This window comes from Urocampus carinirostris, chromosome 5, assembly GCF_059441175.1.
Source record: "Urocampus carinirostris isolate Australia breed hairy pipefish chromosome 5, RoL_Ucar_1.0, whole genome shotgun sequence".
NCBI lineage: Eukaryota > Metazoa > Chordata > Actinopteri > Syngnathiformes > Syngnathidae > Urocampus > Urocampus carinirostris.
In genome coordinates, this window is record NC_142353.1 from 26,072,237 (window position 1) to 26,194,132 (window position 121,896).

Genomic DNA, 121,896 nt, shown 5'->3' on the forward strand with positions numbered 1-121,896 from the left:
GCTGAGCCGGGAGAGGGGGTATTTTCACCTCCAGAGTGATCTACCAGATTGTTTGTGATCTGTTCAAATTTGTTCTGGCCTGGGAGATTAGGATGTTGTTCTGGGAAAGCAAATACAAAAATCTCAAATCAACTTTTTTGCAGTTTTCACATCTAGGGTGACGTACCTGACAGCCTTAAAAAAAGGTGTTGATATTCAATTTTCTGGGGGGAAAAGCTGAGTCACCAAAACCAAATTTACTGAGTCAGCTATTTGGGGGGCTTTTTTCATATCTAGGATCACTTACCTGACTCTGTGAAAGATGGTGGTCATATCTAAACTCCTTCCCTCTTTTCTTGGGTGGAAAGACACACAAACATATGTAGCATGTAATATATATATATATATATATATATATATATATAACCCCGTCGGAGTTGTGGTCCTCTAAAGACATCATTTGTCTCATCTTGTTAGTTCTATTTTTTTTCTTTTTTTTTTTTTGCAAAGACATGCTAAACTTGCAATCTAATTACTGGCAGGTCCCCCAACTCAATTAAACGCGGCCCATTGCTGATCACGGCAGACGATGACAACTTGAATGGAGCCGTCACTCTGGATCAGACAGACAGGTTGCCTTGGCGATAAGAGTCAATGGTTTTACAACGACAGGGGTAAATGAGGATAGTAGCATGGATAATGTAATAAGAGTTGCTGATGTTTAGTGTTTGTTTAAAAAAATAAAATAAGCACACATTTGCCCTGAGAATCAGCATAAGCAGATTTTCACCTCATTTAGCCTCTCGCTATAGATAATACCGGATTTGGTGACCGGTTTGGCTTTAGTATGAGAAGTCATTTAAGGACATTAATGTTCCACTCAGTGTATTTGTCAAGCTACTTTAAAATGAATGGCATTTCGAATGAATATAGTACTGTACACGTAATATAATATTCGTGCTTAAAGCATTTTGTTTACAGGTTGTGTTTTTGTGCACCTCGGATAACCTTGTCTGCATCAAAAGGATGTGGCTGCACAATTGTATCTTGCAAAAAAATACAGTTCACAGGGACAGATCGTTTTTGCTCGATTTTGCTTTGGAACAAGTTCCATTCTTGAGAAATAACAGGAAAATGAATGAATGAATGAATGAAAATTTTATTTCGAACATAAAAATAAAAACAGGACAAAAACAATGAGTCAACAACGAAATAATGTCCCACAAAATGTTCGAAAAGGGGTAGTCAGAAGCAGATGCTTATTTTTCCTACCCCTTTATCTTCCCTATTAAATACATTTTATAGATAGCTCCCTCTTGTGTACAATACAACAAAATCTCATGGATATACTTATTACATAGGTCAGATATCTATAATTATAAGTTACAATAATCACATATTTTATACACTAATCTTCGCAATACCCATCCCTCAACATCATAATGCGCATAATGTCACTGCGGCACCAGTGATAATATCAATAAAAATGAACACAATATTTATAACAGTTCTGATGTGATAATAGCACAATAACAACAAGTTAGCCATGGTTTGAAGTGCAGTATTTCCAGTCTCCCTCATATCCCATTTTCTTCATCTCTGTATTTCGCCAGTAATGCTTTTTTGTATTTAAATTTGAACACATGGATATTTGGACATTGTTTGATTTCATTTTGCAAATTATTCCAAAGTCTGACTCCACACACAGACACACACATACTTCTCCTGGTGGTTCTCACCTTTGGGATTATGAATTCACCACAGCCCCTCAAGTTATAATTTCCCTCTTTCCGAGTGAATAATCTTTGTATGTTTTCTGGCACTATGTTTTTGTTGACTTTAAATAACAGTTGTGAAGTGAAAAATTTTATTAAATCATCCAGTTTCAATAAATTGGACTGCATGAATAAAATATTGGTATGATCCCGATATCCTACCCTGTGTATGGTTCTTATTGCACGTTTTTGAAGGATAAAAAGGGGCTGTAGTGAACTTTTGTAATTATTTCCCCAGACTTCTGCACCATATGTTAAATATGGCAGAACGAGAGAACAATATAATAAATACAATGCATTATAATGTAAAAGAACTTTGGTTTTATTAATTATTGAAATGCTTTTAGATACCTTTGTTTGTATGTGTCTGATGTGTGTTTTCCAACTTAGTTTATTGTCTATTATGACCCCTAAAAACTTAATTTCTGATACAATGTCTATTGTGACACCATCCATTTTTACTTCTAAATTTTGATTTGCCTTACGATTACCAAAGAATATTACTTTGGTTTTATTTAAATTTAAAGATAATTTATTTATATCCATCCATACTTTTAGGTTAATTATTTCACGATTAATACAGGTTACCAAATCCATATAGTTATCATTTGAATAGAAAATGTTAGTGTCATCTGCAAATACTACTATTTTCAATAGTTTTGAAACATTAAAAATATCGTTAATATATAAATTAAATAGCTTTGGTCCCAGGATAGAACCCTGTGGTACTCCACAACAGATGTCCAAATATTCAGATGAAAACTCTCCCATTTTTACATATTGCTTCCTCCCCGTCAAATAACTTTGAATCCATTTCAAAGCCACTCCCCTGATGCCATATCTTTCCAGTTTTTTTAATAGTATATTATGATTAATGGTATCAAATGCTTTTTTTAAGTCAATAAATACCCCGACTGCGTATCTCTTCTTTTCTATACTGTGGGTGATTTCTTCTACTGCATCAATAATTGCCATTGTTGCTGATCTGTTTGCTCTAAAACCATATTGACTTTCATTAATCAATTTATGTTTATCTACAAATTGTTCCAGTCTATTATTGTAAAGTCTCTCTAATATTTTAGAGAACTGAGGAAGCAGAGATACCGGTCTATAGTTTGTAAAAATGTGCTTGTTCCCATTTTTGTATATTGGTATAACTTTTGCTATTTTCATTTGATTTGGAAATGTGCCTGTTAGAAATGATAGATTACAGATGTAGGTCAATGGTTTCACAATGCTGTTTATAATTTGCTTAATTAGTACCATATCGATGTCAAAACAATCCATAGACGTTTTGTTTTTACAGTTGTTAACCACGTCTAAGATTTCTGATTCCGTAACCCCAGATAAAAACATGGTCTTGGAGTTCATTTTTATTAGTGACTCAAATTGTTTACCACTGCACTCTGGGATATTTGCAGCGAGCTCTGGTCCAACATTTACAAAATAACTATTGAAATTCTCCACAACTTGATTTAAATTATAATTTTCACTGTTCTTATCAATAAAATAGTTTGGATATGCATTGCTTACATTCTTTCCTTTTATTATACTATTTAATATATCCCAAATACCTTTGATATTACTTTTGTTATGATGTAATAAATTGGTATAGTATAATTTCTTGCTTGCTCTTAATATTCCTGTCAATTTGTTTTTATACGTTTTATACCGGGTTTCGGCTTCCTTAGTTCTTAGTTTAATAAATTTTCTATATAAGTAGTTTTTTTTCTTACAAGCATTATGTAAACCCTTAGTTATCCATGGATGATTTACAGATTTATTCTTAATATTAATTTGTCTCATTGGGCAATTTTTGTTGTACTTGTTGGTGAATATTTCCAAAAATATGTCAAACGCACCATCCACATCATCTGTACCATATATAGCATTCCAGTTTTGTTTAACTAAGTCATCATACAGTGATATAATAGTCGCTTCAGTTCTAACTCGTTTGTAAACATAATCCTTAATTGATTCTTGTCTAGTAACCTTTTCATCATATACTGTAAATACTGGTAGGTGATCAGAAATATCACAAACCAGTAACCCGCTGACATTTGTAAATTCCATATTATTTGTAAATATATTGTCAATGAGTGTTGCACTGTGTGAAGTGAGTCTACTAGGCCTTAATATAGTTGGGTACAAACTCATACTGTACATCATATTAATATAGTCATCAATGTTTTTATGTTTGTTTGGATTCATTAGATCGATGTTGAAATCTCCACAAATGAATAGCGTTTTGGCGCTTATTGTTGAATATGTTTTTTCAGCCCAGTTTGTGAAGGTTTCCAGATTTGAGCCCGGTGTTCTATACACACAACTGACTATGATATTTTTCCTTTTTTCATTTATAATTTCTATTGTAATACATTCAAGTAAATCGTCAATGACAAATGACATGTTTTGTAATATTTTCGATTTTAATCTTTTGTGCACATATATAGCTACTCCACCTCCTATTTTGTTAGTTCTATTTACATAGTTCAGATTATAATTATTTAATTCAAAGTTTACACCCCTTCCCTCACTGAACCACGTTTCAGAAACTGCAATAACACTAAACGGGTTCTCAAATTGTTGTAAGTACTCAGTGATGTCATCAAAATTTGTGTACATACTTCTACTGTTAAAGTGTATTATTGAGAATTTGTCTTCAGATTTAACAAAGGTATTGTATTCATTTCCAGTATAATATTTGCAATTGTCTGAGCTAGCTGATATGAATTTGTGGTCAGGATCGAAGTCATCTAATCTTGAATTATTGGAGTCAGTGTGATTAACAATGCTCAGTTCCGGTAAATCATGGCCTAATATTTTATGATGGATTTTTTTATTGTGATCTGTAATAAGGGTGTCCATATTGTCAGTCCAGGATGCCATTGTTACACTTCAGGCAAATCTGTCCAGCTCCTGCATTTCTCGAACCCATAATATTTTTGCTTGTTCCGGAGTGCCGTTTAACTTTATGTATACCCTGCAGTTTGAAGTCCATGTTCCTTGTATTTTGTTCGTTTTCCTCAAAAATCGAGCCTGTCTTGCAATGTCAGAGTTTTTTTTGCTTAAGTGTTCATTTAAATAAACATTAGTCCCTTTTAGTTTTTTTCCTTGCTTAAGGATTTCATGTTTCCGTTTTCTGTTAACAAACCTTACGATGGTCGCCTTGGGTCGGTTGTCACCTCTTGTTAATGGGTGGCATGCTTCTATGTCCTCAGCATTGATGGATATGCCTTTTTTACTCATAAAAGCAATGACCTGTTGCTCAGCTGAATCCTCGTCAGCATCTGTTGTAATATTTGTATTTGCCACAGCCTTGGCATAGGTCCGAGGTTTGATGTCCAAACCGGTGATAATGATGTCATTTATCCTGGTATACTGTTCCAGATCTGCTACGCGTCCTTCTAGTGCAATAATCCTCTTTTCTTTCTCCATGTTTTCGTTTTTTAGGTCTTTGATTTCTGCCATTAAACTCAAAATTGTGTCTTGTTGTCTGGTGACGAGATCCATTTTATCCATTAAAAAGCCGAGTGACTTTTTAATTTCCTCGAGTTCTTTATCTCTGCTCGGCATCTTGAAAATTTCACGTTCCTCTTACCGCACCGTCCGCTGGTCGCATCACCCAATCGCCCTCTGAGTCTCAAGTTGTCATTTTCGCCGGACTTAGTTTCCCCGACTGTTGGTCGCTATACAAGTAGCGCCGCCATGTTTGCCAGCGTCAACAATGGCCGATCTTTAACGTTGTGGCGACACGCTTTTGGCGTTATGGCGACTCGCTCTTGACGAAGCACACTCAAACGAGCGAAGAGACGATTCGACGCCGCAGAGTCAACCAAAAGCCGAACGGTCGACGAGCAGGAAAGAAAGCGGCTGCGGGGAGTGAAGGCAAGTCACGTCCGAGCCGAAGCTAGCTTGACTGCCGCTTCCCCGCACGCAGCCGACGTCGCCGATACAATCTGAAACTTTCCAACAGTTCAAGCTGAAAAATCTCAGTCCAGAATTCATGAATTCTGGTATAGCTGGAATCTGAATCGCGACGACGTGGGAGACACAAAAATTGCCGCCACTCGATCAATTAAACGGATTGGTGCGTGGGTAATTATTCCCATAGATAGATAGATAGATAAAATCACATGACATGAGGCTTTTGGGACTTTTGATAACTAGCTGTGGTGAATTAAAGCTTTCTGTCTGCTGCAGTTTAAGGACAGGAGTGGTGCAGTATTACCCAGCATGACCTACTGTACTTAGATTTTCAGCTTTTAAAATACTAAAATGAGTGGCTGTGGTATCTGGAGCGGCACTCAATACCTAAATGACTCATTTACAATGGTTACTATGCTCAACTATCTGGTATTTTTTTCTGGTTCATTTAGCAACAACAATAGAAAAAGCTAGGGTTTTTTTTAAATTCACAGTAATCTTTATATATTTACACGCCGTCTCCAATAAGATGGCTGCGAAAGGAAAAGTTAAAGGAAAATTTTGTTACACATACATTACAGTAGCAGTAGCGCTCTCATTTTCAATAGGTATTGCAGGATGATTAGTACTATATGTTATTAAAGCAAAAGTGAAACTAAAAGATTCCCTAACAAAATAATATTGTATAGGAGTTGTCAAAACACAGCACTTTGTGTTTGTTAAATAAAAGAAGTGAACTCCACCTGTTTTTTCCCTCAGTTTGGATGGCACTTTTGAGTTGGTCGTTAATTGATGATGACGTTTATTAGGTTTCAGCTAATAACCAATCAAAGCCTTGCTTCAGAAAGCAGGTGAACCGTGTCAACTGAGCCAGGGGTAACCTCTATGTCCATAACCCTCCACCAATTGTCAAAATGGCTCGCCAGTTGAAAAGAAGATGAAAATCCATAGTAATTATAATACCAGAAAGTAAAATATGATTTAGCATTTTGTAAAGGTGCTTTAAAAGTGTAGCATTATTCTATAGCGGAATGATATGAGCTCCTACAGTCACACAAATAATTTAACCCAATTGTGGCCCAATTGGGAGTAGATATCGTTCAACATAATGGATATTTCTGCTAAATGTGGGCCTCAAAGACAAGTGATCCAAACCAGTCGATTCATTAATGCAGTTTCATATTATGTTGTAGTTTTTTGGACACCCATACAAACAGTGATGCAAAACCCCGATTTATCTCATTTCACTGGATGTCATTAGACTCCACGCACGCTTGCTAGGGTAAATTCGTAGAGTTGTGCCATCTTGCTATATACTTTGGCAGAAATCCAAATCCATCCCTGCCTCTGGCTGGATTTTGGAAATCTGAACCTCCTATAAGTCTCCTGTCCGGTTTGGCTGGGATATCCCAATCTGCAGGCATAACAGCTGCCACAAAACCGCTGTGACTGGCCCGTGCACGGCTCCCAAAAGACCTACAACTCTTTCGTGGCTGTCGCTACTTCAATCCTTAATCATCCCTCTTTTCTTCTCTGTGATTGAAAGAATTCTCAAATTACACTTTGGACTCAAATGACGTTCTCAAAAGAACCTAAAGTATGTGGACAAAGAAGGCTTTTTATTTGTATTTGGTTGTGCATTAAGTACATGGCCACGCTTGCGAGGGGAAAAAAAGAAAACACTCATTGCACCCCACCCCTGCAAGCCTATAATCTGCACGGTTCCACCCCGAGGACTTGAGGCCGGGGCAGCTGCTACTGATGGAGCCACAGAGCCAGCTGTCCCCGCACACTTGAGCCTTCATCATGCATACACTCACGCCCCTCGACTCATTCATTTGGGACAATGGGTCCGGGGTTTTGGGCTTGTGCCGGGCTCATGATTTCGGAGTGTGCCGCAGTCAAAGGGAGGCGGCAGGGAATAGTTAACGCACTATGTATGGGGAGGGGGTTGCTGTCAGAGGTCTGTGGTCTGGCAGAGCTTCACAGTCACCATAGTGGTTTTAATGTTCACTTTGTGTCCCGGCAACAGTTGGCAGCACGTGTGCCGATGACACGCCTCTCGGCTTTATTGTCCATGCAGGATGACGGTGACCTGGCGGCATCAAGCTGACAGCTTTACAGGAACTTAAAGAGGCTTGAGAAAACACACAAGATGTTCAAAGAGGGATCCCTCCTTTAGGTTATTTTATTTTCATAAAATTTTATATGAAATCACAATCCACAAAATCACAACTTGAATTTGTGAGCCGTGGTCGTAGCTCACCTGCTAGTTAGCAGAAATCAGCACAATTCACGGTTTGAAAAAAAAATGTTTTATTTTGTTTTCTTCCCCAGGGCCTTCACCACCCTAAACAAGCGTGCAAAACTCAGGTACTCGTATGTTTTTTAACACCTGAGTTAAGAATTTTTATTGCAGCTGCTATTTCACTACTTTAAGGTTAAGGTGGGAAATCTGGCCTGCATGAGGTCTTTAAAAGGTTTGCACATGCATGTTACTTTACCAGAGTCAGCGTTTCACTGATATTATTCTCTTTATTCAAAATCTGAAAGAGACAACCACCGACACCAGCCTGTATCACTTCAATAATTGTGGGGGTTTAGCAAGCATGCATTTTTATAGGTGCTGGTGTGGTGAATGTGCCTATCATGCTAGAAAACCTTATCAAAAAAAGTGCCGTTGACCAAGACCCGAAAGAACAGAGCGATCCAACGACTCCCTATCAAACCTGTAAAGACTTACCAACATCAGGTCAAGCCATTCCCAAACCAAACCCGACAGAAGCGCCTGCTGAAGAACCAGTCTCGAAAGCCGAAGTAACCCACCAGGGATAATAACAATTACAATCTTGCAAACTCTCGCCTGCCACGTTCAGTATGTTTACAGGTAATGCAGGGAATAATCAGGGAATAATTAATTAGGGTGGTTTACATAATTCAAAACTGAAATACTCGTTTTTGTCTGCTTATCCGATGCCGTATGCCTTTTTTTTCCTGGTTGGCGCTGCAAAAAAGTTTTATAATACAGAAATGCGCATGCTAATTCTGGCAAATAACGCTAAGATGAAATGGTTGATAGCTCCACGACATTTTCCTTTTATTTTCTGTCCTTATGACGAAAATCTAAACTTCTTTACGTTCCAGATTTGTGTGTGGGTGTGTGCATGTGTTTGTATTTGACTGAAAGGTTCCGAAACGGCTGAACCGATTTTTGTGGAAATGTATACAATTGTGCCCTATGCCTCCGCGAGTGTATTTAGCCAGGTTTTAAGTCAAAGCACCCCCAATAAACATATGCTCTTGGGTACAAGCGGCTCTAAAGCTCTATGCATTTGTTTGACGCTTTTTCAACAAACCACAACCCCAACAACCTGGTCCAAGTACAATGCCCAGCAACACTAGGCCAATATACTTGTACTTATACATCAAAATTCTGATCAATACCGGATTATTTCTATTTACAAGAAAAGTAATTCACCGTATCACCATGTTTCGATCGGCCTATGTCTTATAGCCCTGACCCCGTATCCTTCCTTCTCCTAATTGAATGAGCTGCCTTCATTTCACGCCGCCGAATTGATGCCGCTTCAGGACAAACCACGCCATTCCTGGCACATTGTGTCAATCGAGAACTCGTGTTGGCTACGAAGGCTGCTTCGAGTGGGACGTATGAGGTGGGCTAGATATGCGGTTAACAATTCAAGAAACTGATGACAAATCTGCGAGCACCTGCTGGCTGCCGCGCATCTGTTGTGCTTGTACACCGCTGAGTATGACCCACATCAAAAGGAGAGGAGCCCTTAAGGGATGAACACACGTTAAAAGAGGCATCCGCCGACGAAGGGGATTGTTTTCAAACAGGAGGCGACTCATGCCTGTCGTTGCGGGAGTAGACAGAGTTTGTGGGGTTTTAACACACGCCTACCCTCACACCGAGATGCTGAGAACAAGGGAAGCCAGAAAGTGGTAAAGCTGTCATCAGCGCACGCAAACAACCAACGCATGCAAGCATGTCACTGGCCGGCACACCGACGCCAACTAAATGCGTCTTGTTGCACGTCACCGAGCGTTGCGGCTAGGTTAGGCGCACAAAAGTCATCAGCACTCCAGTGACCTCCCCCCACAACCAAGCACAGTGTAAACTACTGTACAGTGACGGATTATTTCATATGGATACAAACAAAGGCTGTGGGCTCATTCATGCACATGGACAAAGACTCTCCTGTTTTTGTTTGAGTGCACACAGGCTGCAGTTGCCGGGTAGAATCGAAGAATCTCCGGAGGGTGTTGTGCTTGGTGCAACCCTACTTTGTTTGTCCAACAATAAGTATCCTATATTAGACAAAGAAATGGTCAAACAACTAACACTGCGAGAACCCCACTCCTTTTTTTTTTCAATTCTCTGATGCAGAAAAAAATTTAAATAATATATACAAAAGTGGTTAGTTATTGCTGGGATTTTTCACAATGTGACGATTCAAAATTTTTTGAAAATTAGTATTTTTTCCTCCTTCCCACACAAACAATAACAAATAAAGACAAATAATGAGGCATGATGAACCTGGTACTCAAGTTGAATATGAAAAGTATTTTCCCCACTGTAGCAATGAAGCAGTCAGACTATCCTAAAAATTATTTTTTCCTCAATTCTAACTCTCCAATGACCCCAAAGCCAACAACAAGACACTCTAAAGTAGTCAAATGACCGTTAAGCACTTCATAAAAGCATGAACACAAAGCCAACAATGAGGCACTGAAGCAGACTTTGTGTAGAGAATATTTGGGATCCTGGAATAGATAGCAAGTTAGCTAAATGTACATTACAACTGATGAGTGATACTCTCTTCATTTAGTAGCGATGGATAGACTCATGCCACATTTGCTAAAGCAAAAAGGAAAAAAAAACTAGAACAAAGTATTACGGAATTCTCTTCATTTGTTCCTTCAAAGCAAATCATCTTTAAATTCTGATTTTAAAGAAATTCCATCTCATATTTCTATCATACAATGAAAAACAATACATTGAACTCCTGATTAACTTGATTATGCCATCTTGTCTCTTTTCGCCTACTACCCGTGACAAAGACGACACCTAAATCCATTGAATCCTTTCAACCATTCAAACGTGAAATTTGGAAATAATAAAGATGATGAAATCTCATGAAATATGACTGGGTGAGGAACATTGAAACATTTTTGCTTTCAAATATAGTGACATTTTTGTCTTATTTAGACAACCAATATTAGGTGTTGGCCTCCCAAAACCTGGGATGTATTTACCGGTCGCCGGTCAGGTGTCACTATAGTGCTTAAGCTAATTGGATAGTCCATGAATGCTCAGTGGTGATGATCATGAAGGAGGAGAAAAAGATAAGACTGATGTGATTATCTCTCTCCAGTCGTCTCAAAGGCGAATTGGATCATGGCAAATGATCAATACACATTGAATGTTGGTACCATTGTAAATGTGCAAACACTGAAATATGCTGCAAAAAACGATTATGAGGCAAGCTTACACATGAAAAGTAGATGATTTTCCCTAAACCTAAACTTAATGCATTTGCAATACATACACCAATCAAGACCTTAGGAAAACCTGCACAATCTCATGCCATAGCATTCTATCAAATGTTCCACTTAGCAATGTAAAATTAAAAAGAAATTCTTGTAATCCTCCCTTGTGTGTATTTAATATTCTTATTTTCTAAAAGCACGATTTCAAAAACACAGATAAATACAGTGAAATGGTTGTCCTTTATCAGGGCAGTGTTCTCACAAGAAAAGGCCGGAAGTGAGGCAACAGTGTCAATCCAGAGCACCAGAGGCAAAGCAGCGTTATCAAGGAGACAGGTGAAAGGTATGGGGATCCAGTGAGTCCAACCAGCGAAGTCGGCAGTCCAAAAGTTCATCAGGCGGTATTTGTAGTCTGTGAGGTCAGGCAGGGGTCTGGTACTCTGGGTAGACAAGAGCGCTATGACAAGGTGTTTGGAACGTGACAAGAAAGGCAACAAACTAGCAGTGAGCCAAAAGGACTGAGTACTAAAAAAGGAAAGAGGATGAGTTGTGTTTGAAGGAAAAATGCAGGGATATCAATAGAAGTGATAAAAGCTTTGAGAAAGAAAATAGAACCCGTAAGTGAGTGACAAAATAAGGTAAAAAAAAATAATAATAATTGCGTTTTATTTTGGGGTTTTTTTGTATACCCCCGACTCGGGTCGGCTCAGGCTGAATTTATTAGGTCCTATCTTACCTCTAGCGTACTAGTATGATATACAACAAGCCACAACAACAAGGGACATCTGCATGAGAATAAAGCCTGGCGCAGTCCTGGAGCCAAAAGCGTAGGGAATTTGGCGTTGACGTCTTTGGCTGCAGAGCGCCAACAGCGCCAACAGCGCCAAGCCCTTGCACACATAAATGTAGAAATTGATGATTTGATTAGTAGGTGAAAAAATTAAAATGTCCTGAGTATGTAGTAAAAATTGAAAGATGTACTGTTATGTATTATATGAATAATGTTGGCATATGCTTAATGGAAAATAGCAGGCCACTGTTTTCCACTCTGCCACACTTACTTGAGGAGTTTGGTGACCGAGCGCCAAAATGAACATGTATAAACATGCTTGATACTCGACGCCATCTGTGCCGTGCCGTTTTCTTCCAAAATGTATCCCCGCATACCTGACCCCAAAAGAGAAATAGCGATCGCCAGTGACGTAAAATGTGGTTGGCGCCTGGTGTGCATGGAGCACAACACAAGGGCATACGTCCTGTATTACTTCATGAAAAATTGGAAAAGTGTAACGGGACTTCAAAAGTGGATGGAAATGGTTTTAGAGGGAACATGTGGTTTGCGTCTCATACTTTTCACCAGAGATTACATTGTTGTTTTTTTAATTGGCTTAGCAGCATGTGTTTGTTTGATCCTAGTATTACAGAACAGTGTGTTTTCTTCTTTGAGTGAGCTGATTAAAAATCTCGACACATGGACTAGATAGATAACACTACTTGATTAATTGAAAAACACATACGTCATTATCCCCGCCCTCCCATTGGCCGCTGTCTGTGCACTGTCTCCAAAGCAAAACCGGCACGCCAGCGCACCACCTCTTTCAGGAAGGATTTGAACAAAAGACAGCATGTGCAGCACGCCAAACGCTGTCCGACTGCCGCTGCTGCTACGCGACGTGTTGTTTCCTTTGAGGATGTCATGTTGCTGACCTCATTGTGTTTGGCTGTAATAAGAGATGTAAGCCTGTAATGTACACTCTATGGCGACCTCCTCTTATATTTTATTAATGTGTGAATACATTTGAATGCTCAAAGGAATATTTGGAAAACTAAGACAAGTTATAGGTACAGTATGTTCACCACCATTGGGCTCAGCTTGTTATAAGGTGCAGTCTCCGTAGCTGATTCTATTTCTGTACTTAAAACATATATACGGTGCACCTGATGATTGGGCGCGGGTGCCCTTTCCTGTGGCTGCCTACAATCAACACTTAACGATACAAGAGTGTGTATTAAAAAATATAGCTGGGGGGGAAATTGTGTTTGGTCGTGGTTTACTAAAGGATTGCAGTGTATGTTACTTTTGTTGAAGTAAGAGTATGAAACCCTTTAAGGGACAGGTGACATCAGGGAGGAGAGAGGTGACTGGTGGGAAAGTTCGTCTCTCAGTCTATTTATAGTATGAATGAGCGTTAGCTGCAGCTAATAGTAGCTCCTGTAGAATGTGTTTTCATTGCTTTTTATTTGTTAAATTAATCGGCGATCAGACCTCATCAGCGACTGTATGCATCTTTGACATGTAAGGGCATTACAGTACTGACATTTCTTTCTCATCGATAGGCATAGGCATGGTAAAAAACCACTGATAAAACAAAGTTTAAAAAAAGAGCTGGCACAAAACCAAGTTTGGTACTTTGTACTTTTTATAGGTAATCCTTATTACCCTAGCCCAAACGTCTACAATCCATTCGCAAATTGTGGTGTAATGCCTTTCTACTCTTAGTAAAACTGGGGTCTCCATCGGTCATCCAATGTTCCGCCCCGTTCAAAGCCTTACTTTGAACAGACGGTTAACCCTTAGGGCACACTGCACAAAAGGGCGCACCTCACAATTTAAAGAAAAAATATGATTTTATGTGCGCCCTATGGTCATGAAAATATTGTATGTTATTAGGATGTACCAAAAAAAGGTTTGTAGTTTACTAGGACAGGATATTTGATAGTATTACTAGGCTGTTACGGGATTGGTCAACCGTGAACTAGAGTAAAAAATACCCCAATACAAACAAAATGATAATAACATGTTATAAGTTGACATTAAACTGATGAAATTGTCTGGTTTGAAGGTGGATTGGAACCAATAGTTTATGCGAGATAGGTTAATCATCACTGATCGGTACATCAAAATATATTATAAACATGATTTATGAGGGAGGTCGAGAAATGAAGATTTTGGGCCGAAAACCACGTAGCTGACCTAGACAAAACAAAACTGAAAGCCTTCGGTAGCCTGCGCGCTAATGGGGAGCTACCTGGACAATATTATATTGATTGCAAGACATGCGGCAAAAAACACAAAAGGAAAAGTCACGATCACATACCTAAAAGGAAGTGAAGGCAAAAAAGGAACGCAGTATTTGACGATCAAACTCGGACAGAATAGCCAGCAGTCCCCCAGCGACATGGTAAGCAAAGTTCCAATTTCTCAAAGCTGAAATGAGCGCTATTCATCTGCTGATTATTACAATTGCCCTCTATTTTTTAATGAGACGCACCATTGTTTTGGTTCTCATCGTCATCTGATGACGTCACAGCTCGAGGGGATATGAGGTCAAACTGCCCATTTTGAAAATTAATTTTTGAGATGCATGGCACATGGAATATTTTGGAACATCTCTGCATGATTGTGGGGAGGAACACTACACGGTTTGTGCCTAATTGGAAAAAAGTGGTCTTTTGTAATCCCTTTAAGTCTTTAAATCAGTAGAATAACGGAATGAATATAAGACAATAGAAGAATTACCTCGTATGAAAAACTACTTTAAATACGAACATTAAAATAAGATTACAATAAGAGAAATACAAATACTGTTTGAAAAACACCATTAATTTAAAAGATTCCAGACAAAGATTCAAAGTAACTTTGAAGATAAAGTTATGTTATTAGGTGAATTGCAACGCAAAACGATGATGTAAAATTAATTACATTACAGGGGGACAAGTAGAAAATTCCAAGTAAATAAACAAACCTTAATGCAAATTAAGGGTTGTGTCATGAATGTATTCAATTAACAAATTGGTGAGATTATTAGAGCAAAAATGAAAATGCCAGTTGTAAAATTATCAAGCTTTTGGAAAAAAAAAATAAAAAAATTTGTGTGTTGGGAAAAATAGTTACGTGTGAGGTCAAATGTTTGGAAAGCACAGTGCAGGTGCGTCATACACTGCAAGCTGGTGACAGTGACCTTTGCACCAGCGTCACACATTGTAACTCTCGTGTGTGTTTATGGCATATCCTCCGAACTTTGGGTAACTTGAGTTCACAAATCTTCTTACGCACTTAACGCAGAATCCTCCCCCAGTGAATGACAACAAAAGAAGATGGAGAGGCAGGGTGGATAACAAGGTTATTAAAGATCATAACATCAAATCAACACATGGAAAACATCAGCGGAGTGGAGCGTCTCCCTATCCCAGTAAGAAAGCCCCGCAACGAGCCAATCACAATTCTGTTACCAGCAGCAACAGCTCCTGTTTACCCCTGCCTGGGCCTAATCCCGTACTCCTATTGGCTGCTTGCAGGGGCTGGGGAACACTGCCTCCCTCTTCCACTCTCTGCCTGCTTTTCCATAGCTACAGATTAAGTAACACCGGGCCAAAACAAAAAGGGCTTATTTTTGTTTTTCCTCACATATGTCGAGCTTACCTAAAACGTTTTTGCTACAACTGCGGGAAAAATACACCCGGATACACAAAGTGAAAGAGGAAGGGAAATAACAAGGAAGGGAGGGGGGATTTGCCAGCCTGTTGCCATGCACCCTCAGTGTGTTACTGGGTTAAACGTGGTGTGTTGCTAAGAAAAAAAGGCAAGAGCAAGAAAGAGGGGCAATTGCATCAGCATCTTTTGGCAAAGTCTTTGAAAAAAAACATCCTGGAGGATTCCAATGTCTTACTTTCACCTTATGGAAGTTCAGCAAGAAGAAGGAATGCTTGTGTGCACTGCAATATACAGTATTTGTTGACAAAGAAGATGCGCCAGGAAATGTCATACTTTACTGATGCCCTAGCACCAGATGATGGCAAAAGTATCTTGTCCTTATGAGAAGAGATGAGTTTAGAACAGGTTATGGGCCAGCATTGGTATTAAATGAAAAAAGTACAATTATATACTTTTGCTGATTAAATAAGTGTCTATTGTCCTGTACGGTAGTTTGAGTAACAGATTTAATTAGTAAAGCATTCTTAATCAATACATTCATGAGCGGATATTAAACGAGATTGAATCGTTCCACAAAATAAATCAAGATAAATCTCTAATTGTATTTTATGGTGTTTTTACACAATCCCACTACTTCCTGGACTTATTACCACCCCTTTGTTTACTGTATTTCTTGAGAGGACAAACGTATTGATTCAGGAGTCAGGTGCCCTTGTTGTTATGGTTACTGAGGTCAGGAACACTTACATGAAACAGTTTGAAAATATGGAAACAAAATTGTTTTACTAAACTCGGAACTGAGCGTATTTGTCCAAAGAGCGCTTTGGAGGGTTACATTTTACCTTCAAGTTAATCGTACATAAAATGACCATAAAAGTATCGTGTTTGGTGAATTTGCCATCCCGCTAAGTCAGACACACAATCAACAAACCATTGTTTCAAACTTCACCTCACGTTGATGGAATGACCTCTATAGTCGTCAATGACAATGAATTAGATAATACCAAAAGTGCAAGGAATTATGACCTTTTTTACTCGCTGCCGCCAACTTCTGGCTTGTGGTATCATTGGAGCCTCTGTCAAGCTCCTTATGTTGCGTGTGCAATTACATGGATTTCTTAGCTGTTTTAATGAACTTTTCTTTTTTCATCTTCTACGGTGTTTGAGTTAGCGTTGGGACTGTACTTAAAACAGGCCTTTTCTTACTTTCACTATTTTCATGCTGCACTAACAAACACAGGGTCAAACATGACCTCACTCTTAGGCGCTCCCCGTCAGCCCCCGTTGCACCTACCCAATGTGTTCCACCCTGAAACAGCTTTGCTAAAAGTAAGATAAAATCAGATTGGCGTGCTGGAAAATAAAGGCTCTTTGACCTCAATTGGTCTATGTTAACAAATACTTAAAAGCAGTGGCGCGCCATGCATTTCACAATTATGCCTTCAGTAGTGCTAGGTCTGAATTAATCCAACCCTTAATAACTATTTTGTAGTTATAAAACATTTACTACACCTGCAACACAGATGAAAAACATCAATAATAACCTCTTGAAGTTGCACTATTATTTAGGAATATACCCATATTTTACTCACCCCAAACATATCATTTTTATTTGTGCTAAAAAATCCAACCTGACATAAGTTTTTAATTTAGGGCAGGAAAAAAGCAGTGGGCACACTTACAGGGTGATAGTTCCTTTACTCCTCCCTTGCCAATCATACTTTGAGAAACCTGTGACATTTCCCGAGGGCTGCTGGCAGGCACTGACTCGACAACTGTGAATCTGATAGGTTAAACCAAGGGTCGGGGAACTTCTTTTGCCCAAAGGGATATTAAAAGCAAACACACCATAAATGTCATGACAAATTCAATAATATTGCTATACCCGTTTTCCAAATTATTCAGCAAATGTTACTTCACTATGTGATGTTTGATGTTCTGATAAAATCTATGAAATAAAAATAAATCCAGATCCTGTGTCCTATATCATTATAAATATGGCACTAGTAATTTTATCCATCTCGCAGTTACTTTAGAGTGTTGAGGCTCATTTTAATTACATTTTTGTCCAAAGCAATGGTTTCAAAACAAAGTGCGAGCAAAGTTGATTTTGAAAAATGTCCCAAAATACTGCAAACGAGGATATCAACGTATTTACCTTCGGTGCAGACAGCTCTGGGCAAGAGGAAGAAGCAGTACGCGTGCTGTGAGAAGAGCGTTGCCCATTGCTACAGCTCAACCAATCAACTTTCCCTAAGTTTGTCTGTGGCATTTCATCATAAAGTATCTCAGCAGTTAACACAGATTGTTCAATTTGCTTCATTATAAGGTTTATGTAGCAATCTACCACCGAAGCAGAATTTTTTGGTGTGACACCTTGACTGTGAACTGTAGTTAAAAATGTATCCTATATATACTGGACCGAACCCACAGTAATCAATGTTGTTTTGGCTTCATATATGCAACAATTGACACTGCTAATAGCAAAGCATTAAATAATTGCTCAAACTCTATTTGATCTCCGAGCCACATGGACTCATGATAAGAGCCCTATATGGCTCGCGAGCCATAGGTTCTTGACCCCAACTTTATCGATACTGATGGTATGTTTCAGGGCCTGCAGAGCTCATTCCGAAGGCCTCCGGGTAGATGTCTGACCCTGTCAACAAGTAATGGCTTAAATTTGATGCTTGAATTAAATGCTTTAATATGAAAGCACACATTTTGAAGCAATTAGTGGAAATGCAATGTTAGGAATCTGACAGACAATATGGAATTAAGTATTTATGAACAAAAAATAATTAACATCACATGAGTCAGATATTTTTTAGGCCAGCGGAGAAGGCCTTGCATGCCCAGACGGGCCACCACAGCCTAAAAGAGAAAATGATCTACCTTCAACTTTTTAAGGACATTTTAAACGACGCACCCCACATAACATGCATGACTGACTGGAACCACTCAGCGTTCATACAAATTGAGAGCTACTGTAGTATCACACACAGGTGAGATGGCGCCAGGCGCGGGATGGAATTCCGAGGGGTGTGACTTGTAACGGCCGATACTCCCGTCTCCCGCCCTTATTGTGTTGAGAGTAAATGTCAATGAGGAATACGTTAGCCTTCACAACAAAAGCAAAAAGCTATTATTGCGGGATGACGCGCATTGCCTGGAAGTGGCTAAATCTTGCTTGGCAGGTTTCTGTGTGAAAGGCAAAGAAAGATTCATGTGCGGAGAATGCGGAGATAGCGAATTACAGACATCATCACAGAAATTAATTGAAAAAGGACCTATTACTCATATTAACATCTATCCTCATTAAAAGTGCATCGCTGAGGTTATAATTTTGTATTATTTCTCGGAACTGCCACCACTGAACGAAAGTGTCACCATTGATGATGCTGAAATTCTTGAAGTTGCATACAAATACCAAGGTATGGGGTTGGAATTAGAATTGTCCTTATTTCCATTGATGACAATGTGGTGAACATTATTGACAAATTTAGACAAGGCACAGGATAAACATGTAGTAATGATAATAATGATAATAATAATAATACATCGTATTTTGAAGCGCGTTTCAGGACACCCAAGGTCACTGTACATCTAAGTAGGACACAACAATAAAGAAAGAGTAAAACAAGAGTAAAACAAGTATTTAATAAATAGCAAACAAAACACATTAGAGTTAAAAGGGGTACTATGTGAGGCAGATGCTCAAGGCAAGGTAAGTCTGAAGAGGTGAGATTTGAATTCTGATTTGAAGGTGGACAGGGTAGCAGAATTTCGGAGGTCAGGCGGCAATGAGTTCCAGAGCTGGGGGGCAGAGCGGCTGAAAGCTCTGCTCTCCATGGAGCTGAGGCAAAGCCCTAGATTCTAGGGCCAACCCGGTCCTCGAGAGCCGCATGTTTTGGCGGTTACTCAGCTCACACAGGTGATGCCAATTTTCAGAATATTAGCAAGCTCTGTGAGAGCTTGCCAACGATCTAGGTGATTGGAATCACCTGTATTAGAGCAGAGAAGGATAAATCAGGATAAATAGGCAAAAAAATTGTTAAGGTAGTGCTCGGAGACTGGCCTAATTGTAAGTGCATTAAATAATAATGCAATGAAAAACTGTGCATTATCATTTAGCAGCAACATAATTCCAAAATAAGCCCATCAGTAAGCTTTATTACACATACTTGTATAACTAAGCTATGTATTTTTTTATAGTCTTGCGCACTTATTGACGGGAAAAAACCTGGCTCTGAGCCTGTTAGTCTTTGTTTTAAGGGACGTACAAGAGGGCAACAGGTCGAAGAGGTGGTGGCCAGGGTGCGAGGAATCCTTCATAATCCGATTTCAATCGTATACAGGGCAAAAATGCAGCAAAAAAATGTAAGCACCATGCACAGTATCAAAAGTCCAGCAAAATCAAGGAAATAATTTTGTGAAATAGGAAACAAATCAGTGTAATTGTAAGTATTTGATTAATTTCTTGCATTATTTTTCTTGTTTTTTTTAAGCCACATATTTTGCAGAGTGCATCTGCAAGCATATAGCAAAAACCTCCTGCTTTAAAATTTAGTAAATAGTTAAATGAAGAAAACAATATGCTTTAGCTTCAGTCTACTCCATTTGGGCACAAGTATATGTATTATGTTATTGTATTGTGCAACTGTTTTTCTGCAAATATTTGTTATTTCTTTTTGTTAATTAGTTGGTGGTGTATTTTGTGCTCTGTCTGTGTCAAAAATTTAATCAAAAAAATACATTCAAAATGAGATAATAAATACTTGAAGTATACAAAATCATCTGCCAACAAAACAATACATTTTTCTTGAAATGGGTATCTTGTTTAACTTTACTATTTTTTGTGGAATAGACTTTTCACAATGTAGACATTGCAATGAAACATGTAAGATTGCAAAGAGTCCAATTGTATTTAATTATTCTACCAAATGCACCAAATGTTAGCCATTTGAAATAATTTCCGGTTTTCTATTTCAATTCTGTCATAGTATGTTATAACTTACTACATGCAAGCAATTCATTTGGATGCTATATCATCGTTGTTAGCAGAGTGAAGGCACGCCGAGATAAGATACATTGCTGCTAGGGTGGACACTGTGCCCAGATCGGGTTTCTCTTACGCAACACCTGAGGTGCCTCAAGGAGGCTGTTTTGAAAAAGACACTTGAAAACAAGCTGTGTGTTCAGTGTAATCGTTAACTCCTTTCACTGAGATTATCTGCTTTTGTGTACTGAGCTCCGCTCTGCACCAAAAATGCTGCGTGACGTGACGGTTTGACCCCAGGACCCTGACCCGGATGCGAGTGACGCCAGACCACCAGTAAAACTCGGCCTTCACACTCCATTTACCTTGTTTTGATTTTCCTTCATTTATTGGTCTCATGTTTTGATATTTACAGTGTCAGGCCTCCTCTACTTTGCGTGTCGGGCCAGGTCGGGTCAAGTGACATCCTTGGAAGTTTCGGTTGCGGGAGCGCAGAGAGCAAAGTCACATGTTTATTCAACATCCCTCTTCCTTTTAACCCGATTTGCTCTCAAAGAAAATGAGTACGGGGTACAGTGTCATACTAAATTCAAAAGAGGAACAATCTGCTTTTGTTTTACTTTTAGCAAAGCTGTTCGGGGGTTAATATAGGAGAAATAAGCAATGTGGTGTGGGGATTGGTGGAGAGTCATGTTCGTCCCCGTTTTTTTCTCTATTTGTCAGTAATGTCGGATGATTCATCATATACTCTACAATTGTTTGAAAGGTAAGGTTTTTTTGAAACATGTACTAAAAGGTAACGAAAAGTACAATAACAGGCTGTTAGCTATCTTGCTACCATCAAGTGATTGTAAAAACAGTAGAAAGAAATCATTGAGAGAAAAATAATCAGGTTAATTGCTGCAAGCACTTCCTATAAAAACACATATCCCAGCACTGCACTTGTACATGAAACATTAATTTTGGTGCACGCACCAACGGCACCAAACAAAATTGACGGAAAAAAAAAAAGTGATTTCACAGAGAATAACAAGTACCTTGTTTTGGGGAGAATATATCCAGTAAAAGCCCGGGCTTTATTCCAACCCAGTATCAATTCTGCTAGTTGCCCAATAGTGTCCACAATTATCCAGTTTACCAGGTCAATCAATATTTGGTTGGGGAATCCAGTCTTTCTCCAACTCATTGTTATAATACTTTTAATAGTGGTAATAATAACTCTTTTTAATATAATATATTCTAGATAGATAGATAGATAGATAGATAGATAGATAGATAGATAGATAGATAGATAGATAGATAGATAGATAGATAGATAGATAGATAGATAGATAGATAGATAGATAGATAGATAGATAGATAGATAGATAGATAGATAGATAGATAGATAGATAGATAGATAGATAGATAGATAGATAGATAGATAGATAGATAGATAGATAGATAGATAGATAGATAGATAGATAGATAGATAGATACTTTATTCATCCCCGCAGGGAAATTCACATTTCCAGCAGCATCCCTTCGCTGAGAACAATACAATAATTAAAAAAAAGGAATACAATATACAAATACCCAATGTGACAAGCTAATACCCACTGTAGCGTGTTGTATAGAGTAGTTAAATAGTGCTACATAAAATGCACACTGCAATAAAAGTACGGTAATATGCAATGTAGGGGGTGTGGTTTAATGTGGGCCTTTACTCCGCCGGGTGGAGTTAAGGAGCCTCATGGCATGAGGAAGAAAAGATCTCTTAAGTCTGTCCGTGGTACAAGACAGTGACAGCAGTCTGTCGCTGAAACTGCTCTTCTGTCTGGATATAATGCTGTGAAGTGGATGCAATGAATTGTCCATGATTGACCGCAGCTTTTACTCACAGAAATTAATTATTAATTCTTACCTATTAATAAAAAAGAGATTAAAAACAATTAAATTGATTTTACTATGTATATGCTATTTTACTATACTACATAAAGTATATGTATAAAGATAAGACTATTGTCTCATCTCATCTCATTAGCTGCACCGCTTATCCTCAGTAGGGTCACGGGGGTGCTGGAGCCCATCCCAGCAATCATCGGGCAGTGGGCAGGGGACACCCTGAACTGGTTGCCAGCCAACTCGCTCGCTCATTCACACCTAGGGACAATTTGGACCGGCCAATCCACCTGAAATGCATGTCTTTGGAATGTGGGAGGAGACCGGAGTGCCCGGAGGAAACCCACGCAAGCACGGGGAGAACATACAGGAAGTCCGGATTTGAACCCACACAGGAGGTTCCCAAGACCTTAGAACTGTGCCTGCACACGCGCTTACCACTGCGCCGCCGTGCTGACAATAAACTAATCAGAAACATATAGTTTTAACATAAATGTCTGGATTATCATGCAATATCTTAAAAACCCTTGTACAATTGTTTTAGCACAGCTGAAAACAGTTTAACTGGCTAAAAAAAGTTATGAATTTGACCTCAATCGAGTATTTTGAGCATCACATTCTGTATGTATAATGGCCAGAACAAAAGAACTTTATGTGAAACGCGTCAGTCTTGTCATGTTCTAAGAAATGAAGGCTCTTCCACACAAAAAAATTGCTGAGAAACTGAATATTTCTACAGTGGTGTGTACTACCTTCAGAGAACAGCACAAACAGGCTCTATCCAGAGTAGAATGACATGTGGGAGGCCCTGCTGCACAAACAAGCAGGGGGACAAGTACATTAGAGTGTCTCGTTTGAGAATTGGACGCCTTACAGGTCCTCAACTGGCAGTTTTGTTAAATAGTACCAGTAAAACACCGGTGTCAACAGCTAAAGTGAAAGGGCGACTCGGAATTGCTGGCCCTTAATACAGAGTAGACAGCGGCTTCAGCTAATTTTCTATTTATTACTATTCTCTTGTCTGTTTTCCCTTCTTAAGGTTTCTCAATTTTACTCAGGCTGAGGGTTTTGAGTTTTTCATATATGTTAAAGATCATATGGTGTAATAATAGTCTGTGGTTTGCAATAATAGTCTGTGGTTTGCAATAAACATGACTTGACAGAGTGGCAAATAAAAAGCCATATCTGAGACTAGCTAGCCAAAGGAAGAGATTTATATTGGCAAAATAACTTAGACAATGGACGGAGAAAGATTGGGAAAAGGTTTTATGGACAGATCAGTTGAAGTTTGAGGTGTTGGGTCACACAGAAGAACATTTGTGTGATGCAGAACAACTGAAAAGGTGCTGAAGGAGTCCCTGAGGCCATGTCAGGCATGGTGTAATGTAATGTTATGGTCTGGGGTTCCTTTGGCATTGGTTGAAGAGGGGATTTGTACATTTTGCAACGCCACGCCATACCCTGTGGACAGCACTTGATTTGATCCAATTTGATCCTACAATGACCCAAAGCACACCTCCAAACTATACTAGAATTATTGGAAAAGAAATAGGCAGAATGTAATCTGTCTGTAATGGAGTGCCCAGTGCACCAGATATCAACCCCATTGAGCTTTTGTGGGAGTAGCTGGTACACAAGAAGTGCCCATCAAGCACCTTTTGGGACGTGCTTCTGGAAGTGTGGGGTGAAATTTCGCCAGATTAACCCTAAGAAATTAAACGCTAGAATACCAAGGTCCGCAATGCTATAATTGCTACATATTAGCAAACGAAAGTAAATTTTGAAAGATAAAATTACTTTTTCTAATGAAAATCATTATTTCTGACCTTCGACAACAACACAAAATATTGTCTGGGAGACCCCAAACTTTTGATTGGTAGAAAAGAATAGAATAGAATAGAATAGACCTTATTGACATTGTTACAAAATGGGTTGAACATATTGTGACAACGAAATTGGACGTGGCACTCCAGTTTCACATTTAACAGTGAGGATAAAAGAAAACAAAGAAGATAAAGGAGCTAGTGTTTATCCTGGGTCCACATTACATTACACCATCCCTGACATCGCCTCAGGGACTCTTCCAGAACCTTTTCAGTTGTTCTGCAGCTCACAAATGTTCTTCTGTGTGACCCAACACCTCAAACTAGTAGTTTAAGTTATAGTTATTATCATTGGTATTGAGCTAAAAAGACATTAAAACAACTCAAAAGTGCGCTTAATTATCTGCTATTATCTCAGTTTTGTGTTCACCTTGACCAATGTGATTCCAACTTGGTCCTCAAAAAGAGATCTTTTGAAGACGATGAAAATACTTTTTTCTTTTTCTTTTCCAACCAAATAAAGACGTCTTTGGACATAAGCATTGTGTCTTTTCAAGAATTTTTTGCTGGGTGCATAGTCGTGAAAATTTGGCATGCATGTTCTGGAACTTATCTCCTGGGGTGAATTATAAATGCATGTATTCTGGGCTCCCACTTTGCAAGGTTGCAAATAACTGGAATGGTTGCATTTGGAATTTACTGCAAGCACGTAAAGTGTCTGTCAATTTATTCAAAACACGTTTATCCTTGAATCGTATCAATTCACAATAACTGTCTATGTGCATGCCGGACCTTGCAAAGCGCCTTTTGTTTTTTTAATGTGCGCAAACTGCATGCACCTTGTGTCCCGGTGGATTCCGAGCATGGCTCAGAGTCCATGCATGCGCCCCGTAGAAGGATAAGCTCAGCTATGCCAGCAATGTGTCGGCACTGAGGAGGTTGCGGCCTACTCCCCATATTTGGCGAATCACTTGTGCGTCGCTCCACCTCGGCTGTCATTTCTCTTTGCACACTAAATACACAAATATGAAAAGAATGTAATGGCTCGGAGTGCATGCACGGGAAACGGCCCGCATTCCTGAAATAGTTGGCGTGGTAATTGTGTGGAAACGCTCGAACTGCCTGCTGCCGTACTTATCCGTCACACCTCGGACCTTGTGTTCTGTGCAATTTCATTTTTCAGGGTGCTATGTGTTTACACACCTTCTAGGATCCGTGGATCGTTTCCTGAAATGTCCTCATGTTTCACGCGAAACTCAGAGGGAGGGGTGGAAATGAGAGCTCACGTGATATTCCGTGTGCACACCGTTAGGGAAACAGAGCTCACACACCACACAAGGAGAGTTTCCATTTCCAAAGAAGAACGATTGCACTGAGTCTTCACATGTTACAGCCTTCGAATCGGTCCAGATGCTGGTGAACAAACAAGCCTGATGCAATCCCAGGACATCAGACACTCATATAAACACATCGAGCAGAACACCTTTCACATATGTCTCAATTAAGGACATAAAAGAAATGAAGAAGGCACTAATTATTCCTATGTTAAACCCCAAGACACCAAATAAAAATGTTTTTCGATAGTTATGCCTCAGCATTTGCTTTAATCACATTTGAGGTTACACTTTCATGAATTTCCCTTGATGTTTGGTTTGATTGTGTGACAAACGCTTGCAGGAACTACTGGTCTCACACAATGATTACTTGTGAATCCATAATTTAATGTAAAATTAATACAAAAAGCTAAAGAATATGCATATACATTTAAAGTTGTATTGCAATGTAAAACAATATTGTTTTCCTAGTATAACATTTTGCACATTTTAGGATTTTTATTTATTCATTAGGTTAAAAAAAAGTTAAAATATTGACCCTTTGCCCACGCGTGACATGAACATGTGACAACACCATGGCGGATGGCAGTAAACCGTAGTAAACAGTGGGTGAGTCCAGTAAACAGTAGACAACAACAACAACAACAAAAGCTGTATCATTAAACATCATTGGTAATGACTACTCCTCCTTGATCTGCTACCTTATCGTGGTGGAGGAGTTTGTGTGTCCCAATGATCCTAGGAGCTATGTTGTCGGGGGCTTTAAGCCCCTGGTAGGGTCACCCATGGCAAACAGGTCCTAGGTGAGTGGCCAGACAAAACGCAGATCAGAAGACCCCTAATGATGAGAGAAAACTTTGGTCCTCGATTTCCCTCGCCCGGACGCGGGTTACCGGGGCCCCCTTCTGGAGCCAGGCCTGGAGGTGGGGTCCGCTGGCGAGCGCCTGGTGGCCGGACCCTTACCCACGGGGGCCGGCCGGGCACAGCCCGAAGGGACGACGTGGGACCCTCTTCCCATGGGCTCACCACCTGTAGGAGGGGCCAAAGGGGTCGGGTGCGCAGAGAGCTGGGTAGCAGCCAAGGGAGGGGTCCTTGGCGCGACGATCCCTGGCTACAGAAACTGGCTTTTGGGACATGGAACGTTACCTCTCTGGCAGGGAAGGAGCCCGAGTTGGTGCGTGAGGTTGAGAAATTCCGACTAGATATAGTCGGACTCACCTCTACGCACGGCTTGGGCTCTGGTACCAGTCCTCTCGAGAGGGGTTGGACTCTCTTCCACTCTGGAGTTGCCCGTGGTGAGAGGCGCAGAGCCGGTGTGGGCATATTAATTGCTCCACGGCTCGGCGCCTGTACGTTGGGGTTCACCCCGGTAGACGAGAGGGTAGCCTCCCTCCGCCTTCGGGTGGGGGGACGGGTCCTGACTGTTGTTTGTGCTTATGCACCAAATAGCAGTTCGGAGTACCCAACCTTCTTGGGGTCCTTAGAGGGTGTGCTTGAGAGCGCGCCCCCTGGGGACTCCCTCGTACTGCTGGGAGACTTCAACGCTCACGTGGGCAATGACAGTGAGACCTGGAAGGGCGTGATTGGGAAGAACGGCCCCCCTGACCTGAACCCGAGTGGTGTTTCGTTATTGGACTTCTGTGCTCGTCATGGTCTGTCCATAATGAACACCATTTTCAGACATAAGGGTGTCCATATGTGCACTTGGCACCAGGACACCCTAGGCCGTAGTTCGATGATCGACTTTGTCATCGTTTCGTCGGACCTGTGGCCGCATGTTCTGGACACTCGGGTGAAGAGAGGGGCGGAGCTGTCAACTGATCACCACCTGGTGGTGAGTTGGCTTCGATGGTGGGGGAAGATGCCGGCCCGACCCGGCAGACCCAAGCGTGTTGTGAGGGTCTGTTGGGAACGGCTGGCAGAATCTCCTGTCAGAAGAAGTTTCAATTCACACCTCCGGCAGAACTTCGCCCATGTCCCGAGGGAGGCGGGGGACATTGAGTCCGAGTGGACCATGTTCCGCGCCTCCATTGTCGAGGCGGCTGATCGGAGCTGTGGCCGCAAGGTAGTCGGTGCCTGCCGCGGTGGCAACCCTCAGACCCGTTGGTGGTCACCGGCGGTGAGGGATGCCGTCAAGCTGAAGAAGGAGTCTTATCGGGCCTTCCTGGCCTGTGGGACTCTGGAAGCAGCTGGCAGGTATCGGCTGGCCAAGCGGAATGCGGCTTTGGCGGTTGCCGAGGCAAAAACTCGGGCATGGGAGGAGTTTGGCGAGGCCATGGAAGCCGACTTCCGAACGGCTTCGAGGAAATTCTGGTCCACCATCCGACGTCTTAGGGGGAGGAAGCGGTGTGCCATCGACACTGTGTATAGTGCCGATGGGGCGCTGCTGACCTCGACCCGGGACGTTGTGAATCGGTGGGCGGAGTACTTCGAAGACCTCCTCAATTCCACCGGCACGTCTTCCTCTGGGGAAGCAGAGCCTGAGGACTCTGGGTTGGGCTCTCGTATCACTGGGGTTGAAGTCACCGAGGTTGTCAAAAAACTCCTCGGTGGCAGGGCCCCGGGGGTCGATGAGATCCGCCCAGACTTCATTAAGGCTCTGGATGTTGTGGGCGTGTCATGGTTGACGCGCCTCTGCAACATCGCGTGGACATCGGGGACAGTGCCTCTGGACTGGCAGACTGGGGTGGTGGTTCCCGTCTTTAAGAAGGGGGACCGGAGAGTGTGTTCCAACTACAGGGGAATCACACTTCTCAGCCTCCCTGGTAAGGTCTATTCAGGGGTACTGGAGAGGAGGGTCCGCCAGGAAGTCGAATCTCGGATTCAGGAGGAACAGTGTGGTTTTCGTCCTGGCCGTGGAACACTGGACCAGCTCTATACACTCTTCAGGGTCTTTGAGGGTGCATGGGAATTTGCCTGTCCGGTCTACATGTGTTTTGTGGACTTGGAGAAGGCATTCGACCGTGTTCCTCGGGAGGCCCTGTGGGGGGTGCTTCGGGAGTATGGGGTACCGCACAGTCTTATCCGGGCTGTGCGGTCCCTGTATGCCCGGTGCCAGAGTCTGGTCCGCATTGCCGGCAATAAGTCGGATTCGTTCCCGGTGAGGGTTGGGCTCCGCCAGGGCTGCCCTTTGTCACCGATTCTGTTCATAACTTTTATGGACAGAATTTCTAGGCGCAGCCTTGGCGGGGATGGAGTCCGGTTTGGGGGCCTCAGCATTGCGTCACTGCTTTTTGCAGATGACGTGGTGCTGTTGGCTTCCTCAGCCCGTGATCTTCAGCTCTCGCTGGAGCGATTCGCAACCGAGTGTGAAGCGGCCGGGATGGGGATCAGCACCTCCAAGTCCGAGGCCATGGTTCTCAGTCGGAAAAGGGTGGTATGCTCCCTCCGTGTCGGGGAGGAGGTCTTGCCCCAAGTGGAGGAGTTCAAGTATCTTGGGGTCTTGTTCACGAGTGAGGGTAGGATGGAACGGGAGATCGACAGACGGGTCGGTGCAGCGTCTGCCGTCATTCGGACCCTGTACCGGTCTGTCGTGGTGAAGAGGGAGCTGAGCCGAAAGGCAAAGCTCTCGATCTACCAGTCCATCTACGTTCCTACCCTCACCTATGGTCATGAACTTTGGGTCATGACCGAAAGAACTCGATCCCGGATACAAGCGGCCGAAATGAGTTTCCTCCGCAGGGTGGCTGGGTTCTCCCTTAGAGATAGGGTGAGAAGCTCAGTCATCCGGGAGGGACTCGGAGTAGAGCCACTGCTCCTCCGCGTTGAGAGGAGCCAGTTGAGGTGGCTCGGGCATCTAATAAGGATGCCTCCTGGACGCCTCCCTCGGGAGGTGTTCCGGGCATGTCCCACCGGCAGGAGGCCCCGGGGGCGGCCCAGGACACGTTGGAGAGACTACGTCTCTCGGCTGGCTTGGGAACGCCTCGGGGTCCCGTCGGATGAGCTGGAGGAAGTGGCTGGGGATAAGGACGTCTGGGCTTCCCTTTTAACGCTGCTGCCCCCGCGACCCGACCTCGGATAAGCGGAAGACAATGGATGGATGGATGGATGGTAATGACTAGTTAAACAAATATTGTGTAGCAGTCAGATGAGGTGAGTCACCTAGTCGGAAAGCAAAACGAGCGCTCATTAGAGAAAATGAGGACTGATCCATACCTTTTCCTTCCTGACATAATCATAGATCTTACCGAATCCTCCAGTCTGCCTGACTTTAGTCCACACAATCTATACCATTATATTGTAAATGGAGTATCCCCTTACACCAGTGCTGAATTAAAAGCTTATAAAAGTCTGGATGCATATCAGTTCTTCATAGCTGATATGCGTTGCTGTGTTTCGTTGTGCTGAAAATGCAACCCTGGCATAAAATGTCCCCCGTGCGCAAACTTTACTAAAACTTAATATTTAAATTATTGGGGAATGTAATAAAACAGTAAAGCACATGAAATTTAGACCTGGTATAGAAATCACTTTTCAGTATGTTCAAAATATTTACTTTGGCGAAATGACGTTTTATCTTCTGAACGTCTGTTTGTGGTTTTATCCAGTGGTAATTTGACAGTTTATTTCAGCGTTTGAAGATAAACATCACTGTCTTTTGTCTTAATTAAAAGGGATGAAATTCCAAATCAGGCTTAGAACCTTGCCGACCACACAGCAATAAATCATTATTGGAAAAAGTGGTGGTTGTATTCTTCTTATTGTCTTTATTGATATTTTTTTCAACTCAAATGCTCATTAAAGTGTTGTCCGCTAGGGTTCTTCTTACCATCCGTCATGGCTCCTATTCTGCCAGGGAAGGCAATGTGGCATCACTTGCTAAGGGTAAAAAGTTGTACTCAAATTTAGCAAAAGAAAAAAATATATGTCAGATCTTTATTCTTTGTTTCCACTTGTTGTAAGACTGTTTTTTTTAATATTGTTTCAATATGTACTTTTGTGTTTTCTCTAATTTGCTCTGAATACACATTGTAAAAATGAATACATTTATGTTGGGAATATCATTGACTAATCAATGAGTCAATTATTTGAATTGATCACCATTCGCTGAAGATTTCTGAACCGAAAGTAGGTCGGGTCCGTTTTCTCAATACAGTACAGGAATTCATTGGCTATGGCACACTAATGAAGGTGAAAAGGCTAACAGCCATATTGGAAATCAGCTCATGAGTTTGTTTACTTTTAAGCAGAAGTTATTGGGTGAACAAGGCAGATTACAACAAGGAATGTCAAACGTTAGAGAAATGCTATTAGATGGATATTTTTTAATCTGTATTTATCATGTGGTTTGGAGTAAACATTTTACACGGTTGGATTCATTGGACTTTCGTGAATGTAACAAGACCAGGTAGGCCTATGCTGAGAATCGCTTCATCAGCTGACCATCAGAGCACGTTGTTGGTGAGCTAAACCGACGTAATCATTTTCGAGGATATTGTTTAAGACTCAACTTGAAGTTTCTGTGATGAATACATTTTAAAATGGTATCTGTAATCGTGAGATTTTAGGCTTTCCGATGATTTGTGGCATGCCAGATTTTGGTGACTAGTGACATTGTGAATACACGTCATTTTTATTAACAGTCTGCCGGCCCGCCAGCAGGCCACAGAAACATTAGCAAAGGCCAAAATAGTCACAAAAATCACATATTTTGTTTGCAAAACGCTTGAACTGTGTTAAACCATCCATCCATCCATTATCTGCACCGCTTATCCTCAGTAGGGTAGCGGGGATGCTGGAGCTCATCGCAGCTGTCTTCGGGCAGTGGGCAGGGCACACCCTGAACTGGTTGCCAGCCAGTCGCAGGGCTGTGTTAAAACATGTAACATACAAAACACAATTACATTTTTCCTTCAAACACTAGAAACTGCAAACAAGTGTAGGTACTCTACCAGCCAACCATTACACAGTACTCAAGTGAATAAGTGCACCATTGCTTGTAGCCTCTTACTATATGTGACTTTCATGCTAGTGCCATTAGTTGTCCGATCTGTCCTCTTGCAAATAAATGGATTCCAAACCAGAATTATTTGTTGAAAGTTTTATTGATTCCATTGCTTCGTTTTTTTCCAAATTTTGCCTGAAAACTGAAATACTGAATATTATACAAATTACATGCAAACCTTAATGAAATTCATTATATATGGCTCATTAGGGGCGGCAGTAGCTCAGGAGGTAGAGCGCTGGTCTTGGGATCAAGGATCCCAGTTCGAATCCCGTCTCGTCCATGTTACATGTCGAAGTGTCCTTGGGTAAGACACTGAACCCCTAATACCCCCAATAAGCAGATTAGCGCCTTACATGGCTGCAAGGCGGCTATTGGGAAATATGGAGCGCACTGTAAAGCGCTTTGGGAAGTCATTGACTTGAAAAGCGCTAATATAAATGCAGATCATTTCATTTCATTTCAGTAGAACAAAGTATGTGTTTATTGATAAGGTGGGAGTGGTGGAACGCCACATTGTCCCAGATAATGACAAAGAGTGCCATGCCAGGCTTTAATAGCCCTCTCACCTTATGTGGGATCAGCCTTTTGTGAAGTTTATTCAGTAATGTTATGTGGTGCTCGGAGTTGAATGGGCCAGTAGTGGTGATAATGCACAGGAGAAAGTCATTGGAGATGGCAGAACACTTATGTTTGCTAATTGAAGACTTGTGCATAAGTGTCAAACAGGTGCTTTAGTAATTCCATACTGATGTAGGTAGTTTCGTATAGTGAGCAATCAATATTTTCTGTTTGGTTACCAGAGCTAGAATATTGGAGTTTGAACTGAGAATAACACCTGTGTTGGTAAAGTTTGTCAATCCAAAGAGAAAGGGTTAACACATTTCCTGCAGGTGTCTTGTGCTCTGCTGAGACAGTGATGATAAAAATGGAGTGGCTGAGTTTGCTTAAACAGGTTAAAGCGTTTAAAAAACGTTAAGATCCTTAAAGAATCTAAATTATCTTTGAGCGTAAAAGCTTGTTCAACTTCAGATCAAATTAGTGAAATTACCAATTTCAGATCGCATCATTTAATTTTTCAGAGGTATTTCTCTATTGAGGTGCACGTGTTTCCAAGTTCCATTGAACTCAGTCCAACAACAACTTGATTTATTTACCCGACAATGACTTTATCTCACGATCCATCTTGTTGTGGTCGCGCTGTGTGTGTGTGATGACCTGGCATGTATATGTCACATTACACCCCTCCAGGGTACACAGTGGATTTCAGAGTGGAGGTCAGGTGTGTGTTTACGAGTTTTAAGCAGGTCAACTACCCTCCTTTCCCTTCACAGCTGTTTTGCAGTCATTACAACCGGTGCAAAATTAAAAACAGTCGTCACTTCTGCACAAAAGGCGAACGTTATGTGACCTCATCCCTCATAGAATGATGCAGTCACACAGGTGTGGCAAAGTTGGGGTAGGGTTGCAGTGCTCCCACCTGCAATAATGGTAACAGTGATTAAGAAAATGCTGACAAATGTGTGTGCAGTGCTTACGTATGTAACAGACAATGTGTACAAAAACCTTAAAGGTACATTATGTAATATTTGACCATTAGGTGTCAGTCTATCATATAGAGCGACCTGAAACAAGTCGTAAGAAGCAGAAGGAAGCTAAACTACAGAGAGTTCAGTGACCAAACAGTGGCCTTTCCTTTAATCTAACAGGCCAGCCTTGTTAGCATAGCCTTGTTGGGATGTCCTCGAGCACGCTAACCTAATGTCATCGCACACGACTTACAGTATTCCCTCAAGTAATGAATTTGATCATATTTGTTACACACTTAGTAGTCATTTATCCCAAGAGAAAGTGAGTGATATACATTTAGACCAGTTTGATTTTATTTTTAAGAAAAACACTTACACTTGTTGTTAGCTACCACTAGAGAAAATGGTGCTTTGGGATACTAATACATAAGAAAACATTTACTTGATGCAGATTTTTAAAGCGATTTGACATCAATTTAGTCAAATTGGTTTTCAGTGAGGGCAGCACGGCGGCACAGTGGTTAGCGCGTGAGCGGCACAGTTCTGAGGTCGTGGGAACCTCCTGCGTGGGTTCAAACCGGCCTTACTGTGCAGAGTTTGTATGTTCTCCCCATGCTTGCGTGGGTTTCCTCCGGGCACTCTGGTTTCCTCCCACATTCCAAAGACATGCATTTCAGGTGAATTGGCCGGTCCAAATTGTCCCTAGGTGTGACTGAGCGAGTGAGTTGTCTGTCCCCGTGTGCCGTGAAATTGGCTGGCAACCAGTTCAGGGTGTCCCCTGCCCACTGCCCGGAGATAGCTGGGATGAGCTCCAGCCCCCGTGACCCTAATAAGGATAAGCGGTACAGCTAATGACATGAGATGAGATGAGAGGTTTTCAGTGATCTCCAAATTAAAACACCAGAGTCGCAACGATGTAAAGTTGAGAGTTGATAGTGCAAAAACTTCACTCGGGATTTATTTTATTGTGTTTATATATGGCTAACAAATACTTCCCCTTTCCCATTCTCAAGGTTTCTTCTTTTTCCTCATGTTGAGGTTTTTGAGTTTTTCCTTGCCTTTAAGTAGGTTTTAGTTCAGGGAATGGTGTAATAATAGTCTGTGGTTTGCAATAATATGTGGTCTGTGAAGCCCTTTGAGACTCCTTGTGATTAAGGACTGTACAAATAAACATGACTTGACTTGACTTAGGTATGTTTGGTTAATTTTTGTACAATTATCTTTCGGCAGACTAACTGTGGGAATTACATTGATTAAACATAAGACCAACTAAACGGGGAAACTGCGAGTTACTCCAAAATGCTGTGTTTGAATAAAAACGTACACAGCTTCCAGTTTACCTGCGATCTAATTCAAAAGCAGAGTAAATATGTATTGTATTAATATGTTTATGTATTCAGAATAAATACTATTTTTGAGTCAACATACAAGTGTTTCATACTAATCAACTTAACCAGAAATATAACATTGCAATATTTGTGAATCTCAACAGACCGTCACAACAAACAATATGAATGAATAAATGTTCTTTATTGTCATAATACAAGTACAGCACAATTGAAGGGCTTCTCTTTTTAGTGCAATTAAAACAAATTCAAAAAGGAAAAAATGTTTAAAAGGTTATTTAAAAACGTTAAATACATAATTGATATGTGTAGCAGTTGCATAGTAACTTAAAAATACTCTTAGATGTACAAAATGTCCCAGAACTTACTCAAGTATATGCAACAAAGTAAATGTAACTTGTTACTAACCACCTCTGCCAGTCAATAACAGAGTGATTGGCAACCTCACCGTCACCACCCCTAACTCCTGCGAGTCTGCCAGTTGATCTTAAGCTATCCTCATGTTCATGTGAGTGGGGTTGGCTGATTTGGGTCGAGGGGCGTGGGCCTGGGAAGCGTGTCTGCTAGTCCTGTAATCTCATCTCCCTCGTGGTTGCTGTAAGCGATCCGTAGGAGTGGGAAAGGGTCGCAGGGACCACAGGAGAGTAAAAACTCAGGGAAGGGCCACATATTGCCATAGCAACCAGCCACATAAATGACCGCATTTACAGTGCCGACCCCGACGTCTGGGAATCTGAGGGTTTCAGAAGCAAAAAATAGAAGGGTGGAGTGCGATGCAGTCCAATGACTGAAACGAGTATTAAAAGTTGGAAAGTTGAGCAAGGCACAGAACAGACGAAGAAGGCTGACAGTTCTCAGCTTTGGAGGCCACTACTTATAAAAATGGATTGCAACTGTGAATTTGGAATTCACATCACATCTTAACTCATCTATCAGACTTCTTACCGTTATCCGTCTATCCTCCACTCCTCTGTCATCATTATGCTGTGCTTTGTTCCTCCCATCCAACCACATTCATCCACCACTCCATCATTAATTATTTTGTTTATCAATCTTATCAATCATCAGTGCAATATCCATCCCTTTGCTATCTATCAATCTTTCTCTCATCCTTATATCGCTCAATTTTCCATTTTTAATCATCCATGAGTAATTTTTCCTCCAGCAACCAGCCATTCGCACTTCCATTATTTATTTGTCCATTACTCCATCAGTCATCCATCCATTCATGCATCCATCCTTCCATCATCTATCCATCATTCCATATTCCACATATCAGACATCTATTCTTCCATTATCTATCCCCCATCATCAATCCATGCATCTTTCTGTCATCAATTTATCAATCCCTCCATCATCATTGCTTCCAGCATCCATTATACATTATTCCTTCCTTTTTTCATCCATCCATCCATTCATTTATCCATCCATCCATCCATCCATCCATCATCCCCAATTAGCCTTCCCAATAATCTCCCATATGGATTCACTCAATTTGCAAGCTGACACAGACGCTCAAAATAGCAGATCTGATTGTGTTTTTCCTAATTTTAGCTTTCTGTTGATGTCATCACCAAACCCATTTGGCCTTCTATTCTGTAATTTTGTTTCTTTGTAATATTCTATTGCTTTCTCTGCTCATTTCTGCTTGTGAGAGGGCCAATTGTTGCATGTTGCTTTATTTATCTGTGCAAGATGAATGTACGTTTTGTTGGCTCTGAGTGGAAGAAGAGAGCAAGCCCTACACCGCCTGATGTTTACCATCTTTCTGGTTCAAGAGAGAAAAAGAGCTCGTCAGAGAAAACAAGTACATATGCAGGCTTCCTAAAGCAGACGTCTGGGCTCGTCTCGCTGTGGTGCTTGGGAATGCATGTCGTCAGAGGAGAAGAGAATTGCAGTCTGATTCATACTTGTAGCTCACTCTTGGTGCATGTCCAATCACATTTTAAAATATTTCAGGTTTTACACATTATGTTGTTTGAGAATAAAAAGGGGAAGGATGAGAACAGAAAATAAATCTCTAATATTGTGATTCAAAAATGTGATAATTTTTAATTGGATGAACAAATGATTGTTATAATGATGTAAGATATGATGATTTGTTTAAATGATTGATAGAAAACTGTCAGAAGTTATTTTGGGGATGGGTCTCTTAAGCTTTTGCCGTGAACCTGTCATAACTTTTTTCTTTTCAGGATATTTGATTGTTCCTTTATGTGATGTTTGTTGTGACATGATTGAAAATAAGAAATAAAAAAGAAAATACATTTGTTTTTCCTTCTCTGCGCGTTTTGCCAAAAGAAAAAGGCTGGACAAAACCTGAGGAGCTTTTTGCTTGTCTTGCATTATGCTTGAGTTGTCCCGACAGAAGTCAAATAAGGAGAGCTGCAGTTCAAGAAAAACACTGCCTTTTTGTGTCTGTCTAATCAGATTCAGATTCAGATTCAGATCTACTTTATTGTCATTCTAGTACACGTGTATACAGAACGAAATGTCGATACATCTGACCCGCACAGTTTCCTCGAATGTACAGATATAAGTAAAAGTTGTATTGTATTATGGCTACGTATAGTATTTTACCATACCATAGTGCCGATAGTGCAAGAGGAGTAGCTAACCAGATGTGCAAAATGGGCATTCAGGTTAACAAGTCAGGTAAACAGTAACATTAACACTGTAACAGTAACGCTGTAAGTACAATAGTGCAGAGAGCAAATGTGCAAGGAGTGGCAAGCTATAAAGAACTGCCAGTAGTGCAAAAAGGCAGATTAGCAGCCGTTAAGATTTAGGTTAACTATATGTTAGATAGACCATTTAACAGTCTAATGGCCAGGGGGACTAGACTACTGCGGAACCTGGTGGTCCTGCACCGCACACTGCAGTACCTCTTCCCAGAGGCTAGCAGAGTGAACAGTCCATGATGGGGGTGAGAGGGGTCCCCGATAATGTTTTTAGCATGGGATAGGCAGCGCTTCTGGCCAATGTCCTGAATGGAGGGAAGTGTAGTCCCGATTATTTTCTCTGCTGTCCTCGTTACCCTCCTCACACTACCCCAGTCGGTAGCGCTGCAGCCTCCACACCACACAGAGATACAGCTGGTCAGGATACTTTCTATGGTGCCCCTGTAGAATGTGATGAGGGAGGGTGGGGGCAGGTGGGCTCTCCTCATCCTCCGCAGGAAGTAGTAATCATGTCATGGCTATCAGCAGTTAGTCGTTATTTGTGAAGATGACAACCACCGTTTTGGTTTACTAACTGCCATTAATACCTTAACACATCAAAATTGAGTTTTTATTTAACCGTGATGGCCATGAATAAGTTTGGGGGAACTTTTGAAAATATGACTCTCCTCTGGAGTGTTTATCAGTTGGTTTTTGGTTTATGTTTGATTTTCAGTTGAAGAAGGAAAATTCAAACATATATATACAAAAACTATCTGCGCTACAAGGAACACTTGATAAACAAAGTCAAATGTTTCGTAAAGAAACCAAAACACAAAAAAGTGCCATAAAAGAAAACACAGCTCTGTGATTAATACTGTGACAGCCACAAAAATCAGACTGGAAAAAACTAAGTAAAACCCAACTAAGTTCACAAGGAACATCCTAGACCAAACATGAGATGATTGAAAGAAGCTGATTGGAGGACACAAATGACCCGGTTGATCAGTACACGTGTAAGCTAAAGAACCAAGCAGTAAGACAGGACATAAAGAAAGTAACAAAATGACAAATATCACAACAAAAGCTACAGTACATGTGGCTAAATGTGACAGAAATAATTATGATCTGGTATCTGCTGTATCAGATCATTCAGTACTTTTCTCATTTCAAAAAATAACTCTTAAGATAATAAAACAAGAAAAACATGTTATCCTTCAGTATCCTTTAGGCAGTGGGCAGGGGACACCCTGAACTAGTTGCCAGCCAGTCGCAGGGCACACAAGGACAGACAATTTGCTCGCTCATTCACACCTAGGGACAATTTGGACCGGCAGATTAACCTGACATCCATGTTTTTGGAATGTGGGAGGAAACCGGAGTGCCCGGAGGAAACCTACATAAGCATGGGGAGAACATGCAAACTCCACACAGGAGGTTCGATCGCAGAACTGTGCCGCACACGTGCTAACCACTACGCCGCCGTGCTGCCCTTGACCTTATTAATTCTTAACATTTTTATAACTTGACTTTCTACAAATTCTCAAAACTTTCCAATATTGCCATGTGCACGTATTTTCTCTGGGACTTCAGATTCTAGCACAAGAATGTTTGATGGACTTGCAAATACATGATGACCGATGATTAGTTTTAAACAATAGTAATTGTTGCTAATTCATTTATCTGTGAACTAAATCTAGTTTCTGATGCACTTTTGCAAGCACTTTGTTTCCTTCTGATTCAAACGCATACATGCCAACCTTTTGACATTAAAAGGCATATGATTTTATCGTGTGCTCTATATGGAAGTCTGAAACACAATCTGTTTCCAGAATATTAAAAAAAACAACATGGTCTTGTTTCAAACTGGATACTTTTACCAAACAGGAATCTAAAGTGGTTGTTTGAGGGGTTTATACACGCAAAAACACTTTGTCAAGGCAAATTTTTTTTTTTTTTTTCATAGCCCGTCATCTCCCTTCAAGATAAAGCAGTGGTGGACTAAAGTACTAGTCTTATTATACTTTAATTGTTCTATATTTGATTTTTTATTTTAATGTTTGTTATTGCAACATCCGTTGCAGCCTGGTCATCCAGGAAGGGAGATTACCTCATGTGCAGTCCCTTCTCAAGGTTTCTTCATTTTCCTCATGTTAAGGTTTTTGAGTTTTTCCTTGCCCTCGTGTAGGTTTTAGGTCAGGGGATGTTGTAATAATAGTCTGTACAGACGCTCCCTTACTTACGACCATTCGACTTACGAAAAACAGCAGATACGAACATTTTTTTTCGGTAAGTCAAAAAATATCCTGACATTGCTGTAAGTTAGATTTTGTATTGTGTGCACCTTTTTCTGAGAAGAGGACAGTAGTGTAGTTCTTCTTTCCACCAGGTGGCACTGTAAGAGGTCACCCAGCATCCACCTCGACAAAGAAATCAGCCTCCTCTTCCTAGTTCGTGTGTAAACACGCTGTACTGAATCTCCAGCGCACAAAGAACTTTGACATTTTTATTGTTTAATATTTCCTGCATCCATTCAATATGGTTGGTGTAAGTGTAAAGGGGCGAGCCGTTTCTTTTAAAATGAAAGTGGAATAAGAAAGCTCGATGCGGTTGAGAAAATGGTTGGATGGATTTTTTTTCGTCCACTCTCGGAGGAGGACCTCTTTAAGCCCATCTTCCAAAAGTAAGTTAAACGTAACGCTATCTTTATAGCCCATATTATTTAATGAAATGTTTTTTAGTACAAAACGATACAGGTAACTTATAAAAGTCTTAAACATACTTATATAAACCTTAAACATACAAAATATAGCACTGAAACAACTTACGGACAAATTCCACTTTCTTACGATTGTCCGGAACCTATCTAGTTCGTAAGTAGGGCAGCGTCTGAAGTTTGCTATAGTCTGTGGTCTGTGCAGCCCTTTGAGACTCCCTGTGACTTGACTAGTCCTTTGTCAAGATGTTTGTGGTTGAAATGTGAAGAAAAAAACAATAGATTTTTTTTTTTCATTGAAAGTTTTTTTTAAGTCGAACGCATACAACTGTAGTTTTGGTAAGAAAATAAAATTCCCAGTGGTATCTGTAGTTGCTTATTTTTTTACTTATATCGGTTGAAAACAGCAGTCCTTTGTCTATTCTGTGATACTTATCAGTCTGTGGATACATTTGTGCTTGTCAGATGGATCAATGCAACATTTTGTATTTACTTACAGGAATCTGCATGAGTTTTCTTCAAAACCTGCTGATAGCCCACGGAAAGCCCCTGACTGTAATGCTACACACTTTTTGTCAACATCCCCCCGTAGTAAAGCCCCTTTGTTCTTTGAATTATTTTTTTCATCTTTTTTCTTTGATTCTGACCTCATCCTGGTGAAAGGAAAGTGTGTGGTTTGCTAGTTGTAACTCGCATCTGCGTTTTCAGGTGTTGTGCGCATGTGCATGCAGCACTTTGCAAGTGTTTGGCTGGAGAGTGAGCGCTGCTGAGAAGAGTATTAAGTTCCTGTGTAGCGTGTTTTTCTCTTTGATCTGGTTAGCTTTTTACGGTCAGGCTCGACCGCAGCATGTGCACACACACACTTTTCCTCACCTAACTGCAATCAACTCATCTGACCCATATTCTGCCCTTAACTCAACTTCAGGCTTATTTATACGCGAGTACGTGATTGCAGAAGCCTCTGGGTGTTTGTGTTAGGTTAAAAATAAGTGTGTTTTTTTGTTAGGCAACAACAAATACATATTTTTATTGCAAATTCTGTTAATGTCAGTAGATAAACTCCAGTTGGACAAATCTGGTTCTAAGTAGCTGTAACTAAATTTGGATTTTATTTAGAAATTGCTTGGAATAATTTTACCTCCCAGGAGCTCAAAATCAGAATCACCTTTATTGTCATTGTGATGTGGCAATGAAATTAGAATTTCACTCCAGTTGGTCAAATATACAAATATAAAATATACTAAGCAGAAATTTATTAAGTAGTCACCTCCAATATAAAATATTCACAAGTGAAATAAAAACTGTACACAACAACCTTGATATTGCACTTAAAATTGTATTCCAAAACTGCAGTTTAGTGTGTTAGCACTGGAGAAGAAGCAATCCCTCAGTCTGGAGCTCAAAATCAGAATCACCTTTATTGTCATTGTGTTGCTGCAATGAAATTAGAGTTTCACTCCAGTTGGCCAAATATACAAATATAAAATATACTAAGCAGAAATGTATTAAGTAGTCACCTCCAATTTAAATACTCATAACTGAAATAAAAACTGTACATAACAACCTTGATATTGTACTTAAAATTGTATACCAAAACTGTAGTTTAGTGTGTTAGCGCTGGAGAAGAAGCAATCCTTCAGTCTGTTGGTTCGTTCATTGTGAGATCTGAACTGTCGTCCCAATGGTAACCAATGGTAAAGCAGTTGCTGGGGTGTAAAGTCCTCCAGGATGTGTTTAGCTCTGCTTAGGTAGCAAAAGCAGTCAATGTTGTATTCTGCTTATTTCTTTTCATTTTATCCTTAACCTTCCTCTTTACAACTACAACAGTAAAATCAACAAAACGTTCATTTACTGTGATGGAAGGAAAAACAATTAATGCTGCAAATTGCTCCAAACTACCTCAGAGAGAGAAATAAAAGAATTGTTTAAAGTGTCAACAATTTGAATTAAACCTTCTGTATGACTTGCTATTTTTTGTCCTTTCTTTTTTATGGGCAGAGGAGAAAAGAAGCTGTGACAACATCCTGATTTTTTAACACTGTTACTTGAAAAACATAAAGGACATTCTGAGATTTGAGCCATGCCACGTCCAAAACAGGTTCCTATTAACAAAGGTAGCCTGTTTACTAGAGCTGCACTGGATGGTACAGACATCACTTGCAAAAAAAAAAGTCAGCTATCCATCCATCCATCCATTATCCGCACCGCTTATCCTCAGTAGGGTCGCGGGGGTGCTGGAGCCCATCCCAGCTATCTTCGGGCAGTGGGCAGGGGACACCCCGAGCTGGTTGCCAGCCAGTCGCAGGGCACAAGAGACAGACAACTCACTCGCTCATTCACACCTAGGGACAATTTGGACGGGCCAATCAACCTAACATGCATGTTTTTGGAATGTGGGAGGAAACCGTAGTGCCCGGAGGAAACCCACGCAAGCACGGGGAGAACATGCAAACTCCACACAGGAGGTTTAATCTCATGACCTCAGAACTGTGCCGCACACGTGCTACAGTCAGCTATATTTTATTAAATATTCACCTAAGCAAAAATAGATGCTCCACTTGAGATGAACTTTACATACCATCATGGGTACACACAATGCCGGAGTGACTAATCGGGAAGAATTTCAAAGTCGTTTTTAGGCTAACTGGAGGACAAAAATCATTTTAACATGTAACTGTCACTTGCATTATCTAACCTTACTTGTGCATACACTCTCTGGTCAGTTATCTGGCCACATTCAGTGCAACCCTAACATTGTAGCAGCGGAAATGAGTTTTACCATTTGGGGGAATCCCCCCCTCCCAAATGTTAAGTTGGTTTTGCCCATACCGCTCTTTACTGTAGCTGTAAAATTAACGCAGAAAAGCACAAAGGATATGAGTCAGATACGATGGAGGACAGAAAGGTGCTAGTTGAAGCCGAAAAAGCCAGGAAAAGAAACACAATAAAAGAAGGACTGTTATCATTCATTTTACTCATCTTGCACTTTTTGCCTGTCATCAGTATGTCCCAGGGGGTATGTTAGCCTATGTGTTTGCAGAATTTGGCACTTAACTGCCTTTACCTACTTAACAACAAGTGAGAAAAAGCAGGGAAAAATAGGAAAAAGAGGAAAAATGCTAGAAAAAAAAAAGAAAAAATCTTGGGGGGGAAGAAGATGTATCTCTTGGGATAATCTTAGCCTGGTTGTTAGCGAGTTCTGGAGATGACTATTGTAGAGAATGGATCACCATAGTAACTTAGCTGAGCTTAATTTAACCTGCTATCAAATTCAACCAAATAATAAACATATCCCCCGTTAGTCCCTCATCTTGGTTTTGTGCAATTTCCCATGGTCTTTCATTGTCTCATTAATGTGTATTGTCTCCACCGGTGTATTGTTGTTTTCGTCCCTCATGTTGGGCAATCAACTCCCTCTGCCTTGTGTAGATTTTCCAATCTTTTTCTATTTTGTCTTGTTAGTAAATGTAAAAGTTAATGGATTTAAGGTTTTAGTATTTGACAGGTAAACTCTAAAAATAGTCATACACATTATTTGTTAAAAAGTCTGCCCCTGTTCTAATTGATAACATACTTGGATCTGATTTTGTTTAATTAAAAACAAAGATATGTATGTTTTCAGCTCCCAGAGACACCTATCAGTGTATTTCATTTCATTTATTTGCAGGAATTACTATCATTGTGTTGACATTAATTATTTGCAAACGTTTACCGACGTATGCAAACTCATTCTTGGAATACCCTCATATGACTTACTTCCTTGAATAATCTGACACCGTAGGAAATCCCTTACCTCAATTAGTCTGTTCGCAGAATGACTAATTTCCTTCATTATTGAAACACATTCGCATAGTGTCAGCAATTTTGCTTCAGAATATGCTATATTTCCTCAATAAGTTTTCTCTGCTCCAATAAATTTAATATTTACTTGAACGTTTTCACATAGACTATTTATAACCTTATCTTAAACTGGTTTGACTGAAATAGTCATCTTTATTCACCACATCAATTAACCTGTCATTGAGGCTATTATTATTTTCGAATTGGTTGACTGTTAGCTTCTGTGAACTTTCCACATTTCAGATTTTGAATGCTGTCTGAATAATGTCCTCGGCTCAGTTTGTATAATTGCTTGTTATATCATTTTGAAAGTGTAAGAGTGTTTTCCTTAAATAATTTTTTGCAGCCTCCCCATGACTATGGTGTTACTTAGATTTTTTGCATATCGTCTGCATTGCTCTCATGAATAGTTTAGTGTGGATTGGAGTTTCTTTTCTCAAGTAAGGCATCACACCTGTTAGTCACCCTGCATGACTAATACCTACAGACATGATTAAGCTTGTGTATTGTATTGTGAATGGCATTTAGATGGCTACTGAAGCAAAAGGCTGAATCAAGGAGTCGTTTCATTTGAAATATTTATTCACAAACCATGAACAAAAAGTGCCACATTGCATTGCATCTGCAATCTCCAAGAAAGTAACAGCTCATCAAAGTTCATGAAAAATGTATATTGCTACCAAGCTTGGCGCCTATTTAAGAAAAAGTCCAGTTTTTTTCTTTATCCATGTCTTTTTTCCAGATCAGCATCACTCCCATCTGATGAGCGCTGGTCCAGCCTCCGCACTCTCTCGCGTCAGCCTTCCCACGCGCCGCCGACGTTCTCGCTTATCATCGAGTGGGGGCAGTCATCCCTCTCGTAACGCCTCCCCCGAGTCTCTGTCTTGGTGTCACGCCGATGAGCCACCGCCCCCCCTTTTCTGAGTCCCTCTCCCCTTAGGGTCCAATCCACAACATCGTGGCCCAAAACACACCGACTGGAAGGCTGCATTCCCCCCCGAGCAAGTGGAAGGGGACCAGGGGGGAATTTGGATCCGAAAGGTGTCGAGAAGGCGAGTGTCCGTCCTGGCCACGCTAATCCAAAGGCACAAAGGCCCAGGATGCCCTCAAGGGAAGCCTTGACTTTCTTCCTTTATCATCATCATTATCGTTGATGCATCTTCAAGGGATCAGGGGTGAGATTTATTGACTCAGCGTTCCGGGAAGGTGATGGTGGGAACCCAGTCACACATGCCACGGCTCTGCTCGCAAAACAGACTCAGTTTGTCCAGAGCTGGGTCCTTCCATGGATTTGCACTGGGGCTCTAGAATGAAAAAAATGGGAAATCACGTTAACACCAATGCATCTTTAAAATAGCATGGTTTAGTGAGTGACGTCACGAATTGGAGTGTCACTTCTTTACACGAGTTATCAGATTCTTTATTTGACTCAAGAGCTCTTACCGTGACAAGGATGCAGTGGGCGTCCTTGGATTCACCGCCCTCGTCGGCGCCCACCAGGTCGGCGAGGCGCTCAATGTCGGTGACGCGCACCACGTTGATGTCGTTGTCGAAGCAGAACGCTTGAATGAGCGTGAAGTGGATTTGCAGCGCGATGTCACATGCGTGCTCTTGGTCGGTGGCGAGCACGCAAAAAGCAACGCTGTCCGGGTCGCTATTAGAGCAGAAAAGCAAGCGCTCGGTTAGGGAACTGCACGAGGGGGAATTTCGTGTTTCTAAATGATTGCGATGTCAAGGATTCAAATACTCACACATTCATGACTTTGGCCGATTCGTACACGCCGACAGTCAGGTAGTCTTGCTTCTTCGCTGCAATCAGCAGCTCCTCCAGTGCAATGCCTGCACTTTGCACCCTTTTGCCACAAAACACAAGAAACACACATTAGATGCGGTGCTCTTCCACATATCCACCATCCGTGCAGAGAGCTCCCGAGACTCACCTCTCGTTGTGTTCCATTGTGTTTTCTTGTCCGCGGATCTCCTCAAGAGTCATAGTTATAATCCACGCGTGATCGTGATCGCAAAAGGACGAGGAAAAAAAGCAAGTGGAGTTTGAGTATTCCAAATCCGTTTCGCTGGTTTACTTTCCCGGCTTTATTCTGAGCTCCGAGCGAGCGCTTGGAGTATTTATAGCAAACCCGGCGTGGTTTCTCGGCAAGAGGCGGGCCTTTCCGCTCACACTTCGCCCTGATTGGTGGGGACCAGAAGCTAAGCAAAATTCCCCAGTCGCCCCCCCCGCCCTCCTCCACTGGCATTTACTGCTCAAGGTTTGTTGACAAGCCCACGCGGGGAAGGATTACGAACTTTCAAGAAATCACTCCACCTCCTTTTGCCTTTGTCAACAGAACCACGGTGTACAAAAACACGATGAGGTTTTGAACTGAATTCGCCCGACAGCCCACTAAAATCGATCAAAAGTGTCGTGTTGTTCGAAAGCGAGCACTCTTGAGTATTGCAAAACATGTTGACGATTTGGTTGCATCTTGCTTGTGTTTTGCCGCTCTCTTACGCAACAACTGCACGCCACAAAAGCTTCAAAGTCAAGTATTTTGTTATACAGTTTCTTTTTGCTCATCTCCAAGATTTTTTTTGCAAAAGTTCTCGTGACTTTTTACCCCGACACCCGTGATATGATCGAATGTGAGTGACGTTTTGCAACCTTGTGCAGGACTTACCCAACTTGAGGAATCAACTATTAATAGCACGTTTTATAAAAACTCGGTGGAAACCAACAGTCGTCCAGTAAATAAGGCGGCTGGCATGGAAAATAATTGTAGAATCACGTGTGCGACACTGGCCCATTGCCTATTTATTACCTGGCACAAGGTAAAACTACGCCAATGAATCACTCCTACATTCTCCACTCTTTATACCACTTTATCCAGGGATCATGTTGCATTTGGAACGATGAAATAGCAAATAATCCTATGTTATGTACAGTAAAATGTTTTGTCAAGTCATGTTTATCTGTACAGCCCTTAATCACAAAGAGTCTCATAGGGCTGCACAGACCAAAGATTATTGCAAACTACAGCCTCGTATTACACCATCCCCTAATCTAACACCCACATGAGGGCAAGGAAAAACTCAAAATCTCCAACATGAGGAAAATGAAGAAACATTGAGAAGGGACCGCACAGGAGGTAACCCCCCTTCTAGGATGACCAGACTACAATGGATGTTGCAACAACATATATAAAAAAATCTTAACTCGCTTTTCAAAACTTCATCTCATCTCATCTCATTAGCCGTACCGCTTATCCTCATTAGGGTCGCGGGGGGGCAGGTGCCCATCCCAGCCATCTCGGGGCAGTGCACAGATTTAATTTCAGGGGTTGAATAGTTACATATAAAGAGCATCCCCAAGGTGCAAGTGATATATAATATGTTTACGGATCTCCCCATTGCGTTAAATTAAACTTGGCACAAATAGCATTCTTTCTTTAGTTTCAATTTTTTGTACCTAAATTTTCACTTTCCGTTCCTTGGAAAATGTTTAACTTTGCATTGCTGTTTGACCGTTTTGTTCTTATTATGTTTATAGTGATGCAACGTTAGATGAAAATGCGTTTTTAAAAAAGGTAAAACAACACTTAATTGTGGTGTCGTGTAATACACTCCCCTTCCTGCGGTGTCACTGTATACTTATGCGCAGCCTTGTACTTGTGCTAGAGAACTACCGAAGAAGAAGTTGAGTAAACACTCTATGACTGTACCGTCCGTGCCTGTCTCTGAATCCGACTGCAACCCGACTACATACACAACATTAATGTGTAGAGAAGAGACGCTTTGGGGCAGAAACACCCACGCGCCGTTGCTGTAAGATTGCTAATTAACTTGATTAGTGGTCGGTGGCCACGTATGTTTATTCACTGGGGGCTTTTTTTTTATTAGAACTGTGAAGGACAGCATGATTAACATGCAGCCGAGATAAAAGATTATAAAACATCATTATAAAATAAATCATGTAGTTATACAAAACGAAAAAATATGAACAAACGTTTTATCCCGAGTATCAATAACCTTGGCCCGTCCTTTTGCATAAAAATAAATAATGAACGTAAATAGATAAAACTTTAATACATCTTTCTTACCAAACATTTGTTAGGACATGTACAGACTTGATATTTTGTGCGCACTTTAGAGACTCACATCGCCACCTGCCGGTCACCTGTGAAACTCCCTGCACAGAAATTTGTCCGGGCTTGTTGCTTAGTAATGGTGAGTCATCTTGATGACTGTAGATGAGTCACATGCCTCTGCTTCCCCCATCAAAGAGGGTCTGATGTCACGTCTAATACGTTACAAATTGTTTGTCGAGCACGGGAAAGTGCAGCAGCAAAATGCGTGCATGTGAAAAACAGGCTTCGTACACCCTTTCAATGGCCAAATTCAAACACTTTTTAAAGGGACAGTGGGTAATATTTGGTTCCTCTTAGTGGTACAAAACAAACCTCATTCATTTTATAATATAAAAAAAATAAAGCTGTGAATGTTTGGTCGGATCCCTTAACCACTAGGATCATAGGGGCACTATTTCCTGTTGTGTGTCTTGGGCAAGTGCAGCCTGGTGGCACCCATTCCTCTACAGGCAAACAAAAGTTTCCACCTGGTCTCAAACCCGGGACCTTTCGCGAGTTAGGCAAATGTGCTAACCGGTGCACTACAGAAACACTATTGCAGTGAATACTAGGCAAGCCCATCCCAGCAATCATCGGGCAGTGGGCAGGGGACACCCTGAACTGGTTGCCAGCCAATCGCAGGGCACACAGGGACAGACGACTCGCTCGCACATTCACACCTAGGTACAATTTGGACCGGCCAATCCACCTGAAATGCATGTCTTTGGAATGTGGGAGGAAACCGGAGTGCCCGGAGGAAACCCACGCAAGCACGGGGAGAACATACAAACTCCGCACAGGAAGTCCGGTAGCTGGATTTGAACCCACACAGGAGGTTCCCAAGACCTTAGAACTGTGCCGCACACGCGCTAACCAATGCGCTGCCGTGCTGCCCTTCTCCAGTACCATTAAAAGTAAAAACAAATCCAATGTGATTCATGTATTTTGCAGAGACAAAATATCTGCGATTAACATGCAGTTTTTAAACTGGAATGTGCATTTATTAAAACGTGATTTTCTTATGATCTTGAATAAATCACAAATATTTGTTTTTAGGAACAATCTCTCCTAGTGTAGATGTTGGGTGAAAATGACATAAATATGTAACTTACATTTTCAGTTGCAGGAAGTTCTTCCCATTACACTTTACCACTTGGAAACGCTACCCTATTTTATCGCATAGCCCATAATTATAACATAATCCTTGGACAAATAAACATTTCAGAGTGCCCTGTTTGGGTGTAACATGCACCTATCCTCTCAGACGCAACCCGTAGGGAGCTATGACGCTTTATAGGACAATGCTGTAAAACAAAATGCTGCAGATGAATCACAAGGGAAGAAATGACATGACAAAGCAAAGCCGCCAGAAAGCAGTGCCGGCATCATTTTTAAGCATACTTGTTAAGAAACATGGCAACAATTTCAGGCATAAACGCAACATTAAAATTCAAGCGTTTAAAGATTTCAAGCACCCGCAAAAACACTGGACAAAGCAAAGGTGGACAAGTTAAGTGCTTTTCAATTTCTTCACAAATTCAGTAAATGCTCAATCGTTGAAACTTCTCATGTGATGCGGGGCGGATGCAAAGGAATCCCTCCCCCCCAAGTCTTCTCAGAAAATTTCAAGGCTTGCAATTACAGCATCTCATGTAATTTGTGATAAAGATCATGTTACAAAATCGTGAACATTAAAAAAGCAATGACGCCCGTATTGGTACATAAAAGATTTATTACCATATACGTAATGCGTTCTAATGTACAGCGAAAGATACAATCATTTCTACTTATTTACAGTATTCTTCTTGAATCAGTGCCTCCACCCACACATTTAAAATCACATTTGTTGTTCAAATTACCCATGCTTCCTTTATATTCACCATTAGTTACATGGAAATGCACTAAAAAAAAAATGCCTCACCGACTAATCAGCTCATAACATTTTCGAGTTTAGGTTACTGAACATTTTTTATCAACATGATTATAACTTGCAAACACTCAAATGCAATTAGGACAAGTATCATATAAAAAAATGTTTTATATTTCTTGACAATGAGTATCGTACGGAATTTGGCGGTCATCACTGGCTACACAAAAGAATCGAAACCCTTGTTGCAAGGGAAACACTTAAAAGTTGTCTATGTACACGGCCAAATGTCCTGCAATGGCTTTTCATGGTGCAAATGATCCAAATCACGTTAATCAGCAGCCTATTCTATCAAGCGATGAAAGATGAAAGCTAGTTTGTCTCTAACAGAACTAATTTCCCCAATGCTTAAAGCTTAAGGACTTTTGACCAACATGCTTTGATTTGATTCATGTATGGGCACAATATTTTTACCCTTTTATGAAATTATTAGAAAAGTGCAAAAAAAGTAACAGTAGTACAACAGAAGAGTATGGTCAAACCACTTGGCGAGTCTTAGATTTTTATCATTTTAGGAAGTCGTGGTAAGTTAAATAATTTAGTTGCCAATGCAAATATGCACACTGAGTCAGTTTGGCTGTGTCAAAATACATTTGGCATGATAAATCAAAAATAATTTAAATGGCTTCTTATATTCTAAATACTTGTCACTGTGTTTAATCTTTTATACATTTTCTAATCATTTCATCCAAAAATGTAAATCATTATTTTCCCCGTAAAATCTACACACTATACCCAGTATAAGAGCATTATATTTTTTGGGGTCCAAATTTACTCTAATTGAAAGGTGCTTTAGATCTGTTACCAGCCTTATACTGTAATCTGATTGTTAACGATGTAGCGAAGTTTTTTTTTTACAATGACAAGACAATTGTAGTTCTGCATACCAGAAGACTGTATAATTCTAATTTTAAAGTGACAGAGTAAACTGTTGTCATTTATAACTGTTAAAAAAAAACGGGTAAAAAAAATGTTTTAAAATACGATTATTACCCTGCCGAGCAGTGAGTGTTGCTTTCAAGTGCCATGGCGTCGCCACCATTGTATTGGGTTGCTGGCTGACTTGGTGTTGAAATCAGAGCATGGGATATGTTTCATTTAGTATATTATTGTGTTTATTTTTACAGTAAAAAAAGTCCAGCTATTAGTTTACATTTATTTAATTTCTTCTTGATTGGAAACACATAAAGGGCACCATTTTTACCCCCCACGCAATTATGTACACGCCTTATGAATTCACTTGAATTTTTTATTTTAAAAACTCAATTTCTTCTGTATTTTGGAGGCATGTTTTCTGTCCCTTTTAAAAGTTCATATTTACGGAACGTTTTTTCCGGTCCTAAAAACATTCATAAGAAGAAATATTCCCACTAAACAAGTTATTTTAATCAAGAGAAGAAACCTAGACACAGGTAGGTTTTTTTCTGTGCTTAGGAAAAAAAAATGTAGTTTAAGTGTTCTTGTTAAGGATTCGCTAAATGTGGACAAACTATACAAAAAATAAATACTCTTTGGACGTACTGCATTATGTCACGGCACTACATCTCATCTGAATGGTGCTGCTGTAATATAACAGGTGGGGGGTTCCGGTCTATCCAGTTCCCCTTTGACTTTGTGACCTCATATGCCACTGCGCTCACCATGACAGAATCCAATGAGCCTTCTTGTAAGGCCCCGGGCAGACTGCCCACCCCTGGCGCCATTTCTGCCACCTGCGGGCTTGCCGGGAAGTCCGCCGAGGAGTTGCCATTGATGGCCATCTCTGAGTCGGGCTGGTCCACGTGCTGGTAGTCGGGGGTATGGTTCTTCTTACCGCTCGCGAAGATAGCGTCAACGTTCTCCAGCTCAGCTTGGGGCAGCAGATGTAAGTCCGCCTCGTACTCTTCCTGTTCCAGGGATGCGGCCATGTCGGTGCTTTCAGATGGCACTGACCGCAATGTTCGGGAAATGACTGAGCGTAAAAAGACAAAAACAACATCAGGTCGGTTAAATTTCCTGTATAGCAGTAAAGGTAAGAGTAAGACACGGAATATATGTGTGGGGGAAGACACAAGTTTGCTGTAACTTTGCGGACGAATAAAACTAGCATGGATAAACCTCTAATAATGGAAACGGTGCATATCAAAAGGGGAGCGCTAACTACCATATTGGGAGTAATTTCACGAGTCTGTTTATTTGTAAACGGAAATAACATAGCGAAACGAATGGATTACAAGAAGCCATGTCAAACGTAGCATAACTGTTTAAGGTGGATTCCTATTTATCTGTTGGCATGATCGTGTGTTTTGGAGAGAATATTTTACTTAGTTGTATTCTAAAGATTGTCCTTGATGTACAAAGCTATTATTGCAAATATTCAAAGAAGTTGAAGACGGCCCAGGGGACGCACTGGTTATTCCGGCTTTATAGTTTTCAGGTATCATGTTTCACACTTATCATGATGTTTTTCTGATGAGGATATTTTGAAATGCTCATCATATCTTGCATCCAAATAGTTTAAGCTTTCCAATGACATGTGGTATGACCAATTTCAGTGGCTGGTGACATCGTACGGACACGAATTTGTTTATCAAAAGTCAGACGGCCCGATTCGTTAAAAGGTTAAGGTACCTTATATCATTAAAACTCTTTCTGTGTACAGTGTTTTTTTTTTGTAAATATCTCATGTTTCAGGTTGGGCACATGCGTCTTATAGTGAGGTGCGGCTTATGTATGTGCAAATTGGTTTTTCCTTTTAAAATGTACTGGGTGCGGCCTATAATCAGGTGCGGCTTATAGTCTGAATTTTATGGTATGACAAATAGACTGCAAACATTGGTGCTCACTTCAACAAGAAAGGCAAAAAAATTAACAGATTGTGACAGTAGACTACCAAATTTTTGTGTTTTGAAAGTTGTCAATTTACTCTACTTTCTTTTTTGGGTGGTAACCATTTCCCTTTAAAATGAAATGAAATGATCTGCATTTTATATAGCGCTTTTCAAGTCAATGACTTCTCAAAGCGCTTTACAATGTGCTCCACATTTCCTAATAGCGGCCTTGCAGCCATGTAAGGCGCTAACCTGCTTATTGGGGGTAGTAGGGGTTCAGTGTCTTACCCTAGGACACTTCGACATGTAACACGGAGGAGCCGGGATTCGAACTGGGATCCCTTGATCCCAAGAGAAGCGCTCTACCTCCTGAGCTACTGATTAATTTATTGTATACATTTTTAAAGCAATTCAGGATGGGACAATCTTTACCCATTCTTCAATCGTTTTTTCATTTAGACTTTGATCAGGAGCTTGAAACCAGTGCTTCTTGATTATTTCTGTTGCACCCCCCTTGGAAGACTGGATCCTTTAAGATCTTATTTTGTGCAATGAAATCAAAACATTTCTTGTGGAAAATCTGACTTGGTCCAACATCACGCAGCTTGTAGTTCTGGCGCCCCCCCAGTTAAGTGAGTTTTGGACCCCTGATCTGGACAAACTGAGAATGTGTGTAGTTCAACAATTCTCAACATTTTCTTGTGATGTAATCAAAAGCTTTATATTTTAAATGGAAATTTGCATGACTGAAAGGTTAAGACTTTGTTCTTTACCTGGTTTTACCCTTAGTTATCAATAAGACTCTTGATTAGTTCAATACTTTGGTTACTCATCAGCCTTAAAGGTGGGGTGCGTGGTTTAAGGTGTGCTTAAAAATTCAAATATTTTCTCTATTAATTATGTGTTAACAATGCCAGACTGAGTTCAGATAGCCTTTATTCGTGCCTATCTGCTTTTCTGTCTAAGTGAATTGTTTCAAAGGCCTAGTCCCTAAGACCCAGCTCGCGAGCCAGAGAAATGCAATGTAATAATAAAACACAACACCAAGCGCGTGGGATCAGGTCTGTATGGCAGGAAACGCATGTGCTAACTGAGGGGAGCTGTTGCAGGCGGTTCCGAGTGGTCTTTAGTGGTAGCGTTAGGCAACTCTCGTAACTCCGATTTTCTCTCGTAAGTCTGGCAAGATTTTTGTTTGAAAGACATATTGTATCTTTAATTTCCCTCGTATGTGTTTTGTTTATTCTCCTGTGCTTAATTTATGTGAAAAACAAGGCGTGTAAAATTGGAGAATGCTTACTGGAAGACGGAAGGTAGAGTTCCTTCTGCTCCGTGTGGCTGCGGAACGGGTTTACCGTCGGGAAGACGATAAGACAAAAGGAGAGCAAAAAAACCTGCAGAGTGGAAAGCATGCTGCATTAAAAACAAGTAAAGTTGAAATTTTTAGCAAAATAAAGACTTGTACTCACCATGACACAGGTACTGGTTGTGCTGGCTTTCAAGGTAGACATCTTTACCACAGCCTGCAGCTTCTTTAGCTGTTCAATTAGAGACCTTTGACATGGACAGCAAAATATTCTTGTTATTCTATCAAAATTCATGGAAAACCCCAGTCAAATGTTCTTACATGTTTTGTTTCTGGAGCATATGGACTTTCTTTTGGAGCTCCACATTGTGAGCGGTGCAGACAGCAACCCTGAGGGGAGCAGACGGATCGGTTTCTTTCACTTAATAATGATCAAGTCGCTAATTAGCACAGACCCCCTTAAAAAGCTCCTGATAGTTTTTAATTAGTGGGACGTGATTTGCATATTAATGCATGAACGATGCCAGGGATTCTAGAATGTGGAGCTTTAACATTTGAATGGTAACAAAAGGGCCAGCCGGCAGTAGAATTATTAACAAGAGATGGTGGGGGGTCTGGGGGTACTTTCAGACACTTTCTTCTCATTGCGAAGTATGAACACAGAAAGAATTTTATCTCACCGGCTTTCCAAGCCGTCCACGTACACTTTTTTTTTCTTGCGACTCTCTTGAGCTGACTGCTTGTTGCGGATCTTCCTTCGAACCTTTTTAAGGGTCCTTTCCTCAGCCTGGGGGCAAAACCGCAGCAAAATCAATAGTCAGAACACACAATTCATGAAGTTAAGTTACTTACAATTGCTCATAAACCATGGCCCCGCCAGTCCTAGTTTACAGTCTTTCAACAACGGTTTAGTATGTTAATGGTGAATAAATTCGGTTGCCTCATACGATTATTTAAGTCTTAAATATTTCTTATAATAATCCTTCATGATATTTCTATTCTTTGTCAAAATGTTAAATGACTCAGCCTGAAAAGTTTTAGTCCAACTTCTGTCACAATTGTTATATATTTTCTCTTATTTGTTCTCTTATCAACCTCATCCTGTTTTTATAAGGTAACGGTTTAATCAACTAAACGTCAGCAATTTGGTCTCAATTTTTAAGTAGGCATATTTTTTTTCTTGTTGAATTTCAGTCAAAGTCTCAACATCTTAGTCATTTAACACTTTTAGATCATTTGTCAGCAGACAATATTGATATAATCTTAAATTGGTTAGCGGCAGATTTTATGACACTATTTAATCTTAAGGACAGTTTTGTTTTCATTCTGAATCTAAATTGTCCAAAGGTTTTGGACCAGGCGTTATTGAATGAATTCACTTGGTTGATCAACAGACAAAGTCAAGTCAAGTCATGTTTATTTGTATAGCCCTTAATCACAAAGAGTCTAAAGGGCTGCAAAAAAATACAAAAAAATCAAATACATGTAAATCCTAATTTCTGTTTGCTAAACAAGGTATTTGTGTAATGTATTTTTTGGCCACGTAAAATTTTGTGTTGGCGAAAACATTAAATTTTCTTATGAAGATAAGATATTTCATAAATATCAAAATTAGCCACACAGCGCTGAACCAGGCCTCTCAGAGGCCAGACACACGAGCGGAGCCAGCGTGGGTTGGGACGCCAAACCTGCCCCCTCCCATCGGGATAACAGAGCTTGTCTGTCAGGGACAGGCCATGGAACACCTAAACACAGCCAGCGCAGAAGGGGGAACCACGGCCAGGCCGGCCAAAAGGAGGCAACAAGCGTGCAGCCCACCTGAAGAACGCCCAGGGCACCGAACAAAGGAGAGGCAGCAGCGGGAAGGCAAAAAAGACACCCACTAACTGGGGGTGCGCCAACGCATTGAGGCCTAAAGGACCGCCCACCATGAGGAGCAAGGACCACTGAGGACTGTGGGTCATCGGCCTGGAGCCAAAAAGGCCTAAGCGCCTACGGACCAGACTCACCACATCCGGATGAAGGCGCCACCACCCAGGGAGACCTGGAGATTAACGGGAAACTATCCGAACAAAACACACCAGCCTGCAAGCAGGCAAACCCCGGGAAAAATCAGAAACAGGGTCGGAACCGGCCGTAGCCACAATGCTAGGCCAGCCAAGATTAGATGCGGTAGCCCCGAAGCTAACGGGAAGCTAACTGAACAAAATCACCAGGCATGCAAGCATGCAAAACTGATGTAACAATCAGAAACAGAGTAAGACTTGGTCAGAGCAACAACACGGGGCAGGTCCGGATTAGATGCAGTAGCCCGATGCTAACGGGAAACGAGCTGAACAATCCGGCCTGCAAGGAAGCAAACCAGGGAATAACCGGAAACAACCCCGGCATTAGCCATAGTGACGACGTGGGGCCAGACAAAATTAGACCCCTTAACTCCCGAAGTTATACAAAACAACCGTGACACGCAGCAAAAAAACGAATGGAAGGACACAACCGCCAACCCAAATGGAGGCGAAGGCAAGCCAGAAGGCAATCCACAACAGCGACAGGTAAAAAAAAAAAAACGCAGCCTTTTAGGAGGGCGGAAAAACACGCAGCTACGACAAAAACAGTCACAAGGCTAACAGCAGTCGGGATAGCAAAAATGTAAATTCCTTCAAGCGGAATATAGCAGTATGCACCTGCCAAGTGAGAAGATGAAAAGGTGGCGTACCTGTGATGATACTGGAATTTATATATAGCCATTTCTGATGACACAGGAATGATGTAGTGACTAAATTTGATATGCATTTCTCGAACTGCGCATGCGCAAAGGAAACTGTCAGTGCTACTAGCACTGATTCTGGCGGTCGGTAGGGACAAATTACAACTCATATTTTCAGTTGCAGGAAGTTCTTCCCATTACAATGTACCACTGAGAAACACTTCCTTCTTTTTTCATGGCCCATAATGAATGTCCATAATCGATGCTTAATCCTTGCACAAAAACACATTTCATATTTAGGCGTAGCATGCACCTGTCTTATTTGCCGCGACGACACTTCATAGGACAATGCCGTACTAACTAAACACAGCTACAGTTAATAACAAGGGAAGAAGAAATGCAATGGCAAATCCTTATCCAAATCAATCATATTTTGGGGGTAGAGATACAAATATGAGAGACACTTGAGTAATGTATTATTGTGCTCTTTCAGCAAAAAAACAAATAAAGTCTGGCAACTGTCCAAGAATTAAGTGTTTTTCAAACCAATAAAACTTGATGCCTTTCATACAGAGTAGTGGTTTGTCTACCGAACATGAGTGACTCGCATGTCCATGAAATGTGTGATAGCACTTACACACTTGTGTGAGTGATTTGAGAGGTTACCTTGGTGAGAGGCATATATGTGGGAATTGTTGCTCCCTCTTTTGCCAAAAGTCGCTTCTCTTCCTCAGACAGTACAATCTCTTTGAACTGGAACTGCGAAAATAATTTAAAAAATAAATAAAATACAAACCCCCTAAAAATGTGTCAAACCTTGTCTTTCATTTTGGGAATGCTCTGCATTATTTGGGCATGGAGGACGCACCTCTTCTGTGTTGTCCTGTTGTGCTGAGTTTGATTCCTCGATAGCCAGAGTGCACGGCAACTCACTGGTGTAGTCGCAGGCAAAGTCATCCTCCATTTCCTCACTCACCAGATTATCTGTGTCATTTCATTGAATTGGGTCATTTACATTTTGAGTAAGGATGCACCAAATCTTCTGTATTTTCAAAAGAAAAATATGAAAGTCATTAGTGTAGAAATGAGGATGTCATGATCACGTCAAATGTGAGTCAATCCTCGCAAAGCTTACTTTCAACCAGGTGAAGTGTGTGCACGACAGGACTGCTAATATTTCATTTTTGTAAATGCGAAATTAGATGAAAGGGAGCACTATCAATCAAAGAGCTTTGCCAAGCTTATATGAACAAAACATGTTCTCTAAAGTTTGCTTCTCTCTGCTCTCACATTTTTGTTAGCTGCTAGCAGGGTTTTGGCTAACGTTTACATGCTAACAATACAGAGCTAACTTTTTCGGATATTTTCACATTTATTTTTCATTTTCAGGCATGTTACAACAAACATCACATTAAAAAGTTTTTAAAAATGCACTTGAAATGGAAAAAAAGGAGGAAACATTCAAGCCATTCCCCGAAATAACTTTGGGTGCTTTTCTATTAATCATTTCAACTCATTAGCATGTCTTACACTGACTTACAACGTGAGCACTTTTACTTTGTAAAACATGTACTTAGTTTCACATTTAGTTCGTCCTCCAAGTTGACGCCCAACTATGCAAGTTTAATTTCTTACTCTCATTATTACAAATACTAAAAATAGCAACTAAACAAGTGTGAATCTATTGTTGCATTACTTTGCACCTACTTCCGCGACATTATAATCATCAGCTGCCGCTCTCTTCCAAAAATAATTTTCTGGACTATAGGGCACACATAAAAACCCCAAATTTGCCAGATATTTGAATGTGTGCCTTAAAACCCGGTGCCCCTTATATACACCGCTAAATTTGGTGATTAAGATTAAAATAGATTTTGAATTTTTATGCTTGCTTTAATACAGTACATTGTATGATATGCTACCATATTCTATTTATTTATATCTTTCTTTACTACTTTCTGTTTTCTCCATTCTCTAACATTTGTTTCTGGCAGGGTGAGTAAAAAATAGTGTGATGTGATAAAATCTAATACTGTTTTAAATGTCCTCTGTAACAATAGCAGTCAAGTGGTTAAGATTCGGCGATCAAACTGCTGCGATTCGGGTTCGACTCCCGTTGCATACAGTGTTTGGCGATTTTGGTCAGTGACAGAGTTGAAACTGATCAATCCTTGCTCTGATGTTTACCACAAAAAATACAATTTACTGTAGTTTCAATGCCATGCGCCTTATAGTCCAATGCTCCTTATGTATGAAAAAATATATGCCAAAAGACTATTTTGGGGATAAATGGGGGTGGTGCCTTATAATCCAGTGTCCCTTAAAGTGTGGAAAATAATGTACATAAAAAAAGGGAAAATAAACTGCTTAGTGCAGCAGTTACAAGCTATTTACTTTTTCATCATATCCAACTACTTTAATTAAAGAAAAATGAACTTGTTTGCATTTTAGATCTCTCAATAGTTCAACTTATTCTGGATCATTTTGTTGTCCAACAGGATTACTTTAAACACGTAAATGCCTTTTTGTTTTATTCTGATTTAACAATAGAAGGACTTCATATTGGCATATAGTAATATACCAGTCAGTTATCGATCCTTTTATATTGTGCCATTTTTAACAAGTCAGCGCAAAATAAATGTTCATAAATTGATTGTTTGCGATTGATTTTGTATTTTTGGTCAAGTGTTTCACATTTTTGGTTTTCCATTTCGGCCCCAGATTTTCACTTCGGAGTATCCCTGATTTTGAGGAATATAAATAATAAAGCAATCCGAAAATAAATACAGTCCGGTACTCAATGAACAGTTTGCATTTGTCTGGATTGTAAGAAATGTTGACAGCTACCCAGATCAATGAAGACATCTTTGTCCGGCTTCTCTGCCCACACGCTCTGCAGGGTATCCAGGTCTTCACATCCGCTCCTGACCAAAGAATAGCTGTGGTCCGCCTGGACTCGCAAGGCCTCGGGGGTCTCCTCCGCAACCATGGAAGATTCAGACCACACTGGGCTGGACTTGGAGTGGCCAGGACTGAGCAAAACATCGACGTCGCCGCCCTCGGGGCTCGGGGATACATTCCTGCCACGTCCGCCGCTGCTGCTAGAGTCAGAGATGCCACTGTCGCTGCCCAAAGGCGAGTGGGAAGGACAGAGGGGCTCTATGTTGTCCTCTTCCTGCAACAAGCTCAGCACCTCCGCAGGAAAAGACTGCCAAATATCAAAATTGTAAACTGAGATGTGTCATGTAAATAACTCATATTTTTTACACAAAATGATACTGCCCCCACTCTCTTGTACACAAAGTGATGGAAAAATTCAACTGTCGGTATACACAATAGTTATCAGACACAACTGCAAAAGATGACGTCACAGTCGGCCTGATAGCAAATTGTAAACCAAATAATTGGTAATTTGGGACCATGCTATAATATTGAGTCAGCTGACACTAGATGTTAGAAAGCATTTATGTTCCTCATTATATTATATAGTGATTTTCAAAGATTTTGATGATAATGTGTCTCCAAATCCAAAAGTGCGTACAGCATCGGAAAGCTCGCCGTTAGCCAGGGGCAAGGCTTCGGACGAGGGTCAGCAAGCCACGGCTCAGGACCCGAATGCGGTTCTTTAGCACTGTCGAATGGCTCCCTGGCACATTTCCAATTTTTTTACGAATTGGAAAATATCTTTTTTCTTTTAATATGTTTTTTGCAGGAGGACAATCATGAAACAAACACTCTTAACATTTTCCAATGCTGCAATAATGTGTAGAATAAATATTACATGTCAACTACTTCCACAATATCTCCCCTGCTTGCTTACCCCTTCTCTCCCGTGTAGCCGAGGCCAAGTGTAAGGGGCAGTGCCATAATGTATTGCAATATCTTGCTACACCCCAGATTTCCACACAGAAGTTACAACAAACAGGTAAGAACACAATACTTTCATAGGCACTTTTTCAGTAACAAAGTAGCTGCTTTTATTAAGTGATTTCTGTCAGTACATTGTCATTTTGATAGCAAGCTAATATGGCTCATATAGATATATGTAGCAGATGTTGCATTCATTTTGAGGCGTATAAAAGGCTTTTATTTTTTTGCAGCTCCAGACAAGTATTTATTATTTTTTGTTTTTTTTTAGTCCAATGCGGCTCTAAAATTATTTTGGGTTGCCGACCCCTGGTTTAGGATGTGAGCCACACTATTTTGATTGTCTATGCTTCTCAACTTTATTGGCTAATAATTATGTTGTTACGTTATGTAGTTTTCCCTCCATGCATCAGCATTTTTATATTTATTTTAATTCATTAAAGCAAATTTATAAAAATTTGTGATATATATTTTTCTTAACCAACTCGTTATTTATTCCAATCTCCCAAACAAAACTATTTAACTTGTTAGGAGGAGCACAAAAATCTCAAACGGTCTATGACAGATTCTTAAATGTTATTCATGCATGCTTATATTTACGAAATGTGTAGTATAATTATTTATACAGTCATCTCATAACAGGATTTAGATGCTGACAGTGATGCATAGATTAACACCGCCTTCAGCAACACTTGCAAGACACTGGCTGCCTTAAAGAGAAAGTGTGTATTTGACAACTAGATGTCTATTGCAACTGAAAATGAGTGCTAAAATGCACAAGGAAAAATACAAACTAAGAAGACTCAAAGTGACCAAACGACACTAGTTTTCCTCAATTTTTTTGGCCAGCCTTTGGCAGGGTTCTTGGTTGTTTGGCGTAGACATAGCAGTACGATGGTAAACTATCATGTCAGCTCCCTCTAAGTGAGGCTCATGATATGTAAATAAATGCAAATGTATCTACCGACGATGTTGAAAAAAATGAACGTTTATATGATAGTTCATGCAATCTTGCCTTTTATTGAAATCAATATATTTTTTTAATGGGTGAAGATGTTTTTCCAACTGTTCCTTCAAAATTATAAAACATGATGGGATTGGGCTGATGAGTGGGTGGAAGCAGGTGTGTGTTTAGCTCACCTTCACTATCCTGAACTATTTCTTTTGCTGGTTTGAAAACAATTTATGAGGGCCAAATTAACAATTTAATGCAAACTTTGATGTAGAAGTGGATATTTTGTGCTCTGCAGTTATTACAAAATGTATAATCAGGTGGCTAATGGCAACAAAGTAGATACAATACATTTCAAGCATAAAAACATTGTAGTTGAATGACTTTATATGTGACATTTTTTCTGTATGAAATGTAACATTCTGGTTTGATGTTTTCCTTTTGCTGTTCGAGCAGTAAAGGGTGATTTGGGAGGAAAAAAAACTTACATCTTGTTCGGAATGCCACGAGTCCATGAGCGTACTGACATAAGCAAAGAGCTGATCTTCGGAAGATCCATTCAAACCGTCATCAAACTGCAGCCCGAGAAGATCCTCTTCATCCATGGTTGGTTGCTGCTCTGTGACTGACATCTGTGATGGGACAAATTCCCAGGGTCATCAAAAGTTAATCAAAAAAAGTAAACTACACAAAAGACAACCAGAAAGACTTGTCCCAGAGATGGGACTTTGATAAAAGAATGTCGTAGATTGAGTTTTAACGAAACCGTAGAAGTACAAGTTTCCAAATGTTGCCTTCGGGTTGCATCACTCTGAATCTTGTGTGCCCCGCCCCTCACTCGTTATTCACGTGATGCACTTGCAATATAAACACATACGCGACGTTCGTCCAAGCATGCAATGAAGTTGTAACATAACGTCAGAGATCCTTCAACATTGGCGTCACGTTGTAATTGAGGGATTGTACTAAAAAGGCGAAGTGTCTACAGCGCAAGCATAACAAATCCACTCTTGTATTTTGCTCATTAAACGTCATATTGAAATATATTGTTTTCTGTTATTAGTGTCAATAAATTTGTTCAAACCAAAAAAATAATATTGTGAATGTGCTTGATTGCTGTTGAGATTGTCAAGATTGTTTTCTGTTATTAGTGTCAATAAATTTGTTCAAACCAAAAAAAATCTCAGACGTCCATGTGATGGATACATGAGTAAATCAGATCCAAGTGATTTTGTGCCTGTTTGATAGGTAGCATTACAGAAGGGAAATATCCGAAGAACAAATGAACTTATTTTGATATAATGTACCTTTGAGCTGTTGGGGATAATTAGCATTAGCTTAACTAGCATGGAACAATATTGACCATTTAATGTTGTACACACAAACGCAATAAACTGTTAAAGGCAATTTTATGTGACAGATATAACATATCTTACCACAGAAGGCAAAATCCTACTCGAACAACTATCTGGGTTTCGCAGTCTTTTGTGTATTTACTCTTCAGCTTGAGAGCAACCGTCCCTGACAGTCAACAGCGTTTCCTGTTTCCGTACAAGGCGCAGCAGCACCTTCCAACGAGACAAAAATTGCGTCATCGTGTGGATGCGGAAGTTCCTTCTAACTCCGAGCTTTCGCAAAGCATTTTGGGTAAGAACGCCTTGCGTGAATCACAGGCTTTTCACTTGGAATTTATTAAACAGGGGAGAAAAAAAATCATAAATTAATTTCATTAACTCAACATTAATTGAATATTAAGGTACTGATGTTGTACTACAATTATAGGACGACTTAAATATCAAGAATCGTTTTAGGGGTGTGTAATTATAAAAAAAAAAACTTGCTGTGAGTATTTTAAAACATTCTAAAATAAAGATGTTTTTTTCCTTAAATAATATGACTACACTAATCTAAATGCATTTAGATCAACACTCCCTCTCTTTGGCAAGGGCGCTGGTTTGGTCTGTGCATTGGTGGGGAACAAATAATTCATTTTCTGTCACCTATTAAACAGCAGTGGCATCATATGAGCAGTCACCTTGACATGTATTTAAATACAGAGATGAACCATCATCAGCCTATATTCGTGAACAAAAGTAGATTGCAGAACAACTAGCCTTCATTACTAAATCATCATTTGACTTCACCTGTGACCCTGTCCCTTTGCTATTTAGTTCTGGATGTGGGAATTGTGGTGTTGGCTCTGTCGCCTGACAAAAAATAGGACATGAATGGCAGAAGACTACAAAATAAAAATGTATGCCAATCTTTAATATGCCGGCAGCATTCACGCAGGTTTTTCAGTGAGCAACAAAGGGACAGCAAACACTTGCAAAAGCATTGTAGTCAAGTCAAGTCAAGTCAAATTTATTTATATAGCCCTTAATCACAAAAATGTCTCAAAGGACTGCACAGGATTACAGTTACAAAATTACACAATGACCTGATCTTAAACCAGCATGCGGGCAAGGAAAACTCAAAAACCTCAGTGTGAGGAGAAAAGAGATGCGGGGTTTGTGTCGGAGAAAAGAGAAACCTTGAGAAAGGACCTCACATGTGGTAATCCCCCTTCCAGGATTGACCAGGGTGAATTACAATTAGCATTACTGTACACATAATAGTAAACATAATGTAAGATGTTGAAAATGTCCGGAAAGTGCATGACATCAACGACGCCCCCGGCCTGCAAACCAGTCCAGAAAGTCTATGACGGCCACGACGCTGTAGTGATAACATAGTTATGTCAGCAATAGAAATAGAAGTCGTTGTGTAAAAAAAAACACAAGAGATGTCAATTCCAAAACCACTGTAATGATAATGTTCCTAACTGAAATATCGGGGCGCAAAAGTGATGGGCAATCGTTACAGAAATTCTGCCTCGGTTGCCCTTTCTGACAGTAAAGGGCGGCATTAGCTCAGGAGGTAGAGCGATCGTTTTAGGATTAAGGGATCCCAGTTCGAATCCCGGCTTGTCCGTGTTACATGCCGAAGTGTCCTTGGGTAAGACACTGAAACCCCAATACCCCCAATAAGCAGGTCAGCGCCTTACATGGCTGCACAGATCACGGCCGCTATTGGGAAATGTGAAGCACAATGTAAAGCGCTTTGGGAAGTCATTGACTTGAAAAGCGCTATATAAATGCAGATCATTTCATTTCATTTCATTTCTTAAGACATATTGCAGTATACTAGCATATGTCATATGAAGACATATGTTGTGGCTGCAGATAATTCAATATCCGGCACATTGGATTGCTGTTCCAGCATACAAGGACCGGCTTCCAGCATCCGAGGCTACAGCTGTTGCTATTCACATCTTAATGGGAATTACATGCCGAGACTCATAGCAGATGCTAGTTCCTTAGCTTGGCCAGGCTTTAGGGCTAGCTTGGCCTTTTGGCCGTACCTCTTGCCATGATCTTTGATTTTTGCATTTCGGAGATGGCTCTGTCCACTCCACGCATCGGCCCGGTATTGCAGTACCTCCGGGAACGGTGCATTCGCAATGATCGCAGCAAGGCTTTAGGGCTAGGACCTTAGCTTGGCCTTTTGGCTGAGACTAAGTGTCCCGGCTTCTAGGCTTTGTAGCGTATTATGAACTGACCGATAACGGATAATGGATAATGAATAACGAAGATAGAACAATAACCCTTGCTCTGTCCACTCCACGCATCGGCCCGGTATTGCAGTACCTCCGGGAACGGTGCATTCGCAATGATCGCAGCAAGGCTTTAGGGCTAGGACCTTAGCTTGGCCTTTTGGCTGAGACTAAGTGTCCCGGCTTCTAGGCTTTGTAGCGTATTATGAACTGACCGATAACGGATAATGGATAATGAATAACGAAGATAGAACAATAACCCTTTAAACCCCCCCCCCGAGAATCATAGCAATCACACCTTTGTTTGACATGAAGAATATGACAGTTGTTGCCACGTTCTTTCCTTGAACTCAATTAACTATAACAAAAAACATTCAACTGGCATCATGAATTCAATTATTATGTTCTGATTTACTTCTAAACATATGTAGAATGCAGTGGCGGTCTGTGCGTATCACACCTAGGCCTTCAGTGATGTCCTACTTAGTCCGGCTTGAACAAATATTCCTCCAAATACCATCATAAATGGCATCACGTTCCAGCAATCCTAAACAGAAACATCGCTGCGCACCACTGGGAGTCATGAAGTCTTAATCGTGTACAACACAGGAAGCATTTAAACATCGCTAAACCTAACTATGCAATTATAATTTGTCACTCTACATAAAAATGCAAACAATAAAAAATAAGATAATTCCATATGAATTGTCTTCAAAGTTTGACCTCCTCACGAGATCTTGCTTCCTTTAGAAAGGTCCGTCTTGAAAATGGCAAGTATATCTGCGACCAAAATCTTTGTTGTCAACTCCTTTGCCCATAATGGGTCAACCATTTTAAAATCCATCCATTATCTTCCACTTATCCAGGTCGCAGGGGCAGCAGCCTTAGGAGGGAACCCCAGACCTGTCTAACCCCAGCCACTTCATCAAACTCATCTGAGGAGATCCCAAGGCGTTTCCAGGCCAGCCTAAGGACATGGTCTCTCCAGTGTGTCCTGGGTCTTCCCCAGGGCCTCCTGCTGGTGGGACTGCCTAGAACATCTACTGAGGGAGGCGTCCAGGAGGCATTCTTACCAGATTCCCGAGCCACCTCAGCTGTTTCCTCTCAATGCAGAGGAGCAGCGAGTCTACACTAAGTCCTTCTCAGATGACCGAGTTTCTCACCCTATCTCTAGGAGAGAGCCCTGCCTCCCTGCGAGGCAAGGGTAGGAACGTAGATTGGCCGATAAATCGAGAGCTTCGTCTTGATGCTCAGCTCCTTCACCAGAATGGACCTGTACAGGGTCTGCATGACAGCAGGCGCTGCACCAATCCATTTGTCGATCTTCCGTTCCATCCTACGCTCACTCGGTAACAACACCCTGAAATACTTGGACTCCTATTATTGGAGCAGGACCTCATCTCCGACCCTGAAAGAGCACGCCACCCATTTCTGACTGAGAACAATTGTCTCGGACTTGGAGATGCTGATCTTCATCACGGCTACTTCACACTCGGCTGCGAACTGCTCCAGTGGGAATTCATTTTCAAAAATCAGGGATGCATTGCTGAGGCTCCCAAATCTGATCCCTTCACCGCCAAATGTGCGCATATAAATTCTGTCCATGAATGTTATTTAATAAAAATTTCAACATGACACATTTTAAACTTTAAAAAAAAAAGCTGTGGTGTAGCTAGGTAGATCTGCACAGCTCTGTCTTCGTTTATCTCATGTGAGTATCCAATCACAATACGTGTACATGTCACTTCTTTTTCTTCTTCAAGTATAACGGTGCTTGGCACCATCATCTCGGGGTATTATCACCCATGAAAAATACCAAAAATGGAGAAGTTATAAACAAGTATAAACTTTGGAAACAAATACATTTTAAATGAGATTGATTTTTGTCTGGTTAATGTTATACCAGCAGAGAAGTCCTTGAAGAAAGTTAACGTTGCCGTGCTCCTTCTTTCAATCTCAATGAAGACTACCCTAAAAAAAGATTCAACTCGCCTCATTAAATTTTGAGATATGCCGCACTATATAGGTTAAACCTATAGATGACATTAATGTAGTCATTTTTAAAAATCAAGATTTAATCAAACTTACAGTCAAGTGTTCAGGTGCTAAGCATAAGGGAATTCTTTTAACGTTTTTCATAAAATACATGGTATGTAAAATGCAAATGTATTGACCTACAACTGTATGCACTGTTAGAAGATAGTTCATATATTTTGCTTATCATTTGAATTAAAAAATGTTTGCATCCATCATTATTAATTTGTTTCAACCTCAAACGCACTAAATAATACACTGTTCCTATATAACAACTGTTCCAAAATAAGATTCAAGACTTCAGTGACGTCTGGTGGAGAACTGAAGCCATAGCAACAGCGCGACTGAGACGCTGGCAAGTGTTTCGACCTCAGGACAGAAATAAAAACATGTACCGGTAATTCTGTGTAGCCATTCAAGTGTTTTGTTCATTCAGCATCCTAAATAATGATCACACGATCATTTCAATAAAATATAAATATACTCCGCCAACCGTTAACACAAATCTAGATAAACCCTAATATATGCAAGTTTTATTAATGGTAATCCGACAGTGTATTATTTACACAGTATTGATTTTTTTTTTGAAAGAAGTAAACACGAACTATTGATTACAAATTTTTTTATCATATAAACGTTCAATTGTTGTATGTATTTTGCCTCATTATTTCAAGTCTTATGTTGATTTTCTCTTAAAAGTCTTTATCACGTTTACCCTGGAGCGCCTTGTCTAATTTTGCTGACGTTTCACCAAGTTGATATCAATTGCAAATGCTATTCTTTTACTTTTCAAATATCGATAGGTTGAGAAATTACATAGGAAGAATAAAGTATTTTACAAAACACAAGCATCTCCTTGAAACAGCTGGCATAGTCGGTCCCCATCTTGCTGCTACAAGTCACTTAAATTCTCCAGAATTAGTGTTCTTTGTGCTTTTTAGCCCCGCGTTGCACTACACAAAACAGTGACATCTGGTGGTCAAATATGCACTCTCCCCGTCATGGGGATTCAAAGTACTCTCAAGCCATACTACAAGTAATTTATTGTTTTGTTTTCTAAACAGACCAATAACTTGTAGAACATCTCATGGAGATACATTAGGCAACATGGCAATAAAGTGTCTCTAAAAAGGAGGACCCATTCCGAAGAAAACACAATTATGTGCTTGCAAGCCTTTGCACACTTAAGTGGTTTGATGAAAATGGATTGTTTTGTGCTTCATCATGTCAGTCAACTGCCAACTACATTCGTACATCCCAAATAACCCCAAATCTGGTCCCAGTCTCTGTGCAATTCAACTACATTCTCACAGAGCCAACACCAATCAATGTATGATTGTGCTTTTTTAAGAGTTTCTAAGAGTATATTTTTGGGAGATTTTACCTTTGGAGAAAAGGAATGACCTGCAGGACGTATCATTCAGGGTCCCCTGCCCTGTACATGCCCAAATATTCACTGTAATAATAATAATAATAATGATTCATTTTGGAATTTCTTGGCACGTCACCTAGTGACAGTCAATTGATCCTGTGGACCAACAGACTGAAAGTCATGCACAACATGTTTACAAATTAATGCCGCTTAACTGTAGTAAGTTAGCTCTGTAGTAAACATGATGCAAAATCTAGCAAGCAGCTACCAAAAACGAGGGTGCAAGAGAGGCAAACAAACCTCAGAGAAAATGTCTCGTTGGTAAAAGCTTGGAAGAGCGCCATTTAGCGCCCCCCTCTTTCCTTCTTGTGTGCAAAAAGAAAAAAAAGCACCAGCGTGGGACCCAAATGAACATCTGGCAGGGTGAAAGCCAGCCAGCAACGCAAGTCTCTCACAAATTACGTGAAAAACGTAGCATTTTTTGGTGTCATCGCTACCCTCCTTTCTCTGCAGCATTTTTTAGATTTTTCTTACAGCCAAAACCAAAAATATACTCCTGGCGAGTTTCAGCTAAAAATGTTTCGCTATTGGAATTTCTGTGCATCCCTAGTGTACAGTACAGATTAAAAAGTTAGATCTAGAATCCCATCAAAGAATTAGGCAGAGTTTGGACGTGTGCCGTAAACTCCGGTACACCTTAAGACGCTCCTTCTTGGTGGCTTTGGGTCGCACCGTTTGTGCAGCCGTTCGTACGCTTTCTGTAACTCGTCGTCTCTTGTGAGCGCCGTGCAGCAGGATTCGATATACTCCCGTGATAGAACTTCGGCAGTCTTTTCCTTGATTGTTAAGGATGTGCTCCGATGTGATGCCCAGCGCCTTCAGAGCTGTTACAACTTCCATCTCCTCCGCTCCCAGCTCGGAAGGTTCGCTTTCCACTAAGTGAGACGGCTCCAACTTGAAAGGTGTCATAGGTCGCGGGAAGTCTACATGATGTAGCCAATCGCTGCCCATCACCTGCTCTACTGAGCAGCGGTCGGCCGGCAACGGCTGCAGAATTCCCCGTATCAGTTTCTGGCATGCATCGGGCAGCCAGGAAGGCAGAGTGAAGGCCCCTTCCAGGATGCACCTCTTGAGTTTTGCCACAGTGTCTGCTCTGAAGGGCATGTTGCCCGTCACCATGAAGAACAGCATCACCCCAAGGGCCCAGATGTCCACGAAGACGCCCACGTAATTTTCGTCCCGGAAGAGTTCGGGAGCGGCGTAAGGTGGCGAGCCGCAGAAGGTGTTGAGCGTCTCGTCGCGGCTGCTCATCGTGCTAAAGCCGAAGTCGCCCACCTTGACGCAAGAACTGCTGGTGTAGAAGACGTTTTCTGCTTTCAGATCGCGGTGGATAATGTTGTTCTCATGCTATTGGCAAACAATAAATGGGAGCAGAGATTTTAATAAAACCACTGCTAATTGACCAGGGATGCAATACTAACCATGTGTTTGACAGCAGACAGGATCTGGGCAAAGACAATCTTGCTGTCGGCATCAGAAAGTTTCCCTTCTGTGGTGATTTTGCTGTAGAGCTCTCCACCTCCTGCATACTCCAACACAAGGTGTAACCGTGACAAGGTTTCCACCACCTAAAATGAACAAAGAGGAATAGTGACCTTAGTGACTTGATGCACTTTAATTCTAAATGCCTAAAGTCAATAATGGGTCAGTCAAAAAAACAAAAGAAAAAAACAAAAAACAAAAAAACAAAGACTCCAACCTCATACAGGCGTATGATGTTTGGGTGATGTAGTTTCTCCATGCTGGAGATTTCTCTGGACAGCAGACGCTGCGTTTTTTGATCAAGCTTGGTTTTGTCAAGGATCTTGATGGCCACTTTGTCTGGTGTTACAAGTAAAAGATTAAAGAAAAAAGTTCAGAATCATGTCCTTTTTAATATGTTCATTATATTCTAAATTGATGGTAAAGTGTTATTTCTTTCTTCGGAAAATGAAATTTGAATAATAACATCTGCTTAGCTTTTATAGGTCAAAAGAAAACCATAAAGCATCAAAACTCGTGATGTGCAGTAAAAAAATACAGTGTGAGTAAAAAGTACTTGAACCCTTGTTGATTTTGTTGGTTTACCCACTAATAATGACATGATGATTATACTTTTAATTCTTCGATGTATTTTAACACGGAGACACCCCCTGGGCGACACGGCGGATGAGTGGTTAGCGCGTCCGCAGCACAGTTCTGAGGTCATGGGATTGAATCCTCCTGTGCGGAGTTTGCATGTTCTCCCTGTGCTTTCGTGGGTTTCCTCCCACATTCCAAAAACATGCATGTCAGGATAATTGGCCGTTCAAAATTGTCCCTAGGCTTTAATGAGCGAGTGAGTTGTCTGTCCATGTGTCCCCTAGAACTGGCAGGCAACTAGTTTAGGGTGTCCTCTGCCCACGGCCCGAAGATAGCTGGGATGGGCTTCCGGACCCCGCGACCGTACTGAGGATAAGTGGTGGAGATAATAGATGGATGGATGGAGACAACTGTATGAAAAGACACCTTTTCACGGAATCGGACAAGATGACAGATTTCAAACTTTTCAACCTGGGTAAGACCAAATAGCTCTCTCAGGACTTCAATTGACCTGCAAGAATCTAGACTGGGACACAAAAAATTGCAAGATATAAAGAATTACAATAACAACCTTTGGTGCAATTGTAAGAAAAGGTAGGTATAACATGACCATCAATAACATTTTAGACTGGTGCTCCAAAGAAGATTTCTCCTACTCGGGTGGCATTGATCATGAAAACAGTGGGTATTCGTCCCGCAACCACTAACAGCAAATGTTGAATGACCTGAAGGCAGCTGAGACCAAAGTCACCAGAAAGACTATTAGGAACACATTGTGCCACAATGGATTAAAATCTTGCAGAGCCAGAAAGGTACCCATGTTTGAGAAAGCAAATGTGGTAGCCCGCCTTAAGTATGGCAACGATCACTAGAAAGATGGACAAAGACAAATGACACCAAAATGTAACTATTTTATCTGAATTTAACAAGCCATGTGTGGAAGAAGAAAAATGCTGCCTATGACCCCAAGAAATTGTGCCCACTGTCAAGCATGGATGTGGAAACCTCATGTTTTGGGGGTGTTTCTCTGCCTAAGACACAGGACTACTTCACTGTATCAGTGGGAAGATGGATGAAGTCATGTACCGTGCAGTACTGTCATAAAGCTGAAAACGAGCCCTGGTTGGGTCTTCCAACATGACAATGACCAGAAACATACAGCAAAGGCAACCAAGGACTGACTTAAAAAGAACCACATTAAAGTCATGGCCCAGCCAGTCTCTGAACCTCATTCCTATAGTAATTCCATGGAGTGAGCTGAAGGTTCGAGATGGCAAGCGACAGCTCAGCTACCTTAATTATTTCGAGAGGATCTGAAAAGAAATTGGGCCAAAATACCCCTTGGCATGTGTGTTAACTTTGTGCTTAACTACAACAAATGTCTGACCGCTGTGCTTGCAAACTAAGGCTTTGTCACCAAGTATTAACCACTTAAACAGGCTTTAAAATTCGATGGAGGAATGCTTTTAGTCTGATTTTTTTTATCTGTCGGCATTATCGTGTTATCTGGAGTAAATTCTTTACACGGTTGGATTCACTGGAATGTTGCGAATGTAACAAATTTTTGTGTGCAGGGAATCATTTCATCAGCTGAGTTTCAGAGCACGTTATTGGGGAGCTATGCCTGCTTTATAGTTTTCGGGTACCTTGTTTGTAACTAATAGTAATGTTTCTGTGGTGAGTACATTTTAAAATCAGTCAGCATATCTTGAATCGCGGGAGCTTAAGCTTTCCAATGACGTATGGCACGACATATTTCAGTGATCGATGGCATCGTAGAGACACATATTGTTTCTGCGGGCTGTCAGAACATTATGTTAAGGACTTTTGGCGACTGGGATCAAGTAGTTATTTCTCTCAACGATATACAAAATAATTAAAATATATTTAAAACTATTTTCCGGATTTTCTTTTTGATGTTTTGTTAGAATGCATCTAACATTAAAAGAATATAATGATCATGTCTTCATTTGACAAAATCAGCAAGGGATCAAATACTTTTTACTCTATATGTTTTTCCAAGAAGATCAATACTAATCCAATTTTATTTTCATCAAGTGCCAGAAATGGCCCTACTTGCCTGTACGTCAGAAAATAACAACTTTATTGATGCATGAGCATCGCTGTCCTTTTAGGTAACAAGTTATCCAACTTTGGCTGAAAATTATTGTTTGAGTAGATTTTGATTGAGATCAATTTCAATTTTCAATATATATGTGTTTCATAAACACCAGGCTTCTGCCTTATTTTCGTTATTTTCTAATGCAGTGTATCTATTTTTTTACAATTCAAAGAATTTTCTATTAATTTTCACCCATAAAAGTTAGGTTTCTTTTTATTTTATTTTTTCAGACACATATGCACAATCAACTCTCGAGTAGTCACCAAAACTTATACTACCAGGACATAAAATTCTGCTGTTTTTATTCAAATGACATTGAATCCCAGTAAAAATAATTTAATTTAATATTGCACAATGGCAAGTTATCACCACTCTCATTTACATTGCCACAAAAGGGAAGTTGATACTAGTATTGCCCACCGTCGGGAGTAGCTATACCTTAAACAAAGGCTGTCAGTATTCTGCCGAAACGTTTTACCCTGTCGAGATGTCCTGTAGACTGCAGAGGCCACCGTGTAAAAGTGTATTGAACCTTGTATGTAAAATCCATCAAGTTGACCATTGATTTTTGCTATAATTGTCAGAGTGGCTTTATTGTTGTTGTTTGTTACATCTAAAAGCCTCTCACTATTTGAAGTTTCACTCTACTCTAAAATGTTTTCTTTTAATGACAGTAGCAACAACACAAATTAGTATGATTATCTGTATAAGTGTTAATTTTGTCATGATTACCCAAGTGGAGCCACCTGGGGTAATCATCTGACGCGCGGGAATGCGCTCCCTGATTGGTTTATGTTCCCTTTTTAAGCTCGTTACGCCGAGACCTGTTTGTCTGAGGATTAATTCTGTACCCCGTAAGACTCTCCCGATTGCCTCTGCCTTCTTGTTTACCTGATTTTGCCTGCCTGCCTCCGATCCGACCTGCCTCTGATTCGACCTGCTTTCGTCCCACGCTACGATCTTCTCTTCAGTCCTGGTAAACTCGACCTGCCTTCGTCCCACGCTACGATTGATCACGTCTCCCGCTAACCCTTACGCTTCCCCAAATAAAGAATTGTACGAACGCTCTGGGGTCTCCTGCTCTGTTCTGGTCTTCCCTGACAGAATCCTCAGACCAGAATGGACCCCGCGTTCGTACAAGTGCCCCCTGACGACCATGAAAGCCAGAACCAGCAGCCCAATCCCCCTTTAGAAGGTGCAGTTCGGCAAGTAATTTCCGACGTGGCGGAATTGGCTAAGCAAGTGAGTCAGTTACGGCTCGAGTGGGATCTGTTAGGTCGGGACTGGTCCTATCTCTCCAAAGTAATAACCCATCAAGCCACTTCATCGGCGCCCAACACTGACCGGCCACCTTCGGCCTTTCCCAGTTCATTCAGCGCGGGATTCGCTGAGCCGCGAGTGGGCTCGCCAGAAAAGTTTGGGGGAGATCCCGCTCAGATCCGCCCATTCATAGTAAATTGTAGATTAATATTTGATCTCCTGCCCCGCAATTTTGCTACGGAAGCAGCTAAGGTAGCGTTTGCCATTAATCACCTCACGGGAAGAGCGCGTCTTTGGGGAACGGCCGCCTACGAGAGAGGTGCTACGGCGTGCAAGTCATTCAACCTCTTGGCTCAAGAGCTGATTAAGGTCTTTGACTCTGGTTCCTCATCGGTCGACGCGGCCCGCTCGATCATGAACATTCGCCAGGGGAGACGTTCCATTGCCGACTATGCTGTCGACTTTCGTACGCTAGCAGCACAAAGTGAGTGGAATGAAGAGGCGCTGGTCGACGCCTACCTCCACAGTCTGTCCGGTTATCCCAAGGATGAATTAGTCTCCCACGCCCCTCCGGCAACACTTGACGAAGCTATTGACTTGACCGCCCGGATCGACCGTAGGGTTCAGGCGAGACGCCGAGAGAGGGAGGGTCCCAGCCAATCCGTCACCAGGCAAGTTCAAGAAGCTAATAATGTACCAAACCCCCGGGTTCTGTTCAGCCCCATCGTAGAAAGGATGGAGGTGGACCAGGTCCCGGTCATCCCCAACGAAGAAAGGATGGAGGTGGACCGGGTCTCTCTTTCCCCCGAGGAACGCTGGCGAAGATTTGTCAATCAATTATGTTTATACTGCGGTGGTAAGGGACATCGCGTGGCCACCTGTCCGGTAAAAGGCCAACGCTCGTCGGACGTAAGGGGCGTCCGATTGAACTCAGTCCTTGTATCTGCTCCCAAAGACGCTAGACCCGTTATCCAGGCTTCTCTCTTCCTCCCCGATTCTACGCAGACATTCCCAGCCCTGATTGACTCTGGCGCTGAGGTAAATATCCTTGATCTGTCCCTCGCACGCAAAATGGGGATACCTGTTAAACCCCGTCCTAATCCGATATCTGCTCGGGCTTTAGATGGTCACCTGTTAGGCACCGTGTCTCAAATAACTGAACCCATAGAATTACAGTTGTCTGGAAATCACCAAGAGAGGATCCGATTCCATTTGCTTCACTCCCCGAGCCAACCCCTCGTTCTGGGTCATCCATGGTTGGTCCAACACAACCCCCATTTCGACTGGCGCACTGGGTCGATACTAGAATGGGGCATGGACTGTCACCAAACCTGTCTGCGAGCCGCTCCTGACCCGGGTCACTCTACTTCCACAAGAGCTTCACCCAATCTGTCCAAGGTCCCATTTCGTTACAACCACCTACGGCAAGTCTTCAGTAAAGCTAAGGCCTCTTCCCTGCCACCCAATCGGCCTTATGACTGCGCAATGACTCCCATGCCTGCCTGTTCGACTCCCAAGCCTGCCTGTTCGACTCCCAAGCCTGCCTGTTCGACTCCCAAGCCTGCCTGTTCGACTCCTAAGCCTGCCAGTTCGACTCCGCGGCCTGCCAGTCCCACTCCAACTCCGACTCTCCGGCCTGCCTGTCCGACTCCGCTGCCTGCCAGTCCGACTTCGACTCTCCGGCCTGCCACTCCGACTCCGCTGCCGGCCCTGATTCTGCCTGTTCTGATTCTGTCCTTTCTGCCTGCTCTGTTCGCTGATTCTGCCTGTCCTGTCTCCGCCCCTGTCTTGCCTGATCTGATTCTGCCTGTCCTGTTTGAATCGCCGGTCCTGATTCTTCCTGTTTGCCCTCCGGACCCACCCTCTGCCGCCCCTTCGGATGCTGTTGAGGGGGCTTCCCTCCATTCGGAGAGATTCTGAGAGGTACTGTGCTGTTACATAGTTTCCCTGTGACGTGTCTTGGATTAAAAAAAAAATGTTTCTCCCCTGGGGGACTTCTGGAGCCGTCCCTTGAGGGGGGGGTTCTGTCATGATTACCCAAGTGGAGCCACCTGGGGTAATCATCTGACGCGCGGGAATGCGCTCCCTGATTGGTTTATGTTCCCTTTTTAAGCTCGCTACGCCGAGACCTGTTTGTCTGAGGATTAATTCTGTACCCCGTAAGACTCTCTCGATTACCTCTGCCTTCTTGTTTACCTGATTTTGCCTGCCTGCCTCCGATCCGACCTGCCTCTGATTCGACCTGCTTTCGTCCCACGCTACGATCTTCTCTTCAGTCCTGGTAAACTCGACCTGCCTTCGTCCCACGCTACGATTGATCACGTCTCCCGCTAACCCTTACGCTTCCCCAAATAAAGAATTGTACGAACGCTCTGGGGTCTCCTGCTCTGTTCTGGTCTTCCCTGACAAATTTACGCCTGCAAGGCTTACCTTTGGTCAGAGCGTGAATTCCCAGCTTGACATGGGAAAAATTCCCACAGCCTATTTCCCCTCTGATTTTGTAGAAGCTGATTCTTCTGCCCACGGTAAGTTCGTGGACCACCCTGTCGTGAAACCACAAACGGCAGGGTTGAGTGTACTCTAGGGAGAAAGAGGCTCCAAAAAATTATTTCCTGACCTTTCATCCTGGCACATATCCAGGTTGAGTTTTTCCAGCGGGGTGAGGCGGCGGACTCCTGCTCCTTCATCATCCGTGTTGATATCAGAGCTGTCCTGAGTGCTGCAGCGTGCGTACTTTTGGCTGCGGGCCACGAATGTAGCGTCACCGGCGGAACGTCCTGCAGAGTCTCCGATGGACTCGGAAGGGTCGACTCCGGAAACGGTTCCCGCGGCCCAGGCCTCCCCCTCGGCCCCCTCCGGACACCTCTTTGAGGGGCAAACGGCAGTCATCCTGCCAGTGGAAACCCCAGGTGGAGGGCGGGGCCGGGGAATTACCTCATGTCAGCTAGCCGTGGACAACAAAACATTGTTACGTTTGAGTTGTCCACTTGGCAAGAACAAGCTCAAAACACACAGTCATTGTGTTTCAATCCAAAATTGTTCGGTGAATATTTCCATGTAGGGTGTCCAAACTACAGCTCAGGGGCCATTTACCAGCAACTTTTCAACCAAAGAATTTACAAAAATAGTTTTATACACAGTGCAGCTTTTTTTGTTTTAATATCCTAACATAAAAATGTACTGTATGTAGGTTTTCTATAATTAATTAAGGTTGGTGGGCTGTGTCTTACAAACTCGGACCTTCAGCTCACTTCATTGATTTGAAATGAGGTTCAGAGACTGGCTGGGCCACTTCATGACCTAAATGTGGTTCTTCATAAGTCACTCCACATTTAATTAGTTTGACAAAATTCCAAACAACTTATATATATACAATGAGTTGTGTTTTAACAATAACAATAAAATTAGAATGGAATTTGGTTTTCTTGTTAAATTGAAAAATAATTTAAAGTGGACACTGGATTCTTTGACTTTTAAGTATGTAGCCCTCAGAGGAACAAATCATTACACATGTGACTTTAATCTAGAAAAATCAAGATTTCACTTTCCTATTTAAATTTTCTAGCTAGCAACATAATCCAACAAACATCAATTTAAATAAGTCTAAATGCATCATGGGAAAAGAACCTTCACGTCAGTTATTGCACAGCAGTTTCAGACAGCAGGCTCTTTCAACTACGCATTTGCTAATGCCAAACAAGCCGTTTCATGGTATTCTTTCAAAAAGGGCTTTCTTCATGCCCCTTTTCCCTAAATTGCAGATCTATGCAGCGTACGATTAATTGTTGTATTTTGCACAGACTGTCCCTACTCAGCTATGTATGCCTGCACGTCATCCAATGTGATCATGTGTTTTTGTGCTGCTTTTGGATGCTTTTCTGATTAGTTTTCTCCTTGTCTAGGGGCCTAAGGTTATGAGGTTGCGCCAGGTATTGGTATGTTTTCTGTGGTTTATTTTCTGTCCATTTTGATATTATTGCCAGACATGGGACCAAGTCACACATGTGCAAGTCTCAAGTAAGTCTCAAGTCTTCACCTTCAAGTCCCAAGTAAGTCCCAAGTATTTTTTTCTTGGGCAAGTCATGTCACAAGTCAAGTCCCGAGTCTTAGATTGCCAAGTCCAAGTCAAGTCACAAGTCATAAAAACAGCGACTCGAGTCGACTCGAGTCCAAGTCACTAAGTCTCAAGTCCCCATGTCTGATTATTGCTCACACAATGTTCAGATAGATGTGAAAATGTTGCAAAAGCTGTTTGTATCCCATTCCTGCTTTGAACTTTTCATTAACTGTATCCCGGAACTGCCTGGTGTGATCTTTCTTCATTATAATGTTAGTGTCTCCTTTCACAGACGTTTGAAGCCCATCAGACAGCAGGTGCATTTAAACTGAGTATTAATGAACTCTGCTTGCCATTATAAGTCATTTAGCTTGACAGTGGATCATTCAGAAGTCACCGGGGAACTTTTACTATGTACTGTATTAATTAAAGTATGGTGTGCTTGATACAAAGAATAAATGACTGTTTTATTATTAAATATTTCTAACATAATGAAGACTAATGCACCACTGTATGTTATTATACTATATCGTAAATGTTCTGCATTTGTGGTATTGGGGTACAATCTTATTGTGCCCTGTGTATCAAGGTGCCATGCTAACTAGGATACCTCCAATTTTCAACATAGTGAAATCAAAGGTAAAAAAGTCCTTTTACTTCAAAAGCAATTGTAATGAGACTACTAAACATTTTAAGAGAGACAATTGGGAGAATAGTATGGAAGTTTAAGCTACTTACTACGTTGAAACATGAGATATTTACAAAAAAGGGGCAGGTCAAATATCAGCGGTACCGCATCAATATGATGGCGTCGTCTGGTCCGAAGTAATTCTCTGCTATCTTTGTTTGAAGAAATGTGAAAATTTGCAACTTTTTCCATATGGTAGGAAAGGGAATTGCTTACATTAATTTAAGTTTCATTAATTTAAGACACCACAACGGTCCAGAGTAAACATCTCGGCCATCTTCACTCTGTGTGTTCATCTAGTCTTCAAGAAGCTGTTCTAGTTCGAGACACCTGCCTGTGTTACCCGTTAAAGCTTTTTTTTTACATTCTACATTGCTGCCGTTCTTTCAACTGTCATTTCCAGCGTCTCACCATTCATCCATCAATGTGAAGTTAACATGCAGCAACTCTATTCCCTTCTTAATTGGCCAGCTCCATTGCTTTATACTTTTAAGCTCCATCATATACTTTTCTTTTTGCATTTTTTATAATGAGCGTCGGCTTATAATGATACTATTCATGTACAAAGCACATTCATCTATCCATCCATTATCTGCACGGCTTATACTCAGTAGGGTTGCAGGGGTGCTGGAGTCCATCCCAGCTATCTTCGGGCAGTGGGCAGAGGATACCATGAACTGGTTGCCAGCCAGTCGCAGGGCACAAAACACATTCTTATGTTAAACTTTTCTATAGCCTTGGCATTTGTGACCTGCTTTTTCCTCGACACCACCTGTCTCTACCTTTTCTGCTCAACTGCCACTGGCAGCCGTGAGAAAGAATGCATACACTAGCTGAATCTCTGCATAAGCCGCAGGGTTAAAATTGTGCGACAAAGGTTGCGGTTTGTAATGCGGAAATTCTCAGCTCCAGAACTGCTATAAGGTGACACGTGCACAAAAGCTTAAAATTGAATTAAATATGATACATTGAGGCTATTTCTCAAAGTTGCAAGATGGCATAGTGCCAATTAGTTAGAGTTGTAATATTTGATGCACTGTTTATTTTTTCAGCCATTTGTCCTCACAACAAAGAATAACATAACCGAAACCTAGGTCAGCAAGGTAAAAAGTTGCCATAAATTTATTTCTACAATTGGAAGGCACTAGTAAAGGGGTTAGGAAATTTGGGCTTGTGAGCCAGATACGGTTCTTTTCATGAGTACATTTGGCTCAGAGTTAAAAAAAAGACTACCGAAACGTTCCTCTATTTCGTTCCCTGGATCGTGCAAAGACTTCTCTGTAATGTAGAAGCCAACGCAACACCATACAACACGGAGATCACATCCGGTACAGTCCAGTTTATAATAATAATAATAATTTCCTTGTATTGTCATTCTGTGTAACAATGTACACAGAACGAAATGTCGATTGCACCTGACCCGTTGTAGCGAGCCGATGCAGCCGCAGCCAACAGAGGGCGCCGCCGACCACTTTTTAAGTCTTAGGAATGACTCGGCCGGGGCGCGAACCACCGACCTCCCAGTCTCAAAGCGGGCGCCTTACCATCTAGGCTACTGAGCTGGTAAAGGAGACCATCTAAAGTCAAGTTTACAGTGAAAGTGTTACACCAACAGACCCCGTTTTGGCTGTACATAGCTAAGGAATCCTTTAATGCAAGCTAATTACACAATGTATGTCAACTGAGACAATTTATGAAGAAAACCCACAAAACAAACTCCTATAAACGCCAGAAAAGCACAGTGAGCATTTTGATTAGGTGAGTGGTAGAGATGGGCGGAGCTATGCTTACATAGCCCAAGCACTTGCCTTTCTTTCTCTGATACCCTTCTCTTTTGCAGAATTTTCTGAGTTTTTCCAAGAGAAGTTAACATTAGACTTTTATATATTTACACACAACTGAAGTAGTCCAAGCCTTTTATTGGGTTAATTTTTGGGGGGATAAGGAAAAAAAAGTCCCTATCTCAAATAATTAGTACATTTCAGCCGACCAAGAATAAAAAGTGTTTATAATTTTAAAAAGTAAATTTTCAATAAATTATGTTCAGTTATGCAAAACTTTGTCAGGAATCCTTCTGCAGAAATGACTGCATGGGGGCAATAAGCCAGTGACACTGCAGAAGTGTTATGGAGGCCCAGGATGCTCCGATAGCAGCCTTAAGCTAATCCACAGTGTTGGGTCTGGTTTCTCCCAAATTCCTCTTAGAATTATGCCGCAGATTCTATATGGGGTTCATGTCAGGAGAGTTGGAAGACACACTTAGCACAGTAACACCATGGTCCGTAAAATATCTACCAGTCTGGTTCAAAAGTGTCTTGACTACGGGAATGTGGCACCTGCAGCCCATTTCTTGAAAACACTTGTGCACTGTGGCTCTGGATGCTTCTACTCCGGACTCAGTCCACTGCTTCCTCAGGTCAGCCAAGGTCTGGAATGAGCCGTTCTCCACAATTTTCCTCAGGATCTGTTCACTTCTTATAGTTGTGCAGCGTTTCCTGCCACACTTTTTTCTTCCTACAGACTTCCTACTGAGGTGCCTTGATACTGACCTCTGGGAACATCCTACTTGCGCAGAGATTTATTTTTGTGTCTTACCCTCTTGTTTGAGGGTGTCACTGGTGGACTTCTGGCCAGCAGTCTGGTCAGTTGTCTTACCCATGTTTACAGTTTTGAGTAATGAACCAGGTTGGGAGTTTTTAACAACCTTAGGAATCATTTGCAGGTGTGTAGAGTTAACTCGTTGATTCAAATGATTAGTTCATTAGCTCATTTAGAGCACCATCTCATAATATAGCAATCCTTTGAGATATGAATCTTTGGTTTTTATGAGCTGTATGCCAAAATCATTGATGTTAATACAATAAATGACCTGAAATATTTCAGTTCGTGTGCAATGACGCTAAAATATATGAAAGTTTCAGTTTTATCATTACACTTTGGAAATTAATAAAATTTAGCACTATAGCATTTTTTAGAAACACCTGTATTATTACTGTATTTCATTATTCTTATTAAATCATCAAATGTCTCAGAGTAAAATAAATGCGCTGAATGATTAGCTTTTGTCTGGAGAGTGGGTTTGGCAGTGTTGTCGAATTTGTCTTAAAATATATGGTATAGCTCTCTCCCAAAAAAGGTCATAATATTTTTCTTTTATGGCTCTTTGGGTGAAAAAGGTTCCTAACATCTGCACTAATAATTTTTTTTGCATTAATTTCAAACTCTATGGGTGTCCTTTTTATTACTGCTGGTTTAGACCTGTTTCAGATTCAAATTACCGTATTTTCCGCACTATAAGGCGCACCTAAAAGTCTTAATTTTTTTCAAAAGCTGACCATGCGCCTTATAATACAGTGCGCCTTATTTATGGATCAACATTAAATCGCAAAGTCTTCCAACTAACTTGCAGCCGCCGACTAGATTTTTCCCCGAACGCCAAGTAGTCCGCGGTGTATGCTGGGATTTATTTACCGGCGTTTCATTGGCTAACCAATGTGTCAATCATCATTTAAATCGATCACTATTGGCTAAAGTTATTTGGAGGTCAAGGGGCGGATCCTTTTTATCATTTACAGGCTGGCATAGGCTTAAGCTGTAAAACAAAGCCTGCAATTGGCCGAAAAAGATGTGACAATCATCAGTTGAATCGATCACTATTGGCTAAAGTTATTCGGAGGTCAAGGGGCGGATCCTTTTTATCATTTACAGGCTGGCATTGGCTGAAGCGGCAAAACAAAGCCTGCAATTGGCCGAAAAAGATGAATGCGTATAGCACGTGGTTGACGGCATACAGAAAGCATTTTTTTACTATTCTGTGTTTGTAAATATTTTATTCTCCTGGATTTACTAAACTCACGGATATAAGAGGACCATGGCTGCACATTATTATTGAACACAACGACTTCGGTGAGCTACTCTGGCTATATATTTTCCCTGTATCTTGTTTCAGACTGAACTCGATGTTTCTGTGATAAGCGGTGCAGATAATGGATGGAATGGAGTGTCTATTTTTAAATTAAACTCAATTCCAAGTGTCTATTGTCATATGCACAGTAAAGTTGCGAGCGAAAAAGAAAATAGAAACTAAGGAATGGTTGGCATTTCTTGAATCCCAAGACTTTAACCTTCCGAATGATGGAACGATGCATTTGAGTGACATCGTACGGACACCGCATCCGCACGTGTTCTCGACACGTATTTGCGTCTTTGCAAGCTTTTGAAATGTTAAGGGGGTAATCAGTTTGACTGAACTATCTGACTGTTTTGTCGACGTTCCCATTGTAGCGCCTTATAATCCGGTGCGTCTTATGTATGTCAAATATAGTACCAAAAACTATTTTTTCGGGGTGCGTCCCATAACCCGGTGCGCCTTATAGTGCGGAAAATACGTTAATTGAATATCTCTGTGGTAGCAACAAGTGAGCAAACAAAGGCCAAATGCAAAATAACACACAAAAAGCAGGACTACATACTCGCAAAAAAGGAAGTCTCCAAAAATATGACGTGAATGGAAAAAGTTCTGCTCACAGATGTGTTTACCTAATGTAACAATAAAACTTACCTTTAGCCATGTGAGCCATGAGCAACCTAATGTGTACTAAATTGTCAAGCCTATCAGAACACCAAGCCCTCTTCCTCAGATCTCAGTGAATCCATCATGCTTTGACAAAAATGATAAAAACTCCAATGGATCAGCAGCACCTTTCCCTTGGAAGTCTAAAGTCTTTCAAATGTTGTTGAAGCTCAAGATAAGCCCATGTATGATTGCCAGTCCCTATTTTGGATAAGAGGAAGACCAAGCTAAAAACAGTGAGGGAGGCTATGGTAAGAAGAGTCATCCACAAAAGAGCCGTTTTTTTAAGTGGTCTGTGTGGCTTAAAATGGCTCGTTTGAGTGCAAGAGGTTTAAATATAACACACATTGAAGAGGATGGATCAAGGGGCTGGACGGGTGACGCAGTGGGTGGGCCATTGTCGGAAAGAGGTGGAACAGATGATATTGTCGGGTGCCGACATTTATTGCCAAAATCTTGAGAGAAAAAAAACTGACAGAGACTGAGAGGTGCATTTAAAAAAAATTCACCCAAAGCTTCAAGAAATCCAGATTACTACCCAAAGTGTTGCTATGAGAGCCACAACTAACAACAAACACATCCAAATCAACTTCTTGCACCAAGAGGTTTCCTAATTTTCCTCATGCTGAGGTGTTTTCAGTTTTTCCTTGCCCTCATGTAGGTTTTAGATAAAGGGATGTTGTAATGGTGGTCTGGACAGCCCTTTGATGTGCTGGCTAGCGTTGCTATGAGAGCCACAACTAACAACACACACATCCAAATCCACCTCTTGCACCTAAAGGTTTATTAATGTTCCTCATGCTGAGGGTTTTTTCAGTTTTTCCTTGCCCTCGTGCATGTTTTAGATAAGGGGATGTTGTTATGGTGATCTGTACAGCCCTTTGAGACTTTTGTGAGTAAAGGCTATACAATTAAATGTGACTTGACCAGACAAAAGAGCCAAGTAACTGGCATTTTGTTTACACTTTAATTTTAGGGAAATTTATCTTAAGATTCGTAAAAGGCGAGCAATAGTTCCATATAACTAAATAAAAACATTAGCTTTTAAAAAGCAAACTAACCTGCTTTCTGTTAACCCTCTCATTTTAGAGAAATTTAGGGTTAGGCTAATTTCATTTTTTAGGATGCATCATGATTACGATGTGAACAAATCTAAATTTATTTATTAAAGTAGTTCAGTGATTTATGGTTTGATTCCACATTTGAGCCTTCCTTTGTGGAGTTTGCATGTTATGAGTTTTCTCTTCGTAACACCAAGTAGTCATAGATTCCTGAGCTTTTGGGCCGAAAAGCCACTCGTGCGCAACCCGTAATTGTGGGTAAAAAATAAAACAAGACCAGTTACAATAAAATGTAGAATGAAAAAGCCTTTCATATTGTCAACCAAATGAAAAAAACAAATACAGATCGTCTTGATATTTAAATGAGCCTATGCTGGTTGCAACTGTGCCACAGAATCAAAAGGGTCTTTTTTCAGATGAGCAATCTGAGCAATCAAACACCTTGGATGAATATTTCAGCATTGATCTCATGCAAAGCGAGTACCAGCCTTTTATCTGTGTAAATATAAAGATCTGAAAGGCCCGACAAGCTGTAGGTCGACACATTAGCTTCGAGAGCTTGCCGGAAATGAGGTGTTCGAGGATTGTACTGCCTCAAAAATAATAACAAAGTGGATGCACATTAACAATAATGGCTTTAAATAGTGCTCTACACGTTAAATGCAGATTAGCATGAGCGGTGTCCCTCAGACTTCCCAGTGCTTCATCTCTCCTCGACAACAGGTTGCTTGGCAAAGCTGTTTGTCTTTATATCATGCTGAGGGCTGAGCACCAACCATTAGAGTGTGTGTCAAGAAGCAGAGCACACAGGGCCATGTTTGCCCTTTTACAACGCAACATTTAACATAAGCGGTTTTCACGTAAAATATAGCAGTTGGGTGGATTAGTGTATACAAAGAAATCATCAGGGGAGACATTAAAATTTGAACCCTCATTGAGTCCGTTTAGTGTCTACTGATTATTTAGTGGATAGGTCATGATACTTGGTCAGTAACAAATAAATGAATTAAAAAAAATTGTGTTGAGAATAAAAATTGGATCTGGGATATGTGCTAAAATGACTGTTTAGAGCATAAACCAGTGCTAACCCTGAATAACCCTGCATCAAATTTAATCTCGTGAATAAGAAGTGTAAGAGAATTATGGTCTAAATGTGCCCTTAATACTACTGTATATTATATACTCTTATACCCGATATATAATCTTACATTTGTGATTTTTATGTTTATACTCAATAAGTGTATTTCAAGTTGTTTTCAGGGGCGAAGGCCTTCATGGTCAAGAAAATAAGTTCCCAAGTGCCAAAAGAATTTGTCTCTAATTAAAAATTTACAACCTGAAGGCCACTGGCAAGCTTCTCAGGCGACTACTATCTGTTATCAAACAATGAACTGTGTCCAAAACTCCTCACAAATGCTCTACTCCTCATTCCTTTCTTTGGGGCCTTGACTCCCACATTCCAAGTCTGCCAGAGAGCAACATTACAGAGACGCATTGTGTTTATAAAGTTTCACTATCCTTATTACTCATTGATTATACTCGCACGCCATCTAGCGACCAACATTATACATTGCATTTAAACATGTGATTCCTGTCTAAACCAATCAGAATCTCCTTGCGTGCACGGGGTTTATTCTATCCTCCAATCAGAATCCATGAAATGTTATAAGAAAGGTGCTTTCGCTTGAGTCCGTGGGATTTATTGCATTTCAATCTAAGATTGCTTTACCTTGTCTGTTGTGCTTACTTTTCTCTCAAAAAGAGTCTCTTATTTAATCTTGATATCGTTTTGAACCTGACAAAAAGCATCTATATAAGTATATTTAAATTTAAAATAAAATGTATTCAGTTTTTACAAAATCCCAACTCTGCAAATATTACTACTTATCATGAAAATGGAAACATATTACCAATTTTGTTGTCATGATGAAAATGCTCTCAACCATCCGCACCTGTTAGTAACACACTATCAAAGTTATTATAAAAATATGTAGAGAAGATTATCGTCATCACAAGGATAACAGTAAGTTAAGTCAAGTCATTTTTATTTGTACAGCCTTTAATCATAAAGAGTCTCAAACAGTAGCATCTGCTCTACAATTTTCAAACTTTTTGTTCTGGCAAAATATATTTTAAACGGCTACTCAATCATTGGACCATCAATGATTTTCTTAAAAACAGTTTTCTGGGTGTAAAATACTACTTATGATATACTTGAGAATAAGGGCTATACAAACAAACATGACTTGACTAGTAGTTAACTTCTTTATACACGTCTACAACAGACAGGTGAAAACTGTACACTGGTGTCTGTCCAGTTGGACCTTAACATCATAGATGAACAAACACTATCTTTGACTGTTTAACATTAAAAAAACAGGTGTAACACACTACCCTAAACTCAAGGATTGTCAGTCTCTTCTAAGCAGGGGGGAATGTCCCCCATGGGGCTGACACATCGTGCTGATTCAAGAGATAACACCAAAAGCTGGATCGTCTTTTTTTCTGAATTTTCAAAAAGCACATTCAAAATTTAAAAAAGCGCTCCAACAGGCCCTGGAGTCAAAGCGCTCCCCTAAGGCTTCAAGGCTTGAAAGCTAAGGCATGTTATTTCCAGGTGTGGACACTGAATCCCACTACACAGCAATCTAGCGAACTTCATGACTGCACGCTGCAAGGGCCTGGAGTGGTTGATCTTCTTCAAGAGCTATCACCTTTGCTTAATTGTGTCTTTTCAAGCTAACCTTTTCAGCAGCCTTCTCGCTGAAGATGCAAAAGCAAGTCAGTTGTGAAAGGTAACTTTGCAGATCAGGTGGTATAAATTGGTGCAAGCCTTAGTTAACTCTTACTGTTTTGATTTCATACATTCCCTTTATCAGTGTCTGAAATACCGTCTGCCTGCATGCCCGGGGCGTGCATCTTCTACGTCAGGCGTACAACTTACAAAACGTCTCCGGCCGTGTGGCCGTCAACATTTTCAAGACAAATTTGTTATTTTTTTAAACAATTAAAACGTTTTATTCCAATTTCGAAATCTTCGTTTGTTTTGGATATTTCGGTTCGTTTGGAAATTTCGGAATTTTGTTTGGCAATTTGCATACCCGGCAGCCATTTAGAAGCCTGCATCGAATGACATCGTGCTTCCGGACATTCCCGAGCGTTATAAGGTCGTGCATTTGCATATCATTTTCCAAAGTAGACGCACAGAGAACACAAGAAATGGATAAGTGGTTAGGAATTGTTAGATTTGTCAATTTAATAGCGCTCTTACTCGCGGTATTGCGGTAAGACGTTTTCCATTACGCACGCACTATTTTTCGTTTTGCTATTTGTTGATCGCCATGTTGTATTGAATGGAGCCGTGTTGTTGTTTCCTTGCTGTTTTGGAATGAATATCCTTAAAGGCTGAACCACAATGTCCTGCTTATCTTCTCACGCATGAGGAAACTGCACACTATGACATATCCTTACCAGGAATCAAGCCAAAACCTCAGCCCCAGAAGAAATATTCAAAAGAAGCTAACAAATTGTATGACGCTACAAAACGTAAACGTACATTAAAAGCATCATGGAAAGAGGAGTTCACGTTGCTTGTAGCAGACGACGCAACGCAAACATTGCATGAATGAAGATGAGTAAACACAGGTTCATATTGATGGCACATGGAAAACAGTGATGTCATATCCATGCAATGAATGTTATAAGTTATATTTATAATAAAATAACTTTAAAGTGCTGATCTGTTATATATTCTGGTTATCAATCCTTAATACTTTGCAACAATGTTTTTTTTTGGCGATTAGTCGTCTTATTGTGTTTTAAGTTGTGAAAAATGGGGCAGGCAACTTTAGAGCTGGGCAGGTAACTTTTAAGAGTTGTCTGCCCTGATGTCCGGTAACTTTTTGTCATGACTTACAGACACTGCCTTTGTAGATTAATATTGAGCCTGTGCAGGATGTCATCTTGAGTACTTGTGTGTGTGTCAATTAAAACCACATGTACCCGTAAAACTCACCTCAATTGACAGTTAGCCGCCATCCAATTAATGAGTGAGATTTTTCAACCATTCTCAAGATAAAACCTTTTAAAAATTGAAGTGGTTCTCCGAAAGGTGGGACGAGCTTGTTAAAATTATTAAACTCGTCTTTTCCCATGAATCAATTATTTATTAAAATAAATAATTGAACCCCTAATATCCACTCTACAATTTGTCCTACGAATTGAGTTACAATGGTGACTTACATCTTTTAAGATCTCGGTCTAATGTGAAAGATGAAGAAGTCAAACCACATCAAACAAATTGTGTTGAATTTAATCATAAGAGTCTGCAATCTCTGATTATACTGTCTGCTGGGTTTTTTAACGACCACTTGTGATGGCACAAATATAGTTTGCGTGCCCTTTCTCCTAATCAGACAGGAAACAGAGTATGGGTCCTTACTCACCAGGTGATTTGTCTGAGGATCCCAGAGGGGGGTTGCGCGGTGTTGGCGAACACACTGCGCGCATCGGGAGTCTCTTCTCACACTTCAACAATGGAAAACACTAGAGCCCATCCACAACAGCTGTGGATCAAAAATGAGTCACAGTTTAAACAATACTCACACAATTCCGCTTGAATAATTTCGATTGGACTTCTGAATCAATTGGATGTGTCTTAAGGTTTGTGTAGGTTTACACTCATAAAGAAAATGGTAGACACTCTCCCAACACAGGCACGCCACCATGTGCAAAGAAAATACTGTACACTTAAACGAATATAGGCACATACGTGCATGAAAACACAGATATGAATCAGGCCTGCTTTACACAGAGCTACCTGTTGTGATAATTGAGATCCAGTTAAACTGAAAGATCAAAATAAATGAAAATGGAATGGAAATTTGCTGTGGAATCCGTACAGCATATTAAGAGAATGGATTTTTCTGATAACATATTTATTACCATTACCACAAAAGACCTGACGTGGCTTGTGTGAGAAAAGGTATAAAAGATGACCAAATTGCAAGTAAGAAATGCATTCGAAGTGCTTGTATGCGTTTGTTTTCTGTATTGTTTTCATATGATAGTGAAGAGCATTTGTTGTGGCTATGCTAGCAAAACAAAATTGAAATACTAGTGTAGGAGTGTATTCTATAGTTTGGTGTTTCTGGTTTCCCTCTCAATTTGTTTTTGCACTGATCTGATTTGTGGGTGAAAAAGTTGAAGTATCGTGAGTATGTCGTAAATAATAACGTACTTTCAAACCTCCTGTAATGTTCCGTTTTATGTATCAATTAACTTCTCCTCTGGAAGGGCGTCAGAAATATTGTCAGGCGTCATCGTAGTGTTTTGTATTTAGAGAGCATGCATAGTGGAACACCACACCTGAGGAATTTGGTGATCAAGCACCAAAAACATCAAACATGTTTGATACTCTACATCAGGGGGTCTCCAACTTTTTTTAAGCTGAGACCTACCTTATAAGTGTTACTAATTAGCGCAAAGGGCACCTAGTTTTATATGCAGTTCTGAAAGAGCATGTTGTTACTATATTCTTACCAGGTTAATTATTGGAATTGAAGTTAAAAACTCAGTCAACAACTAAAAAAACATCCATCCATCCATTATCTACACCGCTTATCCTCAGTAGGGTCGCGGGGGTGCTGGAGCCCATCCCAGCTATCTTTGGGCAGTGCGCAGGGGGACACACAGAAACAGACAATCCATGAAATGAAATGATCTGCATTTATATAGCGTTTTTAAAGACTTCCGAAAGCGCTTTACAGTGTGCTTCACATTTCCCAATAGCGGCCGTGCAGCCATGTAGGCGCTAACCTGCATATTGGGGGTATTAGACATGTAACACGGAGGAGCCGGGATTCGAACTGCGATCTCTTGATCCCAAGACGAGCGCTCTATCTCGTGAGCCACTGCCGCCCCAAATTCACTCGCTCATTCACACCTAAGGAAAATTTGGACCGGCCAATTAACCTGACAAGCATGTTTTTGGAATGTTGGAGGAAACCGGAGTGCCCGGAGAAAACCCACGCAAGCACAGGTAGAACATGCAAACTCCACACAGGAAGGTTCGATCTCATGACTTCAGAACTGTGTCGCACACATGCTAACCACTGCTCAGCTGTGCTGCCCCTAAAAAAACATTTTACTAGGAATTCACAATTTACCAACTTCGGTGAGCTATTTCTAGCACTGGTCCCCAGGCACCTCAGCTGTTCTTGGGGACACCCTAGTGCCCGCAGGCACCACTTTGGCGTTGCGCCCTTTTCCTCCAAAAAGTGCCCCAGCACACCTGACGCCAAACGCGAAATGCCAATCACCAGATGGTTGGCAGCGGGTGTACATGGTGCTTTATATTTATTAGATAGATAGATAGATAGATAGATAGATAGATAGATAGATAGATAGATAGATAGATAGATAGATAGATAGATAGATAGATAGATAGATAGATAGATAGATAGATAGATACTTTATTCATCCCCTAAGGGAAATTCACATTTCCAGCAGCATCCCTGAGCTGAGAACAGTACAATAATAAAGCCAAAAGAATACAATATACAAATACCCAGTGTGACGTGCAAATGCCCACTTTAGCATGTTATATAGAGTAACCAAATAGTGCTACACAGAACACATAATGCAGTAAGATTCAGTAATATCCAATGTAGGTGGTGTGGTTTAATGTGGGCCTTTACTCTGCCGGGTGGAGTTAAAGAGCCTCATGGCATGAGGAAGAAAAGATCTCTTCAGTCTGTCCGTAGTACAAGACAGTGACAGCAGTCTGTCACTGAAACTGCTCTTCTGTCCGGAGATAATGCTGTGAAGCGGATGCGATGGATTGTCCATGATTGACCTCAGCTTTTTCAGTGCCTGTCTCTCAGCTACTGTTGTTAGGCTGTCCAGCTCTTTGCCCACAACAGAGCTCGCTTTCCTAGCCAGTTTATTGAGACGAGAGGCATCCTTCTTCTTGACGCTGCCTCCCCAACACGCTGCCGCATAGAAGAGGGCGCTTGCCACTACTGTCTCATAGAATATTTTCAGGAGCTTTTTGCAGATGTTGAAGGAGGCCAGCCTTCTGAGGAAGTAAAGTCGGCTTTGCCCTTTCCTACATAGAGCTTCTGTGTTGGCAGTCCAGTCCAGTTTGTTGTCCAGCTGCACACCCAGGTATTTGTAGGTCTGGACAAATTCTACACATTCTCCCTTGATGGTTACAGGAACCGGATGAGTTCTGGTTCTCCTGAAGTCCACCACCATCTCTCTGGTCTTGGTGGTGTTTAGGTGCAGGTGGTTTGCGTCGCTCCATCGGACAAAGTCCTGAATCAATTTCCTGTACTCCTCCTCCTGCCCGTTTCTGATACATCCCACGATCGCAGTGTCATCTGCAAACTTTTGCACATGGCAGGACTCAGAGTTGTACTTAAAGTCCGATGTATATAGAATGAATAGGAACGGAGAGAGAACGGTCCCCTGCGGAGATCCTGTGCTGCTAACCACGGTGTCCGATGTACAGCCCCCCTGTTTCACATACTGCGGTCTGCCTGTCAGGTAGTCAGTAATCCATTCTACAAGGGGTGAGCTAACTCCCATCTCTGTCAATTTCCTACTCAGTAGCAGAGGCTGTATGGTATTGAAGGCACTAGAGAAGTCCAAAAATGTAATCCTCACAGCCCCCTTCGCCCTATCCAGGTGAGAGAGGGATCGGTGTAACATGTATAATATAGCATCCTCCACTCCCACCTTCTCCTGGTAAGCAAATTGCAGTGGGTCGATGGCGTGACGGACCTGTAGCCTCAGGTGGTGCAGCAGCAGCCGCTCCATGGTCTTCATCACATGTGATGTCAGGGCGACTGGCCTGAAGTCGTTGAGTTCCTCTGGTCTTGATTTCTTTGGGACTGGGATGATGCAGGATGTTTTCCACAGCTGAGGGACCCTCCCCTGTTCAAGGCTCAGGTTGAAGATGCGCTGTAGAGGGTCTCCCAGCTCAGACGCACAGGCTTTCAGCAGTCGGGGGGATATTCCATCCGGACCAGCTGCCTTGCTGGTTCGTAGCCTTCTCAGCTCCCCACACACCTGGGCTGAAGTTATTTTTAGTGGGGGGATGTCTTCCATGCTAGTGTCCAGAGGGGGAGGGGGAAGGACAGCTGCACAACTCAGGGGTGAGGATGAGGCGGAGTGGTCAAACCTGTTGAAAAAGTTGTTCAACTGGTTGACTCGCCCCACATCTATATCCACAGCCACACTCTGCTTGGTGCTGCAGCCAGTAATTGTTTTCATCCCTTCCCACACCTCCTTCATGTTGTTGTTCAGCAGCTTTTTCTCCATTATGTTCCAATTTCAGCATGTATTGGCTTGGTAATGTTTATCGCGTTATAAAGCACATAGTACACAACAATGGTTGTCTTAAGGCAATGGTTCCCAAACTTTTGCAGGCTGGTGGGCCCTTGGCTCCCTAGTATATTACTAAGCCCCACCCCACCACACCCCCAAGCAAGACCCCCAACCGGACTATTTATTACTTTTTAATTCTTCAATCGATAGTTGTACCTACCCACCAATGAAATACACTAGATAGCACTTTAAGCTCATTAAAATAGTGGTCCGGAGAATTTTCAAAATAAAACATCACAAAATAATATTCCAATTATTTATTTTGACATGTCTTCATAACCAAACAAAGTCAACATCTAACATAAATAACATTTGAAAAAAGGAAAAAAAATGAACGTTCAAACTTCTGACTTCGACTTCGGACTGCCGCCCCCCTACCGCCCCTTACCGCCTTCTTCTTCCTCACCGACCCCCCCAGGTCTTTCCACCGCCCCTAGGGGGCGGTAACACCCACTTTGGGAACCACTGTCTTAAGGTGTAATATAAATAAAATGGAATTACGTTTTAACATCGCTGTATGGTAGACTTCATTCTGAACTGTGCTCCATTTATTGAATTGCATTGTTGACTTGCTAGTTCAACATGTATTACCATTTTTTTTTTGGGGGGGGGTTTGAACAAATTTATTGACACTAATAACAGAAAACAATCTTGACAATCTCAACAGCAATCAAGCACATTCACAATATTATATTTCAATATGACGTTTAACAGCAAACACAATGTGAGGTTTGAACAACCCTTCTCGAAAATCTTAATAGCAATCAAGCGTATTCATTGACAAGCTAACCACCGGAGTTCACGATGAAGAGGAGTTTCAACTTTTGCCCCTTTCTACTCTTAAATCATCAGAAGCGTGATGACAAGTCGCTGCTCTTTATGATGATACATGAGATAATAGAGGGAACTTTAATGGGGCTCATTCACACTAACTCCACATTAACAAACGTATAATACAAAATGGCACTGCTGTTAAAAGTGTCGATACAATTTTTCAAACCTCATATTGTTAGAATATGATATAATGAAATTGTGAATGTGTTTAATTGCTGTTAAAAGTGTCAATAAAATTGTTCAAACCAAAAACTCATATTGTTGGGATAAGATATAATGAAATTGTGTGTTTAATTGCGGTTAAAAATGTCGAAAAAATTGTTAAAACGTCATATTGTCAGATATAACGAAATTGTGAATATGCTTATTTGCTGTTAAGATTGTCGAAAAAAATTGTTCAAACCTCACATTGTTTATGTTTTATTGCTGTTAAAAGTGTCGACAAAAAATGTTGAAACCTCATATTTTTAGAAAATGAAATTGTGACTATGTTTAATTGCTATTAAAAGTGGCGATAAAAATTGTTCAAACCTCACATTGTTTATTTACTGTTAAAAGTGTCAATAAAAATTGTTCAAACTCAAAAAAAAAACACTCATTATATAGTGGTGATGGACTAAAGTGAGTCCAAACACTGTCAATGTTAAATTAGACAGTACTACAAAAAATGTTAAGTTAGGATTACTACTTTGTATTTACATAGCTTGTTGGGGTAAACAGCTAACGTCTGTAGACAAGTACCTAAAACCAGTACAGATAAGACCTAAGCTCTAAAACAATAATAAATGGTAGGGTAAAATAATTGTACTCAAAATATTTGTAAAAGAAATGTACATTGTAGACTTTCTCTGAAGAACCCCCACTGGTGAATACTTACCTGTAAAATCATTGAATTAACACAGGTTATCCCTTTTTTTTTGTTAAAACAAGAAGCAATTTTAAGGGTTTGTTTTAGTAGATGGTTGCTTCCCAAGGGGGAGTTATTTGGAATTTTCACAGACAGATGTTTCAGGTATATCACCTCAACAACTACCCGAGGCACATGAACAATACCAATTACTTTAATTTTAAAATATATATATTTATCAGATAATTGTATTGTTTTTCAAGGTTTTGTTGCAATATATATATATATATATATATATATATATATATATATATATATATATATATATATATTATAAATCCCTTTAAGCGGCAACAGGTGCTGGAGAAATGCTTGTAAATCACAGCTCCTCAATTAGATTAGTTTGTGCGCGTGCACACAAGTCCAGAAAAGCTGTAAATTGCAAAAGCTACCAAGAACGTTAATATATGTCTGCAGTATATAAGAAATCAGTCAAATAAAAGCATACACGCCCAATTGGAAAATAACAAGCTTAAAGCACACGACTTAAAACTGATGTTGCATTCACTTAGCAACTACAGTACACGAAGTGGTTGATTCGTTTGAGAAAGCTACCTCTGCTAAAAACAGAACAGTTGGTGATGGTTCCACAAACGGTTTTTACCTTGTGTTTATTGGCGAAAGCTCCACCGAATTTCCCGCAGAATCATCTTTCCAGGCGAATGGTGACATTGACTGCCACAGCCGATACCTTAGTTGATTCTGTTGTCAAGGGAAATATGTTTCGAGCGGCTGCCGGGTGAACCAATCAGGGAACGTTTGCGAGATTTGTCGTCAAAACGTTCGGCCAATAGGGAGCCGGAAGTTGCATAGGGGCGGTGTGGACGCTAAGCACCAAAACATTTCGTGTTGAACTTGTACTTTATTTACTATAGCTTTATGACTATTGTGTACGGAAGCCCCAGAGTGACATAATTGAAATGATAAAACGAGCAGTCTTTACGATGAACGATATGGTTAAAATTCTATCAAATGTTTTAATTGAAATTATATTGAAATGGAAGGTTCCATTTTTTCCAAGTTTTAGATGAGAAAACATTTCATAAACATAATTTGATTGCTATGGTTCTATTTAAAAAGCATTGTATTTCAAAACGTCCTTTTGCACAATGCTCTTTTTATTTCCGAATGCTTTTGCAGTCAAAGTTGGTGGGTTGGACCTTATGAAACACCAAATTTGAGATAATTCATTTTTAAAGCAAACGTAAATTAATAGCAAACGACCTTGGTTATTGATTGAATGTTTGATAAAATCATGGCACTCTTGTGCTTCCGTAGAAATGCACTTGCGCTTGTAGACGGCACTCGTCTTACACTAAAATGATGTGTTCTAGTATTCACATGTTTTATGTCAGATTAGAGCATGAGTGTCAAAATTCAATCAATAAAACATACAATTTATAAAATGTTTGTATTATAAATTGAATGTTCGTTTTATTCATATAATCATGGCACTTGTTTTATCAATGGAATTGTGGCACTCTTGTGCTGCCGTCGAATTGCACCGGTACTGGTAAATGGCACTAGTTTTACACCCCAAGTTATGTGTTCTATTGTTCACAGATTATTTTAGCAATTCTTTTCAACCTGTGTGTCAGGGGACACTAGTGTGCCATGAAACCTTCTCTAGTGTGCCACAGGAAATTGCCCAATTTTATCCTTGCAAAAAAGAATGCCATAGTTCAGTGTATCTGCTTCTTTACCTTTATCAGCCGAGTAACTCTTAACATTCGTCCATATCAGTAGGTTTCCATCAGATTTCCGTTTATTTTATTTTTATATACTAAATACCTGCTCATGATTTAATAACTTTTGTTTGATGAATCTCCTTAAAATTTCACTACAAAAACAAATAAAATAAATTAAGTGCATAAATTGCACATACTTTTGCAGATTTTAAACCTGTTACAAATTAAATGACCTATGTTGACAATAAGAAGAATTGAACCGATAAGGGCGTCTGAAATGTCACCGTGGTGCTGTGTTTAGAGCACATGCATTGTGGATAATGGCACAAAGTTTTTCCTCTGCCTAACACATGGGAAGAATTTGGCGCCAAATATATCCAAAATAATGCCAGTATGTGCACGTGGCCTTAATATGAGCTCTATCGACTTGCCTAAAAATGTAAATATTTATATTCTTTTATTTCCAAAATATGTTGTTGCTTATAACATTGAATTATTTTTCATTTTACCATTTTTCTGCTGCACATACAACTTAAACCAGTCTACAGGCAGTAACTGCTGTAGTACAGTATAGACCAGTGTTTTTCAACCACTGTGCCATGGCACACTAGTGTGCCGTGAGACCTTGTCCAGTGTGCCGCTAGAATTTGCCCAATTTTATCTTTCCCCAAAAAATCAAGCCATTATTCAGCATTTTTGCTATTTTCAAACAAGGAATTGTAATAATCATCCATATCTGTAGGTGGCAGTAGATTTTTATATACTTTTTATATACTAATTATATGCTCATGAGGTAGGTAGCACCATACATTTGATAACTTAATTGGTTTAAAAAGCGGTTTGAAATTGCACTGTCAAAAATGAAAAAAGAATATTTAAGTACCCGTATTCTTCTTTTTATATGACAATTAGACCAGGGTTGGAATTGGGGGGGATTTGGTCACCTAATAACTCCCAACACCTCAGTTGGGTTGGGTGAGGGGGGCTGGTAGTCCCTTTCTCTGTATCAATTTCCCCAAAACAGCCAGAAATGACTCTAGCCACCTCCCACTAGGGGATATGGCTGCGGTAAATTTATATATATATATATATATATATATATATATATATATATATATATATATATATATATATATAAACAATGTACCTACCGTACAGTGAAATATTTGACAACTTCATTTTTAAACATTTTTGACGGACGGTGTGCTTCGGAACTTTTTTATAAATAAAAGTGTATCTTGGTTCAAAAAGGATTGAAAAACACTGGTATAGACAAAAGATCAAACCTAAAAAAATGCAGCCCAACCCACTAGTCATCACCTTGCTGCTTCTAGATATGTTGTATTTAGAGATTTTACCTTCTACGATTCACAATCTTTGTCAATCGGGTAGTACATAGACATATATTACGCCGTTCTGCCTCAACAACGCTAGACTACATTACACTTATTTACAAACACGGAAAGGTATTTTTGGCTATTAATGCAAACATTTATTTTAATCTAATTTTGCTGCTTTCTGTCTTTTATAACATAATTGCCTCGGAGCGCCACATGTGATCTCATTGGAAAAATTGTTAACTACGTTGCCCACATGGGGGCTACAATCTCTGCAAGACACATCCTGTTATACAGAAAATACCCATGCATGAATGTATGTCAGAATAAAAAAACTGATTTCCATTTTTTATCTCAACATATTTTTGAATTGGGAGAAAAAACAATCCTTTATTTATTTTTTTTACTGTATAACTTCTTAGACTTATGTTTGAAGTGCGACTTAGTATATAATGTCTGGTCAAAACAAGTCAGATTTATTCAAAATTACATTTATTTCATTGCAGAGACCAATGCAAGGTTGGATTCCACACAATTTCCCAATTTCAGTGACACATCAGTCTTTTTAAATCAGACTTGTGGTTGATGAGAAAAAAATGTGGAGGGAACTAAAAACAATGACTTATGGAAATCTATGCAGTTAAAAATCTAAAGTTTGGCTTCCTATGCACAATATATCCACAGGCAAAAAATGTTTTGCAAATTCTGAAAGATTAGGGATTTACTGCTTGTGTGGGGGGGTATCGCCCAGGTATGGGGTCACAACAGGACAGAAATAAATTAAACATGTCGAACCAACATCTTAGTCCATTTGTCGGTTCAGAAAATAAGATGACCAAAATGCGACAACTTGACTGTCTTTTCCATGAAGCAGCATTTACAAGGCCGTTTCATACAACCACAGCCTGTATCGTTTCCTCCAACTCCACTTCCACCTGAGGGTGGGCCACCTGCTGCTCGTCCATTTCACTGGGGGCCACGTGCACCATCTGAATCTGTAGGCCGGCCTGCTTAAGTCTCTCCACATCCTCTTCGCACATTTCAGCCACACCCTCCTCCACCACCACTGTGGCAGTCTCTTCCATTTCCACCACCTGGATTGGGTTGACTGTGACATTCTCAACCTGGGTGCCGTCCTCCAGCAGCACAGTTTCTGTGGTCTCAATGCCCTGCGTGGCAATGGCAAGAGCTTCTGTCGTGGCACTGTCAGCAAGTACTAGTTCTTCATTCAACTTATCGTCATCTATGGAGTGAACATCTTTGAGGTGACTTTTTAGCTCTTGGGGGTTTGTGAACCACAAGTCACACATGGTACAGTGGTTGGGCTTGTCTCCAGTGTGGCTCACAAGATGGTCTTTGAACTGGTCCCAGCTATTGAATACACTGTTGCATACCTGGAAGACAAAGAAAACACCATTAACAAGGTATGCACACCTTGACAATATAGTCAATTACGCTTTCAAATACAGATGAGAATTGAAATTACATCAAAAGCACCATATGACACGCAGTAATGATACTTATGAACGATGTTGAAGAATCAGTGACAAAGATGAAGTTGTGAGAGGGTTGGATGGCTCAAGACAACATCTCAAATTCTACTAAGGCATTTGCACAGAGGAACAAGTACAACATACAGGTACATGGTTTTGAAATGGCCATCTGAGACCCAAGACTTCAATATTATTAAAAATCTATGGTCTGATTTTAGGTCCATGCTCAGAAACCATCAAACCTGACTGTACATGAGATGTTTTGTAATGAAGCAATGATATATAAGTGAAGATCTTTCCATAAAACCTTATATATCTCGACGATGCAATGAAATAAATATACTTATATTGTCAATTGGCTGCAAGATAAGAGGGGTTATACGTATGAAAGATACAAAGTGAAGAAAAGGTTGGTAAAAGCGGTAGTGGAAGCAGCGAAAAGGAAAGCAAGTGATGAATAGTGTAGAAAGATAGGAGGGAACTCTGAGGAAAGAAAAGTGTTCTGGAAAGAAGTGAAGAGTATGAAAAAGGCGAGTCTGGGAAGGGAGAGAAAGTGAAAGATAGGGGCCGTAGATTGCTAGGTAGTGGTAGTGCAGCCAGGACGAGATGGGCAGAGTATTTTTAGGAGTTGCTGAATGTGGAGGATAGGGGAAAAGTGAGAGTCGAGGAGATCGGTGGTATGGGGGGCATGCCCGTGTTGTGTGATTAAATCTAATGCCTGTGGAAACATGGGGTGCAAGAGGCAGTGAGAGAAATAAAGGGGGGGGGGGGTGCCTGGGTTAGATGGTTGTACTGCTAAATGCTTGAAGAAAGGTGGCACGACTATGATTGACTGGTTAGTACGCTTGTTGAATATTCTTTTTAAGTGGTGTGGTTCCTGTTGATTGCTGTAGTGCATGTGCTAAAGTGATAAGTATGAATGTAGCAATTCGAGAGGTGTCAGTTTGTTGTCTGTGCCGGGTAAGCTGTATGGAAAAGTCTTGATTAAGAGAGTGAGAGGAAGAACAGAGGTGGTGGTGATGGAGGGAGCAGAGTGGTTTCAGGAAATGAAGAGGATGTGTGGATCAGGTGTTTGCAGTATGACATTGAATAGTTTTTATGTGAACAGCAAAGCCTGTGTAAAAGTAGGTAGTGAGAAAAGTGAGTGGTTCCCTGTGTTGACTCGTGTGAGACAGGGGTGTCTGATGTTACCATGGCTGTTTAATGTGTACATGGATGGTGTGGTGAGAGGTGAATGCAAGAGTATTTGGCAGAGGTCTAGATGATGGATAACAGTGGAACAGTGTGGCAGGTAAGTCAGTTTTTGTCTGCAGATGGTACAGCGCTTGTGGCTGATTCTGAGGAAACATTGAGAAGGTTGGTAATGGAGTTTGGAAGAGTGTGTGATAGGCGTGATGTGTGAATGTTGGGAAGAGTAGAGTAAGGTGATGAAGTGTTCACGTGGGTATGGAGTGGGCATGGTGATGGAAATAAGGTTGCATGGACAGGTGCTGGAAGAAGTTGGAAGCTTTAGGTACTTCGGTTGTGATGTGGCTAAAGTTAGTGGAATAGAATGTGAGGTATTTCATAGAGTGAATCAAGGAAGCAAGGTTTTGAGTGCTTTGAGGAGAGTGATGAGTAACAAGAGAAGGAGTATGGATGTTAGAAGGGGACTGTATGAAAGTGTGATTGTGCCGACTGTATTATATGGTGCAGAGACTTGGAGCCTAAACTCAGATTTGAGGAAGGAAATTAAATGTTTATGAGATGAAGTGTTTGAAGAGTATGTTAGTAGTGGCAAGATTGGATAGATTGAGAAATTAAATTGTGAGACAGAACTGGAGTAGTAGTGGAACTGAGCAAGCGTGTGGATGAGAGAGTAGTCGGTTGGTTTGGACAAATGGAGAGGATGGATGAGGAGACAATGTTGAAGAGGATCTACAGAGCAGAAGGAAATGGAAGGAGACTGAGAGGAAGGCCATGATTGACACGGATGGATGGTGTAATGAGTGCACTGCAGGAAAGAGGTCTACATATAGTGAAAGCTAGAGCTCTTGTTGGTGATAGGAATGAGTGGAGAGGTGTTGTGAAAGGATAGTGGGATGTTTGGACGCATTCTAAGGGATGGGCAGGCCACCTGTAAGATGCGGCAGGGGTAAACCAGTGAAAGCTGTCGGACCCTGCCGTCTAACAGAAGAGCGTGTTATGTCACCCTGACCAGAGTGACATGGCCACTTTCTTGTGTCCCGTTTCATCTGGAGGGATGAAAGCATGACCAACTTGGGTGCCAAGGTGCTTAACTTGTTTGGGTGTTTAAGCATTTGGGTTGGCCAAGGTCAATTTTTTTGTTTTTTTTGCTACTTTTTCTGTTTTTCTTTACTTTGTTTTTGTGTATGTGTTTGTCTTGCTGTCGGTCACGCCTCTTTAGGTATATGACCAAGGCATATTGTTAATTTTGTCGCCATTGTCACTGCACTAGTTTTAGATGTACATACAATTTGGGCGAGTCCTCAACCACTGCCTTGTTAAGAATATAAAACAGATACATCATATTGAGTTTATATTGTCCTTATATTATAAGTTATTAAATGTATATGCTGGAGTGCCATTTTTAAACATGTTGTAAACAATTTACACAACTATTCTATTCTTAAGTGACTGGATTGTACCTGGCATTCATAGAGTTTCTTGCGCCCTTTTTTGGCCCCGGCCCCATTCTGACAGGCTGCCATGTGACACTTAAGCGTGCTGTTCCTTGCAAATCGCTCATGACAATCAGGACACTCATATGGTTTTTCACCTACAGATGACATAAACAAGAAAGAGGAGTTAAAAAATGCCAAACATTAATACCTGGCTCCTTCCTTACCTGTATGTTTTCGAAGGTGTTCCTTAAAGTGTCCAAAGTGGTCGAATCGCTTTTTACAGTACTCGCAAATGTGTATTCTTTTTGGGGTTTTTTGGTTCTGAGTCTGCTCTTCTGCCTCAAAATGGAAGGTGCCCAAGTGCTGATTCAAGGCGCCTTCCCGCGTATAGGCCTTGCCGCAGTGGGTGCACACATATGGCTTCAACAGACCGCTGTGTGTCTTCATGTGCTGCTTGAGGTGGTAGTACAACTTGAAAGTTCGCTCACAATTATGACAGCGAAACATGTTGTCTACTTGAGAAATCTGGACCTCAACTACCTCCACATTCTCCAGCACCTTGGATGCGGTTACCGTTTCTTCTTGGTATTGGACTTCCTGTCAACAATAAAACCAGCTTGTTAACAATTTATGCCAGACATTTTCACACTGACTCCATTGCATGAGGGAAAAGCATTTAAAAAACAAGCTGGTGGAAATCAATGAGTGTAAGATGAATAACTTTTCAGTCCCAGAACACCACAATCACTTAAATAGATCTCGCCTACAAAGGTTCAGATACTAACACATAAGCACAAAATGTACCTTTTGACACCTGAAAACGCAACGTACCTCTTCGATCGCTTCCTTTTTGATGACCTCGGCTGTAGGTTCCCCTTGCTGATACTTGCTGGTGATGTCTGCAAGCAGGGCTAAAGCGTTTGACTGGGCGTTTGTTTCCGCATTCACCACTTCATCGGACTCCTCCATATCGATTTCGCCGTCCGCTCTTATTTCTATCTCCACCTGTGAAAACATGTTAGGACTTATAGATTTCACAAAAGCTCACTCACATAAAATGTTGTATCCGTGAAAACCAGAAAATACTAACCGGCTCTCCTTCTGCTAAGGGGAGTGCTTCCGTGATGACACAAGACGTCTCAGCAATCTTTCTTTTTTTATTGTTGCTTTTTTGAATCAATAATGCAGGGTCATTTATTCTGAAAATTAAAAAATTATGACAAAATTGACGCAAAATTTCACCCAAATATTCCCCAAACCAAGTTTATTTTAAGCAACCCTCACTTTTTGGTGAGTGCCTTGATGGCTTCCTGCATCTGGAGGTATTCTGCTGCCTTCCATATATCAAAGGCTTCTTCTTTACCTGAAACAGCTAGCGTGGCTGTGTATGTGAACTCCATAAGTTGCTGGAATGCCATGTTACTCACCCCTAAAAAGAAAAAAATAAGAATAAGTTGAACCCAAGAGTCAGGAATGCAAGTCATAAGAAATTATTCAGTAGGTTTAAAATAAACTCATTACTAGGAAAAGGTAGTCTTTTAAGCATCATGTTGTAAAAATAGTTTTTGCCTTTTATCCTGATAGTCGTTTCTTTTTTTTCTGTCTTTATCACAGTTTTACCCTGGAGTGCCAGGTCATATCTCATTTCATACAAGGCTTCACAATGTTGCTATCAATGACATTAAGACAATTCAAAGTTAAAACAGTGTGTACCTTCAATCTCTACCAGGGGTTCCTGTGTAAAATCCTGGAAGAATTTATGAAAAAACTGACTGCAGGCTGCCAACACGGCCTTATGTGCTCTGAACTGGTGACCTACAAAAGGAAAGAGTTGATTTGAAAACGCCGGTAGCGCCGTAAATGAGAACTTACACGGCATCATCCTGCGTTTCTAAATGCAAGACGCAAGCATTTGCTGGCCAGAGTAGACATTCTGGTTAAATATATATATTTTTTAGGGGTCGACCAATAATCAGGCGGGCCGATTATCAGCACCGATATTTGGGAAGTTGACCGATATCGGGATAGGCATTTTATTTATTTGACAGACCGATTAAACAAATATTTAAAACTCAGTTATTGAGGCTCAGATGCAGCCGACCCCATGTCTCCCTCTTTCCTGCCTTTTGTCTCGGACGCTACCCACCCCGTGCCTTCTGATTGGTCAAGTGCCCAGGGGCAGAGCCACTGATGCAGAAGCTGTCCCATCTCCGCAGTCACACCGCAGACTGGAGCGAGAGTACAGACATGTAGGAGGTAAAAAAGAAAACTACCGCGAAAATGTAAATAACATTCTAGTGCTCAATATCTCACGACTATTGCTAACATTATAATGACTAGGAGATTAACGTTAGAGCGGAGTTAAAAGAAGCAGCTATCCTAAATCCCGTGTCTCGTAATGCCAGTGATTGAAGACTGCTTATGATATTGAGATTTCTGGTGTCTGTGGTAGTAAAGCGTGTGCGTGATACAGAGATAGCGTAAAAAATGTCATTACTTGTTTTAGTTAAGCACATTCAAGTGGAGACTGATATATCAGCTCTCATAATAACATAGGGATCAAGCATGAGTGTTTGTGATTGCATGCATATATATAGGTCAATACTTAATCTTTTTTAAGATTCAACTTATATTTTTAAGTGGTTGTAATGTTTTTCACACATTTAAAGGCTACATCAGTTTATTTACTCTCAATGCAATTCTGCACCTACGAGACGTTGCTTATAACAACCCTCCTACCATCTACAATCAAAGTGATATCGGTGAACTGGTCCAACTGTCGTTGTTCATTCAGTTTGTCCATCATGACTTTGTAGTGAGCCGGAAACTCACTTCCTCCTACAGCTTTAGCCATGGTTCAGCAGGTTTTGTCCTAAGAGGAAGAAACAGAGATTTATCTGTGGTTAAAAAAAAAATGACATTCCAACCAGGCCTAGGTGATAGAAAGTTTAAAATATCAATCAGCATATAATTTTAAAATAGCGACACAGTGGATGGGTGACTAACGTGCAGCCCCACGAAGCGGTGGTCCAGAATTGAATTACAGCTACCGCAGCTTCCCGGTGCGGAGTTTGCGTGACACCCCTTCCACATTCCCCAAAAAGAGGCATGTTAGGTTGATTGGCCAGTCCAAATTGTCCATAGGTGTGAATGAGCGAGTGAGGTGTATGTCTCTGTCTTCCCTGCAACTGGCTGGTAATCAGTTCAGGGTGTACCCTGCCCGAAACTAGCTGGGATAAGCGGCACAGAAAATGGATAAAAATGATAATATAAGTTCGATAATTTAAACTCTAATCATCACGCAACCATAGGAGAAAATGGGGGGCCTTATGCAATGAAAACGCAAGTTTTAGACCCCATTCTGGAGAGGTGGGAGGAGACCCCGCCAATAGTTTGAGGAATAGCAGGAGAAATGTTTGATAAGAAATGTTTTTTCGTGATAACAACTTTTTTTTAATGTCACCCAGGACTAATCCCAAGACTACTTGACATATAAGTTTGGATTAATAATCACAGACAGAGTGGAAATCTTCAGGGGGCACCACTTATCTCGTTGATCAAAGAGACACACCAATGACACAAATACAGCGAATGACCTAGTGTCTATGTCTGCAAATTAGGTAAACAGAGCTGCTTTCAGGAGCGTCTAAGGAAGACATTTTTAGTTAAGTAGCTATGCACGTTCGGATGAAACATTTTAATTATACTGGTGTCATTACCACTTACTGTAAATATACTACGAACAGAATTTATACATACAATCCAGGTTTTGTGGAAGGTTATGCACAGGTGTGCTGAGGTACACAAAAAGTTACATTAAATAAAAACCACTAGGTCTGAAACACAAAACTTGACAGTTTATTTTGGTTTTGCAAAGTATAGATGACGCGCCAAATGCATTATCAACATGCTAGCATTCCTGCTAGTTGACGTCCATGTTAGCAAGCTTCGAGGTATAACAACCAACAGGAACGAAGTGACGTTCTATCTTCGTTTAAAAAAAACCCAGACTGACTTACCGGTGTCAAACACATCTCTGTGGCAGCCATGGTGACCGAGCATGCTCAAAATAATCAAAGACCGACACTTGAGAGTTGCCGAAAAAATGAACGAGGCCCCCAGCACGTTCGCCATTTCGCGTTTGACAATTACCATTACGTCATCAAACCGCGCATTAAAATACGTTTTTTCTCGGACACATTTTCCAATTCCAGCCCCCAAGTGTCACGGTACGCGAGGAAAAGCATCGCTGAGCGTACCTCAAGGTCGTTCAAGGTTTTTACCAAGGTTTTTCGTTGGTGAGCATTCCTTCGACGCGTGTAATGCTGGTTGTGCTTGTCTCGCTTGCTCTAAAAAGGGCGGTCGTAGGATACAAAGGCCTCAGATTCCCATAATCCTTTGCGTTGTTAAAGGACGCCTCGTTGCTAGGTGACGGATTTGTTGTGTCGTGCATTAATAAAGTCGTATAAGTAAAACATTTCGCCCTGGATAGTGTTACTGTTGATTGTCATTGTTTCATTAGACGAAAATATTTTCAATTGTCTTGGACATAATGGATATATTTTACATTGTGATAACACATACAAAATTGAAAAGTAGACGTTGCAAAAATATTGTCTCCCTTTAATACTTTTACAACCACACGTCTTTTTGGGTATGTCTCTTTGGATTTTTTACATCTGGAAACAAACCTTTGCCCATTCTTCCTCACAAAACAGTTCAAGATCCTTAAGGTTTGATGGTGATCGTTTGTGCACAGAATTTTCCAGATCTTTCCACTAATGCTCTATAGAATTGAGGTCTGGATATTGGCTTGGCAATTCTGACACATTAATTATTGTTAGTTTCAAACCATTTTATTGTAGATGTTGCTTTACGTTTAGGGTCGTTGTCCTGTTGGAAGGTGAATCTGCGCCCCATTCTTAGGTCTCTTGGCGGTTCCAACATATTTTCTCACAGAATTGCCCTGAATTGGGCTGCATCCATGTTCACATCGACTCTAAAGATCTTCTCAGTCCCTGCTGAAGAAAATAAATCCCAGATCATGATGCTGCCACCACCATGTTTGACAGTGGGGGTTTTATATTTGTGGGCATTTTACTGTGTTGTTGTATGCTAAATGTTTTTACAGCACTTTGAGTGGCAATTTTTTGCCTGAAAAGTGCTTTACAAACAAATTTTATTTGATTTTGATAATGCTGTCATAATGCTTCTTAATGCTGTTGTTCAGGTGCATTTAAATTGAGATTCACTGACACGATGTATATAGTCATTCATTCATTCATCATCAGCACCTCTTATGTCATGATTACCGATGTGAATCACCTGTGCCCGCTCATTTGGCGCCAACCGCCGCGGGTTCTGATTGGCTCACTGACACTATTTGAACCCAGTCCTGTCAGTCCCCGGTGGTTAGTCTGTCTGCGAACCACAGTATATTCTAGGCAAGCCTTTTTCGACCCTGACTCCCACCTGTCCCATCTTTGCTCCTGTCAGTCTCCTGCTTCGAGACGTTTTGATCCTGACCACGTCTGCTCTCCCCTACCGGCTTATGATCTCTTTTTGTCTTTTTGTCCCCGACTAGGTCTCCTCTCCCGTTTTAGCTTACGACTCGTTTATGACCCCGACCACGCCTTGCTCTCCCAGTCCCGGCTACCGGCCCGTTTTTCCGTCCCTGACACCGCCATCACTCGCTACAGAAGATCCACTTCCGTGTTCGGATCTCAATCCGAGTACGAGAGCGACTTGCTTCCCGCATCCAGCGAACACCCGATCGTGGGCGCAGCCCTTCCTCTTCAATAAAACTTGTGAAAAACGTAGCGCAACTGGGTCCTGTTTCCGTTCTGGTCCTGACAGCTTATCCTCAGTAGGGTTGCGGGGACGATATATATATATATCTATCTATATATATATCTATATATATATATATATATATATATATATATATATATATATATATATATATATATATATATATATATATATATATATATATATATATCATCTCATCTCATCTCATTAGCTGCACCGCTTATCCTCAGTAGGGTCGTGGGGTGCTGGAGCCCATCCCAGCAATCATCGGGCCAACCATACATATACATATATATATATATATATATATATATATATATATATATATACATATATATATATATATATGTATGGTTGGCCGTAGGGGCAACATTTCCTGTAGTGTGTCTTGTGCAATTACCTCCTTCTGACGCCCATTAATACTCAACTTCATATGTTATTCTTATTTAATTTTTTACTCCCAAAATATGTAAGATGATAAAACACTTAGAATCAGGACACCATATCTTGCATGAACTCTGGAATTCTCTCACCTATTCCCCATTTTGACAATAAGGAATGAATGACAAAAAGACAGTTCTATTTTAAAGTCACTGCTCTAATTGTACACAAGAAAACAAATACATTTTATTCAAATGGGGCATGGTAATTTAAAAAAATACTGTCCCATTTATTTATTTTTTTGCTTTGGTCAAAGACATAAATAAACGGCTGTTAAAAAACAGTGGAAAATTAGGAAAAATCTTGACAAATGACAAAGCAAACGTTTTGGAGATGGTATCAAATGTGTCTACTGTGTCTGACAGAACCACTTTTAACCTGTGAATAAACTCTCTTCCAAGGGTGAAAGTCTAGTGTGGAACAATGGCTGTTGTGCTTTTGTCAATGACTTACCATCATGACTTACTGGAATCATTAAGCTGTGACCCGATCACGTCTTGTGCTGTTGCTTCTTCTGTTGTATTGGACACATTTGGTTTATGATCCAAATAAACTAAAATGGGTTATCTTTGCATGCAGGTTGACTTACGCAACGTCGTTTTATTATGACTGGCTTGGTCAATCTTTTAATCAGTAACTTTGAGTCCACTTGTATGATATAATACCCAATTTCTGCAACTCTAAATAGCATTAATTGTGATTTCAAAGCCTGGAACGACCCATTATGTTATTTAATGTGTTTTTATCAAAAAATTACAATGCCAAGTGATATTTATGTGGTAAAGTGGTCTGCTACTGTGGCAACACCACAAATATACTATAGGGAAATTCTATTTAAACAACGTTAATTTGACATTTAAATAAAAAAAAATAAAATGTGCTAGGAAACACCTTGTAGTAATTATTATCAAATGACATAATTTATTTTAATTAGAAAACAAGTATTTGTTATTCCCTGTTTCAACAATGTTTTATGAGAAAAGACATCAAAGACTTTATAGACATGATAGCAGGAACTAGTATATCTTTCTTCATTGCTCAGTAGTCGTTCCTTTCATGTTTCTTGACACGTAGCCGCAGACAGTTCGATGTTGCCAAAGTTTATTCTTTAAAAAATGATTATATATTATTTTGTTGTTGGAAAGGCCAGGATTTTTCCCTCCCGGGGAAAATTCTTTGATTCCTTGGTTGATTGAAAATCTCAGTGATCCGAGTAGTGAGCTACCCTCAGACCAAGAATCCAAGAAAGATCTGATTCAACATGGAGCTTAACATCAAAGTTGCGGTAAAAATTGAATTATTCCTTTGTTGTTGACTGTGGAGTCATGAACTTTGAGAAACCACCGATACCCATGGATTTGGGATTCCCCGAATTGGAAAACTTTAGAATTGTTTTTTTTTGCTTATTTGAACTGTCATTGAACTTTACAGTAGATTACTGTTTGACAATAATTTTTACACAAAACAGATTTAGTTTTTATTCTTAGACCCGAGCATGCATGTAAATTTTACAACTAATAAGTTATCAACCGAAATTTGAGTAGATGAGAGGTCGTCAAATTAAAATAGAAAAAAACAGCCTTAGTAAAAATATTAAATAAAGTTATGATTTCTCATCTAACATCTGAAACTAAATAAAAGTGTTCTTTTACTGTAAGTCATGTTTAATTTTGTCTATTGTCTTGTTTATTGTTTATTCAAACTGTCATGATTACCCAAGTGGAGTCACCTGGGGTAATCATGTGGCGCGCTGGAATGTGCTTCCTGATTGGTCAATGCTCCCCTTTTAAACGCGTTACGCGGAGAACTCCTTGTCGGAGGACTCACATCTGTACCCCGTATGACGCTCCCGATTACCTGTGCCTTGTTTACCTGATTCTGCCTGCCTGCCTGCCTGCCTGCCTGCCTGCCTGCCTGCCTGCCTGCCTGCCTGCCTGCCTGCCTGCCTGCCTCCGATCCGACCTGCTTCCGTCCCAAGCTACGATCTTCTCTTCAGTCCCGGTAAACTCAACCTGCTTCCGTCCACGCTACGATTGGCTACGTCGTCCGAAGTTGTCTTCACGACGTTGCTGCTGAGTTCGACGGTCATCGTGTTTCCCGCTAACCCTTACTCTTTCCCCAAATAAAAGACTTGTAACGAACGCTCTGGGGTCCCCTGCTCTGTTCTGGTAATCCTCGTGACAGAATCCTCCGACCAGAATGGACCCCGCGTTCGTACATTTGCCCCCTGACCACTATCAAAGCCTGAATCAGTAGCGCAATTCACCTTCAGAATGCGCAGTTCGGCAAGTCCTTTCCGACATGGCGAAATTGGCTGAGGCACCTCCAGCCGTATGACTGCGCAATGACTCCCATGCCTGCCTGTTCGACTCCCGTGCCTGCCTGTTCGACTCCCGTGCCTGCCTGTTCGACTCCCGTGCCTGCCTGTTCGACTCCCGTGCCTGCCCTGAGTCTGCCTGTACTGATTTTGTCCCGTCTTTCCTCTCCTGTCTTGTCTGTTCCCTTTCCGCTCCCCGGAGTCCTACTCTTCTGAATCTGACCCCCCTGAGTCTGGACTCTTCTGAATCTGACCCCCCTGAGTCTGGACTCTTCTGAATCTGACCCCCCCTGAGTCTGGACTCTTCTGAATCTGACCCCCCCTGAGTCTGGACTCTTCTGAATCTGACCCCCCCTGAGTCTGGACTCTTCTGAATCTGACCCCCCTGAGTCTGGACTCTTCTGAATCTGACCCCCCTGAGTCTGGACTCTTCTGAATCTGACCCCCCTGAGTCTGGACTCTTCTGAATCCGACCCCCCTGAGTCTGGACTCTTCTGATTCTGCCTGTCCTGTCTGATTCTGCCTGTGTTTCCCTGTGACGTGTCTTGGGTTAAATTTATTTTTATTTTTTTTTCCTGGGGAACTTCTGGAGCCGTTCCTTGAGGGGGGGGGTTCTGTCATGATTACCCAAGTGGAGTCACCTGGGGTAATCATGTGGCGCGCTGGAATGTGCTTCCTGATTGGTCAATGCTCCCCTTTTAAACGCGTTACGCGGAGAACTCCTTGTCGGAGGACTCACATCTGTACCCCGTATGACGCTCCCGATTACCTGTGCCTTGTTTACCTGATTCTGCCTGCCTGCCTGCCTGCCTCCGATCCGACCTGCTTCCGTCCCAAGCTACGATCTTCTCTTCAGTCCCGGTAAACTCAACCTGCTTCCGTCCACGCTACGATTGGCTACGTCGTCCGAAGTTGTCTTCACGACGTTGCTGCTGAGTTCGACGGTCATCGTGTTTCCCGCTAACCCTTACTCTTTCCCCAAATAAAAGACTTGTAACGAACGCTCTGGGGTCCCCTGCTCTGTTCTGGTAATCCTCGTGACACAAACTACATTTGACTTCCCTCTGCCCAACAGCATAGGTGCAACACTTGGATGTTGTTAAAATTCAACACTGAAAAGTTCAGTTTAGAGATAACTTGAGCAGTGTAAAACATTTTTAACACCATTTGCTTTATTCAATTCTGTACATGCAATTCCTTTTTAAACGTACCCTTACAAGTGTTGAATGACGCCAAAACACAAAAATGCACAGCATATTTCAGATCTTTCCACAAATGCTCGATAGACTTGAGGTCTGGATATTGGCTTGGCAATTCTGACACATTTATTGTTGGTTTTAAACCATTCTATTGTAGATTTTGCTTTAGGTTTAGGGTTGTTGTCCTGTTGGAAGGTGAATCTGCCCCTCATTCTTAGGTCTCTTGCCAGTTCCAACATATTTTCTCACAGAATTGCCCTGAATTGGGCTGCATCCATCTTCCCATCAACTCTAAAAGATCTCAGTCCCTGCTGAAGAAAAGAAAGATCACGATGCTGCCACCACCATGTTTGACAGTGGGGGCTTTATATCTGTGGACATTTGACTATGTGGTATTAAATAGAATTATATTTTGAGTAACTGTAAATGTCAAGTTTCATTGACAAGTGCAATTAAAAATGGAGGAAAAAGTGTTCCAACATGTTGAAATGTTGACAATTTTGCCAGCTAAAAGAGAGACATAAAATCCACCCATCTATTTTCTGCACAGTAGTAGTAGCTGTAGCCTCAATCCACTCAATGACAATTCATATCTAACGACAGTAAAATTACCGTGTTCTTTTCTTTGTAAAAATAGATTATTGTCATGCAAAATTGTGAATCTAATTTGATGGTTCTCTGTAAAAATCTCAAAAAGCAACACCAAAAACTATGCATATTATCTATATTCTTGTAATTGCAAGAAAACAAAGGGGTATTTTCATAAAGTCCTTTTTTGTTTTTTGCAACCAAATGACTCACATTGTGTTGTATTACTTTATTGGTGCAAATTTTTATAAAATAGCATGTTTGTAGTTATTGACCTCAGTGAACTTTTGAATGACATTAAAAAAAAAATTGAACTTCCTTAAGTGCACGTTCTAGAGACCAGGTTGAAGAGCTGAGCTTCAAAACCTCCCAGTGCCTAAATGTGCATGACAATGTTTTTGCAGTGGTGATCTTTGACCACAAACGATCATTTCCATCATCATGGTCAAGTCAAGTCGAGTCATGTTTATTTGTATAGCCCTTAATCACGAGGGGTCTCAAAGGGCTGCACAGACTACGGATTATTGCAAACCACGGAATATTATTACACCATCCCCTGATCTAAAACCTACATGAGGGCAAGGAAAAACTCAAAAACCTCAACATGAGGAAAATGAAGAAACCTTGAGAAGGGACCGCACGTGAGGTAATCCCCCTTCCAGGGTGACCAGGCTGCAAAGGATTTTGCGATAAATAATACACATATATGGGCAGCACGGCGGCGCAGTGGTTAGCGCGTGTACGGCACAGTTCTGAGGTCGTGGGAACCTCCTGAGTGGGTTTAAATCCAGCTCACGGCCTTACTGTGCGGAGTTTGTATGTTCTCCCCGTGCTTGCGTGGGTTTCCTCCGGGCACTCCGGTTTCCTCCCACATTCCAAAGACATGCATTTCAGGGGAATTGGCCGGTCCAAATTGTCCCAAGGTGTGACTGAGCGAGTGAGTTGTCTGTCCCCGTGTGCCCTGCGATTGGCTGGCAACCAGTTCAGGGTGTCCCCTGCCCACTGCCCGATGGTGGCTGGGATGGGCTCCAGCACCCCCGCGAGCCTACTGAGGATAAGCGGTGCAGCTAATGAGATGAGATGAGAATACACATATAGCAACAGGGAATATAAGTCATTCATAAGCTAAATAATGGAATTGCGTTTTAAGCCTAGATTTAAACAGTTCCACTGATTTTGCAGATTGAATCTCAGGGGGCAGAGCATTCCACACCGGGGCCCAAATGGAGAACACTCTTGAACCTGCGGATCTCTCCTTGGCTGTTGGGAGGCTCCGGACCAGAATATAGGGGGACATTAAGTCACTAGCAAATGGTCTGATTCTGCATGCGTTAACATAACAGCTCATACTTTGAGCTCCTTGTTTAACATTCTTCTCAGTTAAGGCTGTAAAACACACGTAACAGCAACTTTATTCAAATGAGCAAATAGGAGCAGACTTTGCATATCCCTCTACGAGGTTTTTAACTTTAATATTAAACTTGAATACAAACATTCTCTGTCCAACCAATCTGAAGCATTCACGAGGCCTGTCTTCACATGGACTTTGCACAAAAACTGCCTGCCAACCAGAGATCCACTCTCTGTTTTTTTCCATTTCTTCTCTCTCTGGACGTGTTGCGCAACTTTTTTAGATAAAAATCTCCATGAGTTTTAAAAAGAATAATAAAAGTTCTCATATTTAAATTACACAGCACTGTTTCAAGTGCCTGCATCACTCAAAGTATTGGTTTCTTTACCAGAAATGACTAAACCAATGGTTACAATCAGAAGCATCTGCCTTTATAAGGTTAATAAAAAGTGGTACAATCAGCAAAAAAAAAAAAAAAAAGGCTAAGCCAGCAGCTCATCTTGACCTTTGTGCTGCTTTGACCAGATAAAAAACAGGCAGAGTATAAAAAGAGGAAAAGCAGGTGACACTTGTTTTTGGAAAAGGAGTTGCTGCGACTCAACGCTGCGCGGAGTGAACATTTTTTCAGAGAACAGGTAATATTTTTGGGGAAGTATTGGCACCAAAGTTATATTATTCAGATAAATTTAGCATAAAAAACATGCTTACTATCGTCTTGTCTGCATTTATATAGCACTTTTCAAGTCACTGAAGACTTCCCAAAGCGCATTACAATGTGCTTTCCACTTACACAAACACACACCGATAGCAGCGTCAGCCATGCAAGGCAACTATCTGCTTATCGTGGGCATTAGGGATTCAATGTCTTGCCCAAGGACACTTCGATGTATAACACAGAGGATTGTCTTCTAAGATCTATAAAAGAAAAACATTTTGATTATATTTGAAAACAAAAATCAATAACAAAGCATTTGAATTTGTCGGTTTTATTTGGTATAAACACAGTTTTGTTGAACTCAAAATCTGCAGGCAGCAAATGTTGGTATATATATATATATATATATATATATATATATATATATATATATATATGATTTTTTATACTCAAATCTGTCTCACTTAGCTATGGAGGAGGAATTACAACAAATGGAACAGCAGCGAGCTCTTATAGGGAAGAAATTCAATTATATGTTGATAAGTTAACAGAAAATTTGATAAAGATTCTGATGTAGATTAAAACATATTTACCTATGCACAGTATCAGTATTTTGAAGATTGCATTTGCACTCACAAAAGATTGAAATGCTTTACACTAAACTCTTATAAAGTAGCTTCACTACACACATTTTGAGTAGGCCAGTAAAAATGTCAAAATCCTCCTAAGCAAAGCACTGGTCCTTTCTGCCTTCCGTCATAGGATTGGTCCTCCCCCATGCTTGAAAGTATTGTAGTTTAATCACAGACACATTTCGATTTTTGAAAAATTAGTAAAACATTATTTGTAAAAAAATGTTTTTGCTTTGCTAGTTAGACAGGTTTGCTAATTTTCAATCTATTTCTTCTTGTTTTTAAATTATTCTAAGAAATATTTTTAATTTAAAAAGAAAATAACTCAACCATCTGTCATAAACCAATCTTTATCATTTCAGCAAGAAAAAAAAAAGAAGAAAAGGTAGTTAAAATTGAACAACCCTCAATGCCCTATTAATCGCATTAAAACTAGAATTGCTGTGCACAGAACACATAGTTGTAGAGCACTTATTAGGTAAAGAACTGCCGCTCAAAGTGCCGTATAAAAACATTTAGTGTACAATAAGACAATATAATCCCCTCCTTTATCCCCACCCAAAAAGCTGAAACATAACAGACATACATAATGGTTAAAATAAAATATAAACAAAATAAATGGTAATATAAAACAATATGATTATTGTAAGGCACAGGCTGCCCAAGTGAGGAAAAGCGACCTGAGGATGGCTTATCCACACTGATAGGGATGGCAGCGGGATTTTCAGCCATCGAACCAAACCCTCAGTGTGAGCCTCCCACAAGAAGAAACACTGAAATAACAAAAAAATTAAATTAAATGAAAAACTGCCGAACAAAAACATAAAAATTGTGATTAAAAAGTAAGTGAGATACAGTAATTTGCTAAAACTTAAACCAAAACCATCAATTTGAAGCTATATTAAAAAATTGGGTCTTGAGCTTCCTATTAAAAATGTCAAGCGGACCTGTACCCTTTGGCAGACCGTTCCATAGGTGACAACCTAAGTGGCTGAATGCTGCTTCACCATAGGTTTTGGTCCTCCACCTAGTAACGGTTTAAAAACTGCGGCTAGAGAACCTCAGGGAGTGCATATCTTGTACTATGTAGCTTTTAAAGCAGACGTCTTATCTTTTGTGTTCTGCTCCTCCCTCAGCTGATACGCAGAAGGCGAGGAGGCATGAGGGTGAGCCTCGGCCTGCTCCTCGCTCTCTGCCTGCTCCCAGGGGGCGGGGCGGAGAGCGAGGGGGTCGGAGGGCCGCGCTGTGAGCCGCCACCCGTTTGGAGGATTGGGTCGGAGGATCCTATGAGAGCGGCGGTGGGCCGGGTGACGGTGGTGGCCCTTTTGCAGGCTAGCTGACTCTTCTGCTTGGTGCAGGCATCCAGGTAAGTAAGCAGTGTTTTAAAAATGTGTTGTGTGGTGGGCGGATCGATCCTTAAAATCGATGTTATCAGTACTGAGCAAGTACTTGGATCAGTCGATACTATTGTCCCGGGTTGATATTTGGCTCCTCCAGCAATTTCTTCAAAGCATTGCTTCTTAATGTAAATTGCGCAACCATCTCTCTTTTTCTTAGCGCCCCAGTCACTTTCTTAGTTTATTCCTGTTGGTGTGACTGACTGGCACACTTTAACACCTCTCCCTACCTGGCCTGCTGCTGCATTTTACCTGCCAGGCAGGAAAAGAGCCACATTTATGTATGCAAACCGACTAAGAGAAAAAAATTATAGAAACAAACAGGTAGTACAGCACGGTGTGGACGATTTTTTTTCCAGCTCCAAGAAAGGACAATGCCAAGTGTAATTTGTGTGGTAAAGTGGTCTGCTACTGTGGCAACACCACTAATTTACATATTTTTTAAACTCACCCGACAGAGAGCAAGGAGCTGCAACCATAAATGTAAACTTGTTACTATTCCTGAACAAAACCCTGTAAATCAGTTGTCAATATTTGCAACAGGGGCAATGAGAGTCAATTGAAACCTTATTTACATTACTGACTTTATTTTCAAAACATTGTGCCATGGAAGATATTTTATTTCTCTTTTTGAAGTTGTTGTACAGTGTATATTTTCCTTACATTACTGCTTTTTTTGGTATGACTTTCTTGGGTTTTATTTTGAAACAGTTGGAATTGAAACAATTTGTTTTTTGTACTGTTAAAGTTTGCAATGTAGTTGTAAAAACAATAGTCCACTAAAATGTTGTGCTGTGTTTATTGTGATTATAAACTAACTCAAGGGGGAGAAGGACTAAATTATTGACTGATCATAATAACATTTCCAAGCTAAACGTGTTGGATCAGTATCAATCATTACTGTACTACCATGTATTATTTGGATCGGATCAATACCAAAATTCCAATTTCGCCCCCAAGTTGAAAGCTGTCGAAACAGAATATTTATACATGACATTACCCACCCACCTACCTGTACCTACCTACCCCTTTTACTCTGCCCCACGTAGAATGGATAACCTGCGCCTGCAAATGGAGAGTCAGGGTCTGAAAGACGTCACCTACATGGTGATCAACCATCAGGGGGCACAAGCGCAACAGTTGCACCCGATGCTGGAGCAAAGGTTGTCGGCGAACATCGCGCTCTACAAACAGGAAGAACAACAACCGGATGTGTGGCAGCTGCTCAACGGGGCCAAAGATGATTTTTTCATCTATGACAGGTTCGGAAAATATTTTTTTTTCTGTAGTTCAAATAGTCCGTAAAGTATATCTCTACTGTATATTATGAGGGTACGGCAGCTGAGTGATCAGCACGTGTGCGGCACAGTTCTGAGGTCATGGGATCAAATCCAGCTACCGACTTTCTGGTGCAGAGTTTGCATGCTCTCCCTGTCCTTGCCTGGGTTTCCTCCGGGCACTCCGGCTTCTTCCCACATTTCAAAAACATACATGTCAGGTTAATTGGCCAGTCCAAATTGTCCCTAGGTGTGAGTGAGCAAGTGAGTTGTCTATCTCTGTGTGCCCTGTGATTGGCTGGCAACCAGTTCAGGGTTTCCCCTGCCCACTGCCCGAAGATAGCTGGGATGGGCTCCAGCACCCCTGCGACCCTACTGAGGGTAAGCAGTGCGGATAATGGATGGATGGATCTATATATTATACTATCATCATCACCATCATCTACTGTGTATATAATACAGAGTGGTCAATCACAGTTACTATATGATTAAACAAGGAGGGCAATTGTTCTTTACATAGGGCCAGATAGGCCTAGATTTGTTTGTGCCTTAATAAATGCAATCAACATCAACTACATTTTCCAATTCCTTGGGTAGTCTCTGTGCAATATTAGAATTTGGTTTGATGATCTGAAACCTACGTGCGTGATATATATGCAAAAAAAAAAACCCCACAAAATCAGGAAGGGGGAAATACTTTCACACGGCACTGTATTTCTCTCTCTCTCTCTCTAAATTATGTACAGTATATGTATGTGTGTAGGTGTGTGTGTGATGCAAGAGAGCCAGGTTTAAGTGTTTTGACATCTCATGTTAAATAGTACATTTTTCATAATATGTCTCGCTCTCTCCCTCCTCTCCTTCTCTACCTCTGCCCTGTGCTTTCCCGGCTCTCGCTCTCGCCACACTTTGATATGAAACGCCTTAAAGTGTAGCCTTTCACATATCAATCTAATCCCTTGTTTACCATCAGATGTGGACGCCTTACTCGCAAGATTTCACTTCCATATTCCATCATTGGCCAGGGCCACATCGAGGGTGCCATCAAGGACACCTACTGCAAGCGCTTATGTGGTGCTTGTACATATGAGGTATCTCATGTCATTATTTCTTTATACTGTAAATTATCATTGTATAGGTATATATTATTTTTGTAGTAGTAAAAACTAAATTATTAATAGATAGATAGATAGATAGATAGATGCTAGTAATATTAGTACAGAGAAATGTAATCTTAATTTGATATTGAATAATACTCATCATTGCCTTTTACTGGTGATGGTCTGTAATAATTGAAGACTAAAAATAACCCCCAAAATATTATTAAACATTAAACATTGTTTAGAAAAAATGATCACAAAAAGCGTCATGTGAAAAAGGTTAATAGATTGATAACTGTTATTAAATCCGTTTTATCAGAAACTTTTACACATTTATAACTTCTAAATTAGAAATTGGAAGCTCTTATTTTTAAGTTTTGTTACTCTATTTCTTAAAATACTGCATGACAGTCGCAAAAGCTTTTAATTATCACTTCTGCCTTTAATAGAAAAACATTTAACTCTTCGATTCCTCGCTCCAACTTCACTATTCAGCAAACTGTTAAAATTGCAAGATAATATAAATAACTGACTCCTACTATTTGGGAATACTAGTAATAAAACGTTGGTAGGAGCAAAGATACCAGTATTGGTTCTTGCCTATTCCTAATCAAAACATTTATTATTTGCATAAATACCACTCAAATAGTTGCCCTCCCATGTGACTATAGATGATTAATTTTACACAAAATAATTCAATTTATTCTGCTTGAATTTTCAACAGAGTACTGAAATCCCGCCCGAGTGCCAGGTAAATACCGAAGAACGTCCCAATGCTGCACCGGCAGTCGATACACAACCTGAACATCCTGGTCAAGTTCAGCATGAGCATCATCACCACCACCACCACCACCATCATCATCATCATCATCCACATCATCACGATCACAATCCTAGTTCGAGTTATCAACACGTTGCCCATGAGGCGCAAAGCCCAAATCACCCCGGTTTAGGGCAGCAGGCGCTCCAGGAGGCGCAGGGTTTGCCCGTGATGCAGCAGCCTTGAGTGGCAACTGGGAATTTGCGGTGAAAATCCAAGCACGAATGATGCTGGGCCGCCGGTTCCGCCAGCGCCAGCTGATGCTGACATTGACGGAGGCTGCTGGGTGAGTCGGGAACGCCCAGCTTGTGACGCTGTCAGGAGGCGCTGCCCGCCACCTGACAGTGACACGGGCAGGGTGAGGACAGTCACGTCAGCGAGACCTGACAATGACGCTCGCCCCCTGCGAGCGTCGACTGACGCCCGCCTCAGCCAGGCCTTTGAGCCTGACCCCCTGGGGTCACGAGTTGAGAATGAGGTCAGCTGTAAAGCTGACCGTGATGCCATTCTCAGATAATGCCCGCTTATGTCCGATTGTCCCCCGTGTTCCTGAGTGACTACCTCCCTTTTTGGACCCTCACATCTTTTATGAAACCATACGCACAAACTACGCTCTAGTGGCGTCTGGATGAAGTCAGGATGGCAGGGATGGTGGAGGAGTCGGTTAGGAACATGGAGAACACAAATTTTATTCAAAAGCTAACCCAATTAGCCCCAACCTTGATAGCAGTGGTTCTTAACAGTGTTGCCGCTACCAAACCCCACCAGTTTTATATGCACATCCACATCCACTTTAATGTAACATAAAATTATATATGTTTTTTTCAAATTCAATGCATATAGTTTTTCTCTCAGAACTATGACTAGTTCAGCCAAGCTGCCTTTACTCATGTCCTCTATTCTGTTGCTGGTGTCATTGAAAGAGGAATTTGGGATAATTTACCCTTTCGTCATCTTTAATGCAGCTGGCTTCACAAGTGTTTAACCAAAGGTGTGTGGCTTTCCCTGCTTTGTGTTTGGTTCACGAATTTCTTGCCCACTTGGGTCGTAGGGGCACCGCATACTGCGGTGTGTCTTGGGCAAGTACAGCCTGGAAGTGCCCATCCCTCTCCAGGCCGGTTTTCTGAGTCGGTGTTTGCTCTGCCACGCAACTTCATATGAAGCTGCGAGAATCGGCTTGTTAAAGGGTAAAAATCAAAAAGCAGGCAGAGTGGCTTCATTATAGAATATGTCTCTCTTCACTGTGAATTTAGCAAATATCGTGTTCTCATATTGCCCATCTCAACACATCTTCCCGGAGTGTTTGGCCAGTGCTAGGCTAGAATAACTCAACTTGGCACCCCAAATTATGCAGCTGGGATGCCGGCTCCCATCTCGATCCATGATACATGAGAATCCATACGGTACATATTTGTCCAATAACTTTTCTTTTACCCGACGTAGAATGAACTGAAATACAAAGAAAGTAGTTACACGACGTACTATGATAAAATTCACACTTTACATAACCATTGAGTGCGGTAATTTCAATGCAGCACTGATAGGCCAATGAACATCATGCTTGTCATTGCATATAGACATGAAGAGTCTTGACCTCTGTGGCAGAGGCTCAACCGAAAATCTGAACCACTATGATTTGATCTAACCCAGGTTAAGAACCACTGCTTTATGGGGCCAAGGCACATTCTTTTTTAGGAGTCTTACTCAAATATTCTGCATATTCAGTAGGAGCGATAAGCTAAATCTTTGAAATTTGTTTACAAGGACATATCATACAATACAATTTGAAACTGAATATATATTTTTTCAACTGGCCAAAGAATTTGTCTAACAAATAAAAACACTATATGAAGTACGGTATACATTATCAAACCTTAAGGTAACTACTAGCTAGGAAGTAAAGAATCAGGGAGACTGTTTTGCTAATCAGGATAGAGAAGAAAATGCGCAATACCAAATCTGCTAACTGGCGAGACTGAAAAATAAAAAATTGACGACCTGACAATTGGAGTGAAAGAACAGAAAACAATTTCCATTCGTCATTATTGGTCAATTTTACTCGATTTTCTAGAAAATTGCACGCATCTAATCAAAGTCAAATAGATCCACTGTTGCAAAGAAAATAGAATGAAAATCATTTTGCATTACACCTTGCGCTTCATGACGGTTTCCGCGGTAAGGTTCAATGACGCCCGGAAATCTGATGCCTGCACAGAGGAATGTATTGAAAGTGATGGATTGAATTGTGAAAGGACAGTGGAATAAACTTTGATTGGATCGTTTCTCTCCTGTTAAGTCCTTTTTAATAAAGTATATCTGTGTAAAAGTGTTCAAATATGCAGGAAGGTTAAAAAAAAGAATTATTTGCACAACACAATAAAGCACATTGGGGGGGTTTTTGTGCCTGCCAAAACTTCAGTTCGAAGAACAAAAGTATTATTAAAAAAAATGAAAGATTTTGGATAACATTTTTTTTTCATGTGAAGTTACCTGATAATTGTGAGTTTCATTTTTCTTAATTTACGGTACTTCATCTTTGGTTTGTTTTCATCATACTTTTTTCTCACATCTTTTATCTCTGAAAAGCTAAAAAAACAACAAAATTTCAAAACAAACAGTTAAAAACGAGAAAACAATATAGTATATCAAGTGAAAAAAATAAGGTACTTATTAATACTCTTTAATATATATTATTCTTTATTTATACTAATACAAACCTTCCTGCATGGCTACAACCCTTTTAAAAATGTTTAGCCTAAATA

At 40.8% G+C, this 121,896-nt stretch overlaps 5 protein-coding genes and 1 pseudogene across 9 annotated transcripts; 2 read left to right on the top strand and 4 right to left on the bottom strand.

The window, feature by feature from the left end:
* Window positions 1-44,263: 44,263 nt before the first annotated feature.
* On the bottom strand, window positions 44,264-45,817 carry gadd45ga (growth arrest and DNA-damage-inducible, gamma a). The gene is made up of 4 exons (XM_088336320.1): window positions 45,643-45,817; window positions 45,454-45,555; window positions 45,146-45,356; window positions 44,264-45,006 (listed from the first exon to the last, which is right to left on the bottom strand). Exons 1-4 carry the CDS (start codon window positions 45,693-45,695, stop codon window positions 44,893-44,895), a joined length of 480 nt encoding a protein of 159 aa, XP_088192446.1. The 5' UTR covers window positions 45,696-45,817; the 3' UTR covers window positions 44,264-44,892.
* Window positions 45,818-49,537: 3,720 nt separating this feature from the next.
* creb3l3l (cAMP responsive element binding protein 3-like 3 like) lies at window positions 49,538-62,983 on the bottom strand. Its single transcript, XM_088336321.1, has 10 exons — window positions 62,826-62,983; window positions 61,878-62,023; window positions 59,418-59,778; window positions 57,439-57,554; window positions 57,237-57,329; window positions 54,544-54,650; window positions 54,185-54,253; window positions 54,027-54,111; window positions 53,858-53,951; window positions 49,538-51,701 (listed from the first exon to the last, which is right to left on the bottom strand). The coding sequence occupies exons 2-10, from the start codon at window positions 62,019-62,021 to the stop codon at window positions 51,289-51,291; spliced, it is 1,482 nt and encodes a 493-aa protein (XP_088192447.1). The 5' UTR covers window positions 62,022-62,023; window positions 62,826-62,983; the 3' UTR covers window positions 49,538-51,288.
* Window positions 62,984-64,769: 1,786 nt separating this feature from the next.
* LOC148365877 (U2 spliceosomal RNA) lies at window positions 64,770-64,891 on the top strand (annotated as a pseudogene).
* Window positions 64,892-68,044: 3,153 nt separating this feature from the next.
* On the bottom strand, window positions 68,045-95,155 carry nim1ka (NIM1 serine/threonine protein kinase a). Of its 2 annotated transcripts, XM_088336323.1 has the most exons (7): window positions 95,009-95,155; window positions 88,718-88,837; window positions 76,511-76,837; window positions 76,324-76,436; window positions 70,150-70,271; window positions 69,872-70,018; window positions 68,045-69,797 (listed from the first exon to the last, which is right to left on the bottom strand). In XM_088336323.1, the coding sequence occupies exons 3-7, from the start codon at window positions 76,780-76,782 to the stop codon at window positions 69,039-69,041; spliced, it is 1,413 nt and encodes a 470-aa protein (XP_088192449.1). In that variant the 5' UTR covers window positions 76,783-76,837; window positions 88,718-88,837; window positions 95,009-95,155; the 3' UTR covers window positions 68,045-69,038. The 2 variants fall into 2 exon arrangements, with proteins under 2 accessions (XP_088192449.1, XP_088192450.1); XM_088336324.1 differs by lacking the exons at window positions 88,718-88,837; window positions 95,009-95,155 and adding an exon at window positions 80,975-81,294.
* Window positions 95,156-98,123: 2,968 nt separating this feature from the next.
* zbtb35 (zinc finger and BTB domain containing 35) lies at window positions 98,124-105,949 on the bottom strand. 4 transcript variants are annotated; one of them, XM_088336327.1, is made up of 9 exons: window positions 105,806-105,949; window positions 104,379-104,418; window positions 103,260-103,361; window positions 102,831-102,975; window positions 102,637-102,745; window positions 102,378-102,551; window positions 101,771-102,143; window positions 101,571-101,701; window positions 98,124-98,823 (listed from the first exon to the last, which is right to left on the bottom strand). In XM_088336327.1, the coding sequence occupies exons 2-9, from the start codon at window positions 104,398-104,400 to the stop codon at window positions 98,320-98,322; spliced, it is 1,560 nt and encodes a 519-aa protein (XP_088192453.1). In that variant the 5' UTR covers window positions 104,401-104,418; window positions 105,806-105,949; the 3' UTR covers window positions 98,124-98,319. The 4 variants fall into 4 exon arrangements, with proteins under 4 accessions (XP_088192453.1, XP_088192451.1, XP_088192454.1 ...); XM_088336325.1 differs by having other exon boundaries at window positions 104,286-104,418; XM_088336328.1 differs by lacking the exon at window positions 105,806-105,949 and adding an exon at window positions 105,566-105,749.
* Window positions 105,950-113,750: 7,801 nt separating this feature from the next.
* On the top strand, window positions 113,751-121,416 carry selenop (selenoprotein P). Its single transcript, XM_088336329.1, has 5 exons — window positions 113,751-113,888; window positions 115,677-115,906; window positions 116,987-117,199; window positions 118,188-118,305; window positions 119,039-121,416. Exons 2-5 carry the CDS (start codon window positions 115,701-115,703, stop codon window positions 119,318-119,320), a joined length of 819 nt encoding a protein of 272 aa, XP_088192455.1. The 5' UTR covers window positions 113,751-113,888; window positions 115,677-115,700; the 3' UTR covers window positions 119,321-121,416.
* The last annotated feature ends 480 nt before the right edge of the window (window positions 121,417-121,896 follow it).

Bases quoted from the DNA above. Each gene is read 5' to 3' on its own strand.
- gadd45ga (XM_088336320.1), bottom strand. From the start codon at position 45,695: ATGACTCTTGAGGAGATCCGCGGACAAGAAAACACAATGGAACACAAC. The intron at 45,556-45,642 runs GTGAGTCTCGGG...TTGTGGCAAAAG, and splicing joins ACAATGGAACACAACGAGAG to GGTGCAAAGTGCAGGCATTG. The intron at 45,357-45,453 runs GTGAGTATTTGA...CTGCTCTAATAG, and splicing joins TCGGCCAAAGTCATGAATGT to CGACCCGGACAGCGTTGCTT.
- creb3l3l (XM_088336321.1), bottom strand. From the start codon at position 62,021: ATGTCAGTCACAGAGCAGCAACCAACCATGGATGAAGAGGATCTTCTC. The intron at 59,779-61,877 runs GTAAGTTTTTTT...GATATTTGGCAG, and splicing joins CGTGGCATTCCGAACAAGAT to TCTTTTCCTGCGGAGGTGCT. The intron at 54,651-57,236 runs GTAACCTCTCAA...TTTTGCCCCCAG, and splicing joins CATATATGCCTCTCACCAAG to GCTGAGGAAAGGACCCTTAA.
- nim1ka (XM_088336323.1), bottom strand. From the start codon at position 76,782: ATGACTGCCGTTTGCCCCTCAAAGAGGTGTCCGGAGGGGGCCGAGGGG. The intron at 70,272-76,323 runs GTAAGCCTTGCA...TTGTAACACCAG, and splicing joins AATTCACGCTCTGACCAAAG to ACAAAGTGGCCATCAAGATC. The intron at 70,019-70,149 runs GTTGGAGTCTTT...TGTTCATTTTAG, and splicing joins ACATCATACGCCTGTATGAG to GTGGTGGAAACCTTGTCACG.
- zbtb35 (XM_088336325.1), bottom strand. From the start codon at position 104,400: ATGGCTAAAGCTGTAGGAGGAAGTGAGTTTCCGGCTCACTACAAAGTC. The intron at 102,144-102,377 runs GTACGTTGCGTT...TATTGTTGACAG, and splicing joins AAAAGGAAGCGATCGAAGAG to GAAGTCCAATACCAAGAAGA. The intron at 98,824-101,570 runs GTACAATCCAGT...TTTGTCTTCCAG, and splicing joins AGAAACTCTATGAATGCCAG to GTATGCAACAGTGTATTCAA.